This window comes from Thermobia domestica, chromosome 16 (assembly GCF_964235325.1).
Source record: "Thermobia domestica chromosome 16, izTheDome1.hap1.1, whole genome shotgun sequence".
NCBI lineage: Eukaryota > Metazoa > Arthropoda > Insecta > Zygentoma > Lepismatidae > Thermobia > Thermobia domestica.
Window position 1 is genome coordinate 62,904,213 of NC_137469.1, and position 120,258 is coordinate 63,024,470.

Genomic DNA, 120,258 nt, shown 5'->3' on the forward strand with positions numbered 1-120,258 from the left:
AGGGCAAACGATTCAGGATTAGAAAAAAAAATCTTTACAAGGAATGCAAGTGTAAAACGTGAGGCAAAAATTATTCAACGTGCTGCTTTTTAGGGGAGAGTCGGGTAGTATCGTCATAGATAGCTTTGTTACAATTATTTGATAAGTATTTGGCGGAATATAAATTGGTAATACATTTCTGAAATCTTTATTCCTTGCTGAACAATTACATTATACCACGAACTTACAACATACAATAACGAAGTAATAATGCACATTTTTTCTGAAACATTAAATTTGCACTACATGAAACATTGGATGCCTATATCGGGCACCATGACACACTCACATTTTCATGAGAACTTCACCTTACTTACATGTTTTACCTTACTTACACACATCACAAAAAAAAAAAAAATAAATAAATAAATAAATAAAGAATCTCCTCCAAGATCGGCACAATTTTCGTGGGCCCATCGATAGCAAAAGTTGCAATGAATCCAGACTTCCAGGAAATTTTCTCCACAGACCAAACATACAGTATTTTCTTCACTGTTAGATTTAAAAACAATGATTTATTTGCAGGTGAAAAAGACTCACCATTTTCCATGTCAGATTTTCGTTTAAGTCTGCTTTTCTCGCCGAGGTTATACCACTTTTAGCTGTTGTAGCCATGCGTCTCCTTCTTTCTTCTAGTTTGTTTTTATAGGGACTTGAAGTGAGAATTTCCCTATGTTCTCCACGTCGTTTCCTCACGTTCAATATTTCTTTTTTGTCACCTGGAAGTGGAGATATTTCTTCTAGACAAGATCTAGAGATTTGACGAGATGTACTAGGCCCAGACGTTGAAGGGATATCTGAGACATCTACATCGGCCTGTGTTGCTTCAGTATGATGATGTCTTGGCGGTGTGCTGGCGGATTGGGATTGACGTGGATGATCATTTTCTGCTTCTGTCATATCACGATCAAAATCAAAGTCCACTTTTGACGACATCTATGGCTAACTTCATATTCTCTTCCTCTTGTTTTCCCCATGTTTAGCTGAAAAATAAAAAACACCATAAGCATTGGCGCCAAAATTCTCTCATCGGTGTGTTCGGTACTGGCTGTCAATGCCTTGTCCGATACTACCCGACTGACATAGACCAAGAAAATATCTTGCCAAGTCAAATGAAGTAAAATTACACGAACATTACTTCATGTACATATTCGCAAGATGACATTACGTTGTTAAAATATGTTTATGCGATTATCTACTTACCCAGCTGTACGCTACAGTTTCACAAATTTAACTTCGGCACCGGAAAATCACAACGAAAACACTTACGATGTTGCTGCTTCCAAACGACGCACTCAACTTATCCACAATGGCGTCAAATACTTTGTCTCGTTTGAGGCTACGAACACATGATAGGCAGTGTTGACAGTTGTAGCCCAATTATCAGAAACGAATATCGTCCGATACTATACGACTCTCCCCTAATTCTGCAGAATTATAATTTGTACACTAATGCGTATCCAGTTTTGCTACTAGCATACAAATTTCTGTTGACTTTGCCCGTAGCCGGGTAATATGTGAAAGAAGTTTTTCAAAATTGAAATATATTTTTAAAAAAGTTAAGGAGTGTCATGTCTCAGGAATATTTGGAAACATTTATGTTGATGTCTATTAGAAAGGACTTATTAAAGAATATTTCGAATGAAAAAGTGATAGACCTTGTAGCATCAAAAAGCAATAGGGCCTATATCTACTAAAACATCTGTTAATTTTGTAATATAGTATACGTATTCCTTGAATTTTGTGTAATACTTTGAACAATTCAGAATGATATGCTGATAAAAGAATATAAGGTTTTAATTGCGCAACTTGATTTGTGACATTGAAATGCTAGTGGCCCTTATGGGGGGAAAGCGCCCGCGTACCCCTAATGATGTCTATCCGCCTCTGTGCGGTACTCTCACTTCAAACCCCGAAACAAATCTTTGTATTAAAATATTAAAAGCAATGTTTTTTTTTTCAATTACAATTTTGATTTAACGTTATCGAAGTAAATAACTTACTTCTGCTTCATTATTCTCATCTTACGTCATATATCACTTGCCGAATGACTCATTAGGAAAGAATAAACTCACTACCATTTCTTTGAAGTTCTCTCTACAGTCATTTGTCCATATTCCGCTTTTCTGCTTTCTCTTTTTATTGAAGTGACATCTTTACAGCTGTTAAAGTGAAGGCTGCAATGGAGTGTACTGATTATTCGTAATTGTGATTAAATTATTGTTAGTATTGTGAAGAACATAATCTCAGGTAGAAAACAGATAAACTTATATTTTTGTTTCGAAGTATGCTGAGTATTCAAACAATAAAAGGAAAGAGAGAAAAAAGCTTCGAATTGATCGAAACTCAGGTACGTATCCTTCGTTTCTTTTTGGTTGGAACAAACAATGACAAAAATATATTCAGTTATGTTAAGTTTCTTTGCGATATGAGACAGAGTGCATCAAAGTGAAATATTTACAAATGTGTTTTGTATACAATTATATTATAGGTATTGTTCTAAAGGAATTAAATCGTAAGATAAATTAATAAGCACTTTGTCAATTGTTTGTTAGTGAGAAATAAAGAGAACGAGACGAATGTCAGATTGGTATACGTGATGTATTTAGTTATTTCTATGGACACTAATATTGAAACATTTCTGTTACCTGTATTCCTGGGTGCAGATTCACTTTAGGAAGGCTTTACCGTTATGGGTATAAAAACAGCATGCGGACATATGCCACAAAACCACAGTGCAAGAAACAAACCTGTGCTAGGTAGCTGCTAAAAGGCATGAATTGTATCCAACCTACGTAAGAGTAGGGCGGAAGTGGTGGGTCTACATGGTTGTGCGTCAGTAGGGAGAGGGTGCGTCAGCAATGGCGGGTATCCTTGTAAGCAAGTAGAATAGTGGGAAAACTGTGTTCCTCATGTTAGTACATGCCTTACGTATCGGAGAGCTTTATCGTTATTGTTCATGATTTAACACGCTGTAGTGACACAGGAATTGAATTCATCATGAATTATTTATTGACTATTACGTAGTAGAAAGCATACATGTGGATTACGTTTCTTCACATTATCGGGGATGTTGGAGGCAAGATACCCCACATATTTTGGTTACTTATGACGGCATTTATTGTGAAATCTGTCGCCCGTCTCGTTTTCGGCCACAGCTATGAAAATTTAAAAATCAAAATTTTTACTTTAATCTACTTTATCAAATCTTAATACTCAATTCACATAGTAATGCTGAGCGAGTGAAGGCGGGTTAGTAGCTAGGTTGGTTATGCTACTTACCGTTACATTGAAAAGTATAACTTTATGCACTTTCTTTGCAGTTATATCCTTATCACATTTTTTGCAATTTAATTTTCGATTTTTTAAAGGATGACTTTCACTAACTTTTAATAGATTTTCTTTATTATCACCTTATTGTTTCACAAACTGTAGTACTGTTACCTCACATCCAGGGCTGCGTGTCTGTATACCTGCAGCCATGTTTCCAATACAAAATATTCATTACATTCCCACTATCCTACCATGCGATAACCTTGCGCCAAGTAGTTCCCTCCGCTTGCCAAATAGTTCCATGTTTAAAACCGCTTATATAAAAGAAATAAACACAACTTTCACTCTTCTTATATATTATCACGCACACAAACAAGCAGATTATTCATATCTTCCCTGTACATTTTCAAAATTTTGCTAGAAACGGGCAATCAACTTTGGAACTTAACCCCTTATGACGGTTTTTGAAGTAACATTAAATATTTGTTCTGGAAATTTAACAAATATATGGTCACCTAAAATATCATGGGGATGACATTTAGTCTCTCTCCCAACTCGTTTCAAGGCTCCAGAACCAAGTACTGGTACCTTGTTTTTGTCTAAATTGTGATAAAGCTGAAAAAAAAAAAAAACGATCCCGGCGTGGCTTCTAACCCTCTTCGATCGCTCAGCTATATTTTGTGAAGAAGTAACGCTGGAGATCTTATGTGTGCAAGATTGAAGGAGAAACTAAAAGATACTCTCCCATGGCACCAAAACATTAACATGCATGGAGTAAACTTACAAATACATTTTATTTGGCTTAATTTCTGTTTACTCCCACCAGCTGTTCAACATGACAGTAATGATTTATGAATAGGTTAGGCAAAATTAGAATACGTTAGGCTGCGTTTGGTTTCGTTCACTAAGTACATTGATTTGGCGCGGCGGAGCTTACCGAAAATTAACCCTTTTATTTTGCCAAAATTATTTTGATACACTGGAATTGGCCATTATTAATTGTAATTTATCGCTGAATTAACCGAGCGAAGTAGCTCAAGTGGTAGAGCGTTAGCTTCGCATTCGGGAGGTCGCGGGTTCGATTCCCGCTGCCGACCATCCTGACAGGTTTTCCAGGGTTTCCCTCAGTCCTACTAAGCAAATGCCGGAATGGTGCCTACTAAGCAGGCCCTGGCCTATACCTTCCCAATTCCTCTCCACTGTTGTTTTTGTTCGATATCCATTATAAAATGGCCTCTGAGCTGTATGTGGTGATTGTTAAATAAATAAATAATAAAAAAGTATCTTATGAAATTGGAAGTTGCAGTTATATAGATCCAGTTGTAATGAATGGATACCTAACGTAATGTTCTAATACAGAGATAAGCCAGGCAAGACTAACCGATTTTTACACATAATCTTCTCGGGGCCCTTTTCAGTTGTCTAGTGGAAAGGAAGCGAGCGCCTTTAGTTCACGGGTATCCTGGCTCGATTTTCAGTGGGAGAGTCTTGAAATTTGAACACATTTCGGTAGCTAGTTAGAGTTCCACCCTTGTTAAAGGGGTCCACGTTGCAAATAGTCTCAGTGCTGAGAAGAGACGTTAAACTTTATCAAACAAATTCTTGGAGAGTTAACTTGCTAAAACATGAGCGTGATAAGGCCAAGAATTAAGCATGTTTACCTTAAATTATTACACAGCAGCATTCTGAGCAGGAAACAGGTATTTTCAAATGCTTAATGTAGGGTCAGTGAGGGTAATTATGATACAGATTTCACAACTTTACACGTTAGTCAGCCTACATTAGCTTTGAAAGGAGTTAACCTAGGCAGCAATTTATGGTGCCAATAAAGTAACAATTTGCTTCCAAGAAATTTCCTTTCATCTCATAAATTGATGAGTAAATGTCAAATTTGTGCTATCTTATAATTTCCCTCCAAAATGGTAATTATGAGACACCTGTTGTTCCTAGCTTTCTGTATATGGAGTAGTTCAATTGTGAGACAAAGAAGTTTTCGTTATTTTGTGTTTATTACATAAAGTTATACAAATATTTGGCTCTTACAAGAAAATAACAAAGAAAGTGAAAATAGCTACTCTGTGTTATTGTAACATCTTTGTGAGTTGACTATAATAGGCTAATAGGCTATGTTAGATAGTTTCAGGCTTATGAACAGGTTATAAAATATGGCAAAGAGCCTATTCGGTTGCAATGATGTGAACAGACTTTGGGAGAGATGGTTGAAATTCAGCGCAAATGCTGAAGGGACTATGTTGATTCTATATTAGAAAACCAAATTGTCCTAAATGGATGGAACATAGTCGAAAATTGGATGAAACATTAACATTAATGTCTTGTGGAAAATCAATGAAAAATAATTCCTCCACTTATCTCAAAAACCGAAAGAGGGAGATGGCTGAAATTGAGCTCAAATATAGAAGAGGCTATATACTATATAGTATATAGATACTATATTCCAAAACCAAATTTCCTACAATGCATAAAACATAGACAAAAGCTGCACAAATTATTAACGTTAATGTCAATCTAAAATCAAAAACAAACAAATAATTCCTCTAGTTACCTCAAAAAAATCAAAAATGGGAGATGGCTGAAATTCAGCTCAAATGTGGAAGAAGAGGCTATGTAGATTCTGTATTTCAAAATCAAATTGTCATAAAATGGATGGAATGTAGTCAAAAAATGCACAAAACATTAACATTAGTGTCAATGGAAAATCAATTCAAAATAATTCCTCCACTTACCTCAAAAACCAAAATAGGGAGTTGGCTAAAATTCAGCTCAAATATAGAACAGACTATGCAGATTCTACATTCAAAAAAGAAATCGTCCTAAAATGGATGAAACATAGCAAAAGATCACGAAACATGAACATTGAAGTATATGAAAAATCAATGAAAAAACCGAAGTCGTCCACGTATCTGAAGAGCTACAGTATAATAAGCAGATGGCTAATTGAAAACTTATTGCAAAAACATAATGCAGAGCTTAAAAACAATGTATAGCACGTAAGGTAAATATGGATGAAACATTGTCTAAAATCAAATTTGAGTAAAATAAATAAAGTATATGCAGCTTCTTCGAATTACTCAGGGCGCACCACGCGGTTGTTACGTCCTTGAAATACCTCACATTTGGATTTGGAATGTCCAGACTCGATTTAGAAAGCAAGGTGACTTTTGACCTAATTACCTGACACAGTCTGGTCCATATGGCAAACCGGATAGGTCCCTGTTTACTCAAGGGTCCCGCCTTTACAGTGCCTCTTATACCTTCTGCTCAAACCACAGATCCATTTTAATATTGCATTTTTTCTTTTTTTCTGTTCGGATTCTGAGTAAAGCTCTGTAACAAAGCAAGAAGAAGGCACCAAACCGTGTGTTGATAAGAGGACAGTGATGAGAGGTAAAAAGGCGTAGTCGTTAGTTCTGCAGATACACTACTCGTGGATTTATGACTGATTGAATACTACAAACCTTGTTTTATTCCATTTCACCTACTTTGTTCCCTTCGTCTTCCCCCCCCCCCCTCAGTCTTTTCTCTTTCTCAACGTCCTGATCGTAATGACTAGCACTTACGTCATACATCGGCCAGAGTTAAAAATGGCTGATTTACACAGTACGGTTTTATCATTGAAACATCATGCAATAGTATTTACAAAGGGTACTAGGAAAGTTTTGCAATACGACACAGTTATGTGTTCCAGGAGTGTGCTTCCTGGTGCATGCTGGGACATGTTCATACTTGCACAGTAACCGCTGCGCCAAATCGATAATAGGCTGAGTTATTCTTAGCATTGATAGTCTAAAGTGCTTGCTATGGCATCTTGGTCACGAAATGAGGTACAAGCTGTTTCGCGGTATGACTTCAAGCGTGGTTTATACGTAGACCATTGCTTAGAAGAAATTACTCTTGCACTGGGTGATGTCTGTCCACATCGTACAACTATATTCAGGTGGTATAGAGAATTTCAAAGGGAAATTTCACTATGGAGGATCAGTTGCGGAGGAAAACATTACTTCTGTTAGGAAAATGTTTGACGTAGTCAGGCGAGTACCTACCAGCAGATTGGGAATACCTCAGAGCTGAATGCACCAACAATTCGTTGGATTCTGCATAATCATTTGCACGTAAAGAAATTTTGCTGTCTCTGGGTGTCGCATAGTCTGACTCAAGAGCAGATGACATGACATGTGACATGGTGCCGGGAGATGCTGCAAATGTTTAATAAGGGACAGTCTCGATATGTGAACAACATCGCGACAAGTGACGAGACCTGGTTGTACTATTATGATATGCCGACTAAGACTCAGAACAAAATTTTAATCTTTGATGATGAGGATGCACCGGTAACTGTCAGAAAATCTCGATCACTAAAGAAAAATTGATAGGTGTATTTTTTCAAATCGAGTGAAATTGTAGAGCGTGTCGTTTTGAACGCAAAAGACACAGTCACAAGTAAGTGGTACACGAACAGTGCCTGTCTAAAGTTATCTAATCTATGAAGAACTTACTACAAATTCAAGAATGGACATCTGGTTCCTCCATCATGACAATGCTCCATGTCACCATGCGAAAGCCTACACTACAGGACTGAAACTCTTGTAGTGGAATATTTAACCACTACAGGACTGAAACTCCTTGAGGACACTCCTTACAGTCCAGATCTTGCTCCCTGCTACTTTGCACTGTTCCCGTACGTGAAAACAAAGCTGAAAGGGATGCGGTTTTCCAGTGATGATCTTCTGAGAGCTTGGGACAACGAGTGTGCCTTACTCTGTAGTGAAACTTGGCAGATCTGGTTTAACGGGTGGAAATTATTTTTAAAAAAATTAAATAAATAAAACTGTATTGCAAAACTTTTTCCTCGTACCCTTTGTACTCTGATATAATCTATAAAAGTATGGCAGATATACAGGTTGTGCTTAAAATGTTGGCTGCCATGTGTATGATTCCCATACACACAAATATATATTGCACTTTTTCATTTTCGATCTGTACTACATACAAAGAAGTCAAAATTTAATATCCATGCCGCGTGTATGCGAAACCATACACAAAGAAAATTATACATTTATGGGGTTAAAACAAAGGCGAAAACAAAATATTAGTGGCGGATTGTTGCCTATGGCGCACAGATGAGAAAAGTCAAAATATATCGTGGTGGTCAACTTATTAAAGGTTCTTGTATGTATATATTTATTCTTTTCGGCAGAAAGTACATAGTACATATGTTCTTGCATATTGCAGTAAGTGTCAAAGGTGCGAAAGCTGCAAATATGTTCATACACAGAAGTAGTTGTAGTTTTCGAGTTTCATTATGTAACTGAATTTACGTAAGTCGGAAAGAGAGAGAGAGAGAGGGGGGGGGGGGAAGAAGGTTACTGTATTATAGAACTCATTACCTTGTAGCATTTATCCTTTTATTAGGGAACTGATTTTGAATGTGGTAATATTGCCTGAGAAATAGTTGTATGAGCTAAACTTTAAATTTCTGTAAAATTACATATATACAGAGTGAGGCATATAAAAGTACCACCTGAAATACCGAAGAAACGCTAATGATATACGGTTTGCTTTGAAAAGCAATATCAAATGGGACTCGTCATACCGAGGTATAGCATGGTAGAAAAATATCGACAAATGGGACAACACGGACGAAGTTATTTTTTTGTAATGGAAAATTTGACTTTTTCCCAAAAGTCTTTATTTCGAAAAAAACTGCTTAAATAAGTACCTCATCCAATTCAGCGTCTTACTCAGTCACACAGATGGATTACAGTAGATGTAAAGATCATACGTCGTTTACAGCAATTTGATATCTCAAACCGTTCTTGAAATATGGTGAAAATTGTAAAAGTTCACAACACTGCTTAAAATCATATTTCTACATGTTATTGTATTACACCTACCAAAAAGTGTTGTTAAGGTATAGAAGTAAAGTAAAGCAAGAATTATTTTTAAAAAGTTTCTACAAATAACACTATTTAAAGCAATATAGCAATCTTTACCATTATTTATATATATTGCTCTTTACCATTATATATATCAGAACGGTTCAAGCTATTAAAATTTCGTTAAACGGTATTATGGTCTTTGGTCAACATACATCTCTTTGACACCGATTTGCAAATATCATAACACAACCGAGGATTATCATCCAATCTCTCGAATGATTGTTCGATTAACTTTTTCAAATGATCCAAATCCTTCGGTTGCACGGAAAACACCTCGTTTTTGACAATAACTTACATGGAGAAGTCGCATGATGTGAGGATACATGAACAGGTTAGCCAATATATTTTTTCACGACGACCAATGCATTCATCGAAATTCCTCACAACGATACCAAAGTGATGTGGTGCTTCATCGTGTTGTCACGTGAACTGAATGTTTTCGTAAGAAGGGTTATTTTCAAGTTTTGACATGACAGCTTCCTGCAACATCTGAAGGTTTGTGTCACTGGTAACAATTCCTTTAAAAAAAAAAAAAAAAAAAAAAAGTATTATGACACTATCACTCTAAATACCACTCCAAACAGTGACACAAGAGACGTTTAACTCTTCTATCACAATTTCATGTGCATTGCATCACTCCAATAAACACAATTGTGTCAATTTGAGCGACCTTTTCCAGAAGTCTGACAGCTTTGTTCCGAAATGAGAAACTACTCAAAAGACTCAAAACGCTGGTCCAGATCACATTCGTGCAAAGCATGCATAAACTTTGGCTGGTAACGTTTCATTTTCAAATCCTTTAACATATTCCTTAAAGAGGTACGTGTCTCTCGCACGTGTACGCACCGTTTTGGCTCTCTCTCAGAGCAACAAATTCACATTGTTTTCATTTCGTATACTTCGTGGTAGATTATACGCAGAACAGGTAGCCTCAAACATACAGGTTCGGTTTGTTATGGCTTGACGTGATGGTGGATCCACGCATAGAAATCGTCTTCTGAGTCTGCTGTCAACACATTGGTGTTTTTGTTGTTATTGTGTTTCTCCAAAGCTTGTAACCCGAAAACACTTTTTCTGTTTGGTTGTTTGCTAATGTGCGATTCATTTCAACACCTGTCCTACTCGGCACAACTTCATTTAGTGAAGAACTCGTAAACAAAAGTGTATGAAAACATGGTTAGTAGTCCCAGTCACACTAAGAGAGACGGTAATGTTACTTGTAGTAAAAAGAAAGAAAAGAAGTCGCTTATTTCTTTTCTTTCCATACATATAGATACATAAGTATGATATTCGGCAAGACGACGAAATGGAAGTACATCAAGTAAACCCCACATACGGCATGTGGTATATTGGTATTCGTCCATTGATACCTGTATAACGCGACATACAAACGAACTCGCAAGTATACAATCTTTTATCTAGTGGAAAGTGTACTTCTGGAAGGCAAATTAACCATAAGTTGGGGTATTAAAGCCATGAGATACAGGATTGAGCATAAATTTTCATCTTTCGATAAAAGTCGTTCGAATCCGTTTTCAGTTTTTTAAATCCATCCTTCTAAGTCTGTGATGAAGTCGAAAGAATGAAAAATCGCCAAAATATGAAATACAAAAATTGAAAATAAAACACCTTAAGTGGTAAATATGTACAGGGCACAGGGAACACATATTTGAAGTTTTCTGTAAGTGTTAGAAGCACACTAGTTCTCACATATCGTAGATACGATAGTGTTTCTTCTTTGCCTAACTTTAAGTTAGAATTTATTGTTCTGATATACGACGACTCAAATGTATTCCTTTCAGTTGGAAATAACGTTTAGTGTAGTGTTCAATAATGGTCTCCATCATTTTATATTTATAGATTTCATATATGTACTCGAACAAGGTACCAATATGTCACCATCTTTAGTACCTGTAATATGTTTGATAATTTGGTCCCAATATCCCTATTGAGCTGCTGTGTCGAACTCCCTCATGCCTAAACTGTTAATGTACGCGCCTTTGACGTGGGAGACACGAGTTCGATTTCCGGCGAGAGGTCATGTTTGGAACCTCCGTTGAGCTGTAGGTTCACACCTCATACAGCCTCGCTGCTGAAAAGGACGCTAAACTCAAATCTATAAATCGAGGAGTAGCTGTGTCTTTCGCACTTAACTTCTTAACTCCGGAATGAATGTCGATCAGAACGTCATACTTAATTATCGCTTACTAATGGTTCACAATACATTTCAAGTGAGTGCTTAATCTTCACTGTCCACAGTGCTTCAAAGATCTCATCTAGTTATCTTGGTTACACAGTATGTAAGAAGATTAGGCATTTATTAAGATTTCTGCAATTACAGAACATTTTCAAATACAACTTATGTATTTATCAATATTTTATTTTTATTATTTTTTTTTTTTTAATGAGTCGTATACTCTTAGTAGCACATTTTAACTCTGCATAAGGTTGCAGCAGTATGGGAGCAAAGGGCATGATGATTTGGTTTCAAATTGAGTCAAGTTGAAATATGGAAAAATGAACATTTTAAAGATTTATATTTAAGGTTTTTCTTTTCAATTTTGAATTATTTGTTATTATAATTACTGTTATTATTATAGTGGAAGTAATAATAATGGTGATGAACATGCCAACTGAATAATTCATGTAAACGAAAAGATAATTGCAAACTTCTTTTTATTTTTAATAAATAACTTCTTTTCAGGTATAACTTAACTGCAATGACGCACTTCCAGTTGTGAAGATTTATTATTGTTTAAGAAGTTTATATGGAACAAAGGATGATTTGTTCTTCTAAACTGCCTAATGCAATGGAAGTCGACTCAGTTGTGCCAAAGTGTAACTTGTAGATAACTAAACGTTTGCACATGGTAATTGCAACTGCGTGAGACTGGATTGGTGTTGCATTACACCACTCTGATGTTGGGGGTCGGGAGTAGCGATATGTCCGAGGCCACTGATGTGCCATCAGTACCAGTTGAACCTAACTCCACTCAGCCGTATACTCCTATTGAGGAGGAACCGTTCTGCAAAAGGATTCTCTATATAGAGATAGCAAATTCCAGGTAAGATTTTCGTATGCTGGTGTGCTAATTTTAAGTGTGTCACTGAAATCTAATTGAAAAGCTGCATAAGGTATCTACATTACAGGAAGGTTACATCAAAAATCATTACAGCTGTTTTGTTTCATGAAAATGGGAAATAAATAAGAAATTCTTAAGTTTGCAAATGCAAGGTTAGTACATATGTAAACGTTACATGTAGGGAATTGGATGGACCCATATATTCCTATCAGGATATAATACGAGAAAAATGAATACAACGAATTGGTTGTTTCATACGTGTATTCCACGCAATGGCTCTACAATTTTGGTATGAGGTCGAAATCGCAAAGTGATAAGTTTGGTGAATATGTATAAATTTGCAGCCCATGCCTCGAGTACTTCCTATCTTTATCACGTTAGAAGATTCTGCGCACACGCTCGTATATCCTGATGGGGATATGTATGTTCATTCAAGTCCTTGTATGAAACGTTTACACATATACCAACTTTCCATTTTCGTTAAAAAAAATAAATAAATAAAAAAAAAAAGCGGTAACCCTCGTATATGAATAAATGAAAATAATTGCTATTTACATGCTCGTGTAAGAACTTATAGATACTAATATTTAGCGATATTTTACCTTTAAATACGTGTTAATTAAAAAGAAAAGGCCAAACATTTTTGTCTTCCTCGGGACTTTGGGGTGGAGGCTCGGGGACTTGTATCATATCTGACGGAACAATAACATTTTACTGTCACTAGCACTGCACAGATTAGGAATATATTTTCCCATTTAAAGTTACAGATTGCAAATTACCGTTCTTAATTCCTTAGAAGTACCCTATTTTCGTGTAATATTAAAACGTAATATGCACTTCGTGACACTTTTCTGAACTGTGATTATAACAGTTACTTAATACTTGAAAACATGTCATTTTAAGATGTTACGTATTACCAAATTTGGAATATCCAGTTCCAAACAAACGAAATGTATTACTAAATGATTCTTCTTCGCATTTTCCTGAATGTTTTCGGATTCCGTTTTTGTTACATATGCTCTGTTCTGAGAAAAGTCTTCTTGTTAGCTTTCCCGATCATTGATAGTTTTGATGTAGATCGAAACTGTTCTTTTTTTCCTTTCATGTAATTTTACCGATTTCATTCCTTAGTACTACTTCCGTGGAGCTTTCAATACTTCACCGCCAAATATTAATATGCATCAATTTATTTCATTTTGTTAACATATAGATACAGTGAAAGCATTAGATAAAATCACTGAGCTTTAGGGCTACAGTGCCCACAATGGCTCATTATTATCGGAGTGTGGAAAACAGCCTTCGTAAAATCTTTGCAACACATATGACTGGTATTTACATATGCTTATTATAAGTAAGAGTTATACAATCCTTCTTAGACATAAGGTTAAGGGCTATCATGTACACGGAGAAACTCCTTTTCTCTGTCTAGCCCTCCCTCTGCTCCTCCTCTGTTAAAACAGTGTTATTTTCTACGAAAATTTACATTTTTAGTTCGAATACTTATCTTTTTATATCTACTAAACATACGTGAATGAAACTTTGCAGATACGTACATATGTTCCATTTTGGTAGTACATATGTTCCAGTACCTGAACAGGGTCCACTAGGGGTGTCAAGATTGATCAATAACATGCACTTCTGGCAATTTTCACTGAACGCATGTAACATGAACCAAGTGTGGTTTCATTCGAAAACTTGATTCATTGTAAAGGCAATGACGTACGAAGTATTAATCTGAAGTAATGTGGGTATGATCAGGAGTCTCGTAAGTTTTTTTTTTTTTTTTTTTTTTTCACTCCCTTTCTTTCTTCAACAATTTTACACTACATTTTTGGTTCGAAAATATTATCTATCTCCATACCTATTACCAATATTTCAATGGTTCGAAAAAGTCTCGGGGAAGACCACGTGTTATTTTGAGAGACTGGTTAAGAGTTGAGACGGATTTTAATTTTCTTGAAAATGCGTTATTTTTTTCTTTCTTCAAATTTTGCATTCGGGAGGCATATCGGTAGTATCATTCGAAGGCCTGATTCATTCCAACAATAATGATGTACGAATTATGAATTTGAGGTAATTGTGATAGGAGCAACGGATTCCTAAGTGCGTCTTAAGATTTCTTTTAAAGAACGTGGTTTTATAAGGGATAGAGCTGAAAAAGAGGAAAGAAAGAAAATAAAGTAAAGGTAGAATAAAGCTTTCGGTCGTGTGTCACTCTTTGTCTAAATAGACCTTTAGTGCGGAAGAACGAGTAACGAGATCAGTGTCGAAGAACGGTTACAAAAGAGAGAGAAAACATGAATAGGAGACGGCATGAAAAAATAGGCAGTCTCCAGAAGGTAACTGCTGCATAGAGAAATATATGACAACAACGAATAGATAGTAAAAATGAAAGGTATCAGTCGAGCTCTTAAATTCTGTTGTGATAATTTTACATTGAAACACTTGGGATCAGTTGACAATCATCATCAAGCAATTTTTAGGATATTAAATTAAAAATTATTTTTAAATATTTGGATAAATTAGGACCTTTCTAAGAAATCATAATTAAGTTTTTTGTAAGTTTCAGTTTGCAGTTTAAGAATTTCGACAGATGAATATTATTAGCTATCGTAAAGATATATATTTTTTTAAATGGCTATATTAAGATAATTAGAGTATGAGCAGGAGCATCGTAAAGTTTGTTTTTCTTTCTTTCTTCAACAATTTCGCACTACATTTCATAATCGTTATTCCTGAAAGGTTGCTAGACATAATACACTGAATTCTTGCTATGACATGAAAACAAAATGCTGTTTGAACTTATATCCAGAAGGTGTCAGTTTTGCCGCCGTATGATTTTGAAAAAAAGTTAATTGTTTTGTGTTGTCTAAGTATTCTGATTAAAGGCAGTCTATAACCTATTTATCTAGTGTGGTTATGCAGGACACAAGGCTGTAAAGCAAGCTAAGGTGGCCTAAGGCTCACAAGTAGTATTATCTATGAAAGCATAAAAAATTATTTTCCTCCAAGTTTTATTTTCATTCTTCACCAGACATATCCCTTCATAGAGTGAAGAATGATTTGAGTACGTCAAAATGTAAATACATGTATACATTTAAATATTTAATTTAATATTAGATTTTAGCTTAATATAAAACTCGGCTTGTAATTACTCTAGTTTACAACACTCACGGCGTTTAAATATAAAATAGATAATGTACTTCTCGCGAGTATTAACATTTACGATTTAATTTCAGATGTCCAAAGGTGGAGACATTTTTTTATATACTAATATTACTATTGAACTTGAAAGATGCCCTTTCTCTGAATTCAAAGAAATGCTCAACTGTCGTAATAAACCTGATGTCTTATCTTTTTATAAAGACAGGATGTCTGTTGTAAATATTTACAGCAATTCTTCTTCTTCTTCTTCTTCTTCTTATTATTATTATTATTAGTGAAGAAAGAGTTGAATCTTTCCAGGTAATGTTTTTTCAAATATGTTTTCTCCGACTATAAGTCAGATGAAAATATTAATTCCCATGCTGCATTATTATTTCAGGGAGACGGGAGATATCTGAACATATATATAGTGGTTATATAGAGACGGAGCTATGAATGAAGGCCTATGATTGGCTGAGGAGGGAAACAACTGGCTTTTGATTGACTGTTGTGGTTACGAAAGGGTTGTTATTGAACACCTGTTTTTTGTTCCTGAAAAGGACCGACAAGATAAGACTGAGTTGAAAACCATTCTCTCAATTGAGATCATTGCTTTCATTTGAGATGGCTATGGCTTTATTATTCTGTCCCAGATCTAAACTATTCTCTGCTAGTCCTGACTTTTCGGGTTGCTATTAATAAAATCTGATGTAGTTGTTGTGTTTTTTGCATCGTTGTTCTATGGTGCACCTGGTTTGCCCTATGTATGATATACCACATTCATAAGGGGTACGATATATTCCAAAAGTGCGCAGGTATAAATTGTCCTTCACTTGTTTGAGCAACGATCTTATGTTGGGTAGAGGTTTGTAAATAACTCATACTATGTCTTGCAAGTATTCTGTCACCGAAGGTATGGCCAATTAAAGGTAATGCAGTAGGGGAGAAATAGTCCTCACTCTTTAACTTTTCCGATCACCTTGTATTGGGAAGTAACTTCCCTTTTTATGGCCATATTGATATCTGTAAGACCGTAACCATTTTCTTTTAGCGTCAAACGAAGATGACTGAATTCCTTCTGTAAATTTTCGTGGTCACTTAGTAAGACTGCTGTATGGGCCAAGTTTTTAGCACTGTAAGACGTTGTGACTTGTCATGACGGCTGCTGGCATTGAGATGAAAGTCCCTGTGTGTCGGCTTCTTATATATACTGTGTCCTAATGTTCCGCCAGATTTACGGCAAATAGAAATGTCAAGAAAAGGAAGGCATCCATTCCGCTCCAACCAATTCCATGGTGAATTTGATCTGAGGCTCGCGGCTTTGAGATTTTCCGGAAGATATGTAATATTTTAAATCTATGTAACCGGATAGCAAAAGTATCATCTATGTACCTAAAAAGGCTTAAGAGCTGGTGCATCAAGAGCTTCATGTTCAAAGAATTCCACGTTGGAATGGAATGGCTGGAGAGAGAGGAGACCCCCTCCCCATGCCTACTGCATTCGTTTCTTCATAGCAACATACATCATACAAAAAGTACGTGGAGATGAATTTATGGTAAAATAGGTCGGTTAGTTACAGTGTAGTAATAGACAGGTGTATTATTATTATTTTGAAACGTAAGATTAGACAAGGTGAAGATTAGACATTTATCTTGTAATATAATCAGTACAAGCGAATACCTAAATTAGGCAAAGATTGCTTGTATCTGTAAATTTTTTGTAACAGATATTCTTATTTCATACACATAAGTGCATATCTTAATTACATTCAGAAGAGCTTCGCAAATTGTAAAGTACATGAAAGTAGGAAAATACTTCCGTTTATATTTTTTAAATAATCCAGTATTACTAACTTACTCCACGGCTTATAAAACCCATTAGTTGATCGTTGCAAATTAGTTTTGTTTTCGTATAAACGCATTAGGTTTGAGGAAGTGCTGCACTGTGTTAAAGTATCCGCTATACTAACTATAGTATTTTGTCATGTTTCTTTTCAGAGTACGAATATGGGATTTGATAATTCTTGTTCCGAATGTGCTGTTTCTTCTGTTTCTGGCCGTTCGTTTCAACAGAGCAAGACTGAAGCTAAGAGCCACCAGCAGCCCCATATTTCTTACTTTCTACGGAATCGTAAGTTACATATTCTTCCTCTATATATGTCATCGAGTACAGTTTGGGGTTGCTTATACAAGCTATTGAGAATACTATATATTTTCTCAATTTGCTTTTAGGACATACTATTTGTATATTTTATTCTGTGGCTAATTGCAGTGTTATAAAAGCTTGTAAATTTTATGAAAGTATCTATAGAATAATTACGTTAAAATATTAAAAATATTTATATTTATATATATATTTAAATACTTAAATATACTTATATTAAAAATATTATAATTTTTACGAAGTCGTTTTTTTAAATAAATACCGAGTAAAACTTTTAATGTTCTGTCCGTGATCTTATTTGATGTAAACTGGCGTTTCAAAGTCAGTTATGCGGGAGACCCGGATTTGATTCTCGGTGGAAGCTTGTGGGTTCGGAACTCACTTCAAGCAGTGGTTCCAGTCTCATGTATCCACAGTGCTGGAAGGTACTAAACTTCAATTCAATCTGTTAAAGACAATTATGCCTTGCCCGATGGTCTAGTGTTTAGCGCGTGCGCCTTTATACACATTCAATTTCCCCGTGGAAGAACACGAGCACAAAAATTTGAATGCATTCCAGCCATGGGCACTTGAAGGTGGGGGCAGGGGGCCACCCCCCTGTCTCACGAAAATATATAATGTTTATTTCTAAATTTCTTAAGAGTTTCTTAATACAAATAAAAAATGCCAAACATAATATAGCAACCAGGGAGATATCCCCTTCTAGAAAATTTTCTTCGGGCGCCCCTGATTCCGGCGGTTCGGATTCCATTTTAAACTCTAGATCCACGTCTCGTGTAGCCTCGATCCTCAAAAGAGACGAACTTCAACCAAGAAAGAGAGCTTCTTCGTGGCTAAAGGGTTATCGTACGCGCCTCTGGCGTGGGAGACGTGGGTTCGATTCCCGGCGGAGCTCATGTGGTTCGGATTCCACGTTAATCAGTAGGTCCATGTCTCATATAGCCTCGCTGCTGAACGGGACGTTAAACATAAATCAACAACTCAATCAAGAAAGAAGGAATCAAAGGCAACTGTGTGTCTTTATAATCAAAATTGCAATAAATTAGGGAATTATACAATTGTTGCGGTATTAATTATTGTTACAACTTTATTTTTCAACGTTTGACTTTGTTTAATTCGGTGTTCACCGTATTAATTCGTGTTGTGCAGAAAATGTGTTGGGAAAGTACACATGCTTATCCTAAAGGTTAGTCTGGACAAAGATAGATAGATCAAGATTTAGATGAAAGATTGTACCGAAAGTACTTACATGTTTGTGAGGACATTAACCCAAACTAAGCCACTTGGCGTAACGGCCCATTTGTGAGCCTAAGCCTGCTCCAGCGCCATCTGCTAGCGACCGGCTGAACTACGTCCAGCCTAGCGGCGAGCACGTGCTGTCCCTAACAGGTGCATCAGGAGCTTTCTAGACCTAGTAACCATCAGGTCTTGTTTTCACATGACTCTCCAGTTTGCCTCACGACGCTGGGTAGACGCCGAAAATTTGGAAACACCGGAATCGAACCGGGACCACGCGGACATGAGTCCAACGTTTTAACCACTAGACCGGTGTTCCCGTGAGGACATTAAGTACTAATAATTAAAATAGGATTGGTTAAGAATAGAAGGATTATAACCGGAATAAGATAAAGAGTTGTTGTTCTATATGTATGATTATTGTCTAATGGGGCGTTTACACTTAGTCGATTTGCGTTCGATTCAGTTGAATTGACGTCACTTTCAACTTAATCGACCGTGTAAACGAGACTTCAGCTTAATCGCTTGTTGATCGAAGGCGACTAATCGACTGGCAACTGAATTAAAAGACGTTCTATTTTCTGTGGTTGAAATAATTGAACACATCCATCAATCTGATTCGGTCTAGTTGCTTCGATTTAGTGGCAAATGCAGCGAGTCGATTTAGTCGTGCGACTAAATCGATTAAGTGTAAACGCCCCATAAGCCTTTCAATAAAGCAGGATAATAAAAGAAGTTAAGTACTATCAAAAGTCTTGTACACTTACTGAAAACGTTTGCATTACAATTTGGGGTATTACCCATACAGATAAGAATTCAGTTTAATACAGTTAATTTAAATGTATATTATTAACTTAATTACTTTTCCTTCTCCCCTCATTTTTACCTAATAAAATGTTCTAAATTTAATTGAATTTTATACCAACTTCTATTCAAGGGATTGCTGTCACATAATTTTGTTTCGGTTTCTTCTCTTATTATCTTTTATATCCTTGAGTGATTCTGCTAATAACTTACTTATTTTGAAACAAAAGCTTATGTACATTTCCCTAATTTATAGCAACTCTAATAATAAAGGTAGTTACCTACCTTTGAAATGTCAATTCAAATAACACGAGCATCATAAGTTTTAATGTATTAATTTAACTTCAAACATTGCTTAGCTAGTTTTTTTTCTATGTAATAAGAAAACGTCAGATATATTATTGTTAACTTTAAATATATAAGTAGGCACAATAAAGTTAGTTACGCCCTTCTCAGCTCATGAAATAATTTCATCTAACAGTCATGCTAAGAGATATGAATTTAAAATTAGTTACTTATTTACAATGTGCACGTCTCGGCAAAGAAAACAGGAAAACACTTTTTTTTTTTTTTTTCGTAACGCGTATTCTGTACGCTTTATTGCGTACGTTCAATAACATTCAAAGAGTGAAAAAGGCGCGGTGGCTCAGTGATAGAGCAATCATCTTTGATGTTCAGATTCCCTGGTTAGATTCCAGGCCATGTGAGTTTGCAGTGGATAACCGTGTCCATGGGTTTCCTTGAGGTTCTCTCGTTTCCTACACATTTCCATTCCATCAACTCTTTGTCTTTCACTTTCATTTTTCATCCATCGCCTTTAGTTTAAGTAAGGTTTATCAACCTGGGGGTCGCGAGAGGGTTTCATAGGAGTCGCGAAGGTAAGCGGAAGAGAAAAATATAATTATAATTTAATACCGAAAAATATTTTTAAATGTTAGTTGGAATTTTGTTCTGATGGGCATATTTTTATTTTGATACATACTGTTAAGAAAAAAAAAAAAAAAAAAAAAAGGTCTACTAAACATTTTCAACAGGTGCAGTTTTGTTTAAAAATCAATTCAAATGAAAGAGGTACGATATGAAACTAATAAGAACTGCATATTGAAATACGATTAAAATTGAAAACACTAATCCGCAATAATTGTGTTGCGTTTGTTGATAAATCAACAATGGACAAATTATTCTGTCGGCAATAAAGGGGATTGCTTTTCTTTAGGATCCTTTGTTGTTCTTTCCAGAATTGCACGCGTATGTGTGTGACCGAATAGTCTCTTTTCCAGCAAGCTGGCAAAAATGAAGATAGATTTTTGGTGTGGGATTTTATTTGTTTTCTAAATTTTAAATGTAAACAAGTTGCTTTTACAGTTTTTGGTGATGCTAAACACGTACACAAGGTACCAAATTCACAACAATATGAGGTAACTGAAAGTCTCGGCCTCTCGAATATTAAAAGACTCAATAACTTTTTTAACAACTGTCCAGGTTTTTTAAACCAATATTAGAAATCACTTAATTTTTTTTCTCATCATATAACCCAATTAATAGAGTTACGAAGTTTTAAAATTTTCAAACGGCTTCTATTTTGAAACAGTATGATGGTTCGGATTTGATATTTGTAATATGAATGAACTGACCAAATTTGGTTTTAATCCAATGGCTTTTAGGGAAGTTACTGTATCCACTATATACAAGAAATGGATTCTACTATTATAGAAATAGATGATGGATAGTGTGAGATCTCTGCAATAGGCATATTAAAAATCTCACACAAGCTTATTACAAACCAGAAATTATAAGGGGGTCGCTGGCAAGAGCATGTAATAAAAGGGGGTCGTGATAATAATTAGGTTGAGAACCACTGGTCTAAGTCATAATCGTGAGACGTTAAATTACAAATTTCATTCTATGAACTACAATGATATTATAATTATTACTACTTATTTTCTTTATAGGTATTGTTAAACGCTATGATAAGTGTTATTCGTTGTGTAGTGTCCATGACCGTAAATGCTGCCACAACTGTTGGTGACTACGCAGACAAAGTTTTGTGGGTTACAGTGCGTTTTTTTCTCTTAGCCACAGAAATGAGTGTAGTCATTTTTGGTGTAGCTTTCGGTAAGTACAAAACACTAGTTTGTATCAATGAATTTGTAGTATTTGAATTTTTAGTATCAAATTGAAATCTTTTGTATTTTGACTTTATATTAAGAAAATATTGTTTTTCTTGTTATGCTCTATTCTTTTGAAGTAAATATTTATTTATTTATTTACAATTTATTTATAAATTTAATACATAATTGATATTTCATCATTGTATTTTTTTTTTTCATTTGAGTAAAATCTTTTTTTGTTTTGGACTACGCTAGTTCGCGATTGAAGTTAAAAAGTCCTAAAGCATAATTTGGAGAAATTTCAATTTGAAAAATATTAAAAGGTTGTGTTTCTGAGTTCAAAATATTATGTTCTTTCGCTAATATTTTCATTGTAACCTAAGATAAGTGAACTATAGAGCGAATCACAAGAAGCTGAGCCCACCATTCGTTAATGCGAAGCTCTCAAAAGAATATTTTAAGTTTCCAAACACGTGAACTGGTATCGCCAGAAGAATACGTAGGGGGAACCTGTAAAAACAACTACAGGTTAAAAAAAATACCTATTTCTAAGTATAAAGATTCATTAAAATATAGTCCAATAATAATGCGTCAAAATGATGGGGAGAAATTGCAGGAACACCGTCCACATGTCATTAGACTTCTTGTGGAAAACAGAAATGGATTGGACGACTTAATTTTAAGGCGGGTGATATGGTGTTTTTCGATTGAAATGTCCGTTTTACGTTTAGTGGGAAACCACCCTATGTAATGCCACCAATGGATGGACCGAAGTCACTCGTACAACGTCACAAAGTCCCTGCATGTTGAGAAGATGGGCTTGAGTGCCCAGTCAGTCAGCTAGCAATTTATTGTTGAACAAGGTCGTGTTACAGTGCATATGGAGAATAGTGCGAGTCATTTTTCTTTACAAGTTCATACTGAACAGGGACGGTCTTAGGTAGTGCGAGGTTCGATTGGAAACATTTAGGGGGGCCCCAGGTTTACACCTAACTTGCACCAAGGTCTGTAGAACCAATATAAATATATATATATATTGCGCTCTCCCTGCTGGTCTAGTGGTTAGCGCGTGCACCTGTGGTGTACATAGTCTCGAGCTCGATTCCCGCTCCAAGGCTTCATCGAAACCTTTTTCCTTGTATGCTTCTTTTTTCCATATATGTTTTTAGCCAGTAACAAAGCTTTTGGAATGATGAAAGTCCAGTAACATCCATGGTATGACTGTGACGTTCCTTGCTTACATAGTTTACTTAAAATAGTAAAGAGTACCAGAAAACTAGTGAGACCAGAAACTTGTAATCTCTCATTTGACTGACTGACGATACAGCATCGTTTCTTGCTTGAGCATTGTGTTTTTTTCTGCTAACTCCCTGGAACTCCCTGAATGTTTCTTATAAGCTTGATTAAGAAAAATGATTAACGGCAAAGACAGTTTCGAAACATTTTCCCGTTCCTATATTGTGGACTCTTCTTTCAGGAGGAACTAACAATAATCTCTCATCATGGACATGTCCTATTTCCCTGTATAACGTTTTTCCATCTGCAAAATGTTCTAGTGAAAACCTTCACCTCGTTCATTGATTATAGCAACTAATTTTTCACAAAAATAACTCAAATGAAAATGCAGACAGTGAATGAATTCTAAAATACATATTTTACCCTTGTGCCTCGCAATTTTTAAAGAAGGTTCTGTGCCAGTATTTCATAGCTTTCTTCTCTTACAAGTAAACCTATCGATGTCGAAATCTAGTTTCTCGACCAAACTTGGCAGAGAAGTGTAGAATATCAAGAAACGAGCGTAAGCAAAATTTAAAATGCTTCCGTCGATAAAGACAGCCGCTGTGGCCAGAAATCCCATTGATCAGAATAAGCCATAACAACGTGTTTCAAGTTTAAAAATTTAATTTTATTTGTAAAACAGGTAAAGGGATGAAAAAAAAAAAAAAAAACATTAATCGACACCGGGAGGAAGTAGACATTATTGAAGGGTATGCTTATCATGGCCGCCATCTTGAATTAGACCATCTTGTATCTCGCTCGATTTTTTATTTTTATTTTTTATTTTTAATAGGAAGAGGGTCATGTAATATATCAAATTGGGCTAGAATTTTACGAGAAATACAATGGTGAAGTTTACGTTTCCATAAATTTTTATTTGTAAGACATAATGAAGTGCGCATTGATATGAATTCGTTGGTTCCAAGATTTCTTAATAGCTTTATCTTTTGGAAAAGAATTCAAGTTAGGGAAACCTGATGTACGATAGTGAGAACATCGTAGGTAGCTACTTATGAAAGGTAATCAGCTTGAAATCGTTATCGACTGCAGACAAAATGAAATGATGATGAGATGATCACAAACCTTAAAGAACTGATGGAAGATGGATGACATATTTTTCATTGGATTATTCGAGTTAGAAGACAAACCTTCATAAGCAGCCACCTATTCAGTACGCACTAGTATACATTCGGTTTTCCTGGCGATTTATATATATATAAAAGTCCATGGGATTTTTCGCAGGAGAGGGCAAAAATTGTCCTCTGGTTTTGTAGTTTTAGCAGGGTCTATAGCTATAATAAGAGAATGGATATGCAAAGAAGTCGCACTGAGGCTGATTTATTTGATACCATATCGGTATTCACGGTAGTATCATACGACATAATCAGTAAGAACGGCAGGAAAGTTTCACTTAATGGGGTGTTCAAAATAAAAGAGGGTGTGCACCGAGAATAATGATATACATTTTTACACAAACTCAATGAAAACAATATTTTTACGCCCAGGGATGTGTGTAAGGAAATTTGAAGGAGTGTTACGGGTGTGCAGAATATTCCCTGGACCTAACATCTATTTTTACAACAACAATTTTAAACGTAAAAAAAATAAATAAATAAAATAAAATAAAAATAAAGAAAGTACTGCAGCATTAAATTCAGAAAATATTTGCTTATGAACGGAAACTTAATACAAACTATTCATTTACTTGTTAGGGAGAGGCCATACCCTCCTTTGTAGAGTCCATGGATATATCTGCATTGCAATATGTTGTGTGTACTTGACAATCGAGAGTAGCAAAGCCATCTTTACAGTACCATAGTCACTCGACCGGGGGCCCCGCGAGCAGAATGGCATGTGTTACTTACAGGATCAACATTTAGTCATAAGGAATACAACACACTTGTTTGCTCTGTGGCCTAATATGCGGTTAAAATGGCACTGGAGAGTAGACTAGATAGGAGAGTAGAGTAGACGGCACTAGCGCGGGGCCCGATTGGGAGCAACGGTCTAATCGGCTTAAGGCCGGCCCTGATTTTGAAATATTCTGTTCATCCAGCAAAAAAGCAAAGAAAAAATGGAATGAGCGCTCATACACAATTAGTTTGTGAAATTGTTTGCTCGCCCTACGACCTAGCATCTATTATGTATCAGCCTTTGCATCAAGAGTGAATTTCGTGCATTTGCCATTAATATTTCCTAAATTTGGCCATCTGGGAAGCCCCCAAAACCCTGCATTAGCTTGGCCTACGGCCTCGTATTTCTTAAACCCATAATTTTACCGAATTTCAAGTTTCTTTTCGTATTTCAGTTACCTAAAAGATAAGATTTTGTATCCTTAGAAAACGCCCATTTAAATAACATAGGAATTTCCTCATCCCTCCTTTAGACCTCTTATAAACTAAAAATATTCACCTTCGGCCATTTTTCTGTAATTTAGTCCTGGAAGGCTACAATCATGACAAATTTCATCATTCTAATCCTACCGAAAGTGCTTAAACATTCTGAAGTGTAGAAAGATGTTCCATATAAATAACATGGGAAAGATTTTTCAGTTCCCCATAAGACCACCCTAAAGTTAGAAATTTTTATTTTTGGTGATTTAGTTGGGTAACGCTGACGAAACCGTACAAGCATATCGAATTTCAAGTTTTTGTTCCAATTCCAAGTACCTAAAATATGAGATTATAGGTTCAAAAAAGGCCCATTTAAATAACATGGAATATTTCTTCACCCCCTTTAGACCCCCTGAAAGTTAAAAATATTCACTTTTAGCAATTTTTCTGAGGGTTAATCCCGAAAAGCCACAATCATGCAAAATTTAAACTTTCTACGTCAATCGGAAGTACTTGTTATTTCATGTCAGTTCATGTAGTTGTATATATTATTGATATTGATGATTTGAAGTTGCTACACAATAATAATTTTATAGTTTTCTATTAATATTATACTAAATGTATTTGATATGTAAAATTGTATCTCAAAGTTCTGTTTAACCGTAACCATTTCTTGCAATAATTTTCTGTTCAAATGTTATTATACTGTAATGGGTATTTATTGCCTTTTGCCTTCAATTCCAGGTCACTTAGATAGTCATAGTAGCATTCGTCATGTTCTATTAGCCACGTCCTTCATTTCATTGGCCTTTTCAACTACGCAAGGGGTGCTAGAGATGGTCTCACCAGATGAAAGTTTTCATGTTGATTCCAAGGATTATGATCTCTTCGGCCATGGAGGAATGCTTTTCTGGTTCATAAGTTCTGTTGTATTTACATTGGTAAGTAAGACATCCAATTTTAAGAAAATCTTTTGAATATATAGAATGCATTTAGTAACTTATTTAAATGTTTTGTAGATAAGTTCTTTCCAAAAAGTTTGACAATAGCGTATTTTTTTTTCCCTAATTGCGTTCCACATGTTAAGTATTGTCCATATAGAAAATTGGAATTAAATTTGCACGTAATTTACGATTTTGATTAATAATAATGGGATTTGCCATTGAGACGAAATTATTTGATTAAGAAGCTGTGACTTATACAGCAGTGTTAGTTACTCTTAGGGTTTCAAACACACCACAATGATTATGTAATTCGGGTATGTGTAGAGTGATTAATTTCTGATTGTTTTATTTTCAGGTTTACCTTACGATATTAATTTTACCATGGACCTCATTACGAGAGAGGTTGTCTCTACCAAGTAAGTATAGTACCACATACTTTTAGCTATATAGGTTTTTACCAACGATTCATCGGATATTAGAATGACGTAATTTTAAAGCTATTGCACTTGCTTGTACTAATAATGTAATGTGAAGTCGTTTCAATTTTTTAACATGAACTATTAATGACACAATCCCGGCTCTTATTAAAGTTGTTATTGTCCAAGTTCTAATATAATAGGGCTCAAAACCGTTCCTTTCAATTTGTGAGTGATTTTGCGAATAATTTTGACTTCCTTATTACCACGTCTGGATCACTCAGATGTTTGGATAAGCCGGAAACCGTTTCTTTTATGTTCCTTTATTTTGATATAAATAGTCCTCTTAGTAATGTCTTAAAAAAATATTGTATGTTTTGATTTATGTAGAATCTTCATTTATGTTAATGTTATGATGGTGTCATATTAAATGTTTGAGAAAGAACGGAAATTGCTCTACTGTTTCTAGAATTATGTATGAGAAGCTGCTGAAAAGTTCGTAGTCCAGCTCAAAAGAAATGCACGTGGAATGATGAAATTTTAGTTATTCTACATACTACCCTCGAAGTTTAATACACTCCCTTGCACAGTACTTCAATTTTTGCAAATCTGTTTTAAAAAATCTGAAGACCGTTCACTACACCACTATTTTGTAGCACTAATCACTTCCGTATCAGATCCAAAATGGCGTATTTTTAAGTATTGTTTGAGTTTGGGGAATAAGTAATAGATTGACGAAGCGAATTCTGAGGAATAAGGAGGATGGTTTAGACATTGAAATCTTAGATCATGCAATGTCAGTTATATTTGCAGTGCTTCATTAACAGGGGGCATTGTCCTGAAGGAACAGAATTCCTTTTTTTAATGTGTCTTTCAGTTTTGTGAGAGTAATACTCTGCATTAAATGTCTGACCTTTGGGCAAGTTCTCTATGAGTACAACTCCATGTTTATCCTAGAAGAATGTTGCAAAACTTTCCCAGCCGATTTCTGTCTCTCGAGTTTCTTGGGGCGAGGAGAATCTGAGTGCCACCACTCCATTGACTCATGTTTCGTTTCAGGATCATACTGGTACAACAATGTTTCGTCTATGGTTATTATTCGTGACAGAAATTGGTCGGCATTGCGATCAAAATGGAAAATAAGTTCCCTTGATGTTCTCACTCATTCACTCTTTTGATCCGCTGAGATATTTTTAGGAACCCAATTTGCCGAGAGCTTGCGCATGCGCAATCGGTATGAATTATGCTACCTACGCATTCCCGAGAAATGCTCACAATCTCTGCCACACTTTTAGCTGAGATGGCTGTGATTTTCAAAAATAATGAATTTCATCCATGATTTCAGGGACAATCACGGTCTTCCTGAACGTGGAGCATAATCACTTAAGAAATCGCCATATTTAAAGTGTCACCCACTTTTTCACCATTGTATATGACGGAGGAGAGTCCCGTAGTGTTTCATTGATTTCCTCATGAATTTGCTTCGGTGATTTTCTTTGGTGGAACAAGTATTTAATAATAGCTCTGATCTCAGTGTTCGTGAAATTTTCTGGTTGAGCACACAGGATCACTTCAGTGGTCTGAAAAACACAAGAATTTCGTTATTAATATGAAAATTTGTATTTATACATATAGGGATATATTCTTTATAGCTGTACAATTTCATCATTTTACTTGCACTCCTGGGTTGGGCCACGAATTTTCAGCAGCCCCTCGTATATGTTCTCCCATTTTAGTATCGTTCTTACATTTCGTTAAATCGACATAGAAATCAACTTTTCATTCTTCAATTGATTTTTTGCCGAAACAGTAAATAAATAAGTGACTTAATGCAAGAGCTATAATGTGTCGTGCGTGTTACAGTAATAACCATACAGTCAGGGGCGTCCGAAGATAATTTTCTGGGGGGGGGGGCATATCCATGGTTGTTATATTACGTCTGGTATTTAATATACGTGGTTTGCTATATTACGTATACATTTTCGTGAGCCAGGAGGGGCTGGGCCTCACCCTGCCCCGTTTGGGCGCCCATGCGTGCAGTGAAGATTTTTAGATCTGGTGACTTTAAAGCGGCATACGAGAGTTACCACCAAAGTAATGGAGCTTTTTATTATTATTATTATTACGAAAATGGGAACGAAGTAAAAAAAAATCAGAAATATGCAGATGGAAGGTTAAGATAATATGTAAATTTAAAGTAGTGTGTTGGGTGAGCATACGTATTCGCATCAGGTACAGCAGGAGAAAATGAGAACAACAAATTGTTTATTTCATAGTATTTTACTTTAAATCACAACATTAAAAACCATACCTTCATGTTTAGAATTAAATTGAAATCGCGAGGTGAAACGTCTGGCGAATATGATCTGAATTTTACGCATAATTGTAATTGTACGTGTGATGGTTTGTAGTGTAATTCAGGTTGGGGTTATGTCCTGATTGAGGATATACATGCTCATCCAACAATTTACATGTAATGTATGTCCTAACCTCCCTTTGTATTATATTTCTGAATTTTTTGCTTCGTTCTCATTTTCGAAGAAAAAAAAAATGCCGTAACTTTTACTGTAACACTCGTATATACACAATAGTGGAAAATATGTTGTTCATAAGATTTTCGTTTATTTTTATGTATGTGTGTGTGCAGAGTCGTGAAAATCCTCTGAAATTTTGCCTAAATTTCTGTTAAGTTAGCTTTTGTGTGTTAGATATTCCCGCTTCTTTTACTATTTAAGTAACTATCTGATTATTCCCTCTTTCTGCAGTCTGCAAAATATTTCCGTGTGTCTTACTGCATCGTGAACACAATAAGGTTTTAAAAAATATTGCTAAAAGGTTTAAGCTACGAAATCACTTCTCATATTAAATGTAAAAGTTTGCGTTTTTACGCACTAATTTATAATAAAAAATCAAAACACTGTGATGTGAAGTTTGAATTGTACAATATTTCACTTTGACTGATTTTCCACCAGCTTAATCACGCAGAGTTTTTTAAACTTCTAGCTGTATTAGTTTCCTTTTTTCTGATGTACAGTAAAGAAACTTGCCTCTTTTTGGTGGGAATAAATAGATATAGCACAATCCAGGAACACTAAAGATAATGAAACTACTCTTTTAAAACACTTAAAAGTTCAGAAATTTTCAATAGTAAGTTCTGTGTGATCAACCTGATGGAAGTCAATTAGTGAAATGTTGCGAACTTCACAGCGCATTGAAAAAAGGAAAGATTTTTTGTTTTGTTTTATTCTTCTCATGTTATTAAATTCGAAACTGCCTATGAAGCAATACTTAGCCGAAGGTAAGTGTTTTCATTATAACAAAGGAACTGCAGTGCCTCAGTGATAGAGGGCTCACCTCTGATGCATGAGATTCTTGATTTGATCTCAGTGTGTGCCAAGTGGGCTTTGTGGTGCACAAACACTGTATGTGAGAGTTTTCTTGGGGTTCTCCCATTTTCTTGATTCCGTCATTTCGTTCATTATAATCATCATCTCCCTTAGCCTCGGTACATAATCGCAAGACGTTATACTAGAAATTCCATTTCATTTCTTATTATAAAACTTATTGTTTTAGTTTTATTAAAAGTCCAAAGCATCGTCTTAATTCAAATCACAAAGACAGTTCACATTCCAGGCGCTAATTACCAGCTGGGATTTAAATGTCTGAAACTTGTAAAATAAATAAATAAATAAATAAATAAAGGGAAAGGTCTTTGGACTTGCCAAATGATTAATGATACTGGGTAGAAAAAAAAAAGTGGATTGATTGTGTCTGTATATATGCAGAGTGGCAACAAACCTGGAAAACCGGGAGAAGTAAGGGAATTTGAGAAGCCTAGGAATAGTCCGGAAAAAATCAAGGAATGAGATTTTAGAATTCTTAGAATGAGATTTTAGAAACATTTGAAATGAATATTTTAAAACAATTTCAGATGCGGTTGAGTGCTTGCTTTTTAATTGGCAACTTCAAACTTACAAACGTACGTGCTTTTTTACTAACGATGTGTTGTAACAAGCTTACGTTCTGTAGTTGTGCATATTAGGTTTTGATTTCGCTTGTGCAGTGGAATATCATAGTAGGATCTCACCCTCCCAACCCATTTACAAGTTCGGAGACAAAACAAAGTAGTTTACAGGAATTCTTAGTAATAGATAGCATTATAGAAGCAGAATTATGGTATATTCAAAGTGTAATGACATACATCAATACGCACTGCTGCTAAAGATGTGAAAGTATCAGACTTATGTTTCCAGAGAGTGAGATTGCCGGGAAAATGCAGCTTCAATATGACAAAATAGCATGCAGTTTAGTTTATGGATTATCACCAAACTTTAGAAGGGAACTAATTCAGTTGTTGAAGGAGGCATCAATGTGTGTGTAAAAGGGCAAGTGTGCACACGTTATTTGGCATGAGAGTTTTTAGGGAATTTTATAACTTCTGACCTTTTAATAGCTTTCAGAGAGAGACTATCACAATTGAACGTGAAAAAGATGATTGAAATTTTAATGGATGGTCCTAATGTAAACTTTAAATTTCCACATATCTTCAAGTCAGATATCAAGACTCCATTAAATTACCCTGTGATAGGAAGCTGTGAATAATTTATTGTACGTGGGTCGTGAAGGCTACAATTGATGTAGCGAACTGGGGAATCGTTGAATTTCTAAGAGCTCTGCATAACCAAGTACACTTGTATAGCAGCTAAGAAACTTTTCCCAGTAATGATCCGTTCTTTGTTGGCTTGAAAGTAGTAGTGTTACCTAGTGAGCCATTGACATTTATCCGTATATTCTGTTGTATATTCGGCGTGTCTGGAAGGATAAAGCTCCGAGCTATCATATCTGTCAGGTATCGTGGGAAAGATAAAATTGTTATTCCTAAACTTACATTTTCAAATCACTTGCTCTTCAGAAGTAGAATCTTTCCTTACTAAATTTCAGACTGATTCTCCTCTCATTCCTTTCCTTTACAACACGCTGTCGGGCGTGATAAAAATGTGATGCAAAATAAGTTTGTAAAATCAGAAGTTCTTAGTTTTTCTAGTTCATGTATACATTTTACGTGGGAAATGAAGAAAATCTTCCTGTGAAAGACGTGGACATTGGTTTTGCTACACATACTACCTTTAAGATATATCAATCAATAATGGATTTGGACATTTTGGATTTTCGCCGAATTGCAGAAAGTGTCTACAGAAATGTGTACAATTTAATAACCTTTGAGTAGCCTTGAGAAACTGTCTATTAGGAAATCCAGTATTCACTATGCATGAAATGCTTGTATTCGTTTTGCAGAAGCAACAAATCAGCGGTGAGAGGAAAAGAAACAAAAAAGAAGCTGAAGACAAGAAAATGAAGATCATTCTAAATAAGCTTGAGGCTAAGAAGACTAAAATAATGGACCTCAATCATGTGATTAAAGTTACAAATTCAAGTTTTAGGGAGAGCTCCTTCGTGGCTAAACGGTTAGCGTATGCGCCTTTGGCGTGGGAGACCCAGGTTTGATTCCTGGCAGGAGCTCATGTTCGGATTCCACGTTAATCAGTAGGTCCACGTCTCTTATAACCTCGCTGCTGAAAGGGACGTTAAACTCAAAATCAACTCAATTAAAGTTTTTGGGAAAATGTTTAATTCCTTGTTTTGTGCAGGAATTTTCATTAGATAAGTGTTTTGTAATTCCGTAATAAAATAGGGTATATTTGTTTTTACATTATTCATTTTTTCTACTTGATTAGGGAGAAATAAGCAGTGTACGGCCCAAACGGCTCGTCCGATTTTTTTTTTTTTTTTTTTTTTTTAATCCTTTACTTCAGGTTGAAAACGTTATATTTGGAGACGATTTCCCGTCTTACACTTTGTTGAGGTATAGAGTTACCCTATGTCAGGGGACTTTCGAGACACCCTGTATATCAGTTTTTTTGTTTTTTTTTTATTTATATATTAAGATTTACAATCTGTTTATATGCACAAGGTGACCTTTTAAATGCTAATTCATTATTCTTCTTCTTTTCAGCCAAGCGATCGTTCTACCTGTATATACTGTTCCTCGTGTTGCTAGACTTTACTCAGTCAATTGGCAGCGGACTGCTCAATTATGGCTTTATCGGAGGCCTCTGCGTTGTTGACATTACGACATATATTTACTTTACTCTGTTAACTCCTCTTGTTTACCACACATTCCTCAGTGAATTTTTTGGGTAAGTGCTCTGGTAACTTTTGTAGCAGATTATGCTCTTGATGAGTTGTTCATTTAATCATAGTGTATATGCTATCACTATAGTATAATCATGAATAGGGTTTTAATCACTTTTAAATACAATAATTTTAGGAGTGATCCAAGAAAATGGATCAAAAGATTGCGATCTTGACCAATGATTAGTTTTTGGATCAGGGGCCACAAAATTTTTGAACGGCTCCTAAATCGAGTTTTCATATTTTTTATGGAATAAGCAGATCATACTGAGTTAAGTGATAGTTTGGGTTTGGCTACACTATATGTAGTTCTCCAGATGTAAGGCATACAAGAAAATTTTTGATTGAAATATATTGGATCTCTTTTAATGCATTTTTGGATCAGGGACCACAAAATTTTTGAACGGACCCTAAATCGAGTTTTCGTATTTTTAACGGAATAAGCACATCATACTGAGTTGAGTGATACTCCGGGTTTGGCTACACTATATGCAGTTCTCCAGATATTAGGCCTACAAGAAAAGTTTTGCCTGAAATATATTGGACCTGTTGATCCAAAAATGTTAATAATCGATTTTATTTAACGACTTATAGCTCAAGAGAATTTAGAAATGAAGTGCCAAAATAGAAAAGTGGTTGTATTGCTGATAGTTTAATTGATAGCACATTTACCGACAAATGAGAAAGAAAATTTGTGTTCCTTACCAGTCTAATGGTCAGATTTTATGCATTGTTTCATTATTCTGTACTTGCCATTATTTAATGCAAATATGCAGGGTGGCCCCAAAGTAGGAATACAGTCCCGTACTAATCAACTCATTGCTTTTTATATAATTTCTTATTGTTATCCATTAGGTAGACTTAGTTTCTTTATTATTTGTTCTTAATGTCTTTACTTATATCTGAAGCTCGGAACAGCCGAAGCAAATAAACCTACAAGCTAAAATGTTATACTTGATCGATGCAGGGGTGTATACCTACTTTTGGGCCACCCTGTAAATTTTGAGTTTAGCGTCCTAAAATAAATCTTAAATAATTTTAAGTACAAACTTGTTTCACGCATTAGATGATTAAAGCCTATATGTGAGAACAGTGGTTCTGAACCGATGTGACGCACAGTCCTATTGGATGTGTCGCGAAATTTCAGAATTTAAAAGTCAGATTATTTTTACTTAGCAATCTACTTGAAAATTGATTTTAGCTAGCAACTGATAATGAGTTAAAATGGAATTTTGAGGCAGAAGGTTTGTCAACGCCTCCACGAGAATGCTCTCAGTACTTATAGAATTATAATAGATTTACACTATTATAATTTATATTATTATTAATAAAACTCAAATAAATGTGTCACGATGTTGTGGGTGTTCAATAAAGTGTATCGTCAGTCAAAGAAGGTTGGGAACCACTGTTAGAATATATGAATGATTCCGAATAGTCAGTGAGAACGCAGCAAAATTTCTTGTTGCGTGAAAATACACTATGGACAGTCAAACTAATCGTCCATTTATTTTCAACTGTATTTTTTAGTGAAAGAGGAACGACTTCCATAATCTATAGATATAGGCACGAGAACTGGCTGCCATAGAACAGTATTATGACTTGAACACTTCAAATGTAATTTCTGAGCGTTCAGATTGCACATAACTTTCGTTCAGTTTCCCCTTACTACCCAGAACGCCTTATATTTACGTTCTAATGTTTATGAGTTTGGGCACTTTTAGCATTTTAAAATCATTTAGTACTTCTTAGTAAATAAATAAATAAATAAATAAAATCCTGAATATTCTTTCTTCTATTATTATAATTTTAACGTAACAAAATCTTAGTGCATTTCTTGAAACTTGTACTTTTATTAATACATTCTGAAGTAACCACTGTAGCTCAAAAGTACATTTTTTTTTTTTTCATTTTCATCTTTAATTCCGAGAGGAATCATTATGATTCAAAAGTTTGACGCCTCTGTTTTGATAGCTATACGTATATTGAGTACTTAGAGTTGAAGGTTGTCTACAGTTAATTTGGTACGAAATGTCGCGAAGTGAAATTAAGACTATGTCCTTTCATACATTCGAAATCGATTTTGTAGTGTCGCAGAATAGTGTTTTCCATTGAAGTTCAACATTGTACTGCTTGTAGTGTGATCTGACTCAGTATATGATAACAAGAAATGTTGGTTAAATAACTTGTTGAAAATGTATAATCATTTATGACAATGCGATGATTATTTTATTTATTTATTTATTTATTTTTAAAGAGAAGTGTCGGTTTTATAGAAGCGAAAATAATAGTTTAAAAATTTATGATTTAGAATCAGTTGAAATTCTGTATATATATATATATATATATATATATATATATATATATAATTACATTTTTTTCACATACAAAGTGATCGTATATTGTGATTATATACTGAATATGCATTTTTCTTATAGTGTATCCCAACCCAATATAATGTTTTCTTATAAAACGCAAGTTGATGACACTATGGAAGACGATAATGTCTCATTGCCACATCAACAGTCATTTTCATCCTTGAAGACTGACTCTGATTATATTTATCAGGTAAATTTCTGCAATTTGTATTTATACAGCTTTTATTTATCCATTTGATAAATTTCTTATAATTTATTTAGAAATAAGTACCATATTTACGCGATTCTAAGAGGCACTTTTTTGTCGATTTTTTTTAATCTCCAAAATCAAGATACGTCTTAGATTTGAGTTATGCAAATTTAGGTCAGATTAGATGTAGTTTTGCCAAAAGTTGCTAATCCTGTTAGTCACGATTCTGTAAAGAATGTGTATTTTGTGTGTGTTTAGCCATCAATTGTGGAAAAATTGGAAAAGATAGTGATGGCGATGAGGAAACAGATGATGACGTGTTAGTGTTGTTTTTACGAAAGTGAGTGCAAAACAGAAGAAAAGAAACAAGTTTAAAAAATTGCTGAATAATTATTTGCTTTTTGTTTGTGTGTGTGTGTGTGTGTGTGTGCGCGCGTATATATATATATATATATATATATATATATATATATATATATATATATATATATATATATTGGTATAATATACATAGTGCTCTAATATGGTACTGATAATGGATTGCTATAAAACTGACGCAAGTAAGTGTTGTACCGTAATTACATTAAAAAAAAAAAAAGTACCAGCAGTAAGTTCAATGTATGTTTATTTTCCCATAACATTTGTTTTCCCACGTTTATTTCTTTTTCTTTAAAACCAATACAGTGTAGTTTTTTTTTTCATTTTCGCCAAGGTGCGTCTTACATGTTTTTCAATTTTTCCTTCAAAAATTGGGGGATGCAACTTATACTTGAAGGCATCTTACAAGGAAGGGTCACGCAGTGGCTCCGCTGAGATCCGAACGAGACAATTGTGTTTGCATTTGATATGTTATAATTAGACGAATCCCAAAGTTATACGTGCCACCGGGCGGAATGTCGTGAGTTACAACATATTTTGTAATATAAAAGCTACAAAGCTGGCAGAATAGTTTGAACCGAGTCATTTGTTCGGAAACAGTTGGGTAAATGGAAAACTCGGACAATACGTATCCCATCATTTTCAACGACAAACATTTTTGGGGTAAAAACTTTGTCCCAGGGTCCCCCGCAGGGTCCCAGACGGGGTCCAACTCAAAATTTTCAAATGGCAAGGGGGGTTAAGTAGCACATCATTTGAAAGCTGTTGTAAAATGAAAGAAAATGCAACAAGTCTCGTCTCTCTACGACAACCCTGTGCAAAATGGCAGTGGGTCAAAATGTAAGCAAAAACTTAATTGAAAAGTCCATGGTTCCCTATAAATCGGAAACGGTGAGGCAAATATGAAAATAGGAAAGGGAGTGTGGCATTATTTTCAAAGTACAACAATGTGAGTTAAAGCGTCTTGTCCCAGGGTGCCAACAGGGTCCCAGGTGGGGTCCAACTAAAAAGTTTTAAATGGCAAGAGAGGTTAAGAAGCTCATCGTTTGCAAGATCTTGTTAAATGAAAGTAGATGGATCAAGTCTTGACTTTCTACGACAACCCTGTGCAAAATTGCGGCTGGTCAAAATGTAAACAAAAGCGTAATTGAAAAACTATGGCCACCTTGAATCCAAGATGGCCGCTTAAAACCTTATGTCATTCATAGTAGAAATCTAAATCTCTGTTTTTCTCTATTATGTATTTAGAAATTATAGGAAGACTAAAGAACAATTGAATTTCGATTCACTTCAACTATTATTTCATTCGGTAACAACACATATATATTTTGTTCTTAATGCACGTTCGTCACGGTTCTCTGGACATTTATTTACTTGAGTATAACGAATATGCGATGAACACACAACTCTGATTTCCTACTCATACTGCTAAACAAAAGTTGAATACCTTCGGGTATTTTTCTAATTTTGTCATTCGTAGTTCATACAGAAAGAACTTGGTGCACCAGTAGGTCGGGGGCTCTATTGTAACGTATTCGTGATGGTTACATTTGTATGTCATTCGTTGGTTTGATCGCAATACTTCAAGCAATACCAAATATACAAAAAAAAAAAAAAAAAATCATTTGCAAGATTGGCGAGTAGTACCAAACATGTGTAAGTCATTTCAGTACATCGAGCTGCGTCAAACTTTGTTGGTTTGGTCATAGTATTCCAAAAAATAACATATTTATATACAAACTCATTTTTCACGCTGGCAGCCACATTGGATTACAGATTATACTCTTTGATATTTTGTGGATATCTACTATTAACCATAAACGTTCGCTTCTCCAACACCAGTGGTGTGAGCTGGATATGCGTTCGATACATAGTGCGGCATTTTGAACTCAGGATGTTGCGTTTTTGAACATTTTGCATATTTTAGTCACTTACTAATCAACATTAATGCCAAATTTGTTTTCGTAGCTTCAGCAGTTTGGTACGCTAATCCTTTCGATATAGGTTTGAAGCGGCCCTCTTGGATTCAAGGTGGCAATATATTTTCAATTAAGCTTTTGTTTACATTTTGGCCCACCGTAATTTTGGACAGGGTTGTCGTAGAAAGTCGAGATGCACTCCGTCTTCTTTCACTTGACAACAGCTTTCAAACGATGTCCTACCTCTCTTGCCATTTGAAACTTTTTAGTTGGACCCCACCTGGGACCATGTGGGGACCCTGGGACAAGACGTTTTCACTTTAATCGTTGTACTTTGAAAATAATGCCACACATCCTTTCCGTTTCCGTTTCCGTTTTCACATTTGTCTTACCGTTTCCGATTTATAGGGGTGACCATGGACTTTTCAATTAAGTTTTCGTTTACACTTTGACATATCGCCATTTTGCACAGGGTTGTCGTAGAGAGTCGAGACTTGCTGCATTTTCTTTCATTTTACAACAGCTTTCAAATGATGTGCCACTTAATCCCCCTTGCTATTTGAAAATTTTGAGTTGGACCCCGTCTGGGACCCTGCGGGGGACCCTGGAACAAAGTTTTTACCCCAAATATGTTTGTCGTTGAAAATGATGGGATACGTGTTGGCCGAGTTTTCCACTTACTCAACCGTTTCCGAACAAATGACTCGGTTCAAACTATTCTGCCAGGTATTTTTTTTTTTTTTTTTTTTTTTTTTTTTTTTTTTTTTTTTTTTGTAGTTCTTACATTACAAAATATGTTGTAACTCACGATATTCCGCTCGGTGGCACGTATAACTTGGGAATTCATCTAGTTATAACATATCAAATGCAAACACAATTGTCTCGTTCGGATCTCAGCGGAGCCACTGCGTGACCCTTCCTTGTTAGATTCGCGTACATGCTGTGTCTGAAGAGAGTAATATGATGTATAGAAATTAAATTTTGTATTTTCTTATGAATAATAATAATAATAATAATAATAATAATAATAATAATAATAATAATAATAATAATAATAATAATAATAATAATAATAATAATAATAATGATTGAGATTGATGATGATGATGATGGTGGTGGTGGTGATAATAATAATAATAATAATAATAATAATAATAATAATAATAATAATAATAATAATATCAAAACTCCCCTTCACTGTTTTTAAAGAATATATAAAATACACAGGGCACGGAATACACCAGATTTTGCAATCAATAGACTCCGCTGGATAGTTGTACAAATTCGTTGATTTACCAAAATCACGAAAGGCATGCTAATATTTTAGTATTCTTTGTGTATAAAATCAGATTGTAAATCTGAATAAGAATTGAAAAATTGAAGCGTCCGAAAATGTAGAAGGAATATCGGATCAATATTCGTAACACACACGAAGTTTTGCAGGTCACAGGTCATTACAGCAATGAAATTAATGATGAAACAAGCACCAATAGTAGTGAAACGTTGAGAAAATTTGTGTCACGTAAAGAAAGAAAGAGAAAAGAAAGCAGCAAATGAAATCATAGCGTATGTCAAAGTGGCATGTGTCAAAGCGAAGGCCTCGGTCGAAAAAGTGTAAAACTCTTTTTCAGGCCAGCCACCCTGAATTAGGTTTTCCTCATCACACTAGGCAAATGCCGGGGTGGTACCTAACTTATAGGTCCCAGGCCGCTTCCTTCCTTCCCTTTCCCCGGATTGTGTGCTCGCCGAGGGACTCATCCCTCAAAACGTGAAGGGCTAAATGGCCTTAGATGACGAAAGCCCAGAAGTCTAAATCCAAAAAATCCTTTTTTTGGATATTGTTGTCATAGATTATCCATTTTTCATCACTCATGATCAACCGCTTCGGAAATGGTTCGAGTTTGTGATGTGTCAGTAAAGATTTGATCGACTAAATGTTTTTGAGTGAGATCATGTGTGACACCCAAACCTGGAGCATCTTTTTGTAGCGAGATTTTTCCAAATGATTTAACAATATTTGGTGGTTGATGTTTACGCCATTGGCAATGTTGTGACTGCTTATATACCGGTCTTGCTTGTTTTTGCCAGAATATCCTCCACATTTCCTGTGATGGGTCGCCTCCTGCTAGGAGCAGCTTGGACATCGAAATTTCTAGAACGCTACTAAATCATTCTTTAGCTGTTGCTTGTTCATAAAGAGCACAAATTTCTTTACGGACCTACGCAGCATATGCCCTTTATGGAAATAAATTCGTAAAGTAGAGTGCAGTTTTGCGGAAAATTCACTCATCTTCAATGCACAATAGCATACGTCTGATTACCAAAACTTTTTTTTTTTTTTTTAAATTTTTTTTATACATTGTCTTCAATTGTCAAATGAAGTTAGGACTGACCTGCAGCTATACTCTGTGATTTCGGACACTAATGCCATCTCGTGCGCAAAAGAGTCAATATTGTTTAGACTATCTGGTATTTATACTAGTGTAGTGCTGGGATATCTTAATCCCATTAGTTCAAGATATTTATTCGTGAAATTGAATTTTGAATATGTTACACACTTTTCGGGTTTAACCCCTTACCGCATGCCGTGCCATATATGGCACATACCCTTTTTTCACTTTAGCTTTTTTGTGATTTATCAAAGGCACCAAATGACTGTTTTGTCTTCTGTGTGAGATATTGGCGTATATGAATAAGACATTTTGATGTCATCTGGCATGTTATTTGTGAGTTGTAAGTGTGTCATATATGACACTTACTTATTTCTCGTCCGAATTAAGTGAAAAATCTAAAATTCAAGTTTTAATTCATTTTTCAAGTTCCCATATGAGGATTTCCAATACTGATTATTATTTTTTTTTTTTCGCTAAAAGAAAAAAATCGTGCAGAAAGGGGTTAATAATATAAGATATAAAGTAAAACCATGTCGTTTTAAATTGCCCTGGTATTCAACAGGGCTTATTATATAAAATAAAATTACTCTCTGAAAGACCTAAGCGACTTAAGTCCTTTCTTGCTTCCAGTAGCGTAATTGTCTTCAGTGGCATAATTAGAATAAATTCGTAGTTTGATGGAGCTTCTATAATAAAGTGTAGAACTCAAAATAAAATTATCCATGTCACGATGTAAGATAACAAGGTGAGCAGGAGCGGTCTTGAAGTCACTTTATTAAATATTATGGCATACTACAGATTAGTTACTAGTTATTGTGTTACACGTAAGATCTCATGTTATTACTTATTTGAGTATATTCCAGATAACGGCCTTGAGACCATTTTATATTTGAAATTTTATTAATTGAAAATAGAAAATAAATTCGGAAAGGACTTGTAGAAACTATATTTAAATTTATGATTCCAGCTTCGCGTGATGCAAATTTACTCAAAAAAAAAAAAAAAAAAAAATCTCGGCAGGATTACGGGCGGCGGGAACCCGGGATTGCAAGACGTGAACATTTTGTCTTAGCCGCTCATCTACGTTCCTTGACACAAAGTATTCTGCTACTTCTTAGACCATACGCTGTTGCTTTATAAATATGCGTCATTTTTGTTACGCATATTACAGAACGTTTTGTCTTACATTTCAGAACAACAGTGTTTACGACAGCACCCAATTCGATAGTGGAACAACGCCAGTGAATCCACTATATGCTGCCTCACTGCAGAGTCCGGATAGTATAACAGGCTACAGCATAGATAGCACGCAAAGTCTGGAAAGTGGACATGGCTATCAACAAATCTACCCTCCTCAGCAACAATGAAACAGTGATGGATGTGATAGTGTTCTGTGAAAAGTTTACGGAGTTGAAGAATATTTTCTTTCTTTATACATGTGGTGTGGTTTTCAGTGAAAGTTACCGTGATGTATCATAAACTTGTATATACACATACTCATGCATATATAAAGGACAATACTTTGTTATGTATACAATACATATATATATATAAGAATATTATATGTATATATATATATAAGGTCCATTGTCTAGCTCACTTGTGGGACAAATACTGTTGTATAGTTTTATGAAGTATATTAGTGTATATTTGTACATTTACGCTGCGTATGAACTATGGGATGTAAATGTCACGTAAATAAGTGCAAGATTTCATGACCAATGTTGCTTTTATTTATATAGATGAAATGAGTAAGTAAATATTAAAACAGCTAATTTATATGTATACATCTTACATATATGTTTATAACATTCAAGGAGGGAGAATTAAGTGGGATAATAGTGATGATCAGACAAGTTGTGGAATTTGTTTTACTTTTATATTATTATTTACGTTTACTATACCAAAGTTCATAATGAATACTGTGATAAATTTAGTTGTGTGAATGAATCATTTTCTTTTGTGTTACTCTATACAAGTAAACGAAATAAATGGAAAACAGAAAATACATATAAAGAGGTAGCTCAGAAATCGTATTTGAACTCATATAAAATCGTTTAAGAATCTTTTATTAGCAGTATAAATATAACGAGCGGAGTGAAATAAATGGTAATATGATTATTCGTAATCCAAGGCAAAGTGGGAGTACTCGCGCTGATTATTTAGTTTTTCTTTTTGCTGTAGCAACTACCGGGATGATACTCCATATCGAGGTGATATCTCATACCACTGATAATTACCAAATTCTTGACCCATATCTAACCAGTGAAGTCCAGTGTCATATGGTAAGATAAATTTTACTTCGTAATTGACAAAGCATCCAATTTGAGTCCATGCTGAGGTAGATTTTATGGTTGATAAATAAGTAACTGGAAATCTAACAAGTTTAAACAGGATTTAAGTCTGTGATAGTTACAGATGCTTGAAAAAGACTAAACTCAAAGCTTCGTGAAGTTGTACAAGTTTTCTCTTCATATTATGGTTCAAGCAAGGAGAGTTAAAACCAGGTTATAGGGTAGAATAAAGTTAAGTGAAAAGTAACCATGATCCACTCATTAGAAATAGTGAACGGTGTTAACAACATGCTCCGCTCCGTATGCTTGTTCATAAGTTAGCTTTCGATTTTAATTTTTCCCATTACATTATAACTTGTATTTGAACATATTTTTGTCCTTTGAATGCACGTCCACAATGTGGTTGACGTATCAAAGAATTAACGTAGAGTTGTTTATACAGCAGTTAGTATATTTATTTTTCAATTATCTATTATGTTTACCAAGAACCTTATTTATTTTTCAATTATCTATTATGTTTACCAAGAACCTTATTTATTTTTCAATTATCTATTATGTTTACCAAGAACCTTTGAAAATATATGGGTATAAACTTCAAGTATCGAGTATGATTTTCAGCATGATACAGATAATGCTTTCTGTACACCAAGGATGCTGGTAAAACAACTTTACTGAGTATTTTGTTTTGCTGATGATTGTACATTTAAGATTATCTTTGTTGTGAATAACAATGTGATTTCAACTGCTTGAGCTATCTCTCTTTAAATTCACAGTTACATGGAATTATTTGATATAAATAATTGTCCATATTAAAAAGAAAGTATGCATTTTATTATTTTTAATGTGTACAAATTGTGAGCGAACGTAATTTGCATAGTATTATAAATAATGTAATTGGATGCTTCACTTCTGAATAAACAGATCTTTTCGTGTGTGAGTTTATATTTTTGTCAAGAAAAACACTTTATCTACATTTCAGTTGATTATGTGTAGCTGAAAGGGCCATTTCTAAAGAACAAATTAGTTATGGGGTCCACATTTCTGTTACGTAAGCTTCATGTAAGTAATATAAAATGTTATAAATCAAATTTATTTGATCAAATACTTCGTTTATGCTAGTTTATGTTGAATAGAACATTATCATGGTATTTTATCTTTGTATGACAGTTCGTCCATAATGACTTTGATCGCTGATGGAAGTAGAGTACCTCAGTTGCTAGTACAGTACACATTTGATGCGAGGGAATATTTTCGGTGGAAGAGGGACGGTTAAATTTACCCACTTATCTTTGACTGATCTACCTCCAAGTAATATAATGAATTGTATTTCTGAAAGAATATACCATGTTTCATCAAAATCTACGAAATGATAGTGAAAAATCGCTCACGCGGAAAGTAATGCAACTTCGTTCGCACTCTATTTCTTAAAAGGAGTTTTCCTTCCTTGCTTTCGTTCAATCCCACCACCACCTCCCGTAGAATTCTTTAAGAATTCAATCAGGTACCTTCTTCGTTCGACGACAAAATAGAAGAGTTGACTGCATTTTCTGGTTTCCTTTGTTTAAAATGAATGAACGAATTCCAGTCAGCACGTTCTTAAAAGTTCAGCAATTCCCAGCCACAAAGATTAAGTCATTTCGGACGGACTATATTAAAACTTGCTTTCAATTGTTTTCTGCCACTATTTTCAGAATACCATTGCCATTTCGCAATTGTGTAAGAAGTTGTTCACAGTTTACTTATTTTCTGAGAATGAAACTTCACCTTTGGGGTGTCAAGCATTTTGAATGTTAAACTGTTTGTATTCAATTTTGATTTAATATTATAGAAAGAAATCTGCAATTTTCTAGTTGCTATATCTTTCATAAAGGCTATGATAAAAGCCTAAAACTTCTATGTCAACGACATGTTACAGCTTACTTATTACACAACGACATTTGAACTATTTGTATATCTGAGAGTACAATATTTATTTAGAAATTAGTTTTTTCCAGTGACACTTGAATTTTGAAAACGTCCGTGGTGTTTTCGTAACTCAAGCCAAAAAGTTCGTTTTTTCGTTTGAATAATGTTGAACCATCTCAGACTTGATTAGAAAATTCAGTTATAACTGCAGCAAATTCATTGTAACCTTGTAAACTACTAGAAATGTTCTGCATTAGAATTCATAGTATTTTATTTATTACATAATATATCGCTCTGGCCAAGCTCTTTCAAGTGTAAAAGAAATTTATATTGTTACTAGCGACGGCTCATGTGTATATTTAAATGTTTGTGGTACCACCATTGGAAATGATTTATTTGTTATTCGTAGTCATTTCGTACAAATAATTTTCATTTCTGAAAATACTAATTAAAATTAAGTTGTGCCAACTACATTTATTTTCTGCCTTTTATTTTATTCATTTCTAGAGGGGAGAACAAGTTCTATATTTTCCGCTTGGATTGTTTATAACAGAGTATTGATCTGTGAAGCAGAGAAAACTTGCGGGAAGGTTGAAGTAAACACTTTAAATCTAGGACACTTGTACCCGGTCCCAACGCTGTGTGATTGTCATTTTCCTTTCGCAAATTCAAGTGAAGAATTTCTAAAAATATATTCATGATATATTCGATCATTTCGTATTTATTGCAATATATTTGGCTTACTTAAGTCTCATGATATATTAAGCATTCTCACCTATTTTATTATATCCTTTTAGAAAAAAAAGTATCCATTACATTTACATACTACCCATTATTTCTTCCCTATCGGTTGCTATTCCGGTATAGCATTGAAATCATAAAGAAGAACGTAATTATTTTCGCCATCTATACAGATTATTTCCTTCTCTAGATTATTGAAGAATGCCCTCGTGGCACGAATTCGAATCCCGATGGTAGCTCCTGTGGTTCGGATTCCATGTTAAGCTGTAGGTCGACGTTTTATATATATAAATGTAGTTTTCTGGGTGATATCGTGTTAGATTAATATATATCTTCCATATTAGAGCATTTTAGCCAAAGGACACCTTTATATTCTGTTTTAATTTTCTCAATATCGTTACTCCCCCTTCTATGAATAAAAAAAAAATGCAATTCCAGATAAAGATCTTCCAAATTTGCTATATTTCACTTTGATTTTGTTAATTTTTTTTGTGATCATTCATAACAAGTGTTCATTTGTCCTTGTCGCTTCTATGAAGCGCGCGCGCGCACACACACACACATACACACACACACTCTCTCTCTCTCTCTCTCACACATATATTATATTTCTTGTAGGAAGCTGTTAGGTGTCAACTTACTTCCCAGCCCTTCTACATTCAGAAAGATTATTTGGTCCTGTTCCCTATGGATTCGGTGCTGCAAGGATTTATCTAATCTTCTCTTTTCCATGGTGGCTGCGCTAAGTAGCCTTTGGTCTTTGTGATCTTCATTCTTTATCATAGTATTATCACTTTTCTCCCTTCATAAACACTGCTATTTTCTGTGTTAATTTTGTATTTCGTCTACTATTTTCAGCTTTTGTAAAGCTAATACCGTGGAACTTCTTCGCTTGACTTGTCTTATGTATTTTCCCCCTTCTTTAGTTCTCGCCTAATGTGTGTAAAAACTGTTCACTAACTACAATCTGTTTTCCCTTCTAGTTCCTTTTCACGCTCAAGACTTCTGTTTCTTCTTATAACTTTAAAATTTCACCGCTATATCTGGTTTTCTTCCTGCTTAGAATGGTGTGTGCTCTTTCTGTATTTGTACTCCCATATTGCTTCGAATCATATATTATCACATACTTTTCACACTCTCCAACTGCTCTCACTCTTTTATACGTTCACTAGATACACTAGGTTGGACCATTTGCTTTAGTTTTCTAGATAGTCCTGTTTTCTTCGATTTCATTCAAACTTCATAGCTTTTCATTCTCCCCCGACAAGGCCTTGGGATGTTAGATGCTGCACTGGAACATTTTTTGTCCATATTTGTGATGCGTGACCATGTTGTTGAACTTCTGTAAGATGTCCTCTAACTTCGTTTCCCAGTTGTCCTTCAATGAAGGGCAGGAATTTTTCTTCATAATCCCTGTACACAATAGCACTGATATAATATAACGAGGGTTCCAACTCGGATCTCTTTTGATGCACACATACAAGTAAAACGACCAATGCTTGTCCTTCATTGTGTTAAAGTATCGCCCAGTTGATATGTCTGTTCCCTTTGCTGTCCTAAGCAAAACTCTTAACTAAATAGTAACTGTCCATCACATTTGTAACGCACGGGTCGCCATTAAATGTTACTACATCCCAATATATATTTTTAAGAGCGATCTCTTAAATACTAATATCATAGTACACTTTTTTCTTCCTTCACAAAGTCTTTAAAATTACAGTAGTGCCTCGACTTACATAATTAAATTCATTCTAGAAGGCTATTCTTGTCGTGAAAATCTCCTCGCCTCGAATTGAATTTTTATACTGAAAATAATTTTCCCGAGTTTTTGTCATATCTTTTATGTGTTGGTCGAATATTCACTTGCAAGTTGGAGCAGTTCTTACAAACACTCGTTCACTCGTAAGTTGAATCACTCGCAAGACGAGAGACTTCGTTAGTTGGAGAAGTATCACAGTGTTTTGCTTTGGTCCATACCTCAATTCCATATGCTCATTTATTGGGTCTTAACATTTTAGCAAAGTAGTGAAGACCTCTTTGAACGCTGGGTTGTCCAAGTACAATAGTTCTAGTACAATCCATATTATCTGAGCACCGGCCTCAAGAGTGGTCAAATATGTGGCTAATCAGGGAGAGAACTGGATAGGATAGTTTTAGTGGTTAACACATCAACACGGTAAGCGGAGACCCTATCCAGTCATTTATTTGTTTTTTAACTCTTTGGGTGTTATAGTTTTTAAGGTACTATGTTATCTTTCACTTACAAAGAACACTTCATGAAGGCAGTCTAGTAAAAACTTTTCAGACCAACCATTTTGAATAAGGTTTTCCTCATTCACACCAGAAAATGTCGGAATGGTATCTAACATAATGGTCCAGGCCAAATCTCTCCAATTTTCCTGGCAGTGTGATAGCCAATGAACGTCATCCCTCATATGTGACGGATTAACATAGCCATAGATGCCGAAAGCCCAGAAATCTAATTACTAATCCTAATTGTATATTTCTTTAACCACCTACAACGTTTTCAATTGTATTTTATACCCCTTGTCAGCAGGGAGGTCATATAGAACGAAACCTACAGTTCAAAGTGAGATTTTAACCAGGATAATGGGTTCGATGCTCTCAACCGGAAATCGAAGCCAGAAACTTCCTGCCCCAAAGACACAAGCACTAGCCAACCAGACCAGGAAGGGGACAACATTTCGAACCTACACAGGATTGTTATTCAAGCTTTTGAATGTGTGGATTGAAGGAAAAAGGACTTGGAAATAAAGGAAAACATGCATGGATCCATCCCACGAGCAGGCAATTTCACAGAAATAAATTGCTCCGGAGACTTTCAAGGGGAATTTACTTCTGTGAATTTCTTACACGTGGAACGGATCCATACAGGTTTTCCTTTTAATTCCAGTTTCTTTTTCATTTATTTATTTTCTCTTTATTCCTTCACAAACCGAAAGAACTCCGTATAGGCTCGAAACGTTAGTTACAGAAATACACAATGGCAAATGCAAGAATAATTATATATATTTGATTAACTAAGTCTCACCTATTGTGTGCCCTGGCAATAGGAAATTAATCAAAATGAGCCAGATTGTATCAGTATTAAAGTATACATTTGATATCAGCTCTTAGAAATATCATTTCCGGGAGAACTAAAACAAAGAATAAAGTTGACATTTTTTGAAATACTCAATTTTCTGTTACGAGATGAAATTTGCCCCAAACTAGCTTTAGCACACTATACTAGTGATAGGCCAGTATTATAGATATATCCATGTTCTAGTAGCACATCGCTGTTGTATTTATTTTTAAGAATAACGGTGAAATTTGGGGAATATTATACTAATGTAAATTTCAGTGAAATGTAATGGCTTCGGAAATCGAACCAATGTGTTACTTAGAGGTGATTGGCGTAATCTATAGTAATCTGAGAACGAATTTCTATTGGTAGATTCGGCTTACAGTGACACTGTATATAATCGTCCGTGCACCAAGCATCGTCAGTTGTCTTCCTATACTGTATTTGTTTGTAGTAACTCTTTATACACTTGAAAAAGTTTGATCAGATTAAGCGAAGTGGTGTACACTGAGAAGTATCACATGTTCAAGTGGAAGTTGTTTCTGGTGTTGTACAATGAAAGATATGTATTGGTGACAAGTGATATGGAAGTAAGCTTAGCCTGAAACAGTCATGAAATCCGCCCAAATTCTTTCAATGCTTCCTTTCGTCTTTGTTTATAGAGTAGCTAACTCCAAAGTGTAATACTGTGTACCCTTAAATTTCACTAAGACTTGTTTATTATTTTTTCTAAAGAGTTATAAAAGCTAAAAAAGAAAGAAAGTGTCATTCATTTATTCATTAAATAGTTGCTATTTTGCAATATCATTGATATGGGATAGTAGATACTTTGTAATTCATAAAGATATCTAGTAAAAGGCTAACATTTCTTTATATGTTAGTTAATGTAGATCTAAATGGTAATTGGCAGTTAATTGACATAGTTATCGTGCACGAAATATTGTGTTGTAGCATGTAATATAAGTATCAAATAATGTACTGTGAAAGAGATCGTTTCAAAATCTTGTATTTGTTAAATTCGAAGTTGTAATGACTCTAGGCTAAGAGTGAAGCCAGTTTAAGTTGGCATTTTTTGTAGAAAGTAATGAACCTATGCACGAACATTTGTACTTACAGAGTAATAGAAAGCGATTCCTGAATTTCATGACTTTGAGCACTGTATATGCAGGTAATAACAATTCGGAATCCTTAGAATAAATAGGGTTGGTAAAGTAAGTACGCGAGTGAAGTAGGGTTAGTAAAATAAGTTACTCGAGGTGTTCTGAAACCCAGATGTTTAGAATGGATGTTTAAACTCGGAAGGAAAGTGTCTGTCTTATGTGTAAGTCTGTTACGAAGACTTACTTCGCTTGCTCTTGTAGTTCCACAGATGAAAATTTGTTCTATTGAAATCTTGAACGAATCCTAAATACATGATGTTTGGTAACAAAATTAGGACCGCAACCAACTTAACAAATTTTACTTTTTTCTTTCTTTCTTCGTGTTTATTTTAGGCTGTGATTTGTCTCATCGTCATTTATCCGTATCAATATAATATAAATAAAATAAAGAGTTTGTGTTTGTCTGTCTGTCTGTCTGTGTGCGGCCTGGGGACCAGACGAGTGGGCCGATAGTTACCAAATTTTGGTCAGGGGTACCTTGGCCCAGGCCCCAGATCAAGACGAAGCCCTTTTTTCAAATTTCGAACCAGAGGGGGGAGGGGTGGCGTTTACCGGAACCGGCTTGGGAACCAGACAAATTGACCGAGAGTTACCAAATTTTAATCACGAATACCTTGGTCCAGGCTCCACACCAGAGTTAAACGTTTTTGTCAAAATTCGAACCAGGAGGGTCTCAGGGAGGTGTTTACCGGGACATGTAAAAGTAGTAGAAAATGACCGAAATTAGTGTCGAATTCATAGTTTTCGCGGTCGCTGAAATCAATAATGAAACTCCGATCCAAATTCGCGCTATTCGGCTCTAGGTCGGGGGTCACCGGGGGGGGGATGATACTGAGACATATAAAAGTACTCCAAAATGACCGATATTAGCGTCAAATCCATAGTTTTCGCGGTCGCTGAAATCAATGGGGACACTTCCATTAGCGATGACTTGCAAATTTAGTTACAATTGCATGCGGGCCGGGAGTCAGCGGGGGAGGTGGATACCGAGACGTAAAAAAAAAAAGGGCCCAAAATGACATATATTAGTATCAAATCCATAGTTTTCGCGGTTGCTGAGATCAATGGTGATACTCCCACAGGCGTTGACTTCTAAATACAGCCCCTGTGCGAAGCATGGCTATATTCAAGTAGTTATGTAATAAAAGTAAACTAAATTTCAAATGCTTTATTATGTAATTTAAACACAGCAATTTGATGTGTTGCATTTATTGTATGTCATTTCTTTTTTATTCCCATCTAATTATCTGTAAAACTGATATTAAAGAAATTATGAGGCGCATCCAGAAAGTAATATCCGATGACTGTAAAATGAAAGACGAACATCAAAAGAAAATTACTACTATGGCGTTTCTAATAGATTCCTACGCACTATCCTTGTTGAAACATTCATTGTAACGTGACATCAGCATTTGTATGCCTATGTCAAAGAATTCCGCCGCCAAGGACTTTAACTAGAATACCACAACTATCTCACCTCAGCTGTCGAAACGATTGCTTCATGTGGAGGAACAGGAAATCACAGGGTGCGAGGTTGATGGTATAAAGAGGATGTCAAAGATATCTCAACCAACCGTGGTCGGCCGCTACGTTGTTCGTCGTGCACATTGGTGTGGCTTACTGTGAATTGTCAGCATCATCATCTGACCATACCTTCATTCATTACATACTCGTGGATCTCTGACGTCGACAGCTTCTTAGCGTTGAGAAATCTGTTTATCGCGCGTACCTTGCGCCCGGCGGGAGATTGTATACGCACACCCATACCAAAGTTCCCTCAGCACTTACTCCATACAACTGCAGTCGCGCCAGATTATGGCTACTTTTTGTCTCGTCTACTGCTGTGCAAGCGCGTCCCGCTCTGACCACTTGTGCCATCTTGGGGCACTTTTGGAACGTACTTCCTGGATACATCTTGTGTAAATGGTAAGGTAACAATCTTCACCAAACTAAAAGGATTTTACATAAGAAAAGAACGCTTTCTAAGTTTGCCAAGAATGGAATAATACATGTAAGGTTCATCAGAAGTATGGCCAACTTAACCGGTTTTACAGTGGCTTCTCACAACTTTCTCCAGGTTATCTTCATTTTTAATACTTAGCTTTAATAAAAATATAAGAACATGGGTTTTACTTCATTCTATTAAAAACTGCAAAGATGTAGATACTAGTGTTACACTCTTGTTCTGAAGAACTTAACCTAAAATTTGATTAAGTATATAATGCACTTTTTTTGAACTAGTCATGTAAAGGCAGACTACCGTGAGTGTGGTTTAAATGCTATGTGTTACGAAGAGTGCTGAAGGAAAATGTATTTTAGGCTCGTAAGAACTAACTAGAAAGTAAGGATTCATTTGTGTAAGTAGCTGTTATTTTCTTCTCTTTGTACCAAATATATTTGACTATAGAGAGTACTTAATATTATTAATCTACAAAATCACGGGGAAAATCAAATAATTCTAATAATTGCTAATAGTACTTTGCATAAAATACTAGATTTACCTATAGAGTAAACTAATCTTTACAAAAAAAAAAAAAAAAAAAATGTGTAACGCAATATCCCTCCACTGGAATTGCCTCGATAAGAAGTAAATGTAAACAATGTAAGAGTGGTTTTACTATGCGTGTTTCAAGTGTGGTATCTTCTCTATTTTGCTACTGTTTTTTCAGTGTTAAAATTTATTGAATCAATTTCTTGGTATATTATGCTAAACTCACTTCACTTTATTATTGACCAAAAACCTACGTGATATATATACATACATTAAATATATATATGTGTGTACGGTATTTTAGATAAAGAAAGAATGTTTATGTAGTAGGAATGATCCTAGTGGTAGTAATGAGGCTGATGTATTAAATATTTTGTTTTAAATTGTTTTAGGTTTTAAATTTCACTGTACTTTATTGGTTTGACCTATGTTATCTCTCCTGTTTCAAAATATTACTAAAGAATGAAGAAATAATGTTACAATATATTTCTCTAGTACTTACAGAATAACCAAAAACTTCAGTAGAATTTTGCCTTTGATATGTGTGGGTTCAGATTAGATTCCCGATGGCAGCACGGACTATATTATGCTATCTAGCCAAAGGGTAAGGGCAGCCGTTTTCAAACGTTGTACCGCAAAAAAAGTTAAACGTTAAAACTAATTATAAATAATAATAATTACACTTTTTTAATCAACCGACTTCACACACGTAGCTCACTTGTTTAAATTGTTAGCGTTCCGGACTTTGCAGAATAACCCCTGTGTTGCTGTGCAACCATAATCACGCTGAAGAATGTCTGGTTGTCTATAAACATGTTAGTTTGCCGTAAGTAACGCATCATTCGTTGATATGTTTCCATAGTCTTAACTCGAAAGATTATCATCAGATTTTAAAGAAATTTAAATGGGACCCCGGGAAGATATACCTTTTATAACAAAGAATACTCAAAATAGGTGCACCTGTGTCCTAATTATGGATGAATATACCTAGAACATATATATAAATGGGTTCAATTAAGAACCTCCTCCTCTTTCTGAAGTCAGGGGACGCGGTGGCTCAGTGGTAGAGCGTTCACCTCTGGTGCTTGGGGTCTCGGGTTCGATCCCAGCCCCCGCCAAGTGAACTTTGTGGTGGACAAACACCGTGCTCGTGGGTTTTCTCGGGGTTCTCCCGTTTCTTCCCACTTTCTTCATTCCACCATTTCACGAATCTCTCACCATCCCCGTCTCCTTTAGCCTAACCGGCATAACCGTGGGACGTAAAACTTAAAGATTTCATTTTTTTTCTGAAGTCGGTGAAAAAGTGTTAAGGATAGTTGCGTAGGTAATGTTTTTTTTTAATGTTTTTTTCAAGTATAAAGTAATTTATTACTAACTACAAAAAAAGGAAAATAAACAAACACAAGGTGTGCCGTGCCGTAGGATTATAAATTACACAGGTAGTGTGCCAAAACTAAAAAAGGTTGAAAAATGCTACGTTAGACCGCATATCTTTGGTGGGCGGTGGTATATCCGGTATAAGCATAGTGTTTCCTGTATTGCCTCAACACCTGATAGAATTTGGGAAATAACTTGAGTTAAAAGAGAACGAATTCAAATCTAGAAAGTCAGAAATAACGGTAATAGAAACTTGCGCTGACCACAGATCACCTTACACAAAAGAAAGAAAACAAATTTCGTGTAGCCAGCCAGTGAGTTATAACGCCAAACTACATTAGCATGTAAGGGCAAAATCTTTCATTGTTAAATATTTCACCAAGTGTCAGATGTTGTGTTCGAAAAGCTTTATTACATATGCCCTTTTCGTTAAAGATAAATAAAAAAGGTTCCATTAAGTACAGTGATAAATACTCCTTACTTCACACTATTATATACCTTGTGTTCATTTTGTGTTCATTTAATTGTTTGGTGAAATTTAGCGTCTTTGTCCAGCACAGAGACTATATGAGGCGTGGACCCACAGTTTAAATGTAGTATTCGCAATACTATAATGCGTTCAGTGCTTTTTTACAGGAAATCGAATCCAGGATCCCATATACTATTTCACAGCTTTGGTTGTGGGCAGGGTTGAGAGCATTTTGTCTTTCATATAGTAACACTGTGTACATAATATTCAGTAAGTACTCGAAACCAATTGAATAATTTTGTAATATTTTTCATTTACAGTTTCTGCAGTATTTTGTAAATGAAAAAAAAAAAAAAAAAAAAGTAGAGATGATGAAAATCGTATTAATGTCTGCTAAGAACTGATTTTCACTTTGAACGTGTGAATATTTAATCGAAAAGTGTATTCAGATAATTTTAACAGTATTTGAACTATGGTTATGTCTCGAGTTATATTTTTTGTTTCAGTGTATTATTGTGAAAAGAGAATTTATGGATAAGTAAAGCTATGGAATATTATAGAAAAGGCTAATAGGAATCTAGTAAAATGCGTAGAACTCCAGTTTTTGTGATTAATAATGTGTATATATTTATATGTAATTTCAAGTAGTTTGCAAATGCAATATATTTATCTGGGAACGTGTCAAGCCAATAAAATACGAAGTTACAAGGTCTGTCCGGAAAGTAATATCACCAAGTCTATAAATATATATATATAAACATTTATTTACACAATTACATTAAAATTCTTCAAAATATTATCCTCCTGCATCGATACATCGCCAGCGGGATTTCCAATGTTGCGAAGGCATCCTGAAAGGCCTGTACAGGAAGTGCATTTAAAGTCATTTCACAAACTGGTTTCATGTCAATTATTCTGTAACGATAACATTTCAGGGGGGGGGGGGGAGTTAAACTGGGAAACAAAAAGTCTATGGAAACCAAGTCGGGACTGTAGGGTGGCTGAGGCAGCGTTACCATTTAGATTTGCGTAGGTAGCTGGTCACGACGAAGGCAGTGTGGCTGGTGCGTTGTCATGATGAAGTTTCCAATTGGCGCTGATGTATAATCTGACGCGTCGGGTCCTTACTCTCAGTTTCTTGAGGACTTCTACGTAAAATTTAGAGGTAACGATTATCCAGGGAGGTACAAACTTACGGCAGACGATTCTCCTCATGTCAAAAAACACAATCAGCATAATTTTGATCTTTAATTTGCTCATTCGAGCCTTCCTGGGGCGAGAGGACGCCCGCTCTTCGTTTCGAGATCATACTGGGATATCCACATTTCATTACCCGTAATCACATTATCCAAAAGGTGTGGATCATTTTCACACATTTCCAAAACCTCTTGACATATTCATTCGGTGAGATTTTTCGTCGTCGGTCAAAACACTTGGAACAAGCTTCGTGCACACTTTTCTAATGTGCAGATCCTTGGTCACAATATTTAACATGTCAACCATTAAACGAACACTCATTCGACGGTCTGTTTGCAGAAGTTTTCACACGAGTCATATTTTCGTCGTTTGAGGAGGTTGACGGGCGTCCAGTGCGGGCTTCGTCGTCGACCTCTTCACGGCCTTTCAAAACTGTCTTGTTCCCTCTGTAGATTTATCTTTGTGATAAACATTCATCCTCAAAGGGTTATGGAACCATAGGAAAAGTTTTCGCTGCAGACTTGCCGAGTTTCACACAAAACTTGAATGCATATCTTTGTTTCAGTAAGTGCTGCATCGCGACTTGTACAAGAGACGAAAGATAGATTTATGGTCGTCCTTCACCTCTGATAGCTCGGAGAAACTGAGCAAGCATTCGCTCGGTAGTTGACTTACACTACCATCGATCCCGACGAATAAAACGCATTGAAGCGTATAGTCGCTTCACAGTAAAATGTATGACATTACTCTCCGAACAGATCTTTCATATGATTAGTAATATTATATACTCCATAGAAGTATCAAAATGCACATCCCATCCATTAACTTTGTGAATTTAGAGAACCATGTAAAACAGAATATTTTTTTAAGATGCTATTTCCTGTATATTTATGCTTATTTAGAAACACTGAAAAAGCCCAGCTTGAATTGTGAGAACATTTTAAAAAGGAATGATAACCTGTGCAATTGCAAGTGCCAAAATTTATTTTTAGGCTATAAAGAAATGCCAAGTAAAAATACAAGAATTTAAATTATATATTTTTGAACATAGCAAAGTATAGAAGTATAATATATTATTAATATATAATGCTGAAACATCATCTTCCTAAAACTTTGCCAAATGCTCAAGAAAGCCTTTTAAGGTCTTGTTCCTTGCATTTTGAAGTTTCCTTTTATTATTGTTGTTGTTTAAATTTAATTTCTAATTGAAGTATATGGAGAAAAGTTTTTCCTCCACAAAATATATGAATATATTACTGAATTAGACTTTATGGTGTATAAGACAGTCACGAAATTTTTATCGAAATTCAAAATAAAACCCAGCAGACGAGGTGGCATATTTTCTGGAAAAGGTAATATACGTTTCTTCAAAATATCTTCAATTTTAACAATATACTTTTTTCATCATGGTTAATTGTTTTAAAAAAAAAAGTATTGTTATAGTAAGCATTTTCGAAACATCGCAAGTGTCACCGATTAAATAAATTCTCTGCAAGTTGTAAATAAAACAGATGTGTGATAGATTGGCTAAGAACAATTATATAGTTATTTCTGCAAGGCAAATTGCTATAGAGCCCTAATTCAGTCTTTCACCATCCCTGAGAAAACAGCGATGCAGTCGGTATTTTTAAAGTGTCAAATGAATACTCCTATTATGAGTGAGTGTATATTGTTACTATAAATACAGCCTGTCGTGTAAGTCTAGAGAAGTGTATATAAAATATAAATTTGCAAAAAAAAAAAAAATATATATATATATATATATATGCGTTGGCATCCTCTTTTGAGCTATATATTTCAAACTAAATAAAATGTAAAAATAATATATTTTTATGTAGAAGCTGGACTTTCCAATTTCCAATTTAAATGAATATTTTTGCAAGTAATTTTTGGACAAATTATTGCCTCCATGTTTCTGCAAGAACTTTTTCTTTTTTTCTTCAATTTTAAATTACTCCATAAGATTCCTGAAAAAATAACTGCGCAAGGGGGACTGTTAATACCATTCCCCTTATATTATTACCTCGGCCTCCTAAAGACACTGGTTTGCCAACCTATGTATTTCATGTAGCTTGCATATCTTAAATATCTCGATTTAATTACTTGCCTTATATTAACTTGGGCTAACCTTGGTATATGTCTATTATTTTTTTAGTAATTATCAATCATTGGAAATTCCCGTCCCTTTAGTAGCGTTTTGTTAAAGCGTCGGCTGCGAACTTCAATTTACATTTTATAGCATCAATCGTTATGTTATAGAAGTATCAAACAAACAAACAAACAAACAAATATATATATATATATATATATATATATATATATATATATATATATATATATATATATATTCTAGAAATAAAAATTGTATTACACAAATACCACTATTATCAGTAACGAAAGTTCCTTTAACTTTCTTTAAAACTCAGTTTGCCAGATTGGTGCACATGTACTATACGGTTACAATTTATGACCAGCACTAACCATGTATTTGTGCATAACCTAATGTACTCCCAAGATTTCCTGCTAATTTGGATTGTCATAAGTGGAACTCCCAGATTTTTAGACTAAAAAATGGAACATCCGTCTGAAAATTTACAGTATAATAGGTCAACACTGATCAAAGTTAGTGACTATCAGTTGAGTATCGATAACCAATAAAAAGCAGGATTAAAAAAAAAATATCGCAGATATATTAACTTGTTTTCAGTAAGAACCAGATATTTGAAGTTATGAACAATTCTTGAGGGAAGACGTAAATCTGAAACTGTTTTATACCGGAACGTCTGGAAGCTGATAGTATTCCGTTATCACATTTTCCTTAACGATTGATTCCATAAGTTGTGAGTTGAAGTGTGTACTCGATCCTTTAAGAAAATGCCACCGAGGAAGATGGGAATCCCCGTTTAAAATTTTGGTAATTATTATTAAATGATACTAGGATTAATTCAAGTTTATATTTGTAGTAATGCGTCGTTCTATATTTGACAACGGGAACTTATGTAATTGCGCGGTATTTAGGTCGCACTCATTTCCCCATTTCTTTATGTAAGTTTTGCCCTTGACTCCAATGTTGTCCTGCTTCAGTGGCGTACGCAGAGAGGGAGTTTCCAAGTTTTAACCCTCCTTTAACAAGGTATTCCTCAAGATTTGTGTAAAAAACCTGCGTGCGGAATCCTCCCAGTCCTTCGCTTTGATGAAATTTTGTTGTGAACGCCACTATTAACATTATTCTCACATTGTTTGCAGTCCCTCTCAGGTAAGTTTCGTAACTACTGTTTTGAAGAGAAACTTACACGATAGGCTGTAGTAATACCTTACCGTTATCGTTTAACGTCTTCAAAAATTTGTGTTTGCTTCTCACACTTGTGTCAGAATGAGGTGTAGAAAAAACAAATTTTCAAGAATTAAAAACAGAAAAATAGGCCGGAGCAGGTACATGATGTGTTAAAAGTAGCAGGAACGGATGAATACTTAATGTACAAACCTTTTATTGTGTATGTCACAAACATAACAAATCTTTATTGATATAGTAGTCTGAGTACAAGAAAGTAGCACATACCTATCTATATATATATATACCGATCAATTACATCATTTGCAACAAAGGTACTTCTATGAATTAAAAAAAAAAAAAAATACAGTATCTTCTATGTACCTTCATCATATTTGTCGCTTATGATATAGTACCTGCTATTTCATATAACTAAAACCTTGCGATTTTGTATATTTACTAATTAATATTTTGTATATTTTGATTATGTCTTACACAAAAGACCCTGTATATTATATATATCCTGTGTATAAGAAATACTTTCAATCTAAATTTCGAATGTCAAATATACTTACCTGAAAGGTTAACAAGACAAGTATATTTTCACGATGTTGTAAATACTGATTGAAATAGGGAGTGAATGGGGAAGAAATGAAAGAATTTCATAAGTATGAATTCACATTACGTCATTTAGGAATTTTTGTAATGCATAGTTTGGTAATTTCTATATAAGCAATAAATGTTATTAGGAATCAATCTTGTTTTTTTGCGCATTATTTACCAAAATTCCCTTATCGAAAAGCTTTGTTATCTCAGTTACTTTAGAAGTCAAGTTCCTGAATACTTCCTGTCAAGCTTTTGGCTCTCCTCTTGAACCTTAGTCACGGAGGATAAAAATAGGAGTAAAGGAGATTTAAAACAAATCCCAAGATACAAAACGATTACCGAAGAAACAGTTTAGAAATATTTTGTCCTATGAGCTAGCTGAAGTTTCATTTCTCAAGTGAAAGTATCAGTTGCAGGCAAGTTGTTTGTAATTTTTTTTTCCTAGTAAGACTGTTCCTTCTATGTCCTTCATGCAATTTCATTTATTCAAGAGTATCCTCTGTAATCAATGTTCAGGAGAGGCTGAAGGCTTGAAATGCAAGATTTCGGAATTGAAATTAGAATTAAGATTATTTGTAGAGCGTGCCTCCGGATTTTATATATACGAGTGATGTTGAACTATTCTTGTCCGGCCACTATATCCGAACTATTTTATGAAAAGTCATCTTGGAGGCCTACATTTTAATAAGTACATGGGAAAAGTTTCTGAAAACTACAGTGGCGCTAGTATTCCGATATTATAAAATTCGGAAGAATAGACTCTTTTTGTTTGTTTGTTTGTTAAAGCCTTTTTTTTGTTTGTTTGTTTGTTTAAGCCTTTTTTTTCACAGGTTTGGAAAAGTATCTCAGAAACCGTTGCTCGGAATGCGTCAACACCTGCTTCAGGCGACACAAATCGCTCACCAAGAAGTCATTAGGTTTTAAATGAGTTGAGTACTGACAACAAGTCATTAGTTCATTTTTACTGGACAAATGTATACAGGGTGTAAGATAAATGCATGGCCAAATGTGATGAGATGATTGCGGACATCCAAATAAGTAAAAATGTTCTTATAAACATAGGTCCGATGCCACTTCGGTTCCGAGATACAGGGTGTTCAAACGTCGAGTTCCTTCAATGGTTCACTATGGAAAACTGAATGGAAATGTTCAGTATTACAGTAATAATACAATCAAGTGGAATTATACCTGTGCAGATACATTTACACTAACATAGAGAGTAGATTATTGGGTTGTCAGTGTTGCCAACCTAGTACAAAGTGTTATGTTTTCAAATAGCACTAGACGTCCATATGTTAGCATATGATTGCTGACATCAAAACGTTCCTAAACATGGGGCACATTCCGCTTCGTTTTCAAATGGCAAGGTGTCCAAGTGTGAAGTCAATTAACGGCTGACAATACTAAACAACAGTTCATAGATCACGACTATTGCATGTTTCCAAAGATAAGTAATTGAGAAAAGTATTCGATGGAGGCTACAGCGTTCGTTTATACCACGCATAAACTTCGGAAGACAGTGCTCGTAAAGATAGTGACGAAATGTGTTACAAGAAATGTACCAAGTTGGCAACACTGACAACCCAATAACCTCAAATCTTGATTAGTTTCATTCTCTGTGTTAGTGTAAATGTATTTACAGAAGCATAATTCCACTTGATTGTATTATTCCTGTAATATTGAATATTTCCACTCACTTTCCTATAGTGAGCCATTGCAGGGACTCGACATGTATATAGGGGGGCGCGGTGGCTCAGTGGTAGAGCGTTCACCTCTGGTGCTTGGGGTCCCGGGTTCGATCCCAGCCCCCGCCAAGTGAACTTTGTGGTGGACAAACACCGTGCTCGTGGGTTTTCTCGGGGTTCTCCCGTTTCCTCCCACTTTCTTCATTCCACCATTTTCACTCATCTCTCATAATCACCGTCTCCTTTAGCCTAACCGGCATAACCGTGGGACGTAAAACTCAAAGATTTCATTTCATTTCGACATGTATATAAAGTTTGGTGTGCTGAGGGGGAACTAGCATTGCGGGTTGAAGAATTATGCGACTTTTGGGTTTGTTTCCCACAAATGAAAAACTTAGAGGAGGAAAGTATAATGGTACATTTTTCAAAACGTTGAATCCTGGCAGTTCATGAATGTGTTACAAGTTAGTCTTGCTACATAACAAATCATTTAGTGAGTCTTGTCTGAGTGTAGAGATTTAAAAATAATGAAGGGGATATGCCATCAAAGTTGTGAAAGAAATATACAATATGTTACATGCCCCTCTCATCCTCTTAACTGCTTCAAATCATTGATCACCTCTGGCAAACAAATCGTCATTTATCACTTAGCATTTACAGTCCGTCAATCTTCTCAAGCTATCAGGGCTCATAGCGAGTCACTTTTTTTTTTTTTAACAAGTTACTTTTTTCCAGGTTGGTCACTAAAAGTTACTTTTTTTTGGGGGGGGGGAGTAGTAATTTTTTCGTGTGCTTTATGTTTTGCATTGGTAGTTTTCTAAGAAAAATATTATAATAATAAATGGAAAAAGGCAGAATGTTACTCTTTACTCTTCTGAAAGCTTCAGTACTTGCTGCCACATGTGAAACAGTCAGCATTATTCTCACTTCAGCTTTTATTCTTTCTAAAGTACAGTTGGTGGATCCTTAAGCTTTCAAGGTGGGCTTGAGAACCTTTCTGTATCTATTCTTTCTTAACGCTCCGCTCAACCTTGTGTGTGTGTGTGTTTGTGTGGTTCATCGTGTTCGTCTTGTGTTATGCTTCTTGCATGTTTTTCGTAAGAGTAGGTGATGAATTTGAATATTTCATGGCTTTGAGAATTCTCAATGCTAAGTTAAATATAATGTCTGGGATGAAGAAATTCGGAAATAGGCCAGAACTGGTTCCACTTACTCAGAAGCTTCTTACATCTGCTAAGTTTGCTTACCGTAACTACAAAGCATACTTAGAGAACCTAAGAAAGGAGGAAGCTCAAAAAGAAGTAAAGAAGAAACAAAATAACAGAGGCGATGGAGAAATTGAACAAGGAAAAAAGGGGCATGATGAGATTTTGGTAATTTTTTCGTGTGCTTTTGGTCACTTTTCAACTATTTACAAGGGACCAGACCACTATGAGCCCTGAGCTATGGTTGCCACATGATCTGGTATAACCGAACACGTAAGCAATCATTTCTTGAACAAACAACTTTTGTTGGTTTCGACCCACTTTGAAATACCCAAATTGCTGTTCAGTTTCGGATTCGTATGAATAAATCCAATTTTTGTCCTATGTAACGATACAGTACATCATTTTATTTTCCTCGATTGAATTTTGAGCATTTCTTTACACCAATTAACAGGGGCGTTTTTGAGCTTCGATGAAGTGTGTGGGATACAACGGTTTGAAGGTTTCCATACATTCAAGGTGTATGCTTTCATGTCAATGTGCAAGGATGCCGATCTCTCAATCATTTTACGCACTGCATCAGTTACTGGCAACAACAGACGTGGATGGACAAATGTGTATTTGGAAAACAGTTCTACACCATCCTATTGGTGCTTCAACCCCAAAACATACGAAGGCGCTCGATGCATTCAGTAAGTGTTCACGAGAAATTTCTATTTCTCACACAAAACTACTACGTCAAACTGCTGTGAAAAATAAACGAATAAACTTAAACATAGAGGGCCTTATGCAGAGTCGTTATGACGCGTGATTAGTGCCATACTAAAGAGTTCGAGTAACATGTTTCCTGAAGTAATCATGCATTTAGTATGAAGCTAATAATACGTCAAAACGACTCTGCATAAGGCCCAGAAGGTAGTAGTTAGCACGGTAGTAGTGGCATTCCGTAACCGCCATATGCCATTCCTTCCATTTTTCGAAAGTGAAAAGAACTTGGTATTTTGTAGTGATGTAGAGGGACTAATGGCAGCTATGGGCATTGACTATAAAAGTGAGGAGTGGAGGTTATACATCGACTCTTCCAAAATAAGTCTCAAATGTGTCCTCCTGCATAATGGCAACGTGCTACCATCGATTCCGACTGGGTATGCACCTTACATGAAAGAAACATATGATAACATGAAACAATTGTTATTGCGATTGAACTATGACAAGTTTAAATGGCAGATTTCGGGGAACTGAAAGTCATAGGCATATTACTTCGACTACAACAGGGAAACACCAAATACTGTTGCTTCCTGTGCCTCTGGGATAGCCACGCCAAAGCACTTCATTATAAAAACAAAGTTTGGCCTAAGCGTCAATCATTTGAACCAGGACCTTACAATGTTATGCATGAAGCACTTATCGAATTCCAAGAACATAATTCTCCCTGCTCTTCATGTAAAACTGGTCCTAATGAAAAACTTTGTTAAGGCCATGGACAAAACTGGGGAAGCATTTCTCTATTTGCGCGAGAAATTTCCACGTCTTAGGCGAAAATAAAAGAGGGGATTTTTGTGGGTCCCCAGATACGTAAACTGTACAAAGATGAGCATTTCAAAACCATCCTGACAGGTGAGGAAAAGTTAGCTGCTTAGGATGCCTTTGTTCAAGTATCAACAAACTTTTTAGGAAATAAGAGAACAGAAAACTAGAAGGATCTTGTGGCAAATCTTCTGCACTGCTACGATAGACTGGGGTGTAACATGTCCTTAAAGTTACATTTCTTAGATTCCCACTTGGACTTCTTTCCTGACAACTGTGGTGCTGTAAGCGACGAGCACGGGGAACGCTTCCACCAGCAAATTTCGGACATGGAAATGAGACACCTGGGAAAGTGGAATGCATCAATGTTGGCCGACTATTGTTGGACACTAATCAGGGACACCAGCAGAAAACTACAAACGCCAGGCAAAGCGGTTGCGCCTTCAGTGACCTTCCTCCGAGGGATAACAAGATAAATACACGGATAAGCTTATATAGGCAATAACGTAAAAGTATCATAACTTCAAAACGAGAGCTAATCTTGCATTTTTATTATCAGCATACCCGAAAACATAAAGTTTAGCTGTTTTCATACCAGTTACAGAAAAAAAGTAAAATTTTGTTGGCTAGTGTTATTTTGAATGAAAGTGGGGAAAAAAAATTTCGGAAAAGTCGGTGGACGCGGCAACTTTTCTCTAGCGCCTTTCAATTCGGAAACAACTCTTCTCCAAATATTTAATGACGGAGTTCAGGAATTTTACCCACTTCACTCCAACAGATTTTGAATTGCTGCATCAAACCATAGTATTAGAGCCCATTGTGAAACTACTGGGTACTACCATGTTCCCAAACCAACAGTGCATCTTCCAACAAGATTCTGCTCCCGCGCACAAGGCATTGTCATATAGGAGTAGCTACGGGTCGATGTCACAAAGTTCGTCTTCACATCAGACTGGCCTTCTAGCAGCCCGAATCTGAACCTGCTCGACTACAAGCTGTGGTCAGTACTTCAATCGATGCCCAGCAAGAAGACCCCTATGTGGACTCCTTAGTCAAGGCCGCCCGCCACTTCCTCATCAACACTGTTCGTAATTAAACTGACGAGTGACTGACCGTGCATCCAGGCTCAAGGTAGACATTTTGAAAACTGGTGCTCTTCATGCTCCACACTTTCATGTACCATCTTGCAAACGGATAATATATTGTCAAACGTGTATGTTTCATCTCCAAACCTCTCACGGTATATATGAAATAACTAGGCCTATATGTCAATGAGAATTCTGTTTAAGTTGTAGGATGGACACATTTTTGCTGACGACTGCACTACAATAAAAGCGAAATCCTATTTCACCGAAAATTCTATATTTTAACCACTGATCAAAATTTACCTCCTCTTCTTGGTCCTCGTTTATAACTGTTCCATAATAGCAAGCCCTCCAATGTGGAGCCTTCCCAATACAGGGATGCCTTGCATAACGTGATTAATTGGTTGATGCATATGCTAATAAATAAATAAATAAAATCCTTTTAAACATGAGGTGCTCCACGTAGTAAGGGCGAACTCTACAGACTTGTATTCTGAAAATCTCTTTTTAGTGCACTCTGAATCATCGAAAATTTATTTTGTAACTGTTGTTTTAAATGAAAATACAAAAGAATGAATATATATACAGTATATATCGTGCATATAATATGAGCACAACGCGCTGCTACAGATCAGTTACCTATTTACTACTTAGATTCCACGTATTACCTGACCAGCGAACGAGTGCGGGCGGCCGAGTTTGGAACTAAAATACAAACAACAGCGTTTCTAACCGGATTACTTGTAATTAATCTATTACAGTTATTTTTGTCCTGTTTGTAATAAACCACTTTACGCATATGTTCAAGTTAAACGCAGTTTTAAAAGTTATAGAAGTTATTTCCAGAACACTTTAAGGGGCTGCAAAAAAAAGTACATACACCCTCCATATTAATTTGGCAATAACTTGCGAATAAACTAACCTCAGTGTTGTAAACAGAAACACTAAGAACTTCGTAGTATTCGAGTGTAAGGAATTCCTACTCATCCTATTAACAAAACCTCAAAGTTCATTATTGTGAATCAAAGTTATACTTTGGCAATTGCGCTTTCATTGTTTAGTTTTGAGATAGCCTTCGAAATTGCGACCATGTGATCTCCGATCGATTGTCTAAGCAGTGTCTTGAGTAACAAAATCCTTTAGCATTGAGATAATTTTCGGGTGTGCTGCAAAAGTCCGGTCAGAGAGAAACTGATAATGTTTCACCGCCACACTTCTAACCACTTCCGAAGGAAACTTGGATCCGCCCCTGATTGAGATCGTAAAGATAACTCTCTCTGTTGTCTAACCTGTCATTATTTAGCATGGTTTGAGAATTTAAAAAATCCAGTATTTCTGCCATATTTTGAAAACTTTACTTAAAAGAAATATACCCAGTGTTCCATTGGAGGCGATAGGGGAGCGTTTAAAGTAAGGTGCCTGACAATTGAAGGTTCCTTGTCCTTCCAAGGAATTGAACTCCAATGAAATTCAGGGGGGAAAAAAAGAATTACGTATTAAAAAAAGAAATAAAATTACGTATTAAAAAAGAAATAAAAATACATTTTTTTTTAAATGCTACTTCTGAAACTGATTAGAGTGAATATATATTTATTTGAATAAAAAAAAACACTTGCATAAGTTTTTCAAAGTATCAAATTTGAAGAACGAAGTTTGTCTTCCACTGTTATCTCATTGCTCAAAGATATCGGTGATGAAACAATTGGCCGTAAATTACGCGGCCGCTTCTTACATCAATTCATTATGATGATGATGAGTGCCGATGTTAAGTACATAAGTTCAGTATTAGCAAAAAAAACGCAACCATACGTAGCACATTTTAATACTTGAAATAAAAATACAGCTGTTTACCCCTTTCGTGCATCAATTGTGTTCTCATTGACATGTGATTATTTTTTTCTTACTGATTGTTCTTGATGTACTATATGTAAAACCGAAAAGTTTGAAATTTGATATTTTCTTAGCAGAATTTAATTATTATCCTTATCTGTCCACTTGAATGGACTTCATGCATTTTGGGTAAGATAATAATTCTGAATTGTGACACATAAAGCTTGCAAAATTGCACTAAAAATAAATCTAATAAACGTTATATTGTAGAAACCTTGCCAAAGTGATTTTGGTACAAATCCGCAGCAAAAAACCTGCTACATGAGCATGTAAGTTTAATGTGAAACGACGAAGTCATTTGCTCCAATATAAGTGTGCAGGGAAGGACGCCGAGGTTTCTCCTGGCATGATTCGTGCAACTTACGCGTTATGTTGATTCCCTGCGCTGTTTCACAGTAAACTTACATGTTCATGTTGCAGATTTTTTTTTTTCTGCGGACTGTACACGTAATAAGAGTTAAAAATCAACATATTCAACAAAACCGTACATGTAACCACTACTCTGTGCCCTTACCGAAAATTTCACCCCCAAGCTTTCAGTTTCGTGCGCATATATTGGTATGTTACGTCCACCCTTGAATGGCATAATTTGCCTGTCAATACATTCATACTCTTCATCATTCACAGCAAATTCGAATCTCTCCTTCAGTTTATTCCATACATATCGTAACTTATAAAGTTTGTCGTTCGCATCTCGAGGCTATGAATTATCATAGAAATGAAGATATCTCTATATGAGGTCAAACCGATTTACTGACATTACGTCAGCTACAACTTTACAACTTAAAACTTCGTCATAAGACCAACACTGTCTTGTTCCTTGCCATTTTGTTTCGCATACAGATTGTTCTCAATGTCATTTACAACGTCATTGTAAATAACTGCGAAAACAAATTAATTTGTTCACTTCCTGTAATATTTACATTGTTATTTTTAAGGAATGGTGAAACGTTAAGAAAACTTATTGCCATATTTTGACCACCTCAGTTTTGCTTGTAGTCGTCTTTGGTTGCTTCTATTCAGAGGAGGATCTTGTTTCCTTTTCTTCATTCGCTTCTGCTGATTGACTTCCGTCATTCTCAATATACGGAACATGTTCAAGGCAGTTTGCGTGTACAGGTCTACATGTTCCTGATTTCAGGAAATATGGTCTTTTTGGAAGGTATTCTGAACATACCAATTTTGTCTGCCTAACGTATTGAAGTCAAGTGTGATGACCAACTGGGAATTGAACTCAGATTTCAAACTATATTAGTCAGAAGTCTTAAAGAGGCTCATTGGTTGCCATAGAGACTACAATTATATTTTTGTGAGTGGCAAGCACCACTTTTTGCAAAACCAATCATATCTTCAATAGATGCATGAAGTCCACTACAGTGGCCAGATTGATGCAGATAAATGTGCTTCAAGTGCATGGCATGCTGTCCACTGCATGGGACATGTATGTTTGGATGATTTTTGTAGATACAATAAAAAAAAGATAATATCATGATGTCAGCTTGTTTCTGACATTGTAACAAAGAAAAGTAAAAAGTATCACTTGCTTGGCGTACCCTCCATAGAAGATGTTAGCAGATATTTCAGACGACCTCTCCACACCTCTTTCTTGCCTGTTTCAAGTATGCACCGACGACGTTACATCCCTGCTTTCAGGGTTTCACGCTGGGTGGCAGATAAATTAAGATCGTCAGGCCACCCAGTTAACTTCTACTGAAAAAGAATGCACTTGGGTTGCGGGTAGAGAGTTCCGACAGAGCACAATCGTAACCAATTAGCAGTGTCCACTCTCGTGGACGTTGTGCACGAAAGGGTTAAAGATGATTGCCTTTGTCTTTGAATTTCATATGTGGACAACAATACAGGGCTTTTCAGATAGAGATAGGGGAGGGGCAGGTTTTGTTAAACAAGACCGTACATCTGATATGTTTGAACTATATGCAACATGTGCTTACGGGCTAAACTGTCCTCTGAAGTCAATCGACAAATGATTATGTATTACAGACACAAAGGTAACACTAGGCTCTTAAGTTTTAAAATTATATTGTGTATGAAAACAGATAGTAGAATTAATTCTTTGTCATCTCAGACCTAGAGTCTGAAAGAAGTTCAGAGGGAGTTCAAGGGGAATTTCTGTACTCTTAAGTAAAAGTTGAGAGTTTATTGTGTGTTGAAGCAATGATAGTTACGCTTACATTACCCATACGCTGAAGTTTTATCAATACTTTATTCCACATTTACCAAAATGCTCGATTTCAATAATCCCTAAAATTAAGATGCATTGTAATCAGATTTTACAAGTCAATCCTGAAACGCACGCTATCTAGTTCCATAGCTCTTTTAAAAACTGAAGGAAAAAATTCTTCTTCACTTCCTTTATCCCCAAAGGGTTCACATTCATCGAAAAAATGAAATGAAATTTCTTTAGTTTTATGTCCCATGATTATGCTCTTTATGCTAGAAGAGACAGATGATTAATGAAAGATTGTAAAATTAATTTTTGAGTTCTCACTGGGATTTCAAACCAGAACCACGTACAACAAAGGCACATGTGCTAGCCAATACATCAACGGAAAGGACTTCCACAGTTCTGGAGTGGAAACGTATCGGAATTCTTCCTTGGCTAAAACTTGAGAAAATAATTTGTCAACCGATAAAAATGCATTTAAAACAAACGAAAGCATCGCGAGCCTTAACTAGATTTAAACTTACAGTTGCAAGATATTCCGCAAGTCTCTTAAGTTATCAACCCTTAATTAATTTTTTAGTCATTGGCATCATTATTCCTGCGTTTTACACGTTGCTCCTGTTTTATAACGAAATCAAATAAAACGTAATCAATTTTTATACAATCTGCTCAATACACGGTAGAAACTCACTTGCGTGCTATGTTGTTCTTAAATTGTTAATTTCCATGCATATGTCATTATCTACAATACATCTGGATTACTGCAGGAATAACCATTCTTGCATTCAATAACAATATAATTTACGGCGTTCTTTCTTAAGCGAAACAGATTAGGCTACTTATAACATGTAAACTGCAACTTTTAGAAATCGTTGGATACATTGCAGAGTGACGCTCTCCGCTTCCCTATCCCACCGCGCGTAACTAGAAACTGATGTAAACAAAATAGTAGCGCCCTCCACGAAAAACCGCACTAATATCCTGGTCAGATAATAGTAGCCTTCTGTTGATTCAAGTTCCGCGTCCCTTTCAGGATTGAGGCTATATGAGACGTGGACTACAGCCTAACGTGGAATCCAAACTACATGAGTTCCCTCCGGGAATCGAACCCTGGTCTCCCACGCCAAAGGCAGTATGCTATCCACACAGTCACGATGGAGCTCTTTTTGAGTGCGTCCTTACTACCCAGAACGCCTCATATAAAAGTTGTAGAAGAACAAAACTTTTTTAAACTTTAAATAAAATCAGTTTTACGTAAAGTACGGGACAAAAACGACCAAAATAGTCATTAGGTTTAATAGCGTTTTGCTAACTTATGTTTGTTCCGTACTTTACCAATTATGCCCAGCAGTATGAAGGAGAAAGATAATTATGAAAAGAATTGATGGAATGAGAATGTGGAAGGACATGATACTACTCACTACAAACTCGTCTGGGGTCGAAGTACCAAGCGAGCGCTCTACCACTGAGCCACCATATCCCATTCTTCAATTGTAGTTAATATCGTCATACCAGTACTCGACTCGATGTACATGCATACATGTTATTTAGTTTCATTTGGTGATTTTTTTTTTAATGAACCGGCAAACTTACAGCAAAACCTGCATTATGCAAGGCATTCCTACAGCTATTTTGAATTTATATAGCTAATATTACAAGACATGCAAAGCGCAGCTACGAAATTATCTTTCAGGGTAAAACAAACTACAAATATTTATATCATAGTTTTTTTTAATTAAAGTCCACAACTTTATACATTAGAATTTCTTGAAGCTCTTCTTGGTGCCGGTACCTTTTGCTACTTTCAAAACATTAAACCTAACGGTCTTACTAAGAGGTCTGCATTCACCAACGGTCACCACATCTCCAATCTGCACGTCTCTGCAAACAAAGTATAATATACATATTAAGCATAAATACGAGCAAAATTACACTCTATTAGTTATATACAATGTATTCATTTTAAAGTAAAAAAATGGTAAAAACAAACTGGTATGTAATCTTCCCCAAAGATTTTGGCTCTGTTGATTTACATTGCAAATAAACAAAGATTATAAGTTTTAAACGATACTGTGTAAATAAAGAAAAAATAAAATCTGGAAAGAAAACCCTATCATACATTTATCTATTTAATGGAAACATGGAGTTAAAAGCGTCAGATGTCTGACAATGATCAGGCGGTGACTGTGGCGCTGAGCTGTTGGTGGTGGTGTGATAGTGCAATCCGTACTACGTGAGAACCAGTAGAACGGCAATGCAGTGAACTGAGCAGTCGGAGATGGTATAAAATGGAGAACCTCTCATTTCCAGAGAGGGCAAATTGTTTGCGATTGTTATATGGTGCAAGCATGACGAAAGTGGCAACGTATGTCGCAAGGGATAGTGATCAGAAGAAAACCCTCAGTGACAGTATCCTGCCCAGCATTAAAAAGGATTGTTACTCAGAACTGTCTTGTGACTGCGGTGTCAGTGATTAAGGAACTTAAGCAGCATTTCCCACAGCGCATGTCAACAATCATCTCTCACAACTTTTATGATTGCCGGAAGTTACATGAATGGACATGAGGCGTTGGGTGACACGGGCGAAACTGCTGATAAAGAGTATCAGGTTTTAGCACGACGTCAACAGTGTCATGAACATGCAACACGGATTGCTGATGACTAGAAATGTGTGATATGTTTGGACGAGTCATCATTCGGTTATTTCAAACCACGAACCGTGTTCTTTTGTGTGGCGTCAAAGAAGTGTATGATCAACAGTGTTCCCACCCGACAGTGAAACCTGGTAGCGACTCTGAGATGCTATGGGCCACAATATTCTTGTTTTCAGTGGGTTCTGTATTGATACTTACCGATTGCGTTACTGCCCGTAATTATGTCGACATTTTAGGGAACCATGTGCACCATAAGGTCCAGATGTTTCCGGGCAATGACGACATTCTATAATCAGCCCACTCACTCAGCTTTTGCGCCGTGGTTTGAGGAATATCTAGATGTACACCTCCTTTGGTCCATTCAATCCTCGGACCTGAACTTAATCGAACATCTGTGGCTCGTTTTGGACAAGAATCTGGCACAGATTTCCGCCTCCATGAACGTAATCTGCTACTATTCAGATCTCTACGACTCGATTCCACATCGCATCAGAATTGTTCTGGGCGCTATATTAATCTAACAAGTAGTATTTCTTCAGAAGTTTCCACTAAATTAATAAGTATATTAGTATGTACAGAGGGTGGCCAAAAAGTCCCGTTAGCCCTTGATAAATGCTAGGGTAAGTTTTCCCGTAATAGGATCGGAGAGTGGAGGCATGTGTGGCACTCCTTCAGACGTTCGACACAATATCAAAACGCGGCAAACTGATCTTTACCGATGAGCGTGCAATTTACAGGAAGTCTTTTGGTCCAAGGTCAATCCCCACCTTTATGAAAAGTTGGAATCGAATCCCCCGCATGTGATGATACTGGCAGGCGTGGGCAACAGACGCGTATCTGGGCCGTTCTTTTCCGACGGTGTTGTGAATCACTAGCGATACCTGGACATGTTTGTTCCTCTCTTGGAGCAGCACGGAATCAAGCCTGTACAGTATACCCTCACCGAATGCGAATATCCTAAGGAAGGCTTTTCTGGGCATTGTTGTTCATGTCGTTCAGTTCTTTCTGTGTAGTTATTTACATACGTTTAGTGGTTTATGTTACTTATTTTCAGGGATAACGGTACTTTGTGCCCACCCTGTAAAAACATTCTTTACGAGATTTTGTTTTAGTTTACCTTAAGTTGGGTTACTTTACAATCAATACGCGTATGTATCACGCTATTCCTTATAGTTTCATTACTCAAGGATTATACTGAAGACAAATCACGCTCTACTAATAAAATACGGCCATTTTATCAGTAACTAAAAAGAAAAAAAAAGTACAATTTAAAGAACAAATTATTAAGTGGAACTCTTTGCTCCCTTTTATTGCTAAACAGCAATAAAAAAAACTATTTGTTTCCTTCCACATTCAAAACCCAGATTGGCTAGTGGAGTTTTACTGCCAGATCTACAGAAATGAACCATCTACACGTGTTTTTCGATGATCGTGAGTCTTGTAGAGATATGTAGCAAGAAAACCAAGATTTCTAAAACGATGGTTCATTTTCTTAAAATTTTCAGAGCAAACAATGATTACAGCGATAAATATATTTAGCGCAAGCTCTTTTTATTAGCACGTAAGGAACTCCCACGTTTGTTTCACAACAACGTTCGAGAAAACAGGAAACACCAATCTCTGCTACTATATCTATATGATGTGAAAGTTTTCGTGTACATAATTATTAGGTTGGTACGAATGAAATGTCATTATATGAAGAAGAAAAAATATTAATACCATGCTGTTATTAACAAAATATGATCAGAATCCTTATAATAATTTCCCAAGAAATTGCAATTTAAACAGGGTGTCTACACTGAGTTTCACCAGTACATTTCCAGTATATTCAATATGACCAGGCCTGCCCATGAATTGGCTCCCGGAGCCGAAGCGTGAGCGACAACGAGCGAAGATAAGAACAGGTGAGCACAGGTGTTGGTAGCTCCGCCCCTTCCACTGCATCCGATAAGTGTTGCCAACCACACATGATGGTAAAAAACCTACGGCCAAGCCTGGTCACAAATTCGCACGATGTTGAAGCATTGAGCAGACGCAAGCGTGAAATGTGCAGGTGTGCTCTCCCCCTCCCCATTTCGAAAGCAGTGACGCGAAAACACTGCAGGAAATAAAATTGGTACGTTTTTTGATCGAGGAAGACGCATGATAGAGGTTACAGTTAGCGTTGAAGTAACTAACAAATGAAAAAGAAAGAAAGAAAGAAACTAATATTAAACATGTCAGCTTACAGACGTAAAAACGACTGCAAAAATCGGAAACGAATTATTTCAGACCTTTTTTAGCTTGCTTACACAATTCGTGACATTGTATTACATTAGCACTCGGTCTGTAACTTGTCACTCGCTTCACGTTTGCTAAGTTGTGAACGCCTTTCGTTGCTAGATTGATAGCAGAACGACGGGAGGTTGAAAATAATAATAATAATAATGCGTATTATTATTATTATTATTATTATTATTATTATTAGTAGTAGTAGTAGTAGTAGTAGTAGTAGTAGTAGTAGTAGTAGTAGTAGTAGTAGTAGTAGTAGTAGTAGTAGTAGTAGTAGTAGTAGTAGTAGTAGTAGTAGTAGTAGTAGTAGTAGTAGTAGTAGTAGTAGTAGTAGTAGTAGTAGTAGTAGTAGTAGTAGTAGTAGTAGTAGTAGTAGTAGTAGTAGTAGTAGTAGTAGTAGTAGTAGTAGTAGTAGTAGTAGTAGTAGTAGTAGTAGTAGTAGTAGTAGTAGTAGTAGTAGTAGTAGTAGTAGTAGTAGTAGTAGTAGTAGTAGTATTATTATTATTATTATTATTATTATTATTATTATTATTATTATTATTATTATTATTATTATTATTCGGACCAAAGACGGATGAAAATGGGGATTGGAGGAAATTCATAACGAGGAATTGCATAGTTTATACCGCTCACTTAACATTGTTAGGGTCATTAAGTGTAGAAGGCTCGGGTGGCCATTCCGTGTAGCCAGAATGGAAGAAATTAGAAACGCTTTCATAATTTTAACTGAAAACACAATTGGAAGAAGACCACTAGGAAGACCTAGACGTAGATGGGAAGACAATATTAAGATGGATCTTGCAGAAATAAGAGTACAGAGTAGAAACTGGATCCAGTTGGCTAAGGACGGAAGTTAGTGGAAACATGTTGTAAACGCCGCATTGAACCTTCGGGTTCCATAGGCCATAGAGTTAGTTAGATATTATTATGTAAAAGAAATGTTCAAATGTTGTTAAGAGACAATTACACAGAAGAACTGAGTTCCGACCAAACACTAATTTGCCGGAAGGAAATTCCAGTGCAATCCAGCCCACTTTAAGCGTTATCCGTGCAATCCACGTTTCATGTTCAAGACATTGGGAATAATTGTTCGTATCATTCAGTTGGAACGTTCCCTTCCAAGTTTACGCTGTTACAGTAGGCCTACAACATCGTGACTTTCAAAACCAGTCAGTAACTATCGAAGAAAGACAAGCGTGTAGCTTCAGTCGTTGATATGATTTAACATTCTTTTTCACTTTTAACAAGCTACCGGCAAGCAACCAGCCAGGGACAATATATTTTTCCTTATTAAAAAGACACTCCTTGTTAAAAAAAAAAAAAAAAAAAAAAAAAAAAACTAATGGTACCCACTAATGGTCACTCTTAAAAATGGAAAATCTCTGTGGCTCTCTTAATATTTTGTTTGATTCTTTGCGATCAAAGTAACATTAAAAGTGGAAAAAATGAAATGAAATATTTGGGTTTTACGTCCCACGGTTATACCGGTTAGGCTAAAGGAGACGGTGATGATGAGTAATGAATGAAATGATAGAATGAAGAAAGTGGGAGGAAATGGGAGAACCCCGAGAAAACCCACGCACACGGTGTTTGTCCACCGCAAAGTTTACTTGGCGGGGGCTGGGATCGAACCCGGGACCCCAAGCACCAGTTGTGAACGTTCTACCACTGAGCCACCGCGGCCCCACTTTAAAAGTGGAGTAAGAAATACTATTCTTCCTATTGATAGTGTAATAGTGGCTTCTAATCTCCACAACCAACCCCTTGCTAAGCCTATTCGTACACACATACATGCATAAGCTAATTTTCTGGAGATAATACTTAGATAATTACAAGCAAGTGCTACAGTATTTTTTTTTCGTATCAACAGATTATCTCTTTTCCTATAAAGCGAAACAACATACCCACACTCGGATTAAGAACTTGATAATATATATATATATATATATTGAAAACTGGTTTTCCATTGGGCAAACTGGCAAATTTTTATAAATGTAAGCGATGGTTTGGTTCCACCACATCCTTCTTTAACAAAAGGAAAGAAAAAAGAAGAAAAGGAACGTACATAGTTTATCATTTGATTGCTGTTACCAGTTTGTGTTGTCTATAGTTAACGGTTACCACATTGTAAAAAACACTATACACTAAATGGCAATCAGTTACCATACATACTTTTTTTTATTTGGTAAGCTAGTGATTACCGCCAAGGTTGACAACACTTCCGCTCCTCTAAGGACAAAACCCGAAGATTCACGAAGCACGAACAATGGTATTTGCTCATAGAATGCTCGTGAGCGTTCACGAGGAGAGTTTCCACTATCTGCTCGCCGTGGCCAGGGCTGAATATGACTATCAGCAAAATTCCAGTACCTAATATAATTTTTTAAAAGTTCTTTAGGAATAATCACACTCTTGATGATTTGAGATTTGTAATTGTTTTACCACCAAAATATTTCATTTTTAATCAATTTAGTTAACCTTGATTTTTTGAAATGCAATGATTTTTTGACATTTTTTAAAGGGCCTAACAACTCCCCTCACCCATTGCTTTAAATGTCTAATTACAAAATATATACAACTCTTGCTTTGGAAAAAAATTACAATCTCAATGGATACAAAATTGTTTCTAAGTCTCTTAAAACAATTACTTTTATATATATATATATATATATATATATATATATATATATACAGAGTATTGTTGACAAATTACTGGTCACGATTTTTCCAGTATGTGGATCAAAATTCCAGTATCAAATTTAAATTCCAGTATCAGTAAACACCCTGTTAAACTTTCTAGTCAACAATAAACTACTCTTGGAGCCAACAACAGTTTGTTTCTTTATTTATTTTTCGACTAATTGATTTAAAGATAACTCATACACAAGAGAGACAAGTTTGCATCAGAAAACAATGAAAATATTGTCCTTCATAGAAGTAAATCAGAAGACCGTCGTTATTTATCATCATTTGCAAACATATTTCTCTGAAGAATACTGTGAAATAATGAAGAATTCAGTCCTTATGGAAACACTTGTATTACACAAAGAAAATTAGCTCACATAGATATAAAATTAGGATTAACTTTTTTTTTTTTTTTAAATAATTCTAAGGTAATAGTACAATACTTCATCGCGTATCCATAGTCAAGAACCCCAGAGGCTTATGAATGCAGCAACAGGGTCTTCACATGCTTAAAGCTTCAACGTTAGTGAAAATCTTCAATTGTTTAAACTGAAGTCTTCAGCTTCTGATGCTGTTTTAAGGTTCTAAGGTTCCTGATAATGAATAATCGATGAAGTATCCGAAATATTATTTCTTACAATAAATTAAAAAAAAAAAAAAAGTAATAATTTTATTTGGTAATATGTATTCCATTCGCTCTATTAGTCAACTTACATATACATATGCTATCAAGAAACTCTTAACTTAGTCAAGTTTTCACCATGGTTTTAAACGTAACATCTCTTAACTTCTATCTAACCGGAACCCCAACAGATTTTGTTTATCGGGAAAACCCATTTAACTATATTAAACAAGCTACGAGAAAATATAGACACATTACAGAACGTTTTGCTAACATGGACAGTACTTGGATGCTGATGGTGGCCGCTTCGAAAATCTATCATGATTATTTTTAATGTTAAAGTGGGAATACATTCATTGGACCTATATACTTCTTACGCCCCTTCTCGAATCCTCTCCTTATCTCTTACTCGATGAAGTGTTTAGTACGCTTCAATTGGATTTGTGTGTGTGAGATAATCTGTTTTCCATACAAACTTCCGAAATGTTTTGTTTCAACCAAACAGACATTACAAATGAACTACTTTCGCTATCCTATCGCATATGTTGATCACACTCAAACGTAACCTACCTGAAGCACGGGGATAGGTGAACTGACATGTTCTTGTGTCTCTTCTCGAATCTGTTGTACTTCTTGATGTAATGTAAGTAATCTCTTCGAATGACAATGGTCCTTTGCATCTTCATCTTTTGGACTACACCTGTCAAAATACGCCCACGAATAGAAACGTTGCCGGTGAACGGGCACTTCTTATCTATGTACGTTCCTTCAATGGCCTGTGAAACAAATAGTCTCAATGAATTATCCATGTTAATTCATTATATAGTGCATTTAAAGAATACCAGATCATGTATCAGATAACAACAATCATTCATTTCTATTCAGAAGACCGTCGTAATTTCTCATCATGTACATATTGGGATTATACAGGGTGCTCATACAAATAACACTAAGTACACATAAGATAAATAAGGTTCTCTACCTGGCTTCAAAAGTACATAGATACCAAGAGATTCACGTGTATCTCGAAAACGTTACGTGACTGAAAAAATTAAGCAGCACGTCTGAAATCAGCATGTCAAAAACAGTTAAGAATACATGTTCACATTGCAGATACAAATTGGCTGTCCCCGTATAGTTGGGGAAGTAGACTATAGTGTTAAAGCAGAGAAATGGAAATTACTATTGTACACGATTACAAGAGACGGAAAACTAAAATTATTATCATCATTTTACTTTGTTCACCCAGTAACCAGCATTAACTTAATATGATTAATTTTTTTAAAAAAATTTGCTGTGAAGGATTTTGTTCCGATTCTAGTTAAGTTGAACCACGTATTTTACCTCGGTAAAACCTTTCCACCTTGGAAAGTGAACAGATTATACAATTGGGACAAAAAACTTTATGACGACGTTTCGATGTCAGAAGAAGCATAACAAGTGAATTCCAAAATAAAAATTAGGTATCAGGATAAAAAGAAAACGGATATTCCAATTATCACTAACACTAAAAAGAGGGGTTTTAAAGTACGAAATTACATTTCCTATCTCGATCTATCAAAAATTTTAAGTCACTTAAAGATTATAGAAACATGGACAATTAGAGTTACCGGAGAAACTAGCAACTAACCATTAATCACCTTACAATCTAAACTTACCACAATTTAAAAACAGACAATCACATGAACAAAACAAAAGCACAAGCGCAACACAAAAATGCTGACTATTCCAAGGCATCCACATCGAAATTTACGCTGAAACTGAACTTAGTGTAGAGTACTACCCCGTTCAGCATGAAGAACATGCAGTCACTCGAAAAATACAGGGTTATTGAGATTGAAATGTCCGTTAAACCTGTGTGACTTTCAAAGGCGAAGAAAAAAAAAATAATGAAAACTGTAATATCTGGTTAGTCAAAGTAATCTCCGGCTGCAGGCAAACACTTTCGCCATTCTATGCCAAATCTATACAATTTTCAAACAAATCCCACTTTACCTTGCAAGATTTTGATGACATTTGATAGTTCTTGGTACTATTGGAAAATGACCTGATACCTCCGGTTGATATGTGAACTGGTTTCGAAATTACAGGTGCTTAAACTTCTCAAAATTTACCAAAAATTTCAGGAGAGAGAATTTTTCGATTGGCATTTGCGGCGATCTAAAGAGCCTAGGATGTTGATTAGGGTATCATTTTAAAGCTTATGAAAATAACTTTCAGGCATATATAACTCACTAAATATCTTCAATTAAAAAAAATCGCAGATTTTGAATTTGACTTTCTCAAAAACCAATATTTTGAGAATTAAAAAACAGTAATAATATTCGGAATGTATTCCGAAGTTTCATTTTGGGATCAGAATTGGACAACTTGTTCGAAGAGTTTCCACTTCCACACTTAAAATCGCTTTGTTAGGTTCTTGTTGTAAATGGATTCTGTGCAACAGGATAAGGCGCAAAGCTATCACTGGACTAATGAGCAAGCCACTGTTCATCCATTTGTAGTCAGTGACAGCGACAGAAAAGGGCGTGGAGAGGCATCCCATGATAACTACGTCTGCCCTCACAGGAAATTAAAGATGTAATAGTCACTGTTTGTGCTACTATTCTGATGGGTCGTCTTGAGTGCAAAAACAAAAAGAACTTTTTAAAATTACGTTTACATAAAGCTGATTTTGCCATTGAGGCTGAATGGCATTCCGCTGCAACAGCCCACGGAAAGGGGCCTCGCAATGGGGTTGGTAGCACAGTCAAGAGATTCGCAGCCATAGCAAGTAGTCAGCATTTACATAATATAATTCTTCACCCCGGCAGCTTTTTGACTCGGGAGCTACAAACGTTACTGGCGTGCATTTTACATTTATTAATCAAGAACAGTACACAGATTCAGCAAGACTCCTACAAGATCGCTTTAACAAAGCATAAACAATGCCTGGGACACAAATTTTACACATTCATCCCCGCAACATCAGCAAACTTTTTGTCAAGGTATTACGAAGAGTTAAATGAAACAGAAATTCATCAGTGGCAAACATAAGCGAATACATAACTGCAATCTATAACAGGTGGTGACTGATGCATGTGTTAGGCAAGGATGAAGTGTAAGTTTCTCTATTCAGCTCGCCCATCTTTTGCATATCATAGGAAGCCAGATGTGTAACGAGCCGTTATGGTTCGTTCTCTCTTCCGCCCAATTTGTTAACCATTAATTAAGATTGTTGTAATTATTTAATTATCTAAAATGAATTATAACGAAGGTGCATTCTACTAGTCAGGTTCGATGTAAGGATGAAGAAAGGACAGAAATTAGTTTTATTTATTTATGTCCTCTGGATTCGTGTAGTGGATGTAGTGCAATGTAAACCTTGTGATCCCCCAACTATGCATCTTGCCTGACAAAAATGTAGTGACAAGAGAAAAAGATTTTCAAGTTCACTCTAAACGGAGTTGTAAGCAGTATTTAAAGACGACCTGAACTTGCAAATATGGACAGAAATCTGATCATTTTCACTCTATGTTATTAATAAATGAGTTTAATACATCCTTATTTCTTTCACGTTTTTATTTTATTTGTTTAATGAAGAATCTAAATTAACGCGGATTTTAACTCTACCTTTGCAAGTTGAACTCTTGTACCGATCAAAAAATTTTGGATATACATTCATAATATTTATTTATTTTTGAAATTTTCAAAAATAAGGCTTTCTGAAAAGATCAAATTCATAATTTCGATTAAAAAAAAAATTTAAAAATTTCTAATGTTATATTCAATTTGAAAATCTTTTCATGAACTTTAACATGACACCTTAAACCCAACGTCCTAGGTTTACAGCCTGAAATGCCAGCGGCTTGTAATTTCGAAACCGGTTCACAAATCAACTTCGAGCTTTCCACTGGTTCCACATAGATAATAGTGGTCAGACTATAAAATATAACAAATCTATGAGAGTCGATCCGAAACCAAACGTTGATTTGACATGGGAAGACTCGGTTTTGGAAAGCGTCAGAATTTTCATCAGAAGTGGGAATCCGAAGGAAGGAAATCTTCTCGGTTATTTCTTAAACTTAGAGAACTGCACAACTCCAGACGGGATCTGTGTTGGACAGTGTCAACCTACGTGGCACCCATTAGTCCAACTTTTCCACCTTGTCAATTGCAAGGAGGCACCGAACGACAATGGTATGGTGCATGTCTAACCCTGCAATTGTTAAAACACCATTACGAGGGGCCGCTTCCACGTGTTGCCGAGGAGTTACTCAGAACAAGCAATTCGTGGTCGCGGAGCTTATCTTTTACTGAGATGTCAATGGCATGATATTTCAAAAACCAACACACTGTTAATGTTTTTCCTGTCCAGATGTGACAAATGTTCCAGTTTGAAGTCGCAATTATGTGATTTCCAGGTGCATTTCACACGACCCTGTTCAGTAACACTGCCTCCTGACTAGGCACTTCAGCCTGTTTGTTAGGTATGTATAGTTTCAGACGTTTTAAGCATGACCTCGGTTCACCTACTGGTTTCGTTTCTGAAAAGGTGGTTTCCAACTAGACGTAAAATCAGACTTTTCAATCTCATCAACCCAATATAACCAAGACACTTCCAACTATACCGTATAACTGCCTTGAGACAATATAAAATTACGGAAAGGAGCAATAAGTTCAATAACATGGGCAATCATCTGCATTTGTGTTTTAAATATTAGTAATCTTACATGGACTAAACTAACTAGGTACTCCCCAAGTCATTTGTCTTTTATTCCTGCATGGGAGTATGGCGCAAGAGTACTGCTATCAAATTAAAAAACTGAATAACTTTGAAGTTACACTTTTAATATAATACACTACTTTCTGTTTGTTTTTAAATCGTTGAGAAAATTCAACACATTCTCACAATTATTTACTTTCGAATATAATCTTGTATTCTATCACAAATTAGTATACTAAAGAACAGAACTACTGATTCGTTCTTATATGATGGGAGTTATGAATAGTGGACTTCGTTCTTGGAAGTCAAAATACTTTTTAAATTTAAATTAATACAATATTATATCAAGAATAAGGCTACCAAATTATAAGATTTCTCCATGTAACGTAAAATATTCTCTTCCTTAATATGCTTAAAGGAAGGTCGAAGCACCGAGAACCTATAAATCTATTAAAAAATAGAAAAATACGCTTTTTGCAAGAAAATTATATTCAAATGTGCACTAAATAATAATATCAATAATAATTTAAGCCTGGGGCAGAACTCTCTTAACTATTAAATTATGCATACAAAATCTAAAGAAAATTGGGCCAGTAGAAAATAAATAAATAAATAAAATAAAGCTCCAGAGAAGTTTAAAAATTACGTGTAAAAGAGGTTCGTTTTATTTCAAGGCTCATATTGTTAGTACCGAGGAACACACACACAAAGTAACTCAGCACCTCTAATACTAGAGGAATTAGTGTACTAAGATCCAACAGTCTTGATCTGAAACATGCATTTCTTACAGATCATACCTAGAGACGAAACTTTTTCACTAATGTAAATGTGCGAAATGTTAAAAGAATGCGTAAATGTTTCAGGAAACCATGAATTTTTTTGTTTCAGTGCCCGTAATCAAGTTTATATTATCGCGAATTTTTGAGAAATTCGGCTTACTTACGATAAATGCAAATGAAAACGAAAAGTGGCATTATTGCTAATAATAGCTAAAAAGCGATTTCCAATACTATTTAACTTAAAAATCGTTGCATTTTACCGAAAATGTGCATTACAATAAATTAAGATCTCCATAAAATCCTAAGCTTGCATGGTGTAATGCCACTTTTGGGACTTTTATTGTTGCGAAAACTAAAAATTTGCGAAATAAATTAGAGTTCGCTCAAGCAGGAAAATCTGGGTCTGGTACTGCACAGTTAATTAAAAAGGGTAGCGCTTCTCAACAGGCTAAGTTGAAGTAAAGTTGAAAACCTTTGAGTCAAAGGATTTGATGAAGCTGCAAAATTACACACAAGCAAGAGACGACAATTCTGTGTGAAGAGGTTACGAAAAGCTCTGCGAGTTACTTGATCCAGAAGTTGCTTCACTTCATAAAGACGTAGACATCAACAAAATTGAACTGTTTAAATCGTTGATTGTGCTTTGTGGTGAAAATGCTCATGATCTGTTGGTTACTTACTATGAATTTAAAACCTAAGTTATTGAAGTTCTGAACAGTGAGGATAAGGAAGTTGACACTGTATCATTGTTAAACAGTTTAAAAGTTAACCACATGTATTTTGCTGTCAGCTCGTTACGTTCAATATGGTTGCCAGTCTCCAGTGTTGATGCCGAGAGATTCTTTTCCAAGTATAATATGATTGTTACTGACAGAAGAACAAACTTAAAAACTGATAATGTCCTGCTGCATGTTATCCTTTAACTTAGGATGAGGTTAGAGGAAGTGTTTACATTTTGCATTAATTTCTACATTTCACTGAATACATTAGCTAGAATGTGCACCTAATCACGATATATCCTCATTTCTGTATTATAGATATACCTTACTACCAAAAGTATACTGTTTACAAATACCATAATTTAAATTTGAAAAAAGAAAAAAACTTGTGCTACATTTAAAAGAAATGCGACATAAATGCGAAATTGTTATAATTAATACTACTAAACGTTAAAATTGTTGTGAAAAAGTTTCGTCTCTAATCACACCTTATTAAAATTCCCTTCAACGCCTTATAGTATTGATAAAATTATCCTTAAGACTAACTTTTTAGTAAGTGTTATTTACCCAGTGATTATTTACTTACTACATTATCTTTGGTTTAGTTGAATGAATAATAATACTATAGTAGAAAAACAGCTAGTAAAAGTTATTTTCAACTGTAAATAAGTAATTATTTGATACCTGCTAAGTAATCAAAATAACCTGATATTTTATACGCCAAGAAAATACACACCTTAGTGTGAGTAAATCCAAAATTCCTTACTTTTCAAAATACCATGTCAGAATTAAAAATATAGCAATACAGATTCCTAGTTCCACCGAAAATCTCCAGTGTAATAGTGTGATTTCAATTTCAAAAATAGACATCACGAAAGGTTCTTAAAATATATAGAGATACAGACCATCTCACTTGAAGTTCCTGAACAATCCTTGTATTTCAGCTTTCCCAGAGAACCTTATTCACGGAGCATAATAAAAGGTAAAGTTTACCGTATTATACTTTCTCATTCCCACTTCTTAAATCATGCCATGCTGCAATTATTGGAACATTTCTACATAAAATATGAACAAAATAAAAATAGACATTTTCGAAAAACTCACTCTCAGTGTAAACTACCTGTTATGTGGATTTCTATTTATGCCATACTGAAGTGTTGTTGAACAATCTCGTAGTTTAGGGAATATGAAGAAATTCGCCTGTCGTTTTTAAGAAAATTGTTAGAAAAACTCATCCCTAGAGTAAACTCCCCTTGTGAATTTCTACATGAGTAATGACTTATGCCATAGTATAGGGGATGTGAATGTATTATTTGTGAAATATGAACAAAACAGTCTAAGTGTTTCTTTATAAAATCATTCCACGAGAACTCACCCTAAAGTAAACTGCCCTTCTGGTTTCTTTCCCAACGATAATGATTTACACCACATTATACGACTGTTAATGAAATGTAAACTGTCATTCACGTGTTTTTTTTTTTTTTTTTTAATCGGAATCTTTTTATCTTCGCTTTCCAGAAAGATGCGAAAAACCCCTGGAAAATCTTGTTTAAAACTGGTCTGGTTACGTTGAACGGTATGTCCTCTAGGTGTATGTACATACATTGCAACAGCGTACAGGTATTCAAATACCACTTTACTCGTGTGAACGGGTCATGAAACCTGTGAACTTCTTGTAATCTAGAATTCAATTTTTTTCACTATCACTATTTTTCTCTCTACTGTCACTAAAATATCACTAAAAGCAATAAAAACGAAGTATATATATCTAATGCAATAAATGAACCTCGAAGTAAGGATAGAAAATCAATTACCAGAAGCTGGTGAAAGCATCAACATACACTAAAATACTGCGCAAGATACTTCCTTGTGTATGTTATTGTGTTTCCGTTATTTCCGGTAATTTGTTATAGCATACGAGCTTTTATTCTTTAAGTGAACAAGACTCTTGCAAATACAAGCATTATTCAGAAATTAAAATTTCAAGTGATGATTCATATTTCTGAGCGTGCCATAACAAAGAAATATAAGACCTTCAAATGCAATTACTTGCATCCTGCCACATGAAATATGTAAACATTTAAGTTAAACGAACATATTCTAACTACATTTGAAACATATACACACAAATATAGACGATCACAGAAAACAGGTTAATACACCCGAACGCCTTCACCAAAATTTGCCGTTCACCATCATTAATGCAAGTTTCCATCACCACTGGACTGCCACCACAGTTAGCCACCCTGTCCAGGAGCAAAACAAAATGAATTGTACAAACCTCTCGCGGGGTTTTGAATCCTAGCCCTACTGCTTTATAGTACCTTAAAGACTTCTTCTTGAGACCCGCCTTCCTGTTCAAATTGATCGTTGGCTGCCTCTGAAAGGCTTTCTCTGTCTAAATAGCAGAAGAAAATTATATTAGTGAACCATGCCTAATAAGAAATATTCACACACTTGATATTCACCTACCTCTCTTGGAGTTTTAAAGCCAAGCCCAACGTTACGAATATAACGGAGAGCCTTCTTTTTCTTGGCACCTAAGCCTTTTTTACGATTTAGAAATACTGTAGGCTGCTTTTGAAACGAACGCTCGCTCTGCAAAAGTATACAATAATATTAACTACATGATAAAATTACACATATTTTACTAGCAAGATTCCTTGAATTTCAGGCGCCGAGCTCCGCTGAACTGTTTCAAAATAATAATACATCAATGTATGCATTTTAACGTACTAATTAATATAAAAGAGCAAATACTGTTACTATATCGTGCGATATGGGTATGGTTCCCATATTTCTAGACTAAAAAAGCAGAATACCATTATTAGATTTACAGTAAAGTCATAGTTTTGCACTTGTTTAAATACCACAAGAAATTAAATAATAGGCCAACACACACCAAAAATGAGTGGCAGTATATTATTCTCCCAGTTGAATACTTATAAGAGCATTTTATTATATATATTGCACAAATGATATAACTTATGTTTTGAAGGGAAACCGGCATTTTTCTGAGTCCCGAACAATTCCTGGGGGTCAGATAATGTAAATCCGGAACTATCCAGACTGAACCGGGATGTTAAAGCCCCAATCATTATATTGCTTTTCTACTATATTTCGCGATCATTCGAAATTTCCAAAGCATTCAGTCAGAAACATTTATGAAACATCCATCTAGTTCAATGTCAATGGATATGGAAACGTGTTGTTTCAAGAAAGGAGATGGCTGGCACCGTATGCTTCGTGTATAGTTTTCCAATTCTCAGAAGAGGTAAAAAGGCATACCACTCTACTTTAAAATCCGAACTTAAGCACTGGAGTCATCCTTATTCCCTAACACAAGAAAAAAAAAATTGAATTAGGTTGAAGGTGTAATCCGGAGAATTAAATAATATATGAATATGCAAACAGTGAAAAGGTTCGCGATATACTAAAAAAATTAGTATACCTCTTAATGCAACATACAGGTAACTATTTGTTCTCTTGTATAAAATGCACTGAATACTGATATGTTACATAAAAGGAAGTTACATGTTTTCAGAGTTAACAATGTATTACTAGTGTTCCGTGAAGTTAAGAAGCCGGGCTTGGCGTTGGGAGGGAAGATGTGGGTGGCTATCTGCACTATTTGTCAGGCTTGTCAGATCAGAGCTGTAAGTATAAAGGGCGATCAACTGAAACCCGTTCGTTCCATGTATTATTGGTATAGTGTGCAGGAGGATATTGTTTGTTTAATAGTGTGTAATGGCTAATGTCCCTGTGTGTTGGGTGTAGGAATGTTGTTGATACGGGTTTCCGTTTTGCAGGTATAACGAGTGAAAGATGGCGTTCAAGATCTCCAATCCTTCCAAACAGGACCAGCGTCCGTCATCCAGTTTCTGAGTGCCGAAGGTTGTCAACCAGCTGAAGTGTTCCGGAGTATGAAAGACGTGTATGGTGATGCATGCGTCTCCAAAACAACAGTGGCGGACTGGGCCAGAATGTTTCGGAAGGGGCGTGAACAAACCACTGATTATTTCCTTCCTGGCCAAGCCCATGTTGTTGCTACAGAAGACACGCGTGAAAAGGTGAATACGGCTACAGCTGCGGATAGACGCATTAGTATTCAATCCATAGAGAACGGGTTAAACATGAGTTATATGGTACTGTTCAGAAAATTGTGAAAGATCTGGGGTATCAAAGTGTGAACGTAATGGATCCCCAGGGTGTTGAAGGAAGACCAAAAGTTGAGCGTATGGGTTGGATGGCATTTGTAAGTTAGTGACACAGTGGGACAAGTGTCTCAACGCTCATGGTGACTTCTTCTGAACAATATTTTTACGGCACGCTAATCATAGACGCCTCTACATAGTGTACAAGTTTCCGCTCAAAATAAAATTTATTTCATGAATTATGACCACTGAACGGGTTTCAGTTGGTCGCCCGTTATAGTTGCTACTGTGTTAAGATTGTAAAAATTATTGCGCGAGGTGAATATTGTAATTTGAAAATGAAAAGTTTCTTAAAAACTGCCACTCAAAATATTTGTTTTTAAATACGTATCAAGTACTGGAATGTTACAAGGAAAAAAAATAAAGCAAGAGAAAGAGCTACACCCTGCAGACACAGACAGAATTGTGATAACAGTTATCAAACTTGTTAGAATGTATGAAAATATAAAATTACCATGGCATAAAATTTTATTCGTGGCTAGTAAGCATACGGCATACATAAAATAAACACAAGGCTCGAAAAATTTTCTTTTGATCTAGGTGCCAGCTGTGGAAACCAAGCGCTCCAACAATACTAACCCAATTTTATACGCATGTTAACAGGCTTTGGCCTTAGATTATAGGGTATTCTTCTAACAGATCTACCGGGCTGTATCTACAACAATAGGTGACCTACCTATACTTGCCTTATATTCTGAGCATCAATCATGTGATTTTGCTTCCTTATATCAGTGACTCACCACCCGCATTCTCGTAACACCTCCGCCCCACCGGTACAAGCAATGGACGATCAGTCATTTGGTAATTGTCAGTAGTGATGTCACGATGAAAGCACCTGAATTTTACCGCATACTTGCCACAGAGAAGTCTACAGCACAGTATCTTCTGTTATTACCAGACCTAAATTATCTACCAATACGGGTGTGATAGTGAAAGAGGAAAGTTGCTAGACAACTAGTAGCCAACGGGCAGCATAAGGAATATAGGAGTTTGAAATGCAAAAGTAAGGCACGTCAAACCTATGTTATTGCGGAAGAAAAATGATTATTCACATACGTGCACCTAAATGGCAAATGTAATAGCCGTCTATCCATACAAGAAATTTTGGAGTTGGTTTATTATTGTCTTTTGAAGAGGGTCAGCTTAGAACGGCACAATACACAGGCAGAGCAGGAAACATGGCGTGAGACTGTTTTAGTGTAAGTAGTGATGTGTGTATTTCAATGATTGACCGTCGTCCTCAAATGGGTATTGTAGGAGAACGAGCAGAGATCGATAAGGCATTACTTCGTAGGAAGCATACGACCAATCGTGTATGGGGCTTCTAGGCGATACCAGCAAAGCAATTATTACTCCCTGAATTGGAGAGGATATACAAAACAACCGAACCCACGGACGTCGCAGAGAGCCCTTGGGGTTTCGGTCTCTCATGGTATCATATTTTCAACGGTAGTCTCTTATGGTGTCATGTTAACGGCAATAATTTTGTAGAGATGATATTTTGTAATTGAAGGACGAGACAGACAGACGCTACTTCCTATTATACAGAGAGACGTGGCACAAGGAACGAGGAAACAAATTTACAGTGATGATTGGCCAGCTTACGGGACTTTAGCCCAACATGGATATATCCACCTGAAGGTAAATCAGACGAATTTTGTTGACCCTACGACTGGTGCCAACACTCAAACAACAGATGTCTATGGGGTAATCTTAAAAAGTGCGGAATATGACAAGAACAACACCCACGATGGAATCTCATCACCTAGCTGAATTGTGGTGGCGATTTGTCAACAATGGGGGCAAATTTCTGGCTATGTTGAAACATCAGAAGTGTGTCTGTGTGAATGAAAAATAGGGATGGCTATCAGTGTTATTATGGTTATGGTAGTAAAATTAAAACTATTGACAAATGTGAAATAGTTCTGCTTCAATAGACAGATGCTACACAGGATCGCTTCAAATGCTTTCTTGATAAGCTTAAACTTCAATGACCACCTCTTCAGGGCCACATCCGTACATTCTTCTCGTAATGCTGTATAATTTTACCAACATTCATATTGAATATGCCGTATTTGGTCTCGAAATTCATCTAAACTACGTTACCAGGCGGCGGAGAAGAATCATACGGTATGCGGAAGATGTAGAAAACTTACGTACGTATAATATCTTTGTATTTCTTTATGTACTAGTTTAATACGGGTATGTTATCACTTTCTTTGCTTTTGAACACTGTTCACAGGCGGAAAGTCATCAGTTGGAAGAATACTGATTATAGCTACTGGTATAAAAGATAAAACTGGAAAAGAAACATTGTCTGAGTTCGTAATTTTATCCCTCCCTTTACATGGTCTTGACTCAATACTTTAACAAGAGTATCTTTTCCACCGGAACACTAAACCTCCGTGCGTCTCGTTTTTTGCTTCCACACGAATTTTCGGTAATTCTTGCCTGTTACTTGTAACTAGAGACGAAAAATTAAATGGAAAACAAGAATTCACTTGGCTGTTGCCTTCAAATTCTTTCCCAAAATCAACAAAATGAATGTAGCCAGGTCAAACCTAGTTTCTCGCAGAAAATTTTCGTTCCTAGTTCAAGGGAACAGGTATGAGTTACCAAAAATTAGGTGAAAACAACAGACGTACCAAGGGCAAGTTTTACTTCGCTTTAATATTACTGTATATTAATTAACAAGTAAACAAAAATGAATACAATAATATTTTATATGAAAATAATCCCTTAGCCGAAACTGCTTCGAATACTGCCTTGATCAAAAAGTTTCCGGAATCACCACTGTGTGGCCCTCTGTTACCTAATTTGACCTTTTATTTTTCTGTGGGTTGCCATTACTGTTAGCGATATTGCTTCCCAATTTGAACATCCTACTTTGCCAATTGTGTAAGTGACACAGTGTTGAGTACATATGTTTGGGTGCATGTTTCGAGTTTTGCAATGGAGTTAATTTTGCAACAACGAGTGTGTATTAAATTTTACGTTAAAAACGGATTCAATGGTGCAAAGGCCTTGGAAATGTTGGAAAAGTGTTTTGACAATAATGCTCTAAGCAAAACAGCGGTTTACAAGTGGCGAGCACCCAATGAGCCAAGAAAATGAAATGAATGAAAAAAAACGTCATTTTCAGTCGAAAAAGGTGATGCTCACGGCTTTTATGGATTATAACGGTGTTGTACATCATGAATTTCTGCCAGTAAGTCAGACAGTCAACAAGAAGTATTATTTGGGCGTTATAAGCGTTTGCGTGAAGCAATCCGCCTAAAAAGAAAAGGTATCTGGAAAAACAACTCGCGGATTTTGCACTATGACAATGGAGCGTAAATCAATGCTATCATTACCCGAGAGTTTCTCACTAAAATCGTAACGAATACTATTCCGCACCCACCGAATTTAGCTCCGTGAGACATCTTCCCGTTTGGTCGACTCAACAAACCATTACAGGGAACACATTTTAGAGCTCGAGAGGAGATAATACGAAAACCGAAGACGGCTCTGATGGACATACAGAAAATCGAGTCCCACAAATGTTTTGAGAACTGTATCAAGCGCTGGTATAAGTGCGTTGAAGTCGATTGGGATTACTTCGAAGGGTATAACATCAATTTTCAGTAATAAACTTGAATTTAATAATTTTATGAGTGTATCCCGGGAACTTTCTGATCAAGATAGTAGGTACTCTGAGTGTTTGATTTCGCATGATTAATGGTTGATCTTGAAGCAACTTTAAAGTCAAAACAAAAGAAAAGAATACAATAACGTGATACAGTAGGCAATACTTGTACTTCAACAGTATTATTTAATGTTCAAGATAAATTGGAAACTGTAAACCTAATAAATAACTTTTTGAGTTGTCTTTAATCCATCCAAGAACATAATAATAAGAGGTGCTGGCAGTCCTAAATAATATCAAAATAAGCTGGTGCCACTTGAATTTCTAGACGCCATACCTTGACAATTTTCAAACCCTGATTCCATAATTGGAGTTAACTTTACAATGGCCGCTCCAGCTGGTATACTCACTTAGAAGCGAGAAATTACACTCGTATTAATTTTACGAAAATGGGTCAAAACTTCCCTCATTTTAAGCTAACCCATTTCTACCCCTGCCCTACTTATTCCTATCTTACGGTTAGGCTAACTGCTGTATCGCCGGACCAATTTTAGAAAATTTACTAGATGAATTGGAGAATTTTCGGTTTGTGAGGAAGAGTGAATGAAAGCCAGGTGAGGAGAATAGCTAAAGTTAAGAAAATACTCGTTAGTTTTTTTTTTTATGTTGAAAGCGGCACTATATATGGAGGCGGAAAAAACTATTTGGCGGAGAGGTATCCTTACGAGAAAGACAGTGTGGAAAACTGTACGTAAATGACAAGACTGTCACATATTGTGTTTGAGTTTTATCGACTTAAATAAATAAATAAAAAAAAGAGGGTCAGTTTTTGAAATTGTGTGAAAAGGCATGGTCTACTAAACAAACTAACAGTTTATCGTAGGTGTGAAACGAACTGAAACTACACAAAAGAATATCTAACCAACCCAAATCAAACCTAACCTAATTTAGTACTTTTGATACTTTTTGAATAGTACTTAGCATCTCCCCCAGGGCTATGCAACACATAAGCCATGCATTTATGACATATAAAGTGTTTTGGTAAATGTTTAACAGAAGGGCTCCATAAGGGGTTTGTATTTTGTAAAATTCAAGGGAGAAATGGAAGATGCAAATAATTAGACCTAACATAACCTAACCTAAATTAAACTAATATGAACTAACCTAATATTAAAATATAAGCGAAACTCTATCTTTTTTCGAAAATTATGCTGGACTCCTACACTAATATAATGTAACAAACTAACATCCCCAAAATACTAGGTTGTAAACATGGCATAAAAACTAGTGCATAAAGCACGAACCAACTTGTGCTAGGTGGCCACTAAAAAGCACGAATGCTATCAGAGTCAGTGTAGGAGTGCAGTATTAGCAGACGGGGTTCAGATGTACGTAAAAAATACAAAATTTAGGGGAGAAATGGGAAGATGCAAGTACCTAGACCTAACCTAACCAAAGCAAATCTAACCTAAACCAAACTAACTAACCTGAACTAATCAAATATTAATAGAAATAACCGAAATTCTATCACTTTCTCAAAAATTTATGCGGAATCCCTACACTAATATTATTTAACGAAGAAAGCTAACGTAACCGAAACTAGCCTAACCTAACATAAACTAACCTAATGTGAACAGAAACTACCAAAACTAACATTTTTTTTAGAAAAAAGTTGCTGGATCCCTTTTGCTAAACATTGTCCTATTCCTTTCTCTTTTTCGTGTGGTCCACGATACACCACTAATGTCCTATCTTACTTTACCCTACCCTACTCTACTACACCCTATTAAAGCGGCCCTACATATCGATGGGCAGCTGGAAAAGTGTATTGAAAAGTTTACCCAAGTTCTTTACAGTGGTGCGCCAAAAGTAAACATGTACGAAAAAAAAAAAAAAAAAAAGTATAGCTACGTACCTATACGCAATGATTATCTCTATAGGCACGTATTCCTAAACTGCACATTTCATTCGTTTTGTACATAAATTAGAAAACTAAGGCATACAAAACTCGCCATTTTCGTCATGTTCCGCAAATAAACTGAATTAAATGATAACATCAACTTTAGGTTAAGTATAAAGACAGGTTCCCGGTTGCCATATCAGTTGTCTACATACATTTACGTTGTGAATTTCTTATATTGGTCTTCAACAAATTATTGGATTATCAGGTTTTAACAATAAATACATTTCTTTCTCGGTTACTTAATTTTATAGATTACAAACTACAAAAATGGTTCAGAATTTCTAAAATTAGTCTGTACGTCGAATCCATACTGTAAGCTGAATTCTACTGTTTATATTAAGTTTTTAAAATGTTAAACTCATATATAGCAAATTTTCCGATTACATGCTCTTTCAAATTATAAGTTAACACAGTTAATTTATCTTTAAAATTTTGAATCTTTTCCACATTTAGTTATCTATACGATAAACATTCTAAAGAAAATGTGGCACACGTGTTCACTGCGTTTCGCACATTACTAGTTACATATATTACGAATACACGTATTAAATTACCAATTATTGTAGTTACACATTAAATATTATTCCACGTTTCAAAATTATAAAACCTAGTTTATAATATAATACTTCGTACCTGATCTGCCATCCTAAATTTCCTGTTTTAGCTTCTCAGGGACACCATTCAATAAGGAAAGCTTTCATCCAGGGATAAGTCCACCACAGAATACTTGCCATAAAAGTTTTATTTCTTCTTTTTCTAACTTGTAAGGAGAGTATTGAAAGTGAGGTCTCACCGTATTGTTCTGTATTAAAATGAGTGGACAAAGTAAAACGCAAAAGTCATTTTTACTGCGATGCTATATATAAACTAATTCACAAATTTTGCATTGTGTTGTCGTAAACCGTTACGGAATGCTGCGAACCTTCACAAAAATTGTGAAGCATTACACAACGCAAAAACTTGGAAAAATCAATTAAAATTGTGTATATTAACCCATGACTTTTTTGAGGTATTTTGTAGACTTAAGCCCGTAGGGGTCTCAGACGATCCTTAAAACTAAGTAGGTTTTACCTACAGAGTCTCTCGTGGTCGTTGTATTAAAACAAACGAAAAACGTGTTACGCAAATCGTAAATATTATTGTTTTTCTATTTCACGATATGAGTTCATCTGAGGAGAATGAAATAGCCATAGCGGCTATATCTGCTCTGTTGCTGACACAAAATCCGTCCTCCCCTCCTCCTCAAAAAAACGAGAGAGAGTAAAGAGGAGCTGGTGGACCAGGGAATGAATTCTTCGCCGCAATAATGCACAGGAAAGCACCGTATTTTCAATGGTGAATAATGAACTGCTTACAAATCCTCGTTCCTTTAAAAAAAAAAAACACTACAGAATGGATTATTTGGTTCCATACCCTATTGAAATTAGTAACTCTGAAAATTCAGCAGCAAGATACGAACATGAGGCAGTCTGTATCGCGAATATCTCCCCTTCGGTATAGGATACGATCATGCGAATGCTACTTCAAAAAAAAAACAACTTTGCTTTATAATGAAGAGAATGAGAAGAGAACAGCCGAGCCGAGCATTTACGTATTAGCTGGCTCTTTATTTTATATTTGTAGCCACTGGAACGCAAATGTTATTAAATCATGTTTTATATACTAACTTTGGAAGGGACTTATGAAATTTGTCGAGTTAAGTTAGGATCCCTTTTAACCACTAGGCTATATGAGACGAAAACCTAAAGTGGAATTCATGTTCTTGTCGGGTTCCGGGTTAAGTTTTTATGCTAAAGGCAAGTACATTATCTGATTATTAAAAAATGCTTTTTACATTTTTTGTGAAAGAACAAAGCTATATAAGTCGTGTACCTACTAATTAACATGTGATCCAAAACACATGAGATTTTTGCCGGAAATCAAACACAGGTATCCCGCTCCAAAGGGGCGCAAAATAATTGACGAGACGAGGAAACTATGAAATTCAGTGTTTTACAGAGGGTTTAGGCCGAGTTTGAATTATTATAGGGTGGAATTAGAATTATTTATCTTGTAACGATTGAGCAATATTGTCCCTTAGCGAGCATACTATTCGTGGAAAGTGTAGTTTGTATGTATGTTGCCTACCATTTGAGCATTTATTTCGTGTGAATGAATGAATGAAGGAAATCTTTATATTATTATTATTTCGTGGAAATGATAGATGTTAGAATCCAAGTTAAACCCTGTATGTGGTTACTATGTTGTTCGAACAAAATAAATCATAATATTCACTGAGTTTATCAGAAAGAGTAAAGAATCATTTATGATAGACTAATCGACTGAATCTTGTTGATGTGAATATTTCTACATTTGCTCCACCTGTTTATGTTTCTCCTTGTATTGACAGAATGATTCAATTAGATTGTTGAATAAGATTATATTTATTATCTTAAGAAAAATGTTTAAGAACATTATTTTCTCACCTTTCTAAATAGAAGAGTTTGCTAAGCATAGGTTTGGTTTGCTTTTTGATCTATAATTTGATATCGTAACCTTATTTTGGTTGCTATACGTATTATTCATAAGTAATTTATAGTAAAATTATTATTATTCACTCTTTTAGTAATGTTATTGGCAAAAATGAAATTTTTAAGTCTCACAATTATATTGCTTATATTAGATCAAATTATAATGAAAGTAGGAAGGATACCCCCCGAAAAATGTAGAAGCATGGTGTTTGTGGAAGATGTAAACTGTTATGTTTCTTATGAAAATGATAACATAAATGAGATAACCCCTGCATCAGAGGCGAAGGCTTTACCACTGATTTTTCGCCACCCCCATTATTCATATTATTAATATAGTCAGAAATTTAGACAGTAATTGAATCACTCTACAGAAGATAGGATTTTACAATTTAGATTTCCTGAGCTTTTGTCATCTAAGATTATGTTAAACCGTTATGTCTCTTGACGTGCACACAATTCATGAAGGGGAATCTTCACATATGTTGCTTGGTCTGAAAAAAGCTGTCACGCTTTTTTTCGATTGAATGATTTCACAGTAAAAAGACAACATATTACGTATAAGGTAAATATAACAGTAAATGTTGTTATAGAAAAGAATACTGAAATTAGACGAAAAAAATAAATTTAGGATTTAGAATATAGTTTTGACATCTAAACTTATTGTGTCCCTTTACAATTTGAGGAATGACGTCCCTCGGAGAGACAATAAACCGTGAAAAAATTGTAATCCCTATATGATAGGCAACCCAATACGCTTCAGTACAGTGTTGGATTATCTAATCTGAAGGATAACATCAAGTAGATAAAATCATTTGAATTCGGTAAAATTTAGTTCCTAAGCTATGATAAAACACTTGAAAAATAATCTGTATTATATGGAAAAAATCGTTGTTGTTTTTCGTAACGAAATAATTTGATCGGACTGTCAAAATTGATCAGTTGAGTTGATCATTCTGTTGAGGTATGAAAATATCTGGATTAAGTCGTATCCTATTCGAAAGCACGCTGGAAATGAGACTTGAGTTGTTTGAAGGCAACGGGTTGTACGTTAATCGGTTAGGCATAAAATAGATTAATATTACAAGACTGATAAATTAAATTTAAATGACTTAGACTTTTAATTTTGTAGAACTGAAGCCTGGTCTTGAAATTATAATTTATTGAAAAATGATGGTTGCTTAAAAGATCAAAAAGAAAACTCTCAGTGTTACAGCTATAACATTGACAAAATGTTGAGTTTTGATTTTAGTTGTAATTAACATAGAATTAAATTGTCGGGAACCGGATTCACCTCTTTTTGTGATAATTGGTTACCCATAAGTATACTGATGTAAGAATGAATAGATTAGTAAATTCATATTGATAATTTTGTTTCTTTTACTTTGCAGGATGGCAGAGGTTAGATATTCCACTTATCGACCTAACAACACAGAAAGAGGATGAAAATAGTAATAAAGAAAACAATTTTTAAGAGAAAAACTTGCATGAGAAGAAAAAGAAAATCAATTATGTAAAATTAACCAAAATGATACTAAAGAACTCCTTCATATTTTTTTAAAATATGTAAATAAGGAAAATAACACCATTCAATATGGTGCTGTGCTTAAATTTATTGCTTTAAAGCGTCGCATGAGAAAATTATGAAAATAAAAAATGTGTATTGTAAATAGTGGTTCAATCTGTTTTAAGAAGTTCAAAGCTATATGAGACGTGAATCTACAGTATAACATAGGATTCGAATATGAATATGAAGAAATTTTATTATTATTATTATTATTATTATTATTATTATTATTATTATTATTATTATTATTATTATTATTATATTGATTTGTAAACATACGAGATCTGATTTATAGTATAATTTTTCACAATGTACGTTAAATGGTTAGTTAATGAATCAGCTAAGATTATTAGCTTTTAAAGGAAAAGAAAAACAAATGCTGAAATTGGTGATGACTATCTATATTACGTAAAACTGTGACTAAACTAACTGAAAAATATTGTTTACATATTCTTGAACCTGCTAACCTGAAAAGATAGTATGTTTTGATTCAGAAACGTTTTCCATTCATAACTTTTAAGGCGAACGTTATTGTGAGTTTGAAAAAGCAGGTTTTAGCTGAAAGCTCTCTTATTTGAATAACCCATTTCCTCCTCCTACTCTGCTCCTCTATGAGCCGGTTTTCAGTGTTTGAGTATTTTCCTCTAGGAAAAGAGCTATTGTATTGGGTCGTCTGATTCTTTTCAAGAAAAGTGAAAGTGGTAGGGAATAGTCTTTTCGAGTATGAAATACTGCTAGGAAATAGTAAGAAAGAATTCTGAATGTCTACAACGCTTTCTACATGATTTCTACCAGATTTGAGGGTAATCTTTGCTTTGAATTGGCTTCGGTTTCCAACGTTTTGTTTTTATATTACAATTTTATAGCAAAAATTTTCACAGAGTTACACTGCAATTTTTAGATTCATGTTGATATTGGAAGTGACGGATAACGATAGTTAATTGAATTCGAAATAAACAGATCACATGGTGTCCTGTCACACTTGTGCCATTATTAGAAAAAAATTCCTTATGTTTCCCTTTCGTTTTCAGAAAAAAGCTTTTTCTTTCGTTATTGTGATTGTTTCATTAGCGGAAACTGAAATCGAATCGTGGTGGCCAAGCACTTGAATATTTCATGTCAAGCTTTTATTTTTCTCTCTTTCTTTAATAATAAAGAAAATATGTTCGTTCCTGATATATCTGCGTTTGTGTTCGAAAAGTAAAGGCAAGTATTCTCTGGCTTCGACTCATTCATCGTTATAGAATATGCTTAAAGTTTCATGGAGAAATCCTAAGTCCATTAAAACGAATTTGAGTTATAGCTTGTGACTCATTAAATTTTATAGAGGTAGGATAGCACAATGCCTTGATCGTGTTTGTCGTTACGATTTTGAAAATACTGTCTCCAATCAAAGGATATGATAATCCAAAGCAAATGAGTAATCAGTGAGACTTCGTTACTTAAATCATTACATTCTTTGTAAAAATAATTGTCTTTTAACGGTGAGATTTATTCATTTGAAGAAATGTGGGTGTAAACAAGAATGATGATCTCTGAAACAACCTAGAATCTTTTAATGATCCCTGTAGAACAAAAATTGAGATATTACCACAACTTTGAGTGATTTCATAATTTTCACAGCTTGTGAAGGTGTATATTACACAAATGTATATTAGATAGAACATAGTTTGAATACGAAGAATCAGTTAGGATGTAAGATTTATATTTGTGGGGGACTAGGTATCTTATTGTCATTGAGACTGGTGGGTTTGAGGGATGATGTCCCTCTGTGAGCACACTATTTGGGGAAAGGAATTAAGAGGTCTGGGAGCTATAACTTAGGTACCATCCCGCCATTTGGTGGGTGTGAATGAGGAAAAATCTAATTCATGCTTTTTACAACTTTTTGACAGTGTCCCCACCAAGAATCGAAAACGTGACCGCTCGCACCAAGAGGAAGAGCGTTACCGACTATGCTACGGGGGTCACTGTAGTATTAGTTAAACAAATATAACAAGTAGGTTAGTTCCTGAGACATATATTTTTACACAAGAGGAATGAAAAGAGCGAAACTTCATAACGAGAAATTACGTAGTTATTATTCTTAGGGCACTAGTCTAAGAGGGTCCGGTGGGCAAGCCATGTAGCTAGGATGAAAACACTTTCAAAATTTTAACCTGTATAAGAGGAAATAGAGCATTAGGAAGACCTAGGGGGATATGGGAGGACACCATTAAGGCGGATCTCGTAGTACAAAGTACAAACTATATCCAGCTGGCTACGGATAGAAGTCAATGGAGAGCTTTTGTGATTGCTGCTTTGAATCTCGGGGGTTTCATTATTGTTGATGGAAGACAAATTATTCATTATGAAAAGGTAAATCAAGTGATAAAATACTGAGTAAGAACATACAGGAGAAAAATACTCTAATATTGAGTGAGCGCTGTGGAAATTAAATGAGAAAGTCTGAAGTAAACACTCTACCACTGAACCAATCTGATAAACATTAAACGATAAATTTTCAATTAGCACAAGGAATCACTCTATCACTGAATCATCATATTGAAGATTAAATGGAGAAGTCTCAAGTAATACAAGGAACTACTCTACCACTAAGTCAGCATGGTGGAGACATACAATATGAATTAGTACATAATATTTGTGAACCTCTGGATTCCATAAGTCAGTTAAAATAATTCTGATATATTGAGTTAGAGATTGTGTTTATTTACGATTAACGTTACATTTATCAACTGTAGTAAGAAATAATTCTAGGTGTTACACCCAAAGCAGTAACCAACTCAAAAATGTAAGGGGGACCATGCAGAAATTAGGGGTGGGTGCCTGATCCAACCATATTATAGTTCATTTGAAAATCTACCGTAAAAATTTTAGGGGATCTCCCTTGGATACAAACTTGTGTTACAGAAAAGAGATTGGAAACGTCATCGGCACTAAGATGATCATATTGAAGATTACGATCGTGCTTAGCAAATTTATGAGAACTCCGTTGTACACTAAGACCAAAATATAGGTTGTTTTAAAAGAGAGAGAGAGAGAGATCTTTAATGCAATGAACGGATAACTTTTTGTTTGAACAAGTAAAAGAATAGAGTACTATCGTATATTTAAGCTAAGGAGAGCTATATGGTTGTATTCTTTGATTAAGGTAAAAAAAAGGTAAAAGGTTGCTAACAGATGATATGTCTGTAGTAGCATATGCAGAAATATATTTCGGGAGGGGTCCAAACTTAATATGAGCATATTTCACATTAAAATTGTCCCCCAAAATTAGGCTAAATTTACATACAAATCGAAATTTCGGGGACCTCTGGGTACGTTCATCTATTTTTGTACTACTTAGTTAATCAGTTGACTGATATGAAGGAAGTCATACTAACGGCATATTAGTTCGATAGATATCTGAACGTTTATTATAAAACATTTTGAAAGCTAAAAATGGTATAGTAAATATTGGAACAAAATTGATATACAGTAATAAAGTCTACATATATGCAATACGAAGAAAAAACAAAATGGTTAAAGAATCCAAAGTTGAAATTTTCTTTTCAGTATAAAACGAACAAAAGTGAAGGTTTTTCACATAATACTTAAAGAAAATAGGGTCATATTTTATAAGAATGTAACTAGTAAAAATAAATATATTTGAATGTATATTTGTCCTGTTAATTCATATATTTACAAATGATATCACTAGTAAGAATTAAAAATATCAAAAATAAAAATAAGTCATGTGAGTGGAATGGACAAAAAATATTGTCTTACTTAAAAAATAGTGCACGTTAGTAGAATTATGAGAAAATATAGTCATACTTAAAAAATAGTATACAAGAGTAGAATTGGAACAAAATATCGTCATACTTAAAAATAGCTCATATCAAGGGAATTATAAGCCAATAAGCGGAAATTATAAATATTTTTATATACAGTAGTATTTTGCACATTACATATTCTAATGCTTGTAAGTCGGGAAACATTTGAATGTCACTGTTAACCGTATACAGTTTACAGGTGTTAGATATGTAGAATACACTTTTTGTATACGAAAAAAAAATGACAACTTATTACTTAGCAAGCACATGATAATGTGAACCCGTTTTGCGCACCGTTTTTCCTCCCAACCGTTTATATTTCCGGCGCGGGTATAATCGCAAAATCGTGCTCGGTCGGGTCCGCGTGCGGCATCCGCCTATATCAGCACGAGCAAATTTCTCATGGTACATATACGTGCAATGCCACGCCACAATAATGCTGTGCACGCGATTCGAAAACAGATGACAATGATTGAAAAATAAAATAAAGATAATGGTCAGTAGATATTCTGCATATATGATACATTAGCGATGACAATTGACGTTATCCTGCTCACAGTATGCAATATTGCGTATGCAAACAGATGATTAGTGAGTAGTAAAGGTAGTAAATGACAACGTGAAGGAATGCTGCTATACACAGCATACATTGTTGCATATAGATGCATACTGACTAGTAAAGGCGATGGATAACAACGTCAAGGCATGTTGTTATACACAGTATACATTAGTTCTTATGGATAATCAGTAAACGTACTGCATAAAAAACAATAGCGTCTGCAATTACGTAATATAGACTAGGTGTAATGTTAAAAATAAAACATGGCAACCTAGCATAATACAGGCATTGGCGTGCACTGGGTGGCATAGCTGATGGCTACCATATAGTTTAGTTTGATTTTGTTTATGTATAGCAAATAGCGGTGGTAGATATATATGAAGGATAGCACAGTATTGACACATTTTAATTCGATTTTTATGCGTTGTACATATTGATATGCATATTGCAAAGCGAACATAAGGATATCAGTGTTGGCATGAACGGTTTATATTAGTATATAATAAAGTATAGGGTATCTGTGACTATAATAAAGTATTAGTAAACCATTATACGTATACAGTGCCCCGCTAGCACTTAGTAATCGTGAGAATATTCCCACAATTTTATATTAGTACGTTTTTTATGCATTGTATATATCACATAAACTCACTGGATGGCATATTTATCAGCTAGCACTTAGTATTACATATGAATGTGAAAATTTCCGACCATTGATAGGTTGTATGTAAAAGCATGGCACAGTCTCAGTGCTTGGCATATGTATCGTATGAATTACTAAACATCCGCCATTGATGTATGTAATAATGTAAAAGAAATATACGCACTGGTTGCTACCACTTTGTATTAGGCTTACCAGCTTATATCAATCATATATTTGTACGCTTTATACCTTGTTTGTATGAACATATAGGAAATGTGTGCAGTGGTCTGCTACCACTTCGAATGAGGCATGCCGACTCATTTTTGCTAAACATTCATTAGTATGTCATTAAACGTATACACGCTAGCTCTTTATATGAGTCTTAAAGATTCATTTCTTCCACCATACATATATTTGCACGTTTTATACTTCGTTTGTATTTAAGTATAGTAAATATGTGCAATGCTATGCACATATGGTGGATACCAAATAGCAAACATCCCGTCAAACATATTTTACTCCGGGGGCCGCGGTGGCTCAGTGGTAGAGCGTTCACCTCTGGTGCTTGGGGTCCCGAGTTCAATCCCAGCCCCAGCCAAGTGAACTTTGTGGAGGACAAACACTGTTTGCGTGGGTTTTCTCGGGTTTCTCCCGTCTCCTCCCACTTTCTTCATTACACCATTTCATTCATTACTTATCATCACCGTCTCCTTTAGCCTAAGCGTCACAAGCGTGGGACGTAAAACTGCGATTTTTTATTACTCCGATTTTTATCCGTTATATATAATAAAGTATACGACATATGTGCACTGGTAAACGGATGTACTGGCTAACACAGTAAACGATAAAAATTTTCCGACATGCAAGTAATATTATTACTGATGTTTATATTATATGGATTAAATATTTACCTTAAGATGTATAACAAATCATAAAATCTGACTTCTTTTTCTCATTAATGTAATTGTTTTACGGGAGGTCGCAATAAAATGTTAATGGAAGTATCTGACGATAGCCAATAAACTAAAATGAAAAATCTCCGCTAAAAATCGTGTTGCCCATAATATTCCTTTGATTTTTCTCAGTGTAACATCTTAACAATTCTTTCAAAGGAGAATACCTTATATTAAGGAATATGTTTAAAAAGTTTTTTGATGACACATTTCTCCTTGATTTGTTTTTCTTCCCTTATAATTTTACTACAGGCGGTTTGACTTTGAATTCCTCTCCCAGTGAAGCGGCATAACTTTGTCTTCCTCTCCCACACAGTCGGCATAACTTTTGTGTCTTTCTCTTGCACTGAAGCGGCAAATCTTTGATTTTATTCTACACTCAACGATTTATCTTGAGCGGTATGTCTTTGATTTCCTCTACAAGTCAGTCGGTTTAACTTTGTTTTTATTTTCCATTTAGGCGGTATGTCTTTGATTTCATCTTTAGTTTTAACTTTTATTTCATTTGTTTGTTTGTGAAACATGTTGAATCTTGTCTTGAACACATATTTGTACCGATAGGAAATTCTTTTCAAATTTTACTCAAGTTTGTTGTTTACTTTATGTATTATGAAAAAATATATGGTATACATATCGTAAAAATGTACAAGTTGTTTAACTAAACAAATTTTCATCAAACACACAGACACATACACACACTAATATACTGTAAACTCTTGTTCTTGTTTCGCACTTTTTAGTAAGATCACATTCAGATTGTTCAGAGCTTCCTATGGAATTTTAATATTCTCGCAACTATGTTACTCTTAGGAGTTTTTATAACAATTCTAATATGATCACAGCATACCTATTCTTATGAGATTCCTGTGGAATTTTAATATAAAAAATGAAATCTGAGTTTTGCGTCCCACGGATATGCGGTTGGGCTAAAGGAGACAGTGATGATGAGTCATGAATGATATGGTGGAATGAAGAAAGTGGGAGGAAACGGGGGAACCCCGAGAAAACCCACGCACACAGTGTTTGTCCACCACAAAGTTCACTTGGCGGGGGCTGGGATCGAACCCGGGACCCCAAGCACCAGAGGTGAACGCTCTACCACTGAGCCAACGCGGCCCTAATTTTAATATGATCACAGCATAGCAGTTCTTATGAGCTTCCTATGGAATTTTAATATTCTCGCAACTATGTTGCCCTTCGGAGTTTGTATAACAATTTCAAAGTACTGTTACAAAAAAATAAATGATGAAAAGTGAGTAGAAATATATCATTATATGATACTTAATGAAAAACTGTTTACAACTGAAAAACACTTTAGAAATAAATAAATATTGCATAACAAAAAATGTGTAATATACAAAGTACTTGCTCTTTTTATTTTAACTATCATGATTCTATTTTCTTTTTTATTTTTGTTGTTATTTATGTTTCCTACTGAACCTTTTTCCTTTATGTCTTACTTCTATGTTGAATTTTCTCCGTTCTTAAACTAACGTGGTAAACTAAGCATTTCTATTTATTTATTTTTTCTGTTGTCCATCTAATAATTTTCTTGCTATGCTATTTTCTTAACAGAACACTATGGTTTTTGACGTCTCCTTTCCTATCTTTTACGTATCGTTTGTTACACAAACTCTGAGGAACCGTTCCGAAAATACAAAAATTGCGAAAGAACAAATAATTGTTACACAATTTTACTTGGCACGCTTCTTTTAGAAGCCCATCTTATTTATATTTTCGTTTCTTGCAGAAACTCTGACCAACTTTGTTGGGATCCAATAAAATTATACAGTGTGAACTTACAAAAATCGTGTTATTTATTTAAAACTGGATTATTTGCTTTGCAACTTATATTTTGATAGATCGATTTCAATTTTTGTCGATTCGCTTGTTCAAGCTCTGAACAAATTTATTTGAGAGCCAAAAAACGTTTTGAAAATACTAAAATGTACGAACGTACTAAAATTGTTCTAAAATAGTAAAATCTCGATGAACAATCTAAGATTATGATCTTACTAAACAGTTGGTTAAAATGTTCCGAAAATACTAAAAATTGTAAAAGAACAAAAAATTGTTGCACAAACTCTGCTTTTATAATTTTTTCTGTATATTGTATTTGAATCGTGTATATTTTTATTGTTGATATTTTTGTTCCTTTCTATTATTATACTTCTTGTTAGTTACACATTTGGAAAACATTTCGTGAATATCTTATTACCACAATTACCGTTTGTTACAAAATTCATCATGTTATAAACACACGAAAGTAACACGTCTGGATACGAGATTACAAACCAAATGCGTCTGGATACGAGATTACAAACTAAATGTACCTGGGTGCGTGATTACAAACTAAGTGTATCTGGGTACGAGATTACAAACTAATTCAGTCTGCGTACGAGATTACAAACTAAATGTGTCTGCATACGAAATTATAAAATAAATGATTTTAAAGAAACCAAGAAAGGTAAAATACAATTTAAGAAATAAAAAATAAAAATACTTTTATCCGTATTTTTTATTTATAAAAATTTTGTCACAAATTAAAAGTGATTACATATATATCATATATAATATGAAGAGTATATAAGATAATCTATTTTAATTTTGATTTCATGTAAATTTGAATGATATCATTTTCGGTCTGAAACTGTAATAAGTATTATAGAATATATAACTTTTACCTCACTTACTTGTTTCACTAACAAACATTAAAAATTATAAATGAAATCTTTTTCTAGAAGTAACTCCAAAATTAAGTGGATGTAGTTTTTGTTTAATGAAATATATAACGCATAATCAAATGTCCAATCGTCAATTTCACTATCAAGATATGATGAAAATTTCATACAATTCTTCAAATGTATCTGGTCGTACTATAGCACGCCACGCATTATAACACATTTCATAGTGTAAAATAATGCATCCATGTTAGTCTAAAATGCGACTATTTTCAAAACACCCATAACAAAAGAGTATATTCTGGCTTCCGTCTTGAAATACATTCCAGCACACACTGTTCATTTAAAAGCGTTTTATTTCGTTTATCATGCAAAGAATTTGTGTTTCTCTACGTAAAGGTCAAACACGTTTTCTTCTGAATTAAAAATTCCTAGACAGTTTGTTTCAAACTGTTATTAAATATTAACAAACATTTATGTAGATTTTCGTCTGGTATTCTTATTGGATATAGTATACAACAGGTCCTCATCATTTCCCGAGGACTCACGAAGTTCAGTCTTTTACGGATTATTCATTGAGGACCTAGGAACTTGAAAATGGGGTAACAAAGCGACTTTCATTTACTTATCGACTGAAACTTGTACATGACATACCACCATTTCTGTAAGGTGATGGTAAGAGTTTGAACTATCCTCGAGTATGGCGCACTTTATGTGCGTCTCTGTAGTTCCCTTGTACTTTATAATTCACTATGTGTGTGGGGGGGACTTTATTGCATGTCTTGTGCTCGTGGATAGTTCTTACTGTTGCATTACGTACAAACGTGTTGGTATTTCATGTAGAAGATGTAATAGCACACATGAGAAACGCAGATCATGGTGTACTCATACTGCATATTCTAGTGTGAGTACAACATGATTTGGGTTTCTTATGTGTTCTATTACCACTTGTACATGACATACCACCATTTCTGTACGTGGTGCAAGAGTTAAGAACTACCCTCGAGTACGGAACTCGATGATGAGCTGTTGTATACTATTACCTTCTTATTGAACAAGCAAAGCAAAGTAGCTGTTCACTCAGTTGATAATTCTCAAAAAGTTCTTTCACACACGTCACTTACTTTAAAACGATTGCACTTACAATTCACATTGTTTAATTCTTGAATTTCAATATGTGTATTAGAAAACAATTTTTCAAAATGAATTTCATCATCATATCGATAAAATCTAAACGATTATTCTATTTCTTGCGTATAATATTTTCACTTTTTCTTCTTCAGGAATCCCATGGATTTTAAATCATTTTCTGATGATTTTCACACGCAATCTGTTTTTCTCTTGGAGAAATATACTCAGAAGTTAATACTCGTCTACTACACATCTTCACGAATACTGTTTTACTTAAGTAATGTTCCTATATAAACGCATTATGTAAGAATGATATTTCTTACTATCGATATTATGTGATCCATATATATTTTCATAATTTCTTTGCACGTATCTTTATTTAATAAAATACTACAAGCTTCCCAGTCCAACACTTCTTTGCTTTTCAATATACACATATGCCTAATATCATTCTTGAATAAATAATAACATGCTCCACAAAGTAAAACTGTTCGGCATCCATTTAATTATAGCTAATTTAACACAATCAATATCAATACTTGATTTATCACACGAAGAATTCATACTTGTACTATTACACAAACACAAATTGGATAATGAACACGTTTCTTAACACCACGAAGAAGTACGTCTTCTAACAAGTAAATATTCTCAACAATTAAAACAAAGTATCAAAACCGTGTTTCTTTTCTCTACAACTACTGCACTCTAGCGGGAAAATGTATAAGTAACTTCTAAAACAGTGTTACTTATACAAACTCTACAGAAAATAACTTTTAACTATGTTAAACTCAAATAAATATTAGTGTAATTTTCAATACTTTCTATGAATGTTTTCAATTTTTGTTGGTTCGCTTCTTTAAGCAGCTCAAAAGAACACTCGTATTGTGAATATATTTAAATATATTCTGCAAAAACTTCGTTGTCAAAAAAATGATTGTAAGCCGATAAAATTAAAAAATGTTAAAGTAAAATTAATTGTAAATAAATTTTGTTTATACACTTCTTCAAATATGTTAGTCAAAACATTAATATTTAGTTGTGCAATGTATTACAAATAATTTCATTCTTTAACTGTTTTCTAAAGATGAAATAAACTAAAATGAAAAATTAGTATAATACAAATATGTGAAATAAAACTATGTATCAAATAATATAAGAAAATAAAAATAAGTATTAAACATGTATTAGTTTCCAACATTTCTAATTTAAATATTTGATAATAACATTGCCTGATATCAAGTGTTATAAACAAAATTTTGTATCAATTTCACACACACACACACACACACACAAATTAATTTCTTCCGTAATACAAATATAGTTCCTAGTAATTTTAAAGTTTCTTCTTCTTTTATGAAATATTTACAAACGGTAAATGTACAAACGCATTTTTTCACGAACACCGAAATTTTTTATTCAACACTTAGTTCTATCTTTATCAAGAAGAATGTCCACAAGATCACTTAAAAACACATCACTTTTCAATAATTTAAAGTATGTCTTATAAAATGAATCTCTTGTAAGCAAACCGATAAAATGTGATTTTACATACGTATAAGATATATTTTCTTCCACATCTGTTTTCCATAATATCCTTTACTCGAGATTTCATGATGTTTTCATCCAGAAATAAACATTCATGTTCTATTTCGTTAAAATATCGGTAACTGCAAGCGGCACATAGCAAAAATCTGTTTCCCACTCATGTATTGATTTCTTTATACAATTCGTGTATACTTTATTTACATCACATTTACACATTATGTTCTTCTCCAAGAATGTTTCAGTATCATCCATATATGATACTATCATATAAATTTTTAAATTAATTTTCAAACACCACACACAATTTCAGGTAACTGTACTAAACTTTCCATACTTATTCTTGTTTTTAGTTTAATAATTTACTTCGAAACTCCAAGAATACCAATCCGTCACTAACTAACTAAAAAAACTAACTCTATGGCCTATGGAACCCGGAGGTTCAGTGCCGCGTTCACAAAAGCTCTCCACTGACTTCTATCCTTAGCTAACTGGATCCAGTTTCTACTTTGTATTCCTATCTCTGCGAGATCCATCTTAATGTTATCCTCCCATCTGCGCCTAGGTCTTCCTAATGGTCGTTTTCCTATGGGTCTACCAGTCAAGACTTTGAAAGCGTTTCTACTTTCTTCCATTCTAGCTACATGACCTGCCCACCTAAGCCTCCTAGACTTGACGACCCTAACAATGTTGGGTAAACCGTATAAACTATGTAGTTCCTCGTTATGAAGCTTCCGCCATTCCCCATTCTCGTTCCTCTTGGGTCCGAATATTCTTCTCAGGATCCTGTTCTCAAATACTTTCAGTCTATGTTCTTCCCTCAGAGTAAGCGACCATGTTTCGCAACCATACAGAACAACAGGCATGATTATCGTTTTATATATTTTAAGCTTCAAATTCCTCGACAGAATTCGCGACGACAAGAGATTTTGAACCGAATAGTAACACGAATTCCCTGCTTTTAGTCGACATTTAATTTCTTCGTGAATATGATTTTCGTCTGTTAATATTGATCCTAAATATTTGAAAGTATCCACTTTATCAAAAGTATTATTTAATATTTTAACGCCTCCACAATTTGCCGTATTACGGTCCCGACGCACTTCCATGTATTTAGTTTTCTCTACATTTACTTCTAAACCCATGTCCCTGCAAGCGTTTAATAATATATCTGCATTTATTTCTACTGTTCTCCTATCATCCCCTATTAAATTTACATCATCAGCATATGCCATAACCTGGTGAATGCCGTTCAACTCTAGGCCCTGGTTGCTATCTTTGATTTTCCTTATGGCGTATTCCAGCACAAAGTTAAATAATAATGGCGACAACGCATCTCCTTGTTTCAGGCCATTTTCGACGTGGAAGCTCATGGACAAAAATTTTCCTACCCGGACTTTACTTTGGGATTCACTTAAACATATCTTAATTAATCTAATTAGCTTTCTCGGTATTCCAAGCTCTGTAAGGACGTTGTATAATGTTTCTCTCCTAACCGAGTCGTAAGCCTTTCTAAAATCAATAAATAGTTGATGTACCGGGGTATTGTATTCCCACTTCTTTTCGAGTATTTGGCGAATGGTAAATATTTGGTCGATAGTTGATCGATTTCGTCTAAATCCGCACTGATAATCTCCAATAATTTCATCTGCGTATGGGGTCAATCTTGCTAACAGAATATTTGAAAGGATTTTATAGGATGTTGACAGAAGAGAAATGCCTCGATAATTATTACAGTCAGTTTTGTCGCCTTTCTTGTGAATTGGAACAATGATTGACTCTTTCCACTCTTGTGGCAATTCTTCCTTGTTCCAGATAAGGAGAATGAGTTTGTGTATCTTGTTCCACAATTTTTCGCCTCCAGCTAAAATTAACTCAGCCGGAATTTCATCTATACCCGGAGATTTGTGTTTCTTTAATTTCTTTATAGCGGCTTCCACTTCTATTCGATTGGGTTCTGGAATATACGGTTCTGCGGTGTGTATCTCCTTTTCTCCACGCACATTAGTTTTTGGCTGCGTGTTCAGCAAATCGTCAAAGAAATCTTTCCATCTATTTAAGAGGCTATCCGTATCAGTGAGAACTGTTCCGTCAGATTTCTTTAATATATAAGCACGAGGTTGATAGCCTTTCTTAAATTCGCTGATCCCCTTATACATGTCCCGAATATTTTTATTTTTACTATTATCTTCAAGTTCCTTAATTTTAGCTTTCAAAAAATCCCGTTTCTTTGTTCTAAAAGTTTTGGAAGTTTCCCGCCTGATATCTGCGAAATTTTGTGTAGTTATTTCATTCGGATTTTGTAGCCACCGTAATTTTCCCTGTTTTCTCTTCTCTACTAGTTTAATGCATACTTGGTCGAACCATGGTTTGTTCCTACGTATTTCCGCGTGTCCCAGTTTTTCTATTGCTGAACTTTTAATGCTATCTCTAATTTCAATCCAAATATCCTCAACACTAGTGCACTCCGAGTCTTCTAAAACCGAGAATCTATTCGAAACTTCAATCTGGTATTCCTCTCTTACCTGGCTCTCTTCTAATTTCTTTAAATTAAATCTCTCCGTTTTCGGACATTGAGTATTACCTTTATTCAACGATAATCTCTCCCGTATTATCGCTGCTACCAGGTAGTGATCAGTGTCACAATCAGCCCCTCTAAACGACCGGATGTCAATTATGCTAGATTGTCTTCTTCTATCTACTAAAACGTGATCAATTTGATTATGTGTTTTTCCGTCTGGTGATGTCCAAGTGTATTTATGAACGTCGCGATGTGGGAATTTTGTACTCTTCACGATTAGGTTTTTGGATGTTGCAAAGTTTACGAGTCTAACACCGTTGTCATTACTTTCCTTATGCAAACTTTCGTTCCCTATAATCGGTTTGAAAATATCCTCTCGTCCTACCTTCGCATTGAAATCCCCTAATAGAATCTTCATATGGTATCGCGGGAGTTGGTCAAATATCCGTTCCACTTCTTCGTAAAAACTATCTTTTATATCGTCACCCTTATCTTCAGTTGGAGCATGTACATTTAAAACAATAATATCACACCACCGTCCCTTAAGAGTAATAAAAGAAAGTCTGTCAGTAACAAATTCAACCCGTTTAATTGCTGGTAATATTCGTTTGTGAACAAAAAACCCTGTTCCTAACTGGTGATTTTTATTTCCTTCCCCGTAAAAGAACGTAAAATTTCCGGAATTCTCAGATCCATTTCCTTCCCACCTAACTTCCTGAACTCCTACTAAGTCCATCCTGTATTTCTCTAACTCACTCGTTACAGATTTTAACGCGCCTGCCCTATAAAGACTTCTAATATTCCATGTTCCAAATCTCATGTCCATTTTCTTTTGCTGATGTAGTGCCAAGTTATCAGTCCTTGTCCGAGGCTTTTGTGAATGTTTCTGAACAAGTGCCTTTTTTTACAGGATGAGGGTGTTAGCCTTACCCAAACCCCCAAGCTGGAGGACCACTCCTAGTCGTCTGTCCGCGACTGCTTATTCAGTATATTCGCAGCTAACCTCTATATCTAGAGGCCTTCTCCTCGATCCGCAACCTGAGGACGCGCCATGCCGTGGTGACAGGAACCCACGTTACACGGAAAAAATCCGTCACTAAATCAAACTAAATGATTTTTTGTGAGAAACTAAATCGTTCATGTATCTTCGAGAAAGTTCTGGAAAGTTCACTTCGGTAATCTTCGTATAAAATTCTTGGAATTACTTAAAATTCTGTGAATTGGTTAAAATTCTTGGAATTACATAAAATTCTAAGAAATGCATGGTCATTCACAATTCAATCTCTTTTCCAGAAATTTCAGTATGTGTACGTGACCATTCAAGATCAGGTGACATTCTTGAATACAATAAAAAATTTTAACGCACATCTGTGTTTTACCTCTCCCAAACTTCTGCGTACGTGGCCATTCAAGGCCAAGCAACATCCTGAATACAATAGAAAAATTTAAACGCGCACTTGTGTTCTACCTCTCCCCCCAAACAGACATAAGTTTTGCTTAGAAATTCAAAACAAACTGCGTACGTGACCATTTAAGGCCAAGCGATATTCCTGAATACAATAGAAGAAAGCAGCGCACACCTGGGTTCAACCTCTCCCTCAAACAAACACAGGCTCTTTTTAGAAATTCAAAACACTTCTGCGTACGTGACCATTCAAGGTCAAGCGACATTCCTGAATGCAATAGAGCAAAGAGAGCCGCCCTGTTCTTAGAAATTCCAAAACATACAAATGTGTATACTCAAGATTAAGCGACATTCCTGAATACAATACAAAATAATATAAACAATCAAACAATAGGAAAAATATAATAAAAAAACAAAACATCTATTGTACACATATGTAGTCAGGAACAAAGAACAATAGACCTATTCTAAACAATTAAATGCACAGATGCAAAGACTACTACTTGTACGATAGGTTTGAATATCTTCTACTGCGGTCCAGTTCGACGGTGTGTGTCGTGGGAGCAAGAAGCTAACCTCCTTACCATATAGACATGATAATGATCATAGATCTAGAAAGATGAAACAAACGCCACTCGCAAGCTTTGGCACAACTGAACACAAACAAAAGCGGGCCTAATTGCTACACCATGCATAGTTTTTGAAATCAAGCATGAAACATATCCAAACATTTAATTTTTTTCCGGGCTACAACCGTCGTCACGCACGTGCTTTCTGTGCTTTCTTCGAGTTTTTATCATGTTTTCACTTTTTCCTCCATGTAATACCAATCATGATTTTTTTGCAATAGTTTATTCAAATATAGAATTACTTTGTGGCATAAGCATCAATTTTTAGCACTTTGCCCTCCTGAGATATTACGCCCCCAAAATGGCATAAAAATCACAAACTTCAACTTTCGGACCCCCATAATCTACGGTGCCAGTACTATCATAGCTGTGGATATTTCTACAGACTCTTTACATGCAATAGTATAGAGTACAAAACTTATAAACCCCTCACTTTATGCCATTCCAAAATACAGCCCCTTTAAATGTGTAATTTTCTGTAGTTTTTCCTTGCGATTTCATGTTTTCGTTTACAACCCTATATATTTATTTAGACGTTAAAGTTTATATTCTCCGTGTACCTCAATCTCTCCTCCAGACATTCGTTTTTGTTTGATGTTCGTCTTATTCGTACGTTCTGAGCAACTGTAGTTATCATAAACGCTTGCAAATGCAAAAATTGGCACTCCAGCGACAACAAAGATGGCCGCCATTCAGGAACACTTCTGCATATGACAACGTGAATGATGTTATTGACCTTCTCATACACAAGGGTCATCACACACAATTTTTTATAATTTTCGGGGATGGTCGAGCAACCACTTCTGGACTACTTCGTATGACACATGAGTGAGAACAGTGATCTATCTTATGCATGATGTTCAGAAAATCAACATTGAAGGCAGGCAGGAGATAAATTTACTCCTCGCGAAGTTCTACATTCATATTTTGGAATTGTGTGACAACGAGAGATCAATAGCAACATGAGTCTCTCTACTTCCACCTTTAAGTTGTTTAAACTGTTTTAGTTTCTCTGAGAAATATACCGGTGCCTAACCTGATAATGATATCCGTTTCCATTTTCGATGGGTTTGTAGCTTGGCATTTAAAAGATTGATTGTTCCGTAATCACATTCTGATACATACTCAGAGACGTACGCAAAGATGTGTTCTGGGGGTCAGAAACCGCTTGAAATTCCGACTTTTCTGTAAATTTAATTCAATCTGATTTTACAAATTTTAATAGAATTTATCTTCATATTGAATGTGGAGCCTCCCGAAATAAATGCGCAGGTCCCTGTAAATACTTATTAATTCGTTTCGATTTTAGAGGAACATCTTTGAGACGAGCTTTGAAAAACTCGTAAGAGGGAGATGCTCTGTATTTTGATAGTTGATGGTATTTCTGGAAGATATCAGGATGTTATTTAAATAATCACAAAACATCTTAATATTAACTCTATTCTAGTTATGGAAAGAGAAAAATTTAAGTGACATGCGATAGAAGGAGGTATAATCGGAGAATACAGCAGTCAGAGGTTTAAATGCTAAATTCTGAGGATTAAGTCCAGGAATCTATTTCTTCTAGTGGGAGAGGATTAATATGGAATAAATCTAATTCACGCAGAAGACAAAGAAAATTATTAATGACTGTGTAATCACTGTTAAGATGTGGAACTTGAAATAACAAAGAGTTACGAAGTTTTCAAGTGATGTAATTTAAATTGAAATTTCTTTAAAAAAAGCAATTTATCGTTTATACCTATTGAAAATGAGCTGAGATAAAAGAACCCTGAAATTCTTCCGAGACAACCCGTCAAGAGCAAAGATGATTTGCAGATACAGATTGAATTTTAACCGAAGGCAAACCTGGAGAGTGGAGATCAACGGCATTTGTGTAACTGAGCCACAAATTTGAAACTGATTTCTACACTTCTAACACGTCTAACCACTATTATTAACTACTAATACTGCCAATACATATACTACACTCTACTAAATTAAAAGAACACATTACACACTTCCTATTTATACCATGTTTTCGGGCTCCTCGCCGCGTGAAGGTCTCTCCTAATCAAGAAATCCTGATGTATAATTTAGTTAATCTGTACAGAAAATCTGATAATCGCAAGTTCTGTTTCCATCTTCTAATCTTAAAATTGTTACTAAACATTTGTTTGACATATGGATTACTGACTGATATAGCGAGAACATACTCCATTATTTTGAACAGATTTGGTTCATTTACTTCCTCGAAAAAAACTCACTCCATAATTTACACTTATTAGTTCCCATCCTTCCTATCAAGTGTTGATTATATAACTTTAAAATTAAAAAACTTGTGCACTTCCCTTCTATCGGCATTAATATAATATTATATATATATATTCTCATCTGTTGTCAAATCATGAAATGAAAGCAGTGTTGATACCGTGCGATAATACATGTTCAACAATGAAAACAATTAACTTAGACTTTAGTTACAATAAAAAATACAGGTTGCGGCAGAAATATTTGCAAGATTTGCAATTAGAATAACTTTGTATTTTTTAAAAATAAATTGTATATTTAATCAATGAATTCAGCATATTCTGCCATTATTATTCACACCAAGAAATTAAAAAGAAAATATTTAAAAAGTATCGCCTTGAAAAGACCATTTTCAGTTTCATTGACACATTGCTGTATACTTGCTCTGAAAGATGTACACCATATTTTGACACTTATTGACAGAACTACGCCATATGTTGACATTGTTATTGACAGAAGTACACCATAGTTTGAAACTGCTATTGACGGCAGGAAACAATTTTGAGAACATAATTTAGGTATGAGTTTATCGATATTGCCCTAATTTCACGTATGATAGAAACTTTCAATTTTCTGAAGTGCGTCGTTTACCAATAACAGTAAAATTTCGAATTCAGACTAATAATCAAAAAGTGGTTACACCCAGATAGCGCTGACCAGGGATATCTTCACGAAGTGAAATTAGCCGTTGAGAGAACATGGCTCTAAGCACTGCTGGGAAAACCTGTGATGGGGGATCGCCCGTTCTGCTGGAACCACACTTGGTCATCGATCAGTCGTATTCTTCGAAGTTTACGTCTGAGGAAGTTTCTTGACATTGGAACACATCGATCAGAAATTACCATCAAAGTTTTACCATCCTGTTCGAAAAAATACAGGCCAATGACCACACAGCATATTGTCACTCGTTGTGAGTGCTCATGAATTTCTCGCAATTTCGCTGCCGACCAATATCGACAGTTCTGTTTATTAATGAAGCCCGAGATATGAAAATGCGCCTTATCGTCATGATTAAGATAGTGGTATCAGTCATTGTTTCGAATAATTTTTCAGTGAAAGCACATCGGTCGGTTCATATGATCACGAGGTTTTAACTCCTGTGCACGCACTAATTTGTAAAGGTGAAAATGCAAATCAAAGTGCACAATTCGTCGACAGGTTCGGTCGGTAGTGAAAGCTAATTTGCATGGTGTGACGTACAGCAAGTCTTCAGCAGTGTGAGAATGAAAATTAACATTTACAAAACGTTTTCTGGAACTTTTTTCTGGTGTGAATAAATTATGACAATATATGCTTAATTTATACAATTTCCGTATACCATTTTTTTTTCGAAAATACAACTTATTTTATTTTTAACGCACATATACACACATAACCAAAGAATAGTTTCGTATTACTAGAAAATAAACGTAAGGAGATACCTCCATAGGGGAACTAAATGTGAATAGGGATTTTCCAGTACCGATATGTTCAAGTAAATTTCAGTGTCACTTTCGATATCGAAAAGGAAAGATGCTAAAAATGCGAACGAATCCAACATGCTAGTATTGTTCAACTAAAATATTGCCAATATAGAGTCGCCAACAATCGAAATACAGGAAACCGTCATAAAGTAGTATTTAGGGTAAAATGGAAGTAAGGGAAGTGCAAATATATATTTTAGAAAAGACGAGAATATCCCAAAAGAGTTTGTAATTTATTATATCTATTTCATCAAAATAGTGTGAACTCAATACTATTCGTTTTACAGAACACAGTCTTCCACTGAAGACAAAACCCATGACTACGAATGTGTGATATATCATTCTGCTTGTTACAAGCCCACCTCTCATTTAAATTTCCATTCTATATATTAATCAGTATCGAAGTTTCGAAGCATACACTATAATGTGAGGTAATACATATGGAGTAGACAGTGATGCTTTTATGAGGACGTTGGCGACATTAGCAGCGAGAGGTTTTTATGGGTGTTCGAACGTAAGGTCGTTTTATTGTCTTCAACACAACCTTCCACAATATTAATTGCATGTGAGTTGTCAGCTCCCATTCCTATTTAAGGTATATCCCTTAGTTTGAATGATTTATGATAATTCATAAATAAATATCTTAGATAATTGAACTGACATTCAATACCTGCACAATACTTTAGGCGCACAGTTTGTAACCACCCGGGGATCAGGTCGCTGTTCGGGCTGCCGTTTATTTGTAACCACCCGGGGATCGGGCCGCTGTTCGGGCTGCCGTTTATTTGTAACCGACAAGTATCGGGTCGCTGTTCGGGTACCATTTATTAGTAATCGCCTGATCGTAGTCTGTCCTCCGTGGTCCTGCCAATGAGTATTGTCCTGAAACCTGGACATACCTGGGTAGGACGTTGAAGGACCTCTCCAAGAAGGGATTACAAAATCGTTTCCAAATCGCTCGTCGGTCTCAATGATGAGATGAGCATTAAGCGCCGAGAGGTTCTGATGTCTCATCTCGAAAACCTCACAAACGATCAGACGGTCATCCAGACCATAACGCACACAAATATCATTCACACATACAACGAAAACACGCTGGGTTAAATGACACTATACTTATTTATTAGAATACTATTAAAAAGAAAAATGACGAAGAGAAACAATCACAACACTTAACACCAGATATATATATATAATTATTTCTATTATCAAAATCGCACTTTACTTTCCACTATATTGTAGCCCTTTATCACTTTGATTGATATGTAGAAAATTATAATTGAGATTTCACTATAAATGCTTCTCTCACACCATTGACGCACTTGAGGGATTAGCACTGGGGAAAAGTTACCGGAATAATCCCACGTAGTAATCTAGTTGCTGTTCCAAACAACAGAATTGAGATTAGTCTTCAGCAAAATAACACAGTCTCCAAAGTGGAATCCTAATGTTGGAGGGCGCGTTTATAACTTATACGCACAAGGTATGTGAACCTGGGACTTCACTAGTTGGGGCGAGCCGTAAGAAAACGTCCTTCACCGGCTAATAGCTTGTGCCCCTTAACACAAAGTCATACTTGAAGCTCGACGCTACGTGCGTAATTACGGCTTCCAAACCTGGAGTCAAACTTCTCGAGCGCAAAGGTTCGAGATACGAGCTGCAATGGTTCGCTGAAGAATGTTGGCAGTTCATTCTAAAAACCACTCAGTTAAATCACCTGTATGCACATGCAAACAAAATACGGAAAAGAATTTATGTTACTTTAGTCCACTGGCCACAGCGCACCAGACATTGCGAAAACTCGGGCGTAAGAAAGAACAGATAGGGAACTGCTAGAGCGATGTGGCTGGTGCCATTCGGTCGCTTGAACACCCGGTCTACTCTGGTCTGCTCTAATCTACTGCAATATTTCCATAAACGATCGAGGAAAGCACTTAATTCAGTTCCAAATAACAATAGAATATAGACTGTGCATCTTAATAAGTTAGGGAGAAACACTGAAATGGTTCGTCGCTCACTGAAACGTTCTCACCAAAAAGCAATGTTTTAAATATATATATGAAAAAACAATGAGAAACTTCTTTGTTCGATTGCGTGGGAAGAAAAACAGTTCCCACCGAAGAAAGAACTTATTTGCACCGCAGAATAAAGTATAAATCGAAAAAATAACCTCTGTCTTTACGAAATATACAGAGCGTAGACAAAAAATACTTCTATGACCTGGTGGCGGTTATAAGTTCATGCGCGTATATTAAAAAATGAACATTAAACGATTTCCCTCCTTCCTCTCTCCATTCCCTTCCTTATATTCTGAAAATTTTATATAATTTAGTTCTGAGCCAAACAACGGAAGTGAATGTTGCTTAAGCTGCTGTTTATGTAAGTTTTTATTAGCGAATGTTGACTGAGTCGTATAATTTGAGTGAGATATGCGGTACATTAGAAGGATTAGCTTCCATTCTCCGATAGTATCTCATTTGTATTGTCTACAAGGATTGAAAAATATTTTCCATACTATCTTAGATACTGGAATGAAACTTGTATTACGCTCGGACCATAGTATTTTTCAAGGTAGATCATGTGATACCTTTCTTAAGTACAGGGTAGTCCGGAAGTGGGCGTACTCCCCTTTAGTTTCAACAGTATAGTGTTGAATGTAGTTACTGTAGAATGTCTGTACATAGTTACCTTGAAGTCTTAAGAGTCATAAACATCGGTATCATCACCATCCATGACATAACTCAGCTGATTTTGCGCCAAGTTCGTTTAATTCACTCAATGAATAAGAATGTAGAGCTTTCCAACGAAAGGTGGCTTGCCATTCTTTAAAATCAAAACTAATTTATTTAAGATTTCAGATCATTCCAATTGAGACAAATTGAGTTCAGTAGAGCTGAACTGCCCACAGATTTCATAGACTATGAAACTATTTTCATCGTTGAAGTTGGCAATGATAGCTCATTCATCACAATAGCTCGATATTTGTAAAATTGATGTTGATATTTATAGGGTTAAAAATTCTTTGTTTCTTCGATTTATTTTCCATTATCTATATATTAAAATGCTAGGTTTATATATTTGTGGTCAAGAAAAGTTCATATTTGTGGCCAATCCTTTCGACAATGAGACCTCGAAAACCACAACTGCTAGAAACATGCTGTTTTCGCTGATTGATTCCAAATTTTTTGTAGATTTGATAGTTCTCATTCAAATTTTCAATATATATATATATATATATATATATATATATATATATATATATATATATATATATATATATATATATATATATATATATATATATATATTCTTCTATTCCACATTTTAGGCGTCGTTTTGGAACTATTAGTTTAATAATGTCACTAGGTTGATACTCTTATGAAAGGAGTACGTATAGCGGGTTGATACATTTCAGGAGCTTTGCTTCAATCTGAATGACAATACCTATTTGCAAGCTGGCAACTTAGAAGGCTTGTGGATCCATAATGAGGCGTACTTGGGTATGGAATTATAAGAAACATTTGCATTTGGTATCATCTATTACTTATCCAAGTTTGCCAAAAAATCTCCCCAGCATTCTATATATTAAAACACTACATTTATGTGTTTGTCTATAGCAATTCACTGCCTTTAAGAGTCCTTCTGTCTTTTACTTGTGTTCGTAATGGAATTTACACAGATATAGTGAGAAGAGGGAAAGAGATCACGTTCATATTAGAACTGGGTGCTGTGTAAATAGAGTAGGTTTAGCTAGTTTTGAATTTAAAATTTAAACGGGTTCTGTGGAAAAGTATCACTGGTAAAGTCGGTCGTACATATGACCGCGCACCACAGGCAACTGGGCGAGAATTTCAAACTTCAGAAATCAGAAGTGAATGAAGTTTTTAAAAAATCTCACGACTCTCCCCCTGA

At 35.2% G+C, this 120,258-nt stretch overlaps 2 protein-coding genes across 3 annotated transcripts; one reads left to right on the forward strand and one right to left on the reverse strand.

Annotated features, from left to right (window-relative positions):
* The first annotated feature begins 2,107 nt into the window (after positions 1-2,107).
* On the forward strand, positions 2,108-58,970 carry LOC145673102 (transmembrane protein adipocyte-associated 1 homolog). Its single transcript, XM_081742467.1, has 9 exons — positions 2,108-2,389; positions 11,974-12,334; positions 17,494-17,626; positions 21,652-21,814; positions 26,166-26,362; positions 26,721-26,781; positions 32,795-32,978; positions 35,409-35,538; positions 41,422-58,970. The coding sequence occupies exons 2-9, from the start codon at positions 12,189-12,191 to the stop codon at positions 41,593-41,595; spliced, it is 1,188 nt and encodes a 395-aa protein (XP_081598593.1). The 5' UTR covers positions 2,108-2,389; positions 11,974-12,188; the 3' UTR covers positions 41,596-58,970.
* Positions 58,971-70,114: 11,144 nt separating this feature from the next.
* RpS11 (ribosomal protein S11) lies at positions 70,115-93,428 on the reverse strand. 2 transcript variants are annotated; one of them, XM_081742470.1, is made up of 4 exons: positions 93,272-93,428; positions 85,118-85,234; positions 77,204-77,409; positions 70,115-70,282 (listed from the first exon to the last, which is right to left on the reverse strand). In XM_081742470.1, exons 1-4 carry the CDS (start codon positions 93,281-93,283, stop codon positions 70,159-70,161), a joined length of 459 nt encoding a protein of 152 aa, XP_081598596.1. In that variant the 5' UTR covers positions 93,284-93,428; the 3' UTR covers positions 70,115-70,158. The 2 variants fall into 2 exon arrangements, with proteins under 2 accessions (XP_081598596.1, XP_081598595.1); XM_081742469.1 differs by lacking the exon at positions 85,118-85,234 and adding an exon at positions 85,309-85,434 and having other exon boundaries at positions 93,272-93,427.
* Positions 93,429-120,258: the final 26,830 nt, after the last annotated feature.

Coding starts and splice junctions, on each gene's coding strand:
- RpS11 (XM_081742469.1), bottom strand. Junction 77,410..85,308: donor GCTTTAAAACTCCAAGAGAG/GTAGGTGAATAT, acceptor TTTGTTTCACAG/GCCATTGAAGGAACGTACAT. Junction 70,283..77,203: donor CACCTATCCCCGTGCTTCAG/GTAGGTTACGTT, acceptor CTTTGTTTGCAG/AGACGTGCAGATTGGAGATG.
- LOC145673102 (XM_081742467.1), top strand. CDS start 12,189: ATGTTGGGGGTCGGGAGTAGCGATATGTCCGAGGCCACTGATGTGCCA. Junction 12,335..17,493: donor ATAGAGATAGCAAATTCCAG/GTAAGATTTTCG, acceptor GTTTCTTTTCAG/AGTACGAATATGGGATTTGA. Junction 21,815..26,165: donor CATTTTTGGTGTAGCTTTCG/GTAAGTACAAAA, acceptor CTTCAATTCCAG/GTCACTTAGATAGTCATAGT.